Source organism: Rhamphochromis sp. 'chilingali' (genome assembly GCF_963969265.1).
Source record: "Rhamphochromis sp. 'chilingali' genome assembly, chromosome: 6".
NCBI lineage: Eukaryota > Metazoa > Chordata > Actinopteri > Cichliformes > Cichlidae > Rhamphochromis > Rhamphochromis sp. 'chilingali'.
Window position 1 is genome coordinate 14,831,833 of NC_137933.1, and position 142,869 is coordinate 14,974,701.

Consider the following 142,869-nt stretch of genomic DNA (forward strand, 5'->3'; position numbering starts at 1 on the left):
ATATCAAACAAATGTGCATGCACGTATTTCCTTACAGTCCAAACATACCAGCCTGTCAAGACACCAGGACGTGCTGCACGACAAGTAGACAGGACAGAGGAAGGAGCACCGCCAAAAAGTAGCAGACCTGGGGAGATGCTGTGATTAGGCAGAGAACAGACACAGGTTTCAGGGAAGGCAAAACCAGATTTGTGGGGCAAGAGAAAAACTGGAAATGATTTTTCCTGTAGAATCAGCAGAGACTGATGTCTGGCATTTGTAAATTCACAAGTTCACGAACACCCTTACTGAAACAGACAATGAAAGAGAGCAATAAACCCAGAGGACATCCAAGGATGCACCACATGCCCACACATAAAAGGGTCTCTTTGTGCAGATGTATCTAGTCTGGTTGTCTGCAAACAATGACTTGATAGTCAAGGTTTGAAATGTGTGACCAAAAACAGTTTTCTCCCATTTAAGCAAATTGATTTTTTTTTTAAGAAAAAAAAAGACAAATAACTCCTGAGTGTCTTGCCTAGAAGCAACAGTTTATTTCAGGACAGGCTACAGATAATTAACTCTTTTTCTTTTTACAAAATACAAGTGAGCAGGTCTGAAAATAACAGGGATTTTTTTTAAGAATGAGAAAAGAGTAAGAAAAGTGGCAGAGAGAGAGAGACAGAGAAAGGTGGATTCGGTGTGTCTGACACACTGCTCTGTCTAAGGCCAAGCCATACACAGTGCAGTCTCCTCCCCTCTCCGGCTTGGCCTATATTAACTTTCCATGGAGCTCCACCTCACAACCAGAGGCACATGGAGTAGGATAACACACCGCCAAGGCTCTGAGAATACATTCACACACATATAAACGGACGGTGGAGTGCACTGGGTCTTTCAAGCTTTCTGCCTTTCGGACTAGGAGTGACGGACATAAAACATACTCTTCTGAATGGACTATTGACTCAGGCACCATGTTGCTCCATTCGTCACTGGAGAATTTCAGCCATGGTAAGAGATCAGAAGATTTTTTCTTTCATAAAGGAATGAGCAAGCTTGAGAGTGACAAGAGCTGAGGACATTTTAGTTTTTGTGCAGACTTTGTATAAATGAAGAACAGGTTCAACATAATAAAACAGGGGATGCATGCAGGAGGATAGCAATGTCCAGAAATGGAGCTGAGATAAACTCAGATACTCTTTAAAGGTGAAAGTGTGTGTTTTAGTAAGAGACTCTTACCACTGTTGCAAGCAGGTTGACAGCATGTGCACACACTCATTTTCCATACATGAGACACTCTGTGCGCAGCAAACAACACTGATGGACTGCAATAGTGCTGTGTTTGTGTTGGGCCAATGATTAAAAGACTGGCAGAAACAGAAGTAAATTAAAAACATCTCAGTCTGACGTTTCGGTGTAAGACTTGGAGAAACAGTTCTCTTATATCTCATGATAAAAGAGAGGAAGCCCGGAGCACAGAGTGTAATGACCCTGCGGAGATATATCATTAATAACTGAAATGTAAGTAACAGAAGTCCGGATCTTCTGTCTCCAACGTGATCAAAACGTGAGGGCAGGGTCTCATGAAAGACACAATATGTGACTTTATCTTCTGACCTCCATTCTTGGCTCTATACAACAGAGAAAAGAGCACTCGTGGGGGTGAGGGACAACATATCGCACACAATCAGTGAGTTAAGTGCAAAAGGACTAGATGTCAGTAAAGAGAAGTTCTCTCTTTCTGATTTCTACCTGATCAGCTCAAAGGAAGTGACTTGGAGCAAAGACAGTGAAGCTGCTACCTGAACATTTGCATCACTTTTTACAAGCACACTCAATGCAATTTCTAAAGGCAGTTTCATTCATCTTTTCTAGAAAAGCCGCTTATAAATAATAGATTTACCAAACCAACAAATAATAAATAAATAAATACACCTCAGCTAGGTCTTTATGCTTTTAAAATATAGCTGATAAAAGTACGTAATTACATAGCTCTACGTCTTTGGGAGCATTAATGGACGGGGTAACATATAGCCCAATCGTAATCTGATGTTCAGAGCAGCGGTGAACTATATCATGTCTTTTCCCAACATTTCTCTCTCTCAGTCGCATCACGTTCCGGCAGCATGTAGTTTCTCTCTCCATCGCAGAGCCCACCCCGGCCCGTAAGAGCCAGCCGCATTGTCGGACACATGGGCACTCACATGGTCTGCATGCGGATGCTGATGTAGACTTCTGCGGCTATGATGCTCCTTCCTGCACACCCACCCGTTCCCTCTCCATCCCTCCATTCACAGCATCCACAGAGAGGGAGGACCGGGCGCTCCGCGGGACCATCCGTAGAATGAGGGAATCAAATCAGTGCCGTATTTGATTTCTTCACTTCTTTTCCTCGGGATGTGTAATCCTCGCGGAGATCTGATGTGACGTGATGTCGGGCCGCTAAAAGAGAAACACCCTGTCGGTGCCAAAGGGAGTAAATCCGCATGGCGCATGTGAGTGACCTGTCTGGGTTTTTTTTTTTTAAGTCACTGACAAGACCACTACTGCGCGTCACTAAAAATAAATAAATAAAATGAAACAAAAAGCTAGAAAACAGCTTCGTTTTGCAAAGAAAAGACAAATAATACCATTCGTACTATTGATGCTGCCTTGAGTAAAATTTAACAATGGTTGGAAAATAGAGGGATGACGCTTTCTCAACAGAAATTCTGAGAGGCAATAAATAGGCAATGATTTTCTATTTGGAGGACAACTCAAATTTTAAATGTAAAATACTAAAGAGCAAAGTGTAAGCAAATGATGCACTGAGGTGTTTCAACTAAAATGAACAGCTGTATCTGCTCTGCAGGTTATAATGCAGTATTTCCACCCCCCAGATTTCCAGATAGGAGATCAAATAGGCTGGGTAAAGAATGTTCTTCCTGGTCCATTATCTTGTGGCATCCTCATTTTACGTTGCATAATAGAGCAAGTGACAAAAAACAAAACAAAACAAAAAACTCTTTCTAGAGGTTTGTTACTTCTGGGGGTTGGTCTATTATAAAATGGCCTGCAGTTACGGCTGGTTGAACTTTGCATGCATCAAGAGGTGATAATGAGGTAAGTGATGGTGAGGTTGCCTGTGGTACAGTGCTGCTATCACTTGGACTATAAACACAAACACTGAGTTGGAATGAACTCCAACTTCAAATGTTTTGAATGATTCCTGCTGTATTCAAGTACTGCTCGAAGCATACAGCTCCACCTATAAATATAGATACAGATATATCTGACTGTCAAAGTTCTGGGCTGGAAACAATAGATTATTTTTTGTGTTTTTATTTTTATTTCTTTTTAACCAATTCAATCACCAGTTGCTGACATTTCAGCTGCTTACCAACTTAATTGTTCATTACACTGCTAAAATATCAATACATGTATTATGAGTAATATGACACAGTTGTGTTTCTGTGATAATAAAAATGATCAGAAACATGAGGTGATTAATTCATGATTTTTAGAAATAATGCAAATGATCTAAGTTAAACTTCATTATTTATGAAGCAGTGCCAACTCACTGCATGTTCTTGTCTGAATAATGAACCCAGTGAACCCAGAGTGGGGTTAGGGTATTAGAACTAGAGATAATTACAGTACTCTATCAATGTAATAGTGGGTTGATAATAATTTTAAAAATAAATCAGGAATATTTATTTGTAAATAACTGCTAGTATGCAACTAAAAGCTGGGGAAAACAACAAATAAGTAAAAATAAATTGTTTGTTGAAGACTCGTAGTCGTAGTAGACATCTTTCCGACAGTCAGTGAAGGTGGCCTTGTGACGTCGCTGCTGCCTTTCTCTACCTAGCCTAAATGGCGATTGCAACAGATCCGCATAGCACCGGGAGCGGATCGCAGTCAAACCTCGTCTGGGTTTGATTAAAACTATAGCCCGCCTAATGCAACAAACAAGGACCGTGAGTAACATGTTATATATAGATTCTGATTATTATGTACATGTTATGTTGGATTCGCTGTTATTCGAGCCGTTTAATCGACGTCGGCTTTGTGCTGCTTAGCGCTAGGAAAGCTGTACCACGTAGTCAGAAGCCTCCGCCAACAACGACCCCTTTGTTCGCGCTGTCGGCACATTTCTCGCTGGCTTGATGTTTTTTTTAAGTATATAAAATGAGTGATGTAGTGAGATATGTTTTCCACATATAATTTAGCTCATGTTAACGTCAAAGGGTGGTCGTGGTTATGTTCTAAATTAGATCAACGGCGGTCTCTCGCTTGCTTGCCGTTACTCTGCCATTCTTCGCTTTTTTTTTCTCCCCCGCTAGCTAGTCAACAGAGACCGGGCGAGGGCCAAAAGTAGGCGCTGTGAACACGGTTATTCGTCTTTAATGTGTAGTATTCGTGTACTCTCGTGGATACTGATCTTCGTGAAGCTTCTAAATGTTATCTCTTTAATTTTAACGATACCTAGAAAACCGGACTAGCAGGCGCGTCACTGGAGCGGGGGAGGGGTTAGCTTCTCGTAATGTCACCGCGTTCAAAAGCCGGCCGAGCGAGGCAGCTTGTTGCTTAATGGAAATCCCTAACACATGTCAGCCTTACAGAGTGAGACATCTTCATAGAAGACGGAAACAATGTGTCAAATGATGGGCTCAAACCCAGTTTGCTCTGGCACAATACATGTGTTCTCACACTTATTTTTTGTTTTGTTTTTCTTTGTCTTTCAGGTTATATCCAAGTAAAATGGAGGATAGTTTTGATTGCGACTGTGGCGAGCTAGAGCCACCTGATCATTGAGGCTGAGGAATTACTTTAGAGACTTAAAGGCCAGACTCATTTCAATTTTTATAGACGACGTGAATTGACAGGAAAACTACACAGACAGATCTATACATATATTTACAAAGGAAAAAAAGAAAGAAAGAAAGAAAAGAATTAGCAGTGCGTTTACTCACATGAAGCTGCTCAGGACCAGTCATACACTGAATGTATTTGCACTGTGAGGATGCAATTACGTGCTTTTATAGTTTAAGATCGTGCCAGTGCGCTTTAATTTGCCTCAAAGACCATTCCATTTGCCGTCTGCAAACACTAGTTTACTTAGAGCTGTTCATTTAAATATATCCACACATTCAGGATTGGAGGATGAATTCAACTTTAAAATTTTCTCTCCTTACTCAAAATGGAAGGAAACTTTGACTACACATTAAAACCTTGCATCTGACAGTGACAGCTAGAGGGGGTGACTTGGTAGTCGTCTGTACAGGGGTCAGCGGAACCTCTGAAGCAAGGGGGGGCGGGGATTCCTCTGTTAAGTGCGAAAATTGGGCTTGAAACGGGCCAGAGGATTAACATTAGAGATAGCAGAAGCTTGGTGTAGAAGCCCACAAAAACAAAAAGTCATGGCAGAGAAGTTTGAGTCATTGATGAACATCCACGGCTTTGACCTGGGTTCTCGCTACATGGACTTGAAGCCTCTGGGCTATGGAGGGAATGGCCTCGTGTTCTCAGCAGTTGACACTGACTGTGACAAGCGTGTAGCCGTGAAGAAAATTATCTTGACTGACCCCCAGAGCGTCAAGCACGCCCTCCGGGAAATCAAGATTATCAGACGCCTCGACCATGACAACATTGTCAAGGTATGTTGGGAGGTTCAAAGTTTAAAAAAAAAAAAGAAAACGTTGCTATCTTTTTTTTATCTGGCTGTGACAGAAAATGAAAAGACTTCATGATCAACACATACCCTCCTTTTTATGGAACTAGGTGTTTGAGACGTTGGGCCCCAGCGGTCGCAGGCTAACAGAGGATGTGGTGTCTCTTACGGAGGTCAACTCGGTCTACATTGTGCAAGAGTACATGGAGACTGATTTGTGTCAGCTACTGGAGAGGGGCCTTCTCTCAGAGGATCACGCCCGGCTCTTCATGTACCAGCTCCTCAGGGGCCTTAAATACATCCACTCTGCCAATGTGCTGCACCGTGACCTCAAGCCTGCCAACCTGTTTGTCAACACGGAGGACCTGGTACTTAAAATCGGGGACTTTGGACTGGCACGCATTATGGACCCTCACTACTCTCACAAGGTAAGACCAATTGCAGAGTTTTGCTGGTCTGCTGTGGTTTATGATGGGTGGTTATAATGCAGCACAGGCTACAGCGCAAAGCAGAACAAATATAGCAGCGCTGGTGAACTCTTTGCCCATATACGAGTGCTCTGCTGCTCTGACACGAGATGTTTATTGCCCAGTAATGTGGTACTCCCCAGGGTGACGCAGTTTTTTGAGCAGGAAGTGAGCTAGAAAGGATGTGGTTCCTTGAGGTAAGGCCTCGCCTTCCCTTCTCATAAGTGAGGGTTGAAAACAAAGCCGTGGGAAACATTTTTTTCCATTATGTAAAAGTATAGACGATAAGAATTGGAGATTAGTTTGTGATAATGTGGCTTAATTAAGACGTGCTACAATAGGATCTCCAGCGGAGGGTGTGTGTGTGTGTGTGGGGGGGGGTGTAATGTTTTCACAATGACACAAAACCGGAAGAGTTCAACGTTGCGCCTCCATCAGCTTTTAGAGAAAACTGACGAAGGCTTGAGGCTGCAAAAATTTGTTGTGGACATCCTGCTCTTAAAAAATAAAAATTGAGGATTTGTTACATCTGAAAGGAGGATGCTTTGCATGAGTTCTCTTTGCATGAGGTCATTGCTCCAATAAGCAAATTCTCATGCATGAGACTTTTAGAAGTGAAGACATTTGTGTCCCTTGCTGTTTTCTTTGATCATGGCTTTTCACTGGTTTCTGAAAGATGCTTACTGTAAACACGTGCTTAGAAAGCCAAATGCTGGCACGCCATCTGTTGAATGCACACATTTTAATGCTTTCTATAAAACCACCTTTGTTCTGTGAAGCAATGTAATTGTAGCATTAAAGAAGCTGTTTCTGTCTTCAGTGTGAGAAGAGTATAGATCAGCCTGTGTAATTGCAGCCACGTGGGAGGCCTGTGTAGCTCTTGTGTGTTGCTGTCACCTTTATAAAGGGATGAGGAAATTCCAGTTGATGGCCATATGGTGGTGTAATGTGAGGAAATCTAGGTTGGGAAGCCTGTCCCTCCCTCTGTGTCTCTGCCCGGATCTTCTTGAGGTGCTAAGGTGGTCAGATCCTTGCATGTGTCTCGGATTAGTCACAGAAGGGAAATGGGGCTCAAGTGATGGGTGATCTCACTGGATGGTACTGTCTCATTCATATCCATTACTCATCCAGGCTCCTGCCACACAATGCATCCCTCGAAATAGACTTACGCACCCTTGTTTACCATAACTGGCTTAATTGCCAGTTAAATACGAAAACTGCGTTTTGGTCATGTAGTCACATTTTCAGCTCTGACTGTTTTCATATGAGTCATGTCTTTTGAGACAGTATGTCACTGCGCACTAGGAAGAGTAAGGTAATAGTTGCTGGGAAGGAATGAGAGCTTCACAGTTTAGTGTCTGTAGCAGGCCAGATGCTTTAGAGAAGTTTTTATTTTTTCCCTCCTTAAGCTGCTTGCCTGGGGTCAGAGCTCAAAGATGTACTGCAGCAGATTACTGCTGTTTTGCTCAAAGATGGAAACGCTATAGTCAGATTGACTAACTGGTTTTCCATGAAGCTCTCCTTACTGTGTTTTTGTTTGTTTTGTTTTTGTTTTGGGTTTTTTCATTGTTTTTGTGATAATAGCTGTACCAAGGGGCAAAGTTAAGCTAGTATCTTTACCAACCACCTTTTTATGGCTCCTAGACTCATTTAAAGTGAGTGTCTAAGAACAAATGAGGCGTGTTTAAAAATGAACTTGGCACCCCCAGATAACACACCAGTGGCACAGCGTGAAGGTGTTAAAAAAACAGTTGGTTTTACTGTTGACCACATGCCACATTCACTGGGGGGCAAATGCTCTTTCACGACCACCCTCTACTTAGAGCATAGGGTCCGAGACGCAGTGCTGGAGTGCAATGTATTTGAATAACATCATTTCTAAAAAAAAAACAGCTCTATTTTTCAAGTGAACTTCAGTTTCTAGTTTAGCTTCGGTAATGTGATCTTGGATTCATGCATCAGTGGTGCATTCACCAGGCGTTTGTTTAATCCTTTCCTCCCACGCTTTTTCTTTCTTATAATGCCTTGGCTAAAAGACATCAACAGCTCATGGTTCCCTTTAGGCTTTTAATAATCCTGCATAGCTTTGTTTTAAGCACAACTACCTGTTTCTGTGGGGAAACAGTTTCTGTCTCTGTGAGCTTTGAGGTCTCGCCTAATAGTGGCTCATACTCAAGAATGACAAAAATTCACGTGTACTCATCCAACTTTTCCAACCCCAGTTCCCCTCCTTTTCCCAGCCAGCCCTTTGTCTCATTGTGGGAGCCTTGCTCAGAGCCTTATTTGAAGCTGATCTAAAGCCTGCGTTCGCTTTCAGTCTTGTCCCAAACTTTAGCTAGAGACTAAGCTGAACCAAAAGTCAGTCAAAGAAGCTTTTAACAGTTTTAAACAAGAATTGCTGAGGCTTTAACAATTTTTACTGTGTGTCTAAGTTAAGCAGTTTGAGTGTGTCAAAAATACATTCTCTAGAAGTGACATCCAGTCTAGTCTTCGCTATTCTTGTGATTTATCACTGAGAGATCGTTTGGCTTGGCAAACCATTTAAAGGTTTGTCTTTTTATGACGCCTAGAAAAAAGTGGCAAACTTGTCAGACATTCGCATAATTTTGTGCTGTGGAAACAGTTGTTTGCATGTTGCCTGTCAGACTATTGAATATTGAAAAAGTGTGATCTTGTGCTTGCCTGTGGTTTGGTATAATTTTCAGTAATTTGAGATGCTATAGAGGTGATAGCCGTGACGTTGTTAGGAATGTTATAAAAGACCTTCACAAGGTTTGTTTCTGCCACACATTCATCAAAGTGAACAATTCTAAGCCACAGCTGCAATAAAAAGCATACTTGACCCAGTTATTTAGCTACCACTGGGCCTGTCTGGTGCCAGACTTTACAAGATTCAGAATAAATGCAGCAAAGTTGACTTCAGGCTCAATGAGTTTTAGAGAGCTGGTTTTGATTATTCCACCCTGTACTTTCTTGATTTTAAACAGTAGTTTAATCTTGTTCTGCAGCAAGCAGATGTATCACAAATTATTCAGAGAAGCCAAAGATCCAGATGGAAATGGTTTTTTTTTCTTATTTATTAGGCGCACATCCTCCTCATTTAGTACTTGACAGTTGAACTCGGAAGTGAATCTGTATTGGCAACAAAATTGATTACTTATTTTTCGGTCAACAGCTTTATCCTGGATTGGGAGGTGGGGGAGGATCTTTCTGATTCTCCAGAAGCCACCTTTACTGACATCTGGTTAAACCTGCTTGAGGTTGCTCTGACTAACCACAGCCTGTCACATGGAGAGGCCTAGTTGTGAATCATTAAATGTCAGCCTGAGCTGTTGTAGATCCAGTAGTGAAGTTATTCACCAGCTGCTGCTGGAGGTACTGACATTGTTAATGCTTTAAAGCTTTATGGTGAATGGTCCGCTTGAAAATCTGTAAAAGAATTGAGCTGGAAGGTTCACCTAATGCACTTTATGCACTTAGCTGGTAGGCAAACTTTAATCTGTTCCTTTTAGTTCAGAGTCCATTACGCATTGTCCTTACTCTCTGCAATGACTCTTTCAAGCTAACCTAATTTACATTCTCTGTTAAGCTGGTTGTGTGTGTTTCTCCCCCGTAAACACAATCTCACAGGTCGGCTTTACCAGCTGCTTCTCAGAATGGGTTCTGGTCCCAGTCACTAGGTATGACCTGTCTATGTGCCAGACTATCTCTTAATTCCCCCCACCTCTTTACAATCTTCTCTCGGACAGACGGATTAGCTGGTTACCTGTAGGAAGGAATACATGTCGTGTCATTTATAGGTCCCATCAAAACAAGGGCTTGCAGGCACTTAAGGATAGGATGACATCAAGTATTTGTGGCTAAATTTGGGCAGAAATGGGAGCCTCCCACAGTGGTGAGCAGTCCATTTTGGTCCCACAAACTACCACTCCATGTGGGGGGGGGAAAAGAGCGCAGCAAGGGTGTTGTTTTACCACTCCCCCTCCCCCCATTGAGTGTGTAGACACACATACAGAGGTCAGCTTCCTTTATGCTTGGTGCCCTCCTGGCCTTGTGACTAGTCAGGCACTGTTTGAGTGCAGGTTAGTGGCAGTGGGGTATTATCCTGCTCAGACTGCTGACATGGCCTGCTCTCCCCTCTTTTCATTGGTCTCTTCTTTTTTGGGCGGGGGGTCTTTGTATGCTGTGTGGTGTACGTGACCAGCACAGAGTACGGCTGTTAAGGAGATGGCACAGGGCTCTGAATGTTTAGCACAGACTTGCAGGATAGTGTCACATCTCCTGTTACCTGTATTGTGTGGCAAACGTGGAGGTACATGAAACAAGGGTAATCATAGCTTTAGAGCTGGGCGATATGAGATTTTTTCATATCACGATATGTTTTTTTTTTTCATTTCAGGCGATAACGATATCTATCACGATATAAGCCAAATAACTATATTTGTAAGATTTAAATGTGCCGTTGCTCACAAGTAAAATGTGAAATAATCAGCAGCTTGTTTTTATTTAAATATTTATTTCCCATAATAAGTTCAACAGGGTAGATGTACTTAAGGAACATGAGACTTTTTCAGATAAATAAAGGCAAATATTGCAAACTACACAAAAGGCAGCCACTAAAGCGTTTAAGTTTCAAAATAGAACAAACAAAACAGACTAAATTGTCAATTCCACTTAGAAACAAAATATTAATTCTAAAAATAAATCTTAGTTTGTTTTACAGAAGAACAGACAAAACTGACTAACTTTTGTCAATATCAAATAAACTGAGAACTAAAAGGAAATTCTCAATCTCTCCTTGTTGTATAGCTGAGCTTTTCAAACAGTTTTAACAGTTACTTTAGTCTGACAAAAGCCGAATGACGAATTAGCGCTTCCAGTCAGAGACTGAGGCTACGTCCACACGTACACGGGTATTTTTGAAAACTGAGATTTTCCGTTTTCGTTTTAAAAAATAATCCCGTCCACACATAAAGGCAGAAATGAAGGAAAACGCTGCTATGAACATGCCAAAGCAGCAGGTGGCGCTAGATTCCTAACCGTGCCGAAATGTTGGCCAATCAGAAGTCTAGAAGCCTCGGTGGGAAAAAGTAAACAAAGCTGGGGCATAGAAGCAGAACCGAGTCGTATGTGTGGACGGACAGTAACTGTGTGTATATGTAAGCATTTAAACACTGCAGAGAGTAGAATTAACAGTATTGTAGAAATTCATTTCACCGAAACAATAACGTGGCGCACAGTGTGACGCATGCACCAGTTTATTGTATTTCCAGACTTGCTTTCGGCACAATTTACAGTGCACGCTACTCTGTTTTTTGTCAGACTTGAAATAGCCGAAATACCTTCACACTACGGAACTTCTATGGCTCTTCCGTTTGACAATCTCTCCGGCATTGGAACCATCATCTGTTTTCTCTTCGGTCACGCTCGGTTGATTTTTCTAGTCGGCACACTCATTTCCTCCATTACGCGCTGGCTCCATTACCCGCTGGCTGCTTCCCAAACAAACACACGTGCGGCTTGGCACTTGTGCTGTACGTAACAAGTCACGCGACGTGACGCTGCGGCTGTGATTGGTTCGGCTCTGCGCTACTTAATTTGGATTGGCTGACCTTTTATTTATTTATTTATTTTTTTGAGGACAAGAGCGGCGAGGTCTATCGCGATAGCTTAATTTCTCTATCGAGTAAAAGTTATATCGCGATACATGTCGTTATCGTTCTCGCCCAGCTCTACATAGCTTTTATTGTGAATCACTGCAGACTTATGAGCATCTTACCTCTGAATGAAAACAAACTGAAAGTAACTTGTCACTCATAAAAAAATAATAATAACAATAATAATAATGATAATGCTGCACTATTTCCAGTACTGTAATGTATTTTTTAGAGGGTTACAATTAATGTCTGGTTTCCCACCACGACAGGGCCATCTCTCTGAAGGTCTTGTCACAAAGTGGTACAGATCTCCTCGCCTGCTGCTCTCTCCTAACAACTACACCAAAGCCATCGACATGTGGGCTGCTGGCTGCATCTTTGCTGAGATGCTCACAGGGAAAACCCTGTTTGCAGGTAAATGTTGACTCAGTTTGTTATGTCAGACTCACTCCTCACACCTTGTGTAAAATCAGTCTTTAAGGTGGCTCAAGTGACAGAGTTAAATGTCAAGTATAGGTGTGATGACACATATGCTAATTTTGTTTGTTAAACACATGGTAAACCAGACAGTCTGGTTTGACTTTGCGTATTCGGCCGGTGCAGGGAGAGACTGTTCTTGTTAAAACAGCCTTGAGCTGACCACAAGGCAAATGAAATCTCAATTCCCATGATCTGAAGCAGATCATGGGAATCGAGGCTGCCTCACTCAAGCTCCCTCAGTCATGCAGAAGTTGAGTCATGGGTTCTCTTCTAAAAAAACTCCATAATATTTCTGTTTGCTGTTTCAGGAGCTCACGAACTGGAACAGATGCAGCTGATCCTGGAGTCAATCCCTGTACTACGAGACGAAGACCGCCAGGAGCTCCATAGCGTAATTCCCGTCTTTATCCGCAATGACATGACCAAGCCTCACACACCATTGGCCAAACTGCTGCCTGATGTCAGTCCGCAGGGTAAGTACCACTTTAATTAATCAGAAGTACTTGGAGCCTTATGAAGTGCTTGTGAACCCAGGGTCATGGTCGTGTACTTCATAGATCACATCTCGTATTTCCAGCTTGATAATCTCATTGTCCTTCTCCTTTACAGCCCTTGATTTCCTGGAGAAGATCCTGACCTTTAACCCCATGGATCGTCTGACTGCGGAAGAGGCCCTGGCACACCCCTATATGGCTGACTACTCCTTCCCCCTGGATGAGCCTGTGTCTCTGCACCCCTTTCACATTGAGGATGAGGTAGATGATATCCTGCTCATGGACCAGAGCCACAGCCACACTTGTGACAGGTGTGCCTTCTCACTTATTTCCCTCTCACATATTCTCTTGGGATTAACTTCAGCGGAATTTGTTTTGCTGTGCTTGCTGCAAGTGAGCAGCTCTCACTGTTTGACTAGAGTTTATTTGCAAACTTAGTCTGTATATGACTGTTGCTAATGAAGTCTTTCTATTTCTTTATCCATTAGGTATCATGAGAGCCAGTTCTCAGAAGCTGACTGGCACTTGCACAGCACCCATGACCCAGACGAAGTTCAGGTTGACCCAAGGGCACTCTCCGATGTAACGGACGAAGAGGTCGTCCAGGTGAGTTATTTTTGACAAACGCTTCAAACCTACTATCAAAACTATTTTCACTGCTTTTTCAGAACCTTAAGGGTGATTAATTCTGGGCAAGGAAGCAAGTATTGGATTGATCTTAAAGCGGTATACATCAATAAAAGCCTTAAGGCCGGGTTCCCATTCATAGATTGAGCTTTATTGCTAACATAAATAAACATTATTTCAGAGGCGGCCTTCCTTGAATTTTACATGTATTTTTGTTTGGATAGGCTTAATCCATGTCTGAAAAAAGCTAGGTGCAAGAGAGCTCATTCCTTACTAATATAAATTGGATTTAAATCAGTACTGACTTAAATGATCAGATTCTGAAAGGTAGCTGTTGTCTTTTTCTAGGTGGATCCTCGTAAATATGCTGATGGAGATCGAGAGAAGTTCCTGGACGAGCCGTCCTTCGACTACTCAACCCCATTCCCACTAGAGAGATCTTGGCAGGATGACCACCACGAGAACAAATACTGTGACTTGCAGTGTAGCCACACCTGTAACTACAAGGCTGTGTCGCCCTCCTACCTGGACAACCTCATCTGGAGAGACAGTGAAGTCAACCACTACTACGAACCCAAGCTTATCATCGACCTCTCCAACTGGAAGGAGCAGCAGAGCAAGGAGAAGGCAGACCGCAAGTCCAAGAGCAAATGCGAGAAGAACGGGCTGGTAAAGGCTCAGATCGCATTAAAGGAGGCAGAGAAGAGCCCTGTAGAGAAGGACAAAGTGCAAGAGAAACACCAGACGGAAAAGCCTCAGAGCCAGCAGAACCAAGGCTTTGACTTTGACTCCTTCATTGCCAGCACCATCAAGCTGAGCCTGCAGCCGGAGCCCTGTCAGGAGGTGACCCTGCTCAACGATGTGGGGCTCCTGAATGAGGTGGGCCTCCTGAACGAGCTCAACTTTTCTGTCTCCCAGCTCGAGGCTCCTCGCTCAACCTCTATGTCCAAGTCCATAAGTCAGGAGAAGGAGGAGAAGTGCCTGGTAAATCTCGCCCAGCTAGGTGGCGGAGGGCTGGGAGTGGTCGGCGGGGACTGCGTCTGGCCTGCTCGCCCCTGGGAGAGCTCTGGGGACACGGTCGGAGAGAATGGCATTTTGATAGACGAAGCGTGCTGGGACATTGGCAAAGAGGACCACCTCCAGAAGGAAAGCCCTTACACCAGCTACCTGGACCACCTGTTCAGCAGGAGGGAAGAAGCCGTCTCCGAGACTGCCAGCCCGCAGATTGGGTCCCCGGTGGTGAGAGAGCTAGACGAGAGCTTCCTTGACAGAAGCACGGAGATTGTGCTCAATATGCAGCTGGACTCTCTGGCCCTTCCTGGCTTTGACAGCACTGATGAACTGCCTCTAAAATCCATCCAGGCGTCCCTCACCCCCTGCGCTGTCAAATGCTCCCCACAAATTGCCCACAAAACGTACAGCAGCATCTTCAAACATCTTAATTAAGGAAATGTATATCTTCCTCACAGTGCAAAATCTAGGCAGTTTTGTTTTTATGTTGCTTTTTTTTTTAAAATAATATGGTATACTGTACTTGAATCATTTCATACCTTTTTTTTGTTATTATTATGTTTGTTTGTTTGTTTGTTTTTTTAAAGAGTCGAAAAGGGTGATTTTATTTAAAGAGTTTTGATCATCACTCTGAGCCTTGATCACCAGGCCTTCATGGGTTAATGTCTACACCCTCATTGCTATACTGGCATGTCAGTCGCACATTTAAGTACTGTAGATGAAAGAGGAGCGGGAAAGAAGTATCTAGAGGAGGGAGGATGAGGTAGAGAGGATTTAAGAGATGAAGTTTGGCTGTTCTGGGTGTGACATAAAGAAGGAAGGTAGACGCTAACATTGCTGTGGGGTTTTAAAGTGCTCTCAAACAGCCTTTCCTGGGGTGGGGTGTCTTGTTCGTCATGTTTTTTTTGTTTTTCCTTCTTTTTAAAATATTCTTTGACCTTCTGACATTTTTTTTTTTCCCTGAAGAAAGCTTCCTTGAAAACCCTTTCATACTGTAAATCTGACACATGATGCCAGCAGCAACCATTATCGTAGGCGTTAATGTAAATGTGTTATCTACCTCAAGGTAACAGCCGCGAGAGACACTCGAAGCCGCACTAGTGCTTTACACACATGACCATCCTCATACCATGAAATGAAGTGGTCGCGTAGATGAAATCTGTCTCACTTTAGCAATTAACATAGTGAGGTGTTTCAGTAATCATTTATTTATTTCTAGCAAAATGTGCGCTATTTATTTTATCAAAATGTGTTATTTCAATGTGATTATTGAAGATTTGAGGAGTTGGGCAGACTTCCATTTTCATTTTTGGCACTATACGGGCGTGCAAGTGTTCTTTTGTTTTAAGGTAGGATGCATATTCATGTGTTATGTTGAAGTCGAGGCTTTCCATTTTCCATCAATACTGTTCTAATGGATATCTTTTTTTTTTCTTTTTTTTAAAAAATGGGTGCGTTTTGTCTTTAGTGGAGAAAAAAATTATTTTATGGTTTAAAGAAGCGCCTAAAAGTCTTAATTTTTTTTTTTATCCAAATGTAAAAAAATAAAATAAAATTAAAGTTGCGTGCATGGAGGCAGGAGAAAGGTACAGTTAATGGTGAGTATAATGTACGTCAGTTTTAATTGTACTTTTTTGTTTTTTGTTTGTTAAATTTCTATGTACTTTTTCCAGGCAAGCATGATGAAATTAGGTTAAGGTGTAGCATGTAGAACACTTACGGACTTTTTTTGTAATCATTGGTTCCCCTGTTCTACAAAATATCTCAATAAAAATTATTGGCAGAGAGTTTAGCCTCCTCTTCCTTGTTCTTGATCGGGGATTGGCCCCGTCATAAGCCTGGTCCTTGGAGAAGACGTGCCGCCAAATCTACGTGCCACTTTTAAAGTCCAAGTAAGCAGACTGGATTTCACTGGAAGTGCTGGGGACACGGGATTTGAATCACCAGCTAAATGTAGCTCTGGTTGAGACCACCATATTTCAAAGCTGCCAACTTGGTTTCCACCTGCTTCTCATATAAAATGCTACAGAGAAGCGAGCAGGATTACACGACAAGTACTTTTCCATTCTACAGTCCTGTTCTCTAACACCGACGCAGCATAACTACATTTCCAAACTTCCTGTTAGGGAACAACTTCACGAGATGAAATCGGACTGTGGAGAAATAATAGGTTTTTGTAGGGTGTGGTGACATTGTCAAAGTCACTCTGACAGTTCATTTTCACATCAATCGTGCAGGATCGTACGGTTGTTTGGATTTTTGGGGGGTGGGTGTACTAAAATGTGCAAAGACAAGCTTGTCTGGCTCACATTAAAGGCAGTGATTCTAAGTGAGGTAGAGCCAGTTTTAATCAACCAGTGGGCTGATTGGGATGCTTTGGTTCATATTCTTGGATGGCATGATTTTGTCTTAAAGCCAAATCTTTCTAAACAAGTTAGTACTTGTGCACGAGAATGGGCATTTCTCTTTTAGCATTGGAAAATGTTTTAGTCGCTAAACACGGTTGTCTACAGTTTGTAGTCATCCATTTTCTTAACTGCTTATGATGTCCAGGATCACAGTGGAGCTGAGGCCTATCCCAGCTACATGGCGCAAAAGGCAGGGTACTTCCAGTTTATCGAAGAGCTGAAAACGGAGACGATTCACATCTTAATTAAACTACCTGGAGAGATTCTGTGTAGGCACGGGGACTGGGAGAAACTCCGGACCCCGCCTGGAGATCCTCTTGCTGTGACAGCGCCTCCCAGTTTTTATTCATTTATTCTCTGGCAGTAGAAACGCTTTGTTCTCCAAAACATGGCAGCATTAATCCACTGTGTATGTCATCACATGCAGAACAGTTTATCTAGTTGTCAAAATCTGCCAATGCCACTCCGTGCCAAGTCATGAACGTGAACATTGTAAAAAACATTTATAGAACTTGAGCGCAACAGTTGGATGAACATATCACAGGGAAACAGCCTGTCTGTGATAGGGGAAGAGGAGTGTGGTGGTGTAGCGAAGGACAGATAACCGACGCGAGGGATGCTGCGTAAACGGCGGTTCTTCCTCCGTTACACTGCAGAGGGACAGCACTGGGTGTGAGGCTGATTGAGTGACAGGCTGTCCCGTGATACCCGGCACTGTTACGTTACTGTAATACACTATTGCACACACATAATCCCTGTGGTTTGTTCTCAAAGTGTGTGTTTTTGATGTTCGTGGTCTATATAAGTTATGTGCAGTGCTTGTGTTGCTAGTTTACAGTACTGAGTCACCCTTAGAGGGTAAAAGAGCCCCTCCCAGGTCACAGTACACACCAATGCTCTTTCTCTTTATAAAACTTGAAATCCCCATTTGAACATTTTTAAATGTGATCCACAAAGTGAAGTGAAGCATATAAAGTCTGGTCACGCAGAAGCTGTTTTACCCAGTTAAGCACGTCTCTAACCCAGAGCTCACGAGCCTCTGGCTGACTCTTGGCTAGAATGCGTTTGTTTTGAGTGGCAAGGCTTCTCTTAATATGTTACTGTTTGCCCATTGAGGGCAAACTGCTTTAATACTGCCTTACAGTGTGCACAGTCCTCTGAGCAGGCAAGAGTCTTTATTTTAAAGTAATTTAAAGTAATATTAGAGAGTGAGGGGGGGGGGAATCGTGGTACAAAGGTTGGAACCCGTTGTCCCTCAGTAATCAGCTACAGCTGGGCTTGGATTTTTCACCGCAGCTACTTCGTGCTGCGAAAAAATTAGGCCAGCTCTGTCTTGTTTTTCTGCCTTCCTAGTAACGACACAAGACGCGGCCACTGTGATTAAACCCTGCTTGAATACTGAGATGAAAGCCAACACCTGATTTGCATCAAGTGCAAGAGTAAGAGGCGTGCCCAACAACCAAATGTAGGCCAAACACTCTGAAGAAAGCACTCTTTCCACCACAACAGCACGTATTCCACATCTTCCCTCTGCAGTATTTTTTTTCTTTTTACTGCAGCTTCATATTTGCCTAGATTTATGTGTCGATCCTCTGTTGTCATTCCCCACCCGAGGTCTTCCTCATGCCCTGGGCCTGTCAGGTGCCACCAGGTTAAAAATAAAATCCAGCAGCACCAGGATAAGCAGCTCAACTCACCATCAATCAGCTGACAGTAGCTTACCACATCGCCTCCTAATTCAAGGTTATGAATGCTATTCTCTTTCCTGGGAAGCCAATTAAAACTCCTAGATGAGGAACTGCTTAAACTTCCACAGAATTTCCTTCAACGGCGAGCCCTAAAATACCTCGTGTAAAAGCGGTGACCTGCTTGGCACTGGCTGCAGGTTTTGCACTCGGGCTGAACAAACGTGGGGACAAAGCTTCCGGCAGTTATCTGCCACAAATCGAGACTGCTCATTATGGCTGCACGGTGTCAGGATGTGTGTCCATATTCAGACCAGAGCTGTGCTGAGCACCGGTCACTAAAGTTAGAACACAAAGTGCCTTTATAAATATAGACGTCGCCACTTTGAAAGCTTCGACTCTGGCCAAAATTACAGCCTGTCCCGACCACTGATATCAATGTGTCGTTTCTAAGCTTTGACATCACAGTTACAGATTCTCCTCAAACTGGGAGACACTGTATAGTGGAGGGGAACGAATATTTGCAGTACTTCTGACTTGAATCATGCACTTTATATTAATACATTCCAGCTTGGCTGCTTCTCCAGTAATGGAAATTAAAGCAGTCATTGTGTGGCTGGGAGGGCAGGGGGGGAGACACGAACCCTTTTCTGGCCTCCTAAAGGAGAAACGTGCTGGAGAGACTGCTGGATGCACAGCAGCCAGTCTTTCAGTGTTGTTTAAAACTTGAAATCCAAACTGTAGAAAAAGTCACAGTACGCAAAATAAAAGTCGTTTTCATACTCGTCGTTTTAAGAAGAGAACGAAAACGCGCCGGCACTCACTTTAGGACTCGAAGCACTTTTGGGGCCGCTGTGATAAACAACAGCAGCTAACATCATAATAATGTGCCCTTAATCAGAGAAAAACAATCTAAAAACCCGTTGATATTCACAGAGTCCTCGTCACAGAATGTTCCCTGTGCCTGCAGAGTAGCAACAGCTGTTCCCAGTGAAGCCCATTTATTACACAGAGACGACCAATTTAGCTGAAGAGGGTCCATTATGAAACAATTTTCTTTTGTGTGCATGTGTGTGTGCATAAGCAACGGAAAGGACAAAAATATGACATTTTGTGGTGTTATACAATCAACATGTTCCATTTTACTAAATTAGATTGTAGTAATAAAGTGATTTATTAGGACCAAAGTGCTTCTTGAAACTAGTCTGCCACTACTGAAATGCTTCCCAACACTTACTTGGGCAATTATGCTGAAGCTTGATCTAAATGAACTTTAATTTCAAGCATGTATTCTGAGTAGAAACAGCTTAAACAGGTTTGCAGACTTTGGCCCACAAATAAGGTTTTAAATATATCCGTGTTCTTTTTGGAGACCATCTTTGCTGTTGCACAGTTCTCCCATAAATCCCAGTGTTGGATTCTTTAGGTGCCATCATGCTCTCTCCCTCCCTCTCTTTGTTATAATATCTCTGACATGCATTCTGGGGAGAGTTTCCTCACTTCCCTCTCAGCGTGTCTGCAAGGAAAACAAAAAGAGTCCCTGAGAAGGAATCACCTGCTGTGTGCAGGACTAAAGGTTCAGGTCTCAGAAAGTCTACAGATTCTCACTGTGTCGACTGTTCGTTCATAATCAATTATTACGGCGATGCTTTAGATGAGGTACGCTGAGTCATAGATGCAACGTTTGTGTTATATGCACACCCTCTTCTGGCTGGTGCTACTTTAAGGTACCTATGAAATTTAGACCACTGTTATGGAGCAGTGTTAGCACAGCGCTCTTGGTATGTTTTTTCTTTCTTAGAATTGTGTAAAGAATAAACAATTCTGATTAATTACACAATCACTAATTATAAACTGTTTATGATATTTAATGGAATATTGCACTCCTGTGTTTCAATGGCACATTGTGTTATGCAAGTACATAATGTTAGATGGCTAGTTGATCATTAAACCATTGGGCTGAATGGTTTATGATTACAGTCTCCGAATAGCCGCAAAACTACCTCCTTCTGTTCACACTGCAGGTCTTAATGCTCAATTCCGATTTTTTGATCAAATCCGATTTTTTTGTTTGCTTGTTCACACTACAAATAAAATGTGACAGCAAACGCGCTCTAGTGTGAACCCTCAAAGCGGCCTGCATGCGCAAAAGAAGACGTCACACACAACGCGCTCTGTTTAGACCCAGACCAAACACTATTGTTTGACTGATGGCCTTAATATGAAACACTTGTTTCAGACTTTACGTTTTCCAATTTTGCTTTAAGTTATAAAGTTATGTTGTTATTTACATTTGGCCTAATAATGATCCTTATTGCTGTTTTAGAGGAGCGGTGCTTCAAAGGATAGCTGCAGATTTCTGTCAGAATCTGCAGATTATACAGTACAAATAAAATGTTCACGTTTCCACAACGCTGTCTTTCCAACAGTTTCACTAACATCTAGACTGGATGGCCAGGAAGCGTTCACGATGTCTTCTCGGGCGCTGATAATAGGCGTCTGTCTTGTGTCAGTGACGTAAAAGACGGATTTAATGCGACATGACCATTCACACAGCAGTCGCTTTCTAAAACATCAGATATGTATCAGATTCAGTACCACATACGAAAGTGACCCAGGTCGGATTTGAAAATATTGGATTTTTTGCTGTTCACACTGTCATACCATGATCGGATATGAGTCGCATAGGGTCAAAAAAGTCAGATTTGATGCGCTTTCGCCTGCAGTGTGAACGTGGCCTTAGAGTGCTAAGAACTTTTCCTTTTATTTGTCAGCCTCAGACATGGCACTGGTTTTTGCAGCTCTGTCTCTGCTGACTCTCTGACTGCCGTTCTGTTGAAAACATAAATATTGTGCAGGCCTCCCTCGTGCTCTCACCCATGTACACATGACCCGTTGGGTTGTTCTGTGGTGTCCAGCTTTGGGGCGTTGTGGTCTGGGGACTCCATGGATTGGGTTTGTTCCAAAGCATCCCACTGATGCTTTGCATTGACATCTGAGATGTTTGGAAGCTGGGTCAACGCTGTCCAGCTGGGCAAGGCTGCTGCCATCAGGGAGCATGATTACCAAAACACTGCACACTCAGTCAAAGAGACAGGGCCCAAAGTTCCCCAGAAGAACATTGCACTGTAAGAGGATAATGACTGTTATTCAAGTCATCTGTCAATGGTTTTAATATTGTGACTCCATTAGGAATTCATTGTTATTTAAACAATTTCTAATCAATATATTGTTCCATTAGACAATAATAAATGTGCTTTTCTATCAAAAAAGGATCTTTTGAAGTGATCCCAAGCCTTTGACCAGTAATGGCAGATCTGTATTTATGTGGCTGAGCATGACTGAGAAAAAAAATGAAAGTGAAAGAGTGAGTCAGAGAAAGAGGGGGAGAGAGAGTCTTATCAGTCCTCATTTTCCACACAGTGGCCAGTTTTCCAAGCAGGGCTAAAGAAAAAAACCCCAAAAACCTGCACACATTCCTGCCATAATAATGAGTCCTTATTTTTTCCAAAACAATGTTGACCTTGTCCAGGAAGTGGACTTTTTTCCACTGCGGTGTCATTACAGACACACAGAGAGCTCAGTTTACAACAGAGGTACACAGCTGATGCGTATCTCGGCAGCAGACTGCCACGCACATTACACTGTATTGTCTGACTGAAGCTCAGCATAATGCATTTTCCACCACAGAAGGCACAAAAGAGTACTACTTAAACATGCATACACGCTTACACGTCCGTGTGTGTGTGTCTGTGTGTGTGTGCATGTTATAAAACCTACCAGGGTACACCTGCACTTTACAGAAAAACGTAGCGATGCAGTGTTCTCTGCTGATTCATCCAGAAAAAAGAAAGACAGAAAAGAAAAAAATGAGGAAGCATCACAAATTATGTTTCACCTCCAGTGTTTACGTAATTTTGCTTCTGGTAAATATTTCCATCCGATCGTGACCTGAGTCGTTCTCACGCCAGTTTTCTTAAATTAGACCGAGGATCATCATCATCAGTTTTACTGCCTTCTTATTGACTGAGGCATAAACACATCTTCTTTCATAACAACGTCAAAGGACTGTGCCTAACTATTTCTGTAATTATTATTATAATTATTAATAAATCTTTAATTTAAACAGGTATTCTCAATGAAATCAAGATGTCTTTTTTTCCAAAGAGAGCTGTTTACAAAAAACTGAAAAAGTGAGACAAACACATGTTAAAATGACACAACAGCAATTAAGAAAAACACGGGCGAGAGTAGCCACAGATAAATACATGTAATCTTTTAGATTATCTTTAGACAGTTTGTTACCAACAGCTTGTTGCCAAAACCCCCTCAAAAAACAGATATTTTGCTCTCATTCTTCTATTTTAGTCCATGAGGAATGTCAAAGATAACACAGTCTCGCAGACATGAAATTTGCCGAAAACTTGGCAAGTGTTAGCATGGCATCCTAAAAAAATCTGAGGAAGTACTGAGAACTATCTGCAGCAGAAGAACTGAAAATCATGTCCTTAATAAATAGAGAAAATGTGGGAAACACCAGATATCTCACCAGGATGTGAGAGATGCATCTGGCTCTTCAGCTGATCTGTCTACTGTTCACTGAAGCCTCGCCAGAAATCATCATGTCATTCCTAAAGAAGGGAAACAGGAAGAAAAGTTGGAGTTATGGCAAATTACACATGAACTGACTGAAAATGTGGTGGCAACAGGTCTTATTGGGGGATGTCTGGAGGTCAGGAGAGAGGTATGACAGAAAACTGATGGAATTATGATCACAGAAAAGTGCTGTCAGATGATCCCAGATCCACCATGCAGTAGAAAAATCACACAGTAAACACTATCAGTTGTGGACTGGCCTCCCCAGAGCCTGGACCTCGACATTACTGAAGCAGTGTGTGATCGTGTTGAGAGAAAGTAGAACAAAAGGCAGTTAAAATCCAAAAAAGATGGAGCCCTACCAATTATTGACTTTCAAGATTGTACAAACTCAAACTCAAAAACAAAGAATACATTTTCTCTTTTTCTAGTCTAATCTAAAATGAGTCAGGTGCAAGCAGGGATTTGATTCCTACAAATATTTAACTCATGTAACTAGAAATTAAAAGATCTCAAAATGAATCTACAGTATAAGTGATGTTGGACATGGGCATGTGTGAAAGAGAACTAGCCTGTCATTTTCAAATGAAGAGACAACTCTGGATCATATTTACTTGGTTTAAAATCTGTGTTCATGTATTTTGCAGACAGAAGAGTTTCCAGAAACACGATGTGCAGGGTAGCTGATTTTCTGACCTGTCTTCAATCACAAACAGAACAAAGGAGAAGCAGAATGGGGGCAGGAATAATGTCTTCAGAAGATAATTTAAGGATTTGAGTGGTATTACGATGCAAACTATTGCCTATCTTCAAACTCCTACATGAAATAAAATCATCACCTTTTGGGGGAGTATTTTCTACTCGGTGTGTGGGAGACTTGAAGTGGACACTTCAGACTGAAACACATTTTGTAAACAGTGGTTATTTGATTATGTTTCTTTGGGTCTAAATGAATTAGAAATTAGACAAAGCTCAAAGAGTGTGCTGAAGGAGAGACGATGCCCTTTGATATTAATGGATTAACATATTTTAAGCGTAAAGTGGATGTGATTTATGCAAGAGAGCTTCCCGAGCCCTCGAGGTAATTGTGGGATTCTTCCACCCCCGGTGACAGAAGGCAGGGTATTATCACGACACTCGGCATATACTTTAGATCCGCTGTGGAAAAACACCTTTAAAATTCATCTCATGAGTTAGAATTATGCAGTTTTCCTACAAAAAAAAAAAGAAATGTGCCACTTTCTCAGAAAGAATGACGTCATTATAATTTTACAGAGGCTACAGGTAAAAAAATCAGGCGAGCTTTAATCAGAAAGCAGGATTGCCGTGAAATGAACGCGGGCATTCGTGAGGCTCGTGTTTGCAATTTAGATAGAGATGCGACACCCTCTTCGTTTTCGTCCTCTCTGCCAAATTTATCTGCATTTCACAGCCAGATCGCTTGTGATATTATCTGTGATTAGGGTTTCGAGCAGGTTATCTGTTCACATATGGCGAATGTTGGATCAGCTCTAACGAAGGCAAATACGTGTTTTGTCAAAACACAAAATGTTGGCTGAGTAATTTGGCTGGAAGTGAGCAGACTTAATTTCTTGAACTGATCTGGTGCTGTTGCGAGCAGCTCTGTGAAACAACAGCACCAGTGTCACTGAGGATGGTGAACTCAAATCCATGACACTGGAACTCACAGGTTCACACCGGTTCACGTCTGCACCTCTGGATCCAACCTCGCACCACCTACTGATAAGAAAAGCAGCAGTAGAGACAGTTTACACAAATGCACAGATGGGTGACAAATTAAAGGAAAAACCTGAACCATTAAATCACTATGGAAAAGGGATCTGGTGGCAAAAAAAAAAAGAGCAAATCATCTTCATCCTGTGATAAAACCCTTCTATCCTAATGGGAGCTGTTTCTTCTAGGATGGAAATGCCCCCATCTGTAGTGCAGAATCGTCAAAATAAATAATAAGGGAACATCATTTGTAAAAAGGTGTTCCATTCATCAAATACATTACTAGAAACTCAGTCACAGCATCGTGCCAAGGTGCAGTAAAGTTGTCCTAGTGGCACATTGGAGCACTTCCCAAGAAACTTCACATTGTTCTTTGTTTTGTTTTTCCTTTAATTCACCACTCATGTGGAACTTGTTATGTTTTAGATAATTCACCAGGGCAATCACTGCCACTTGTGATGCAGTTAATCTTTTTCTAGTTGCTCTTGAGGGACTTATATGTTAAATATTAAATCTTTGTTTGATCGGGGACATATTCAACAGAAATGCGCCTGCCTGCATGTCTGCCATCCTGGAGACAGATACACAAGGTCTCCCGCTTGATGGTTTGCTTTTTGGATAATATGAGCAGTCCATTTAATGTTTTACCAAAACTCAATCCTGAAAAACCTTTAAGCTTTTTCAATGACTTACCCAGAATTGGTAACTGTAGACTTTATGGCTGCTTACTATGTGGAGAACAAAAAACTATTTGGAGTAACATTTTTCTCTCCCACAAAGGAGGGAGTATACGATCAGTTGTGGTTTCTTTATCTGTTTGTTAGGAGTCTAGCAGCCACAGACTTCAAGATGTCATTTTAAAATTTTGTGGAATGGTAGACACCAGTAACACCTCAAGCTGACTTAATTTGGGTGAAAACTGGGTCATGGTCACACCCTTTTGTGTGTGTGTGTGTGTGTGCTCCCTCAACAAATGTCACAGTTGAGGGAGCTATATTTGATTTCTTTGCCCGTAAGAAATGCCATCCATCTAATTTAGGGTCACAGAGCATGGAATCGATCCTGTCTGTCTTAGGACAAGAGGTGGATACGCACTGGACAGGTCACCGGTCTCTCACAGGGCTAACACAGAGAGATGACCATTCACACTCACGTTCACACCTATGGGCAATTTAGAATCACCAGTTAACCCACTAACTGCATGTCTTTGGACTGTGTGAGGAAACCGAAGCACCCGGAGAGAACCCAAACAGGCACAGGGAAAACATGAAAACTCCACACAGGAAGGCCCTAACTACATGGTGGATTTGAACCCAAGACCTTCTTGCTCTGAAGCAGCAGTGCTAACCCCCACACTTTTTCTCAATTCCTTCTAATCCAAAGTGGTGTCACCTTTACCCAACTTTCCCAATTCCTGCTGTTATTGATGCAAGTTGTGACCCTTGAGCAAGGCACATGAACTTGAGCTGTTCTGCTTGTTGGGAAACAGATCAAGCTATTTGCAGCTTTCAGGTCTGTTTCTCCAGGCTGCTGTGTGGATAAGAAAAAAACTGAAATCATACGACTAGCTTTCACAGCCATTCACTTTAAATATGTATTTTTTTCCTATTGCTTGGAGCCACAAAATAACTAATAAAAAAGGCAACCAAACAGAGCTCGGCTACCATTTGTTCTTTTAAGAGCCCAGTAATTGAGTTTTAATCACAGGTAAATTAACACATATTTACACTCATAGTTTGTCTCAGGTTTAAAAAAAAGCATTTTGGTTGAACACCCCACCCATATGATCCATCAAAACCACAAAGCTTTACCGGTATCTGCTTCCATCACTGGCCCTTTCACTGTTTTGCAACAGTAATCCAGACCTAAGATCATACCTTTGCAACTCCAACCGCAAAACAAAGCAACAATTACCAGCACACAAAATGAATGGGCCAACTCAATACTTAAAATGGATTCAACTGCACCTTTACTGCAGAGATCTGGGTACAATCCTAGATGCTGATCCCTTTGCCTTTGTGCATACAGGTTGACAGTCTTTACTTTTAATATGCTACATGGCTTTGTTCAAAACAGATCCTCAACATTTTTACCTGAAGGAGGGACTCCGGCTCTTTTCTTGCACCTTCTGGGGTCTCTTCCAGACCCCTGCCCCATTATAGACGTTTTACCGGCAGTATAGGGGTTGTTTCAGGAGGTTATGATATAGGGTGGAGTTAGGGACGTGTTGGATGCCATCACCAGTACGCAATACCAGTGAGGACACTTCAGCGGAAGAGAAACTGCCACACCTGGTCAGGTGTTTTAAAAAAATTAATTATTAAAAACAGATTAGAGCAGGGGTGTCAAACACAATGCCCGTGGTCCAGAATCGGCCCATCAAAGACCCCAATCTGGCCCACAGGGCAGCTTTGAAAAATGTAACAGAGGGCATTGAATTTGGACTTTGAACTGTAGTTTCAAAGGTTTTACAACATTTCCTACTGATAAAGATAAGATAAGATAAGATAACTCTTTATTGTCATTGCACAGTCATACATAGTACAGTAGTACAATGAAATTGGAAAAACTGTCCTACGTCGGCACTACATATAACACAACACGACACGATATGACACATCACAACGTAACAAACAACACAACACAGTATATTAACTTAGTATAAAAAAGAAGAATAAGTGTATGTGTATTGCACATATGACCTCAATCACTGCCATTCAAACTACACCAAAGTAATTAAGTAATAGATAAACAATAACAATTACAGAAAAGTTCCTGTTTTGTTTTGAAAACACACAGTTTAACGTCCCTGGTAGGTTCCCATAAGCCGCACTGGTTCACCACAGAGCACCATCTAGTGGAGACTCTGAAGAACTGCATGTAGCTCAAACGATACCCGACAGATACACAGTAAACACATTCTCCGTGAGTTAGTTCTTCTTAGTGTTTTGCTAAATGACAAGTTAAATCCTGGAGTCACGCGCACCACAAGCCAGAAGCGCGTCACGAGCGCTGTGTTTACGTTGCCAGGACACAGTTGTCTGGCTACTGCGGATCCCAGGTGATTTACCTAAAAGCGGATTCTCCTGAGCGCTGGATTCACCTGAGGATCAGATGAACATGAACAGCACACACAGTTTTCCGGATAGCACACAGGATATTAAAAATACCGCCGTCTGAGGCTATCTCCTCCTTTTGCTCCCAAACAAATACATATTTTGAGATGGCTTTTTCTTAGCGCGCACAGGTTGAACGATGAAGGCCAAAGCTCTGTCAGTGAAGGAGTGCGCCTGGATGTCCGAGGACTGCCACCTGGTGGACATACCGCGTGAAGCTACCCAGAGGGACACCCTTTGCTTACCGAATATCTTCCAAAAGTCCAAAAAGGTGAAGCCTCTGACAAAGACTCGGCCCAGCCCCAATTGCCAGGTTTACTACACAGCCAGGGAGCTTCTGCTGGAGGTGCTGGACAGAGAAGCGATCCGGGAGCTGATCAGGAGAGCTGCCGGTGTGAAGGCAGGGCCAAATCGGCAGTCACACTGCCAGAGCAGGGAGCAGAGCACAGATGTGTCTGAGGAGGGGTATGCTGATGCAGTGACGTGGTTTTCTGTGGTCCTGCAGAGCGGCCTGTCTTTGGGGGAGAACTGCAACTTTGGGCATGATCTAAATGTGAAACTAAACGGATGGCAGGGCGTGCTAAAGAGAAACAGCATCCAGGCCGACCTGCTGTCTCTGACCAGACTGGAGGATGGAGAAAAGCTGGAAGTCCTCTCTGCTTTCTGTGGCCACATAACCCAGCGCTACCAGGCCCTCCATACGCCGGGGCCAAACCTGGCTGTAAAGAAATACAGACTGTCCTCTCAGCAGGAGCACTACTCTGTTTATCTCGCTCTCCTCTGTGACCCAAGCTCGGGGTTCATCTGTAACATGTATCTGTACTGTCCAGAGCAGCTCCAGAGGCAGAGTAAGAAATCTGTTGTCGAGCAGGTGGTCAGACACCTGCTGAGACCTTTCTGCAACCACAGGTGTGTGGTTCAGCTGGATAGCTCTGCCTGGATGGAGGAAAGGCTCACACACATCTTGTCTAGATTAGGGTTCACCATTCATTTTGTTCCCGCTGTTAAGAGGCCACCATCTTCACCACCTGAGGGCTCCATGATGTCTGAACTCATTGCCCACCTGCAGGGTTGGACAGGACCTGCCCTCGTTCCCCTGTCTGATCCAAAAGGAACAGGGGTGGATGTATTCCTCCCAGGCCTTTGGGTGACGCTGCATGTGATCTGCATCAACACATTTGTGCTCCACACTCTGCAGAGCCAGAGCTCAGGAAAGAAGGTCAACCTGACACAGTTCACCAGGACTCTGGCCTCTCAGCTGGCCATGAACAGCAGCACCGCCGTGCCCGTTCTGCCACGACTGAACAGCAGCTCATACCAAGAGAAAAATGTCTCAAATATTTGTAAGCAAAGGTTAGTCCCGCTTTTTGTCACAGATCTTCTGCAACGTCTTATGGCTGCTGCAATGTTTGATGAATGAAATAAGCCAAACAGAAAAAAACGAAATTCTGAAAACTTTATATTTAGCTTAGTATTTAATTTATAAGTGTGTGTTTTAGATCTTTGATCCCCACACTTATCACTGAGCCTTGAGCACCCATAACCCGATTCTGACTTTGTCTTCCTTCCTTGCTCATCACCCCACATAACCTGCCATAGAGCCTTACTGCTACTTGTAGCTGATTTTTAATTTCCTGTGTTATCTATCCCACCACTTGACACACCACATTCTAATGTGATAACCAGGGTTTTTAATATTGTGACCTTTTAATGTGAAGATTTGAACAAATAAATCCTGTCATTGATATATTTGATATTTTTGCTTGACTAAATTTTCCTGCAGGACAAACACCAACATCTGTGGTCAGGTGACGGTGAAAGGAAAACACAGGTGCAGCTCTGCAGTGAGGCTGCAGAACAACTGGAACAGACCAGGAGTGTGTGGGTTAGACAATTCTGGCAACTCTTGCTACTTAAATGCAGTGTTACAGTGCCTGTGCTCCACCGTGCCCCTCGTAGAGCACCTCCTGGATCAGGAAACACGCAGAGAACTGGAAAAGTAAGACTGAGCATGTCTAAGGATCTTGGAAAGAAAAGCGTCTGGACTTCTTTAAGTTGCTTGAAGACGTTTCACCTCTCATCCAAGAAGCTTCTTCAGTTCTAAGGTCAAATGGTGGAGAGTCTCAGATTTAAACCCAGTGGGAGTTTCCCCCGAAAGAGGGACAAAGGATCCCCTGATGATCCTCTACCTAATCACATGAGCCAAGGTGTGAAAACGGGTGTGGGTCACAATCAGCCAGAGTTTCGGGTGAGCTCATTGTGAAATCTGGCCCCACCCTATCATGCGATTTCCTGAGGTCAGATGTCCCAGGATGTGAGTGGGCGTTAAGGCGTCTGGGAAGGGAACTCAAAACTGGATTATAGATGGCAGACGGTGTCGTAAACCACCGCCTCTGTTCAAAGATGGTCGCTCACAGTGGACATAAATGGCTTCTTTCACTCCTCTTTCAAACCATCTGTCCTCTCTGTCCAAAATGTGAACATTGGCATCCTCAAAAGAGTGACCTTTGTCCTTTAGATGCAGATGGACAGCTGAGTCTTGTCCTGTGGAGGTGGCTCTTCTGTGTTGTGCCATGCGCTTGTGAAGTGGCTGTTTGGTCTCTCCAGTGTAGAGGTCTGGGCATTCCTCGCTGCACTGTACAGCATACACCACATTGTTAAGTTTGTGTTTTGGCGTTTTTTCTTTCGGATGAACCAGTTTTTGTCTGAGTGTGTTGCTGGGTCTGAAGTACACTGGGATGTCGTGCTTGGAGAAAACTCTCCTGAGTTTTTCTGATACACCGGCTACATAAGGGACATACATGTAAAGGAAGCACTCAAAACATGTGGTTATCCTATTTGGGTGTTTATAAAGTCAGCAAAGAGACACAGAAAAGAAGATCAGACACCAGCGAGGGAGGATAAGAAAGACAGACGCAACAACATTGAGGAGTGAAAGAAGCCATTTATGTCCACTGTGAGCGACCGTCTTTGAACAGAGGCGGTGGTTTACGACACCAACTGTCTGCCATCTATAATCCAGTTTTGAGATCCCTTCCCAGACGCCTTAACGCCCACTCACATCCTGGGCCATCTGACCTCAGGAAATCGCATGATAGGGTGGGGCCAGATTTCACAATGAGCTCACCCGAAACCCTGGCTGATTGTGACCCACACCCGTTTTCACACCTTGGCTCATGTGATTAGGTAGAGGATCATCAGGAGGTCCTTTTGTCCCTCTTTGGGGGGAAACTCCCACTGGGTTTAAATCTGGGACTCTCCACCATTTGACCTTAGAACTGAAGAAGTTCTTGGATGAGAGGTGAAACGTCTTCAAGCAACTTAAAGAAGTCCAGACGCTTTTCTTTGCAAGCTCCTTTGACTACCATGACCTGGATGACTGAGAACCTTCACAGACTAAGACTGAGCATCTTCGTTTTATTCTCGGACTCACCTGAGGGTTGGCAGTCATGTTTTTTTCCAGTAGTTTAACCTCTTTTCATGCAGGTCCAAGTGCCTTGTCGCTGAGGTGTTTGTCCGCCTGCTAGAGGAGATGTGGCTGGGGACGAACTCCAGCTGTGCCCCCGTAGAGGCCAGGTCGGTGCTGTGCTCCATCTTTCCCCAGTTCAACAACTACTCCCAGCAGGACGCCCAGGAACTGCTCCTCTTTCTCCTTAACACGCTACACGACGACCTGAAAAAGGTGCAGAGACACCTGCGCATCTGCACCATCACATAGCCTGTTCCTCTCTGTAATATAAACCTACGGAAACCATAACTGAGTGTGTTTTTGTGCGTATGTGATTGTTTACAAGGTTGCAAAGGACCAGATGCACTGTTCAATACGACAGCAAAGGCAAGAACACAATAGGTACTGCACCACTGAAAGCACCATTGTGTCACAGCTGTTTGAGGGCCAGCTGAGCTACATAACCCTCTGCATGCACTGCGATCAGCAGGCGTACAGCACACAAACGTTTACTGTGCTGTCACTTCCGATTCCTGCCGGCATCCTTAAGTGCTCCATTCAGGCAGGTTTTTTTAAACACCATTCAGACTGTTTGCATTTGATATACTGACGGTCTCATCCCTGCAGTTCTGTGCTTGTCTTTTATTCTCGTTTCATGTTGTGCAGGACTGTCTGTCGCTGTTCTTCGAGCAGACTGTCCTAACTGGGGGAGAGCAGCTGCTGTGTTCAGTGTGCAGGATGAGGAGAGAAACGGCGGTCATCACTAGTTTGGACAAACCTCCAGAGATCCTCATGTTACACCTAAAACGGTGAGAAGGAATGGATCGTCATCTCTTAAGATACTTTATTTACAGAGTATATGTTCAGTCGATAAAATCTTTAAATTTTATGAATGGATGTGTAACATTTAGCAGAGCATAATCTCACTTTAAGGTCCACTCAGGAGTGTAGCTGCTCTGAGATCTTTGATCTTTAGAAGGAGATGAACTTCAGCAGGGTGCTGTTTGAAAGCAATTAAAGGACTTAGTCGATGTTGCCTAGATTCAGTGTTGATCGTGAAAACGGCAGTGCACAAAACTTTCACATTCACGTCACATGATACAATTAATATCATCATGACCAAAATTGAGCAAAACCAAGAAGGCTTTATAGGCTTGAGGGGGGAAAAAACAGATGCTTAAATAAATCGGTTCTTCCCCATGTACAATTTTCTAGATCCGCCACTGCTCTGGAGACATTCATTTTTTTAGTGACCAATTTCAGTCTGTTTTTGGTCTATTTGAATTACAGCAACAAAGGTCATGACAGTAACAGAGAAGCAACAATATGCATTTGAATAATTCAAGGACTGAGTTTGTTAAATTATTAGACAATAAAGACTCAAAAAATTAATTAACTGATTTCCAATAATGGTCTTTTTGCTTGTAAGTACAAAAACACGAATAGCGCCATTTATCAGTATTGAGTAACCGACCTTTGCTACAAATAACATGTATTCATGCATGCATTAATTCAGCAGGCATCATGAATACTTAATACTCGTTATGCATTCTATTATGAAGTGTTTCTGCTTCCAAATACCCCGGAGATACAGGAAGGCTAAGATAAATCAATAACCCCCACTGTTTTTTAAGAGTCAGTGTTTCAAACTAAACTTATTTCCTCTGCCGCAGGTTTGGCTGTAAGGGGAAGAAGCAGGTGAAACTGAGGACTAATGTCGCGTTCCCCATGAAGCTCGACTTGACCCCATTTCTGTCGAGCTCAGTGCATAATGTCTCAGATTCTTCATACCATCTTTATGCTGTTGTGGTGAGTGAACATGAAGAAGATCGTAATATGAATTTGTGAGGTCATGTTTGTGTTTTGCCGAAAGATATTTGAGCGCACTGCAAACATCCACACTCGTAGATTCAAAGACTTGGGGATGCATGACTGCCGAGACCGCGAAGGCTCAGGGCTGTAAATGAAATGCATGACGCCACTTTGGCAGTCAGGGGTATGTCTAGAAGGGGGGCATGGGGTGGCAACAGCCCCTTCTGAAAGATGACTGCCCTCGGCCCTTGAGGACAGTCATCTTTGGCAGGTTGGACTAGAGTACTGTTAATCTTACAGTCCCCAACACTGTTATATAAGAGCATGAATACTACCAGTAGGAATGTAACGGAGTACATTTACTCCAGTGATTTACTGAGACTTATTTGGACGTGTTGTTGCTTTCTTCTGTTACTCCACTATATTTTGGATGCAATTACTGTATTTATACTATTTATTTTGCAGCTTTTTAAATCTTTGGTTATTAATTTCCTGATAAATTACATTATTATATAATTAAAATAATCAACAGCTGCAATATTAAAGAGACCATTTTAAAATTCCTAGGAACACCCCTGGTGCCAGACTTTTTCTTAGGCAGGGGCGCAAAACTCATTTTTCATCCTGGGCCAATTTGATCTTATGTGGGCTGGAGCAGTGAACCAATCCCCCTTCTAACAGTGTAAAGTAGTTTAATAATTTAATGTGAGATAACTCAGTATGAGGAAAATGAAGTGCAGCTTCAATAAACTGTCCCAGTTTTAATACGTGATAAAGAAATGCTGCTGCAGTTAATGAAACAAACCCAACTTTTTTGGGCTTAAATAATAAAACACAAATCTGTAACATTACAGAAAAACTTTTGGCATTGCCACAATGTGCTTTGCATCATTTTAAGATCACCCAGGCAACACAAAGGGTTTAATGTTTAGGACTTGGCACCTGTTATGTAATTAAAACTGTAATATTTACATGAAATGACAAACTGTGTGGAAAACCATGGAGTTTTCACCACATCTGTTTTTTTAATGTATTCATTTCATATTTTTTAACAGAACCACACAGGTCATCTGAACATGGGTCACTATACGGCTCTGTGCCACAACGCCTCAGCCCAGACCTGGCACTTGTTTGACGACTCGCTTGTCAGAGAGGTACAGGACACCCTGGTGCAATCTCCCAACGCCTACATGCTGCTCTACAGCCGCAAGCCTTTCCAGAAGCCAAAGATCCAAGGACTGTGAGCTTTGCAAATAGAAGACCAAAATCAGTTTCCCTCTTGAAAATGTTTCTTATCATCTGCATTTGGTTCAACATCTCTGCTGCTCTTTGTACTGTTAGCATCTCCATAACAATTAGAAATAAATTGTGAGTTCAGTGTTAATGTATAATGTTTAACTATCACACTATCTCCAAACCACAGGAAGACAGGGACATCAGGTTGATAAGGGCTTTATGACAGTACTTAATACATGCTGAAGATATCTTGGAACATTTGTTCACAAACACACACAGAAACTAATTTGAAGCAGTTTTAATAAATAGACATATGAGTTGTTTGAGATTAATATAATCGTTATATCTGAAACACTTTCAGAACATTGAGGGGGGGGGGGAGTACAAGTGAAAAGAAAATAGCACATGATCTCATGCGAGGCAATAAAAACAGTCAGGAAGTTCAGAGTCTAATCCTACCCCTTAAGAGCTCTGGTCCATTCTAAAAAAATAATCAGCTTACTTTGTGCTTGCCCTTGTCAGTCGGCTGGTCAGTCAGGCAGAGTGCGTTGACCCTATCACACTCGTGTAAGTGGCTAAGGTCAATTTCTCACGTCTTCACATTCTCCAGCTCAATACTAAACATTAAAGTAATTCCTGAAAAAAAAAAAAAGAAATCTAACCAAGCCTCAAACAAATAAAGACCAAAAATCACTAGTATGAACCAAACAGGATGTCAATCTATCCTGATACATTTGCCTCTAAATAGTGTTTGAGTATAATCATGTAAAGAGTAAGTATGTTTAACTGACAATAACCTTTACAGAAGACTGTAGGGTTTCCTTTCATTAGCTGAACCGAGCAAGACAGAGAAGATATCAGCATCAGTTTAAAGCATTCTGAGTAGAGCGCTGAAATCGGCTGTTAAACATGTTCTACATAAACAACTTAATGTGATTGCATAAGTGGATAAGTGCAAGAATGTGGCTAATATGAACAAGCAAAACTCCGTCCTTTACCTCAGGAAGAATGCTAAAAATCAGTCACAGTCTCTTCAACACCCCTCGTTAATAAACAAGAGAAGGCTCTACAGGTAAACCCCTAAAACATATGGTTTGCCTTTATGAATATGGAGATAATATAATGGCTGCTACTTTCACGAAAAAAATAATAATAATTTGGTCACTTAACAGATAAATATTTTGCCCTAAAGTATTTACATTTGTAATGTGCAACATCAGCGTAGGTAGGTACCTAACTGTTAATCCTGTGTATGCACAGTACAAGAAAGCTGAAAATCAGTTCTGCGATAGCGCTGTCCACACCGAGTGTGAAAGAAATGCGAGTGAAGAGCGTCTGGACCAGCGGTCAGCCCTACAGCACAACTATGGTAGAGAAGTCAGATTTAAAGGAGGATCCATTTAGTCTCTAGATGATCAGTAACGTGAACAGATGGCATATTTTAAACAGCTATGGCTCCTCTAGTAGCTGAAGCGTTGCACAGTGTGCCTGCACCGTTCTCCTTTCTGGGACAGACGAGATCTCATGGCCACTCGCTCGAGTAACTCCCCGACAAGTTAACTGCAGCTTTGTGCACCAGGTCCTCAGAGCTGTGATTCTAAAAAGAAAAAAGCATTGCTGCTCTGGTGTATTAGTGTGCCTCCTTTATGTCCCACAGCACCATCACAGGGTGGAGTAAAACAGGATATAGGCTGCAGAGGACTTGACGGAGGAGGTGGAAATGTCAGACACCTCATGGTCGTCGAACTTGTACCAGCGCTGTTTGGCGGCATTCTTACAGTAGGCTGTGTAATGGCCACCATCTAAACCCCCATAGTGGTTCTGGTAGTGGAAAAGCAGACGACAATCAACTGTTACTTAAGCATTACAGGCTGCTGTTTTCAATGTTTTAAACCAGGTTTTTTCTTTCCAATCTTGCCTGTATAAATATTTTACTATCCTGTCTTGCTGTTTAGGGACCAAACACATTTATGTACCAAAGCTACTGAGCCAGTACAGCTCTTGTGTTGCCTATTTGCCAAAAGACTGGCTGTAGTCCCCAAGCAGATCCAACTCATTGTTTTATCATTTAGACAATTGTTGATGTTACTTTGATAAACTGTACATTCAACATTATGCACTCCACACTGTATATAAATGCCACTTGTTTTGCACATATTCAACTCTGTATATTTTATATATTTTATTATTATTATTATTTTATTTTATTTTTTTACTATTTAATTTGTAAAAATGTGTATACACACACACACACACACACGTAGGAAAATATTTAGTATACACATCCAGAAATGCATACACTATTATATATTGTACATATATTTATTAGTTTCAGGTTGGCCATTCTTGTATTTTGCTCGTTTGTGTTGTTGTGTTTGCACATCTCTGTTGCTTGTGGGGCTCGCACACAAGAATTTCACTCGCATGTGCTGTGCCAGTGTGCCTGCACATGTGATGTGACAATAAAAAGTGATTTGATTTGATTTGACATCCACCTTGCTCCCTACATTTGTTATATTTGGGAAACCAAACAACTCATTTAAAAAAAAAAAAAAAAAAAAAAAAAAAAGTGTTCTTAGAAAGCCCAGGTTTTCACAGATTGATCATACAAAACTAAATGGCCCATGCTAGATCTATCGATTTAACGTTTACTGAAGCCTGAGTGGGACCAAAGATATTGCACCATGTCAAAATAATTGTAAAAATTCACCAGTTTTGTTCAGTAAGCAGACCTTAAACTTTGCATGTAGCAGTTTGTAATCATTGCTCATCTGCTGATCTTACCACAGATGATACCATATACAACTTGAGATTTTGACTATGAAGATATCAGAATTGGTATATATAAATAATTTGGTCATTCAGCCAGACCTTTAACGAATCCTGTGTCTGTCAGTAGAAGCAGCTATACCGAGACCAAACTACATACAAACACTTCTTTCTCACCAAAATAGAGAAATGGTATCATGGTGGTACCTGCTGAATTTACTGCCCAGGTCACAGGACCCGTTGGCATTATGCCTCAACTTAATACAGTTCAGGAAATCATATTTATATAGATCGGCTCAGAGGGTTCCTGAGCAGACTGTTATTTCAGAATAAAATGTTTATGTTAAAATTTTGTTTAGTGCATAAATTTAAAAATATTGGCAAAGGCCAGTGATTTGACCTTGAGGTCAAGGTTACTGAGATTGAAAGTGATCAAAGATTTTTAGTAGACACCACAATGGTATCAGTTTGAAAACCCTAGGTGACTTACTTCTCAAGTTATTGCAGGTGCAAAGATGTTCAGAATATGTGACCTCTGACATTTAGTTTGAGGTCACTGAGATTAGAAGAGATTTTTTTGTACATGTTCCCATGTTATCAATTTGAAGCTACTGCTCACTACTCACAGCTACATTCTCGAGTTATTGCATTCACAAATTTAGGTGTCCATGAAGCCCGCCTGCCTGGCGGGGTGACAACAATACTTCATCAATCTTTTACACCAGAGCAGTAAAAACAGCAGCAGTCATTTCAGTTTCACTTACAGACACTCCGTAAAGGTTGTATCTCTTCAGGCTCTGTTTGGGTCCAATGACGTACTGGGCCAGGTCCAGACTATCTAAAGGGAAGTCTACAGATGTCTGCAGTTTCTGCTTCCATCTACCCTCATAGGAGAACCTGCAGGAAGAACCCCCACAACAGGAAATAATGTTAATGTCAAAAATAGCACTCCTGTAAAGCTTATAAAGTGAGGAGTGAAAATAGACAGATAAAAACTGTTTTACTGCTTTGATTACAGACCGTTTCAAGTGCACCAGGAGGATGGGTGGGACCTTCCAGATCTCCAGTTTCTTGGTGGAGTCTCTGTGGGCTTTGCAGTGTCTGCAGAACACCTTGTTGTTGTCAGTCAGCTTCTCTTCCTTGGAGAATAGCCTCAGACAGTCCTACCCGGAAGTAGAAAAATCACTAATTATTAACCATAGTTATGCATTTAATCAAGAGTAATATGATCTACACAACCACAATACATTTAATTGGCTAGTTTGTCCGAATGAATTCAGAGAAACAAATGCTGTCACGATGTGAATATGTTAGATAACAATATGTGTGCTTGACACGAGAGCAAAAACATGCTTTGATATGCCCTGACCTGTAGGGAGCACTTGCTGGTGGAGGCCAGAGGCAGCGACAGGTACATGAAGGTCTCAAATGTCCGTGACTTGCGATGGCAAGTCAGACATTGCACAGTGGACTTGAACTGCCCCTGGAACAGTGCTACGATGATGGACTCGTTCAGAAGCTTGTGTTTGCCCCAGGCCAGGTCAGCACCCGTTTGATCATCCAGATGGTCATTTTCTTCTTCCTTGTACCGCTTCCTGTTGTCCGCCTGACCAGAAGTGAAAGAAAATAATTTAAAATGACACAAGCCCAAATTAACGGCTAGAGACACCTGCCTTTGTGATTCAATTAAAAATCAATGAATAATGGCAGATGTTCACTATACCACCTATCGATATCACGTTGCAGGGAGAAGTGAAAACTCACTAAAAACTACATGAAGAATTTTCAAGCCATAATCTCTGTATTCATCTCTCGAGTATTGTTCAGCTTATTAGCATGCAGTTCAGCCAGTTCACTCTCAGTATGACAGGCAGGAAGATATGGCAGGTTAACACTTGCTAATTAATACCTTATTAATTAGTATGATTTACAAAAAAAAAAAAAAAAAAATCAATTATCCCAGAGAGACAGAGTGGACTGGGACTGGGCCAGCATGATGGCACACAGGTCAGAAGATCACACAAAAGGGACATGATGAGATGGCGTGCGTGATGACAAATGCACATCACCAGCTGCTACAATCGAATCGGCATCCTATGCTCAAAAAGAAAATGGGTTGATGTACTTCTGCAACTTAACCCCAGGTGGAGACAATTGTCACTGTATCACTCAGCTGATACTCTAACAGTATAAATAAAAGACCTTCAATAGGAAAAATAACTCAGAAAAAAAAAACCCTACTACCTTTGTGGTTATAGTAAGTTTAAAAATATAAAATACTGGTGACTCCTCAGCCTCCTAGTAGACACACCTAGGGTATCAATTTCAAAAAGTCATTGCAGTCACAAGATTTTCAGAAATACAGTTATCAGAAGTACTCTAACCTTGAGGTCAAGGTCATTGAGATTCAAATGTATCCAAGATTATTAGTACATACACATACAGCATCATTTTTAAGGTCTTACATCACCTCGTTCTCGATCTATTGCTTCACAAATGTAGGTGACCACAATATCAGCCTCTTACAGCTGAGTTGTAAAAAAAACATACAATCACACAATTGCTTTGTCGTCATCCCCCCCCCCCCGATCTAAATGCACATGAAGCCAGTAAAAACAAAATAAACGAAAGGAAAGACATCTGTTGATACAGGCAATGAGCATGTCTTGGGTCAACATGCACAGAGGTTCTGACAGAGCATCAGACCAGACAGATGCAGACACGTCACACGCACACTGCTGCAGGAGGACCAAAGACACACAGCTATTTACTTACTCTCTAATTTGCCATCAAAATGAAACCCAGTGAAAAAAACAGAAAGAAGGAAAATGATAAAAAAGACTAGGACTTCATTGTTAACAGGCAAGTGTGCAACAACATACAGGGATACTAAAAGGAAACCTGAGAAAGCTGTGGTTCAACAGAATAAAGGATGCACTGTTAATTTAGTCAATATTTAAATAAGAGTGAGAATATTTAGATGTTAATGGTTCTCTTTTCATGTAACCATTGTAAGACTTTGTTTATGCCTCACTGGTGGCTGTGGAATACCCCTTATTAAGTTTTCACACTACCTTGTTGAGGTCCTCATGAAGCCCATCCATGAGGAACAGCAGCAGCTCCTGGGAGTCTTGCTGGTCATAACCAGCAAACTGCTCATTGATCTTGCCTATGGTGATCTTGAAGTCACGTGGACTGATGCACTTGTACAGACCAGCCCACAAGGCCTTCATGATTACACCAAACTCCTCGGCCACCTCCCCTTTGTGGCCAAGAATATTGTGCCTGAAAGAGAACAGAGGCTCCGGTGTTATACATTCCCCCGCATACAGACCTCATTATGACCAGCAATTCCACTTATCTCGGATCTAACCTGTTTATATCCTCTAGGTAGCAATTGTTGTTGAAGTATTCAGCCAAGGCAGGAGTGTTGCAAAGAGACTGTAAGATTGAGTTCATATAACATGTGTTGCCCAGGTTACGAAGGCCAGTCAGTGATGCGCCCAAACCCCCAAATGTGGGATTGAGGTTGCGAATTTTGGCTGCTGAAGGACGCGCAATCTCCACTTTAGAATAGACTTTGGCAGGTGCAGGTCTGAAAGAGAAAAGAGTAAAATAAGAGAGCCAGACTAGTTACTACAGATGAATCATCAAAGGAAGTACCACAGTGTAATATATACAAAGAATACAGGTCATACATACCATTGTTGCTTTAACAGCACAAAAAGCATAATATTTAATTGTAAAACAGGTTCAAACTAAACATGAACAGTCACTGAAATTACTACCTTATCACACATTTTCTGCTCATTTAACTAAACAGCCTGAGGAAATACTATCAAAAGCTACTCTTCTATCCACACAAACACAATCTGAATCACCTTTATGACACTCCAACACATCATCTTCATACCAGAAGAAGTATTTTGCAGGCTTCTATTGTCCTTTATAATATGCAGCTATTATCTGTTCACTTAAAACATATTTATAGGTGCACAGCGTGTCTTACTTGGTTTCTCTGTTGATTGTGGGTATGACAGCAGTAGCGGTCGGGGCAGTGGCCTTTTTCTGTGCCTCCTCTCTCAGGTCCTGACTGATGTCAGGGGAAGAGTAGGAGCGTTTCAGTTTAGACTGCTCCTGCTCTTGTTCACGGTTTGTGTCTGGCTCAGCTGGTCGTGGTGTTTTCTGTTTGACTGTTGGTGGTGTCGATGGTGGGGTCTGGGGAACAGTGACTTCAGGAGGGTACAGGTGGACACGATTGGTTGGCGAATGGTAGTATCGGTAGGTCCCCGTCACTGTGTCAAGGAACTAGCCAAGAAAATTAAGCGCAAGAAAAGAAAAGCATTTGGTAAAATTTAACCATAAACCTTTAAACTTTTTTTCCTTTGAACTTTCACCCTCAGTTATTTCAAATGAATCACTTATTTCAGGTTTGGTTATCTGGTACCTTCATCCAACCATCAGGAAGACCCGGTACACTCCTACCCATCTCTTCACTCCTTGCTCGGGTCAGAGGCTCCCTCTGTGAAGACACACACACACAAACACACTTTATTTAATAAGATCATACAAAAAAATTATTGTAAAGGCTTTCACAGTCACAGCAGGGCTGTGAGAGTCACAGTCTCTCACAGCCCTGCGGAAATCTAACAAACGCATTAAGTTTGACAGACAACACTAACCCCAAGTGTCCAGGACTTCAAATTTAATAAAGGACAAACTACAATTGTTTAGCAGTGGCTTCACTTCTCTATCAAACTGTTCCTCCATTTTGACAGTGACAGGTTAAACTGAAGGAAGCGATCAGCCTAAACAGGACTAGTTAGTAAAAATGGGGGGGTTAGAATCTAAAGTTTCAACCTACACATGCCACCTTTATATGAGGAGCATTACACTATTTGAAGTTTTATCTTTACAAATAATTGTTATTTGGGCTCTAATTGTTATACTTTAGCTCTAGGAGCCAAACTAGGTTCTAATCCTTTAACTCATTAAAACAGTTTAGTGGATTGTGTGTTTAAAAAAAAAAAAAGTACATTGTTTAGGATGTGCAATTATGACGAAGAATTTTTAACATCTTCTTTTAACCAATGATTTAAGACACTAGGACCTTGTGGGATGACCTTAAACTTTCATTTGTTTGTGACAGTAATTATCTCTGACAGAGAAGAGGACTCACCTTAATCTCACTAACAATATGGTTGGGAGCCGGGGAATCCAGAGACATACTCTTAGAGGGTGTGTCAGAGTTCTGCTCTTTTCCTCTCCTGTCTTTTTCATCCCATGCTTTGTTTATTTTATTTTCCTCATCTTCTGCTTTTTGCCTTTCCAGTTTCTTCTTCTCCTGATGTCTTCTCTCCTCCTCTTCCTTCTTTCTCTTCTCACTTTCTTCCTTTTCTAGCCTTTCTTTCGACTCCTGTTTCTCCTCCTCTAAACGACGCTGCTGCATGCGTTTCTCCTGCTCCTGCTTTGCTTTCTCCATCAATGCCACTGCTTCGGAGTGTATCTGACTTTGTTCTTCTTTAGAAAGAGAAGCATTAGGAGCAAAGGGTGGTTTAACTGAACGGTCTGGGACAACTGGGCCATTCTGGGTAGAATCCTTTGCTGACCCGTTTTGGCTGGGCTTAGGTTCAGGTTTCTTGGTACGGTCAAACTGGGACAGGAGAAGAGTCATGTTTAGACACATTTGGAGTCCTTTAATGCTTTGCATTCTCTAAAGGTTTAACAGTTATCAGGGCAAACAATACCTGAGGGAATGCTTTGGGTGTTGCAGGTGACTGGCTGGATGTGCTTGCAGCAGGGGCCTTCTTACCCAAGTCCTGACCTGAATTTGTGGAGCCGGTGACAGAGAAATCAACACTGTCGGGCAACCTATCAGCGACTATGGAAGTTTTAGATGTTGGAGGTTCTGCTGGTGTGATCCCATTCACCAGCACAGGAGCTGATGGTTCCTGAGGCTCAAGTGAAACTTCAGGCTCGGGTGGAGGTGGGGTTGGAGGTTTTGGTTCCTCAAGGGATGGGTAGCTAAAGTTCACTGTTGAAAACATCAAAGAAAATGTCTACATGTAAGACAAGAGTCCAGTCACAATTAGGAAGTAAGTGAGTAATACAAAATTATATAAAGTATATTGTGGTTTTTATTTTCTATCTCATAAAATGAGAAAACATAGCATTAAAGGGCCATTTTTTAAATAAACTGTACTACTCATACTCACACTGAGGAAGGGTGTTGGTAATGGTCTGTCGAGGTGGTCTAATTTTAGCATTGGTCGTATACATGGGGTAAAACAACAGCCAGTTCTCATAGCCACCCTCCAGCACCAGCGGCTCACTACGCAGGATGGTGATGCTGTCCCACTGTGCAGTTATCAAACACAACATTGTAATTTTACATGAAAACACAGGTATTGATATTTACAAGCTACTGCATAAAGTCAACCACCGGCCAGACACAGTTACCTTAAAAAGAGCATCTTTGAGGCTCTGCAAGGTGGTCCCCAGTTTAAGGTCAGTGACAGAACTGAACCAATCCAAGAGGATGACATAATCTACAAATCCCCGCCGTTTCCAGTGCTCTTTGGACTCTTCTGGCAGCTTTGCCTCAATCTGATTCACAGTGATTCTGAAAAGTCAAAACATTTCATTATCCACAGGTTGACCAAACCCCCCCCCCCCCAAAAAAAAAACACAGACACAAAAACAAACTGAAGGTAGAAAGATCAGTCCATTCATATTATTATTTGATAATGAATCACACATGGTGTGTTAGAACAAACTTCAATCAAGTTTGAAGCTTCGCTTCTCACCCTGGGCTAATGGCCTCCTCAGGCACGCTGATGCAGGTTTGAGCCGGGACCTGAATGTGAGACTCCTCAAAATCTCGATGGCTGCGTGCATCCATAACAATTATTGCGATAGTCTGGTCCTTCATCATGTTGAAAAGTTTCTCAGCCGTGATCCCACCAGCAGGCAGCGCAGCTGTCAGACAAAATTCATAACTCAGCACTAATAAATCAACTAAATTCAAAGATAAAAACAAAGTGACTGCTTTGAGGTTTTCCACTTTACCTTTTGAGGTTGCATTCTTCAGTTCATTCTGTTCAGCTTTCACCTGCGACACACATCCACAAAGACTCATCTCATTAGCATGTTGACATAAACTGGATTTTTCCCCTTATACTAAAGGTACAAAAAAGAATCATTACGATTTCAATACAGGCATTCAAATATTAATTAAGCTACGGGTGTTTGCATTATTATTATTATTATTAAAATCCACTGTAATGCCCAGTAGGGCAAAGAAAACATTCGAAGTCTTTATATCTCACTTTATTTTTCAAAGGCACAGAAATGCTGTGTGCAGTAAATATCTCAATACCTGTAACCACCTGCAAAATTCAACTCTTATACTGTGCTTTAGTTTAGATCCTTTTGGGAGGGTTATTGATCGATGCAGTTTTTATGTAAGCGTAAATTTGGTAAACTATCGGAAAGTTACATATAAGACAGTAAAATACTCTTTTTGATTTGCAACATATTTCTAAAAAAAGTTGGGATAGTGGCAGATTCACCACTTTCTTGCATCACATTTCATGTTTAAAAAACTAATAAGAACTGAGGAGATCAGCTACTGTGGGAAAGTGCTTTCCAGTCACTATCTGAGTTCAGCTTCATACAGTTCAGAGTCTTCTTTGGCCTGTTTTGTTGTCCAAGTGTTTTCAATGGGGGACAGGTCTTGAATGCAGGCAGACCAGTTTGACAAACTCTATTATCTGAGTATTCCTTTTGTGATGTGTGCAGAATGTCCAGAAGGTGACACATCTATGTCATCTGGATGGAAGAATAATCCATTGCAAAGCCTATATATCTTACGTAAATGGGGCCCTCAAAAATAATTCCAAAACCAGCAATATACTTTGCAAAGAGTATACACACTGGCAGCAGTGTGTATACTCATTTCAAACCTTCACCTTTTTGCTGTCCTTCCTGTTTGTGAATGACGTTTTTGGAGAGCCCCGATCGCCATCTTTTTCTGTCATTTCCTCCCTCCTCTTCTTCTCCTCTTGTCTCTCCTTTTCCTCTAGTTTTTTTCTCACCTCTACCTCTTCGTACCTGTTCAAAATAGGTAGGAAATAAAGATCAGTTAAGTGAAACAAAATCAATATCCTATTTTACAGTGTCTGAATTAAGAAAGTGAGCATAATCATGACAGCTGAAACCTCTAACCTGAGTTTAAGACTTTCAGACAGCTTTTCAGCTTCTTCAATGGCTTTCTTAAAGCTGTTTGTCCCAAGCATAGTCACGTAATACTCCTGTGCACATCAGAGAACACTTCAAGTAAATAATCTGCCTTCATGTGAAAAAAACATTAGGTTAGCAATACAAAAAGAATGAACAAACTTATAAATATTAGGTATACCGGTTGCTGCTTGAACTCTGGTCTCTTCTTGATGATGTCATATACTGTCAAATACTTCATGTACAGTACATAAGCTTTCTCCTCATCTCTGTCCAGACGGCACTCCTCTGCCGCCTTGAATATTTTGCAGGCACTCTGGACATAACTACAAACACGAAAAAAGTATATGTAAGTTAAAGATTTTCATCTCCACATGACTGCAATGTGCTTCAGTCACAGAAGCCAGAAAATTGAGATCAGTGACAAATGTCTTTTTATTAGGTAATAATTTCTGCCCAAAAAAAAATATAGTAACATTACTTTCTAGTGCTTGTCTTGTCTGGCTTAATTTCAGCTTTTTTATTGAGGTCCCCCAGAGAGGTGGACAAATACAGCTCTTTGACCCCGGTGGAAACTGCAGGCATCTTGGCGAATGTGTTGAGTCAGAGGTCACTGGCAGGCAAAAGGGTCAGTGGTGTAGACAAGCTCCGAACATCTCTAGATAAATGTTTGTGAAAGAGAAAAACACAAACACACGCCGTTTATACTAGAACAGCTGTTCTAGTTTCATAGAACAGTTCAATCTGCAAAAGAACATTTAAGCCACGGTTAGCAAAAACGTCTCAAAAAGTTTTCCCGTGCCGTCGGCGGTTGTGTAGTATTTAGAAATGTCTAGAATTAGGACAGGCTAAGCCGAAACGATGACACTTCGCAGATAAATCACTTATTGGCTATGACACGGCGCTTGGCTGTAGTCAACAGACCCAGGGCATGTCAACACTGACGACAACAACATAGTTTTCTCGCTAATGTTAGCCGCTAACCACTACTCGGCTGGATGCTTTTACGAAGCAGCTAAAGGTCAACTAAACTGACAGCATTCGGTTTAAACCTTAAACCTACTACTTGGCTGATAAAAAACCTATTTAGCCCCTTAAATGTGCACCTGGCGTTGTTACCTTCCTCGTTAGCCTGCTAGCTACGTCAGTTAGCAAGCTGCGCTTGGAGCGCACGTAGTTAAGCGTTAAGGTTAGCTTATGAGAACTATTTCCCTACAACAGAGACAGTCGAGTACATAACACCCCCCATATCACTGAGGTCTATATTACTGTCTGACAGTTTGACAATATACATTTAGTTTTAAAAAAATACCTCTTTATGATCCGTTGCTTACATTTTAGCCACTTTTTGACAGCTGATTCTGATTTCTTGTTCCGCTTCCTCCTTTTTTTCCCCAACCCGTTCTCTTCTTCTTCTTCAGCTAATTCTTAGACGTTGGCATCCTTACTATCACACTACCGCCACCTTCTGGAGTCATTTTTTTCTTTCCTGATACCCGTTTCCCACATCTTTGCTGCCAAACCACATATTTTGTGATGACTCCTGTATTTTATCTGTATTGCTCTGTGACTTTTAAGTGCACGTACTTACATTGTTCACTACTATAGTTTATAGCGCTACTCTTCAACTGCTGTAGATATATTCATAGCACTCTGTAGATCTGTTTACCACAAATTGGTACATATGTGCATATGTAGCATATCTGTATATTAGTTCATATTACATCTGTATATCTGCCCGTCTGTATAGCAATATAGAATATCTGTATTCTATACACCTCATCTGTATGTCTGTACATATGTATACATCAGTACATCTATACATTTGTCCGCAGTACATCTGTATATTTGCTCTCTGTATAGTTATATAAACATCTGTATACTTCATTTATTTGTACATAATCTGTACATAACTATTCCCACCTTTCATGCTACCCTTATCTGTATATAATCTGCTCTTAATGCACTTAATGCACCTTGCACTTCTGATTAGATGCAAACTATATTTTGTTACCCTGTATTTATACATGTTTAATGACAATAAAGTTGAATCCTATCCTACCCTACTGCCATAACTCTGTATAGTTAAAACAGTTTTATTCTGCCCAGTGATTAATATGTTTTTGGTTCTTTTGTTTATATATAGAGCCGTGTGAAAAAGTGCACTTCAGACCCAGCCACGCCGTCAGACAAAAACTGGTTTGTCCCAATGACAAAACTCCCAAACAGAAACGAAACCACGTAGTATTTGTTTGCAGTGCAGCAGGAGTACTCAGACCTCTACATTCTAGAAACTACAGCTACTCCACCTCAGCAGGATGAGACTCAGCTCACTCTTTTGAGGATGCCAGTGTTCACATTTTGGACAGACAGGACAGATGGTTTGAAAGAGGAGTGAAAGAGGCCGTCTATGTCTACTGTGCACCACCATCTTTGACTACAGGGGGTGGTTAATGATACCAACTGTATGTAACCTACTGTGCAGATTTGAGAACCCTTCCCAGGCACCTTAACACCCACTCAAGCCTTGTGTCAGTTAATCTCAATGAGTCACATGATGGTTTCACCCAAAACCTCTGCTGATAATGATCCACACCCCTTTTCACACTTTGGTTTGTTCGATGAGGCACGTGATCACTAGTGGGTCAACAGCCCTCTTAAGGGACAACTCCCACTAAGGTTTAAATACCTGGGACTCCCCACCATTTGGTTTTAGAACTGAAAAAGCTTCTCAGTTGAAAGGCGAAAGGGCTCGAAGAGACTTAATAAAGTCCAGTCTCTTTTCTTTTTAAGATCCATTACCTGGATGACTGAGAAGCTACACTGACATATTCTGAGGAGTACCATCCCAGTAAATTCACTCAAGGTCAGATCATGCAATGCACAGACAAACCAAGGGCTACATGTCAGGTTCCATTGGCTTGTTAAATGTTGAAAGCTGCTTCTCTCTAAAAAAGGACACAGCAGTAAGGATTAGGTTCACAAAGTTGCATCAGGACAAACCTTTGGACAGACAAAAACAAAGTTGAGATGTTTGCCCATAATGTACAACACCACAAGCACCTCATACCAACTGTCAGTGTAGCGGTAGAAAGGTGATTATTTGGACTTACTTTCAGCCACAGGACATGGGCATGTTGCATTCACTAATCAATCATGAACTCCATATACAAAGTGTTGTGGAGTTAATAATGAGATTATGATGAGTTAACAATCTTTCTAAACAGCTCAAGCTTGGCTGAAACTGGTTCACAGATTAGAAGAATTGTTGGTGTTACAGGGGCTCAGTCAAAGTCCAGACCTCAACTTGATTGAAATACTCTGGAGGAACTTTAAGAGCCCGAAAATAAATATTTGTCCGCAAACATAAATGACCTGAAGCAATGCTGTAAAGAAAAATGGGTCAAAATTCCTGAGAGACCAATAAAGTCATACAGAAAATAGATATTCCTGCTAAAGGGGGCTCTGCAAGCTGCTGAATCATGGGGTCTAATGAGTTTTCACAAGGCTGCATAGAGACTCTACCTGCTCTTCAAATGGACAGCTGAGAGGAAAATGATGAGCTGTTGAAGTCAACACAAAGAAAGCTTGTTTCTAAGTTGGCTCTGACCTTCAGCTTCTTTTCTTTCTTCTACTGTGATGGGCTTCCCATACAAAGGAATATATTCACATCTATATACAGTATGTAATTCCCTTTTACATCAAGGACATTGTATATCATGTATTGTACTGTACTGTAGTAATGGTCAGTTTTGAAACTGAAAATGAATCTTTCTTTTTGAAAGCAGAGCGTACTTGTATTTTCTTAGGACTGCCCTATTAACAGTAGCTTACAGCCATGCCAGACTGGTCTGCAGTTAAACCAGTCTGATCTGTTGTACACACAATGGTTCAAATGGAACGGATAAGTGCTGCTTTTGTCACATTCATACCATGATTTAATAAATCACCTGTTAAGTTGTGAGTTTTACATTAAAGTGATTTTAAAAAAGTGAAACAAAACAATAAAAAAGCAAAGCTGTTATTAGATAAGTGACTTTCTGCATTACATTTTTTATTTGGTTCATTATTTTCTACCTCCAACATTCCTCCTATGCAAGGGGAACATGTTTAAACTGACACTTAGTTGCTTTTCCAATTTTTTTTTTAACCTTCAGTCACAGCCAGTCTCATCATTAGTCGTTAGTTTTTCCTCTCTGCTCTTCATGCTGTTGTTTTGCTTTTTTTGGTTTGCATTATCAAGCTCAAAGTTTTCTTTGTGACGGGCTTATGTTGCACAGCTATTTTCAGCTTATTTGAATAAAAGCAGCAGAATCAGACCAAATAAGAAGCACTCTCACTTTGATGTCACAAGGCAGCGATCAGGCTTCATTGCACAATAATGCTTAAACCCGCTTTCATCAGGCTCAGCCTCTCAAATTTAAAAGCACACAAGGAGCACAATAGTCACAGTGTACTATGCTCCATATCACATAACACTTATTTCTGTGTATAGTAACACACCCACTCCTGCCATTAGTCATTGCATGCTACCAGTTTTCCTACATAAAATCAAAACTCTTTGTTCTTGATCAAATTTAAATAACCAGTTTGGCTAGTTTAGAAGAATCGTTAACCTATGTGACAGTTTGGAGACCAGATGTCAGATGTAAATATATCTACATAAACTCTTTAACCATTTTAACAGTAATAAACGATACTTACAAAATTGTTAATAAATGGCTTATAAACTGTCCATGAACATTTCTTCGCAACTGAGGTTAAGAAACACTGTAATTCATCTAGTAACACCATATGGATCGTTTTTAAAAATGTATGTTTTAATAAACAGTTACTTAAAGATTGGGCAGATAGTGTTGCAGTGACGTAGATCACAAGGCAGCCAGTCCAGAGACCATGTTTCATGTCCTGTGTCACTCTCAGATTGGTTGAGCTCATGAAAAGATTATGATTTTGGTTAAACTAGACCCATTCTCAAAATTAACCCTGCAGACTGGAAAAGGTACGTACCTACAGTGTTGGGGAGTAACGGAATACATGTACCGCCGTTACGTATTTAAAATACAAAATATGAGTAACTGTATTCCGTTAGTTACCGTTTAAAAGGGTGGTATTTAGAATACAGTTACTTTGTTGAAATAAAGGGATTACGCGGCGGTCTTTTCCTGTTTCATATGTAAGGCTATGCCCTCTCTATTTTTTGTAATTCCACACAGGTGGAAACCCAAACAAAACAGCATTAAGAGGCTCAAATGCCCGTGTCTCAATCTCGAGTCTCATAATGACGTGAAGAAATATTTTTTAAAATGATTTAATATGAAGGCAATAGCAGAGTGTTACAGGCATAGCCCTAAAGAATGTAGCCTCATGGGCAGTGTAGTCCGTGCTGCAGGGAGAATGGACTGCCATACCCGTTATGTATCTATGAGCGAGGGAGGGAGAAAAAAGGTGAGTGGAAAAGTACGACTTGTCACTGAGCAGAAACGGGAGCTGGAAGCATGTAAATATAATAATAACCACTGCAGCCAAAAAAGAGTGTCTGACGAGCCCAGGTGTAAGTAAGCTGTTAAGACTCGAGTATACACTGTGTTCCTGTTTTCCTCCGAAACAATAAGTTCCGCTGGAGCAGCCTTTCAACGCCTCTCTCTGTCTCTCGCCAGCAAAGTTGACCAAGACAACAAAGTAAAGCTAGTTTTCGGCTACGAGCCCGACAGGGAAACCGACGTGTTAGCCAGAGGTCCCTTTACTACGGTTTGGAGCTGCGGACCTATTTTATATACGCGCGGAATAGTTTTCTATATGAGATCGCTGCAAAAAGTGCAGCCTCACCTAATGTCCACCCTACTGTTACTCATTTTATATTAAGATTTAAAAATCTAGTTGCTATTGAGTAGCCTTCAGTAATAGTAATGAATCACACAGGAACAGGACATTCATTAGTTGTAAAAAAGCATGATAATATATTAAGTAATCCAAAGTATTCAGAATACGTTACTCTCATTGAGTAACGTAACGGAATACGTTACAAAATACATTTTGGGCCATGTATTCTGTAATCTGTAGTGGAATACATTTCAAAAGTAACCTTCCCAACACTGCGTACCTACTAGTACCTACTTAAATGTGACCCCAAAGGCTCCGTGTTGTGCACAAGGAGCCATGATTTCATGTTGTTTACATCCAGTTCTGACTCCACCATCTGAATGTGGCAGGAGAAATCTACTCATCAGACCCGGCAACACTTTTCACATTTTCTGCTGTCTAGTTTTGGTGATCCAGTACAAACTGTAGCCTCAATGTCCTGTGCTTAGCTGACAGGAGTGGGTATCAGTGTGGTCTTCTGCTGCTGTAGCACATCTGCTTCAAGTTTTTGATGTGAAGAAACTTTTCCCAGAGAAGTGCTCCTCACTGGATATTTTCCTCTTTCAGACCATTTCTCTGTCAACCCTCACACAGTCATTTAAATCACTTTTCTTTCCCATTAGATGCTGTCATGCTAATGTCAAATGGAGTTGTTGCTGTGTGACTGGCTCATTAGATACTTGCATTCACAAGCAGACAGTTGTATGTAAGAATTAGGAAGATCCACCTCACCTTTGCCACTAAAAGTGTGTCACAGTACCTGCAGCAAAGAACAGCCTGTGTGTATCTCTGGAACCACGCTGAGAATGTGGAGAAGTTCAGTGATGAAGCCTTTTCTTGCTCTCAAACCAGGCACATTTGATTAGAAGCTTCCATGCGAAGTTGCTTGTTCGCAGCTTTAATGAAGGAAATGATAGAATAAACACTGATGCAAGTGCATTTATGGATTTCTTTAACTTTGTGTGGTTCTTTTCATCTTATGTGACAAAACTAATGACATTTTAAATGAAAGAATTATACTATTATTAGAGAGCAGTAAATGGTTAATGGTAAAGTTTAATCAAGTACAAGCGTGCACAGTGTGTTACAAAAAATAACTACAAATGAATTAAAATAAATGAAAGAGTAAAAAAATAAATCTTCCGTTGTTGCTTGCCAGTTATTCATTTTTGATTCATGAATTCATTGATTGATTAGATATGTTTACATATGTCTTAGATAAACATGTTATTAATTTCAGTGTGCTTGCTCTCTCTCGGTGACTTACCAATAATGCGTGCTTTGTAGGTTTGAATTGTGGCTCGATTGTCATCCAGCGACTGGTTTCCCCAGAGCACCACATGAGAGCTATCACATGCTGAGCACAATGCATAGTAAACAGTGCAGTGTGCGAACAGTCCAGGTGCTGCTCAGGCTTTTGTCAGGGTTTAAAAGGCTGCAATAAGCTAATGACATAAATGGTTTTCCCTCATCATCCCAGTACCTTTTACTGTGTTTACATTTATTGTTTGTTTATTTTTTTTTACTTTTATTACTTTGTGAAGAGTCATCATACATTGAAAATATCGCTCATCATGATCCATCATCATTCATAACCTGTTGGAGTAAGAAGAGGGGAGGAAATGAGACTGGAGGTTAATTGTATCGAATTGTGTTTCCCTAAAGATTAAGGGTCAGAGAGATGTCACCAAATATATAATTTACACACACGCACACAAAAAAAAAAAAAACAGAAACCTTGTGAGGGGGCCTGAACACCAGTTTGAAAATATAAGGGTCTCTGTATAATCTGATTTGACACATAAATTATTTTTCTGCATTACAGAGGGATTCAGGTGTAATGGTGAAAAAGAATTCTTCATAACTTTTATATAACCTATTACACTATTGATTATATTGTTCTAATCCTGTATCATTTCACGTGGATATGAAAAAAAATTAAATCTCCGGCTGCAAGAGGAAAGTAAATATTTAGTGCAAATGTGAAGCCAGTGATGGAAAAAATACATGAAAGACATTTGCCTTGTGGTTCAAATGCGTCACCAATTTGGGGCGTGTTCTTCACAACAGGATCTATATAGTGGTGTAATCTCTGCTCCCAAATACACAAAGCCTCACTGCAGTCACCTGTTACACACGACAAAGTAACTCGAAGAGGTCTCATCTCCGAAAATGCAAGCTGAGGAATACAATTGCAGAGGTAATCATGGACTCATTTTGGATGATGTTGATATTTAACTTCAAATGCCAACAAGCACATAATAAAGAAAATGAATATGAATAACTTGCAGTGATCTCTTATTGATCAGGTAAGGAGATGGTGGACTACATCACAAAGTACCTGGGCTCCATCAGGGAGAGGAGGGTCATTCCTGATGTGAAACCTGGCTACATGAGGCAGCTTCTTCCTGAGGCTGCACCTACGGAGCCGGAGGACTGGGAGAATATCTTCAATGACATTGAGAAGGTCATCATGCCAGGGGTAAGTGTCGCAGCAAAACCCAATTTAAATTCACCTTGCTTGTTCAGTTCACTGAAATGATCATGAAATACATTTATGGCAAGCGAGTGTTTTCCTATCTCTCTGCCCAGGTGGTTCACTGGCAGAGCCCTCACATGCACGCCTACTATCCCAGTCTGACTTCATGGCCCTCTATGCTCGGGGATATGCTGGCAGATGCAATCAACTGTGTTGGGTTCACTTGGGTACGCAATGACCAAAAAGACAATCAATCACATGCTACCATCTGCTTCAGTGATGTCTTATTTTCTTGTTTTTTCAGGCCTCAAGCCCAGCATGCACAGAGCTGGAAATGAATGTGATGGACTGGCTGTGTAAAGCACTAGAGCTCCCCTCTTTCTTTCGTCACTACCATCCTGACAGCAGAGGTGGAGGCATCCTGCAGGTGTGCAACATCCTAATCTGTTTGCTCTAGAGCCACGAAGTTTACAGTCTTTCGGGGCCTCATTGTGTTTCTGACCTACTTGGCTCTCTCGTCAGAGTACAGTCAGTGAGAGCACACTGGTTGCTCTGCTGGCAGCCAGGAAAGATAAAATCCTGCAGCTGCGGGCCGAGCTTGACCAGGACGTGGACGACTCCGTCATAAACTCAAGACTAGTGGCCTACGCTTCGGATCAGGTAAGCTGCACAGGAGCTTCCTATCAGCCTGATAAACTGAACCGTAAAACTGATCAGATGTTGCTTTTATAGGCTCATTCATCAGTTGAAAAGGCAGGACTGATCTCACTGGTGAAGATCAGGTTTCTGCCGACCGATGACGAGTTGTCTCTGAGAGGAGACACTTTGAAACAAGCCATACAAGAAGACAGGGCAAGAGGACTTGTCCCCTTCCTGGTATGTGTGTTTGAAACCTCAATGGGACATTTCTGCAGAGAATTTAAGAATCCCCATATTGTTTTGAATCTAGTAGCTTACCTAATATGTGCCACAATACCCATCACATTTTTAAAAGCATATACTAACACTGCAGTATATAAAAATCAGAATCGGCAGACTGTAGCATCAGCCAATCAGTGCCTTTGTTTGATTTTTCTGCTGCATGGCAAACACAGATGCATGCAGAAACTGTTTTACAATCTATTTTTTTGATGGTGCATTTAAAGAAAATCAAATGTCTGGAAGTTGAAGTTCAGCTTCATTTCTTTTAAAACTGAAAAGTTGTCCGAATAATTTCTTTTTAAACTTGGAAAAAAATATGAAAATAAGTAGCAAAACGTTGTACATCATTAATCGGGACACTTGTATATCATCTCATATCATGAGGAAACTGTGATTTTTAGCTTCAAAAGTACACAACAAACCCGTGTTGCATGTTGGATCTCATCTGACCCATTCTGTCATTTTCAGCTGTGTTCAACTCTGGGAACTACTGGAGCGTGTGCCTTCGATAAGCTATCGGAACTGGGACCAGTCTGTGTGTCTTTTAATTTTACTTCCAAATCATACTGCAGAGTCAGACTTATTTTTTTTCTTTGCATACATAAGATGAAGTTAGAAGTGAAATTGAAACCTTTTTGCAGGTGAGGAAGAGGGACTCTGGCTCCATGTTGATGCCGCGTATGCTGGCTCTGCCTACTTTTGTCCGGAGCTCCGCTGGTCAATGAAGGGCATTGAATTTGCACACTCTTTTGTTTTCAACCCTTCTAAGTGGATGATGGTCCATTTTGACTGCACAGCATTCTGGTGAGTAGAGACATTTAAGCCATACCTCAACTCTGTCTCTATAATATCTGCAAAATTACATCTGACAAAGTGCAAATTTAAACAGAAGAATGCTTTTAAGCTGGTGATTTAATTAACTGTTGATCTCAGGGTAAAGGATAAATACAAGCTCCAGCAGACCTTCAGTGTTGATCCTGTTTACCTCAGACATGAAAACTCACTGGCAGCCACTGACTTTATGGTTCGTCATCATTACTTATTCACCAGTTCAAAATGTTACAGTCTCATCTGAACACTACTTTTTTTCTTTGGTTCAGCACTGGCAAATACCTCTCAGTCGACGCTTCCGTGCTCTGAAGCTCTGGTTTGTTCTGCGCTCCTTTGGATTGAAAAACCTCCAGGCTCATATCAGACATGTAAGTGGCATTCTTCTAAAATAGATATCAATATTAGACTTCCATTATAGAAAGTGTATTTAATGTGAAGTTTTGTTTGTTTGCTTTGGGGTTTTTTTAGGGGATTGAGATGGCAAAACTCTTGGAGTCTCATATTAGGAGCAACACAGATTTTGAGGTTCCTGCTAAGAGGCACCTCGGCCTGGTGGTCTTCTGCCTGAAAGTATGCAACTTGTCCTTGTACCTGAATTGTGCAGTAAACTATAAATATGTTGACCTTATAGTTTTCACCAGAAAATCATTACTGACATGTGCTAAGAAGTCCCGATTACGCCTTGTTCAATGGTGGTTTGTTATATACCTGAATGTGGTCAGCTAGTTCCCAGATGAAATAGTAGGAAAAGGGTAAACACAGATGTCTTAGTAAGGGTTTTGTGGCTTTACACAAAGACTTATAAACATTTTATTGTATCTTCTTTTTGTTGGGAGGGAACACTTTGACCCAGGAGCTGCTGAGGAGACTGACCCGGTCAGGCACCATGTACCTCATTCCTGCGGATATTTATACCAAACGCATCATCCGGTTTACGGTGACCTCACAGTACACTACTGCCGATGACATCCTCAGGGACTGGGGCATTATCTGTAAAACAGCTTCCACTCTCCTGGCTGAGACACAGGCTTTGAATTATGCAGACCAGTCACAATCAGGGGAAGATGATGTAATAGGTGATGAAGAATACCAAGACCCGGTCTTAAACACCGGGTCTGATGAGAAAGAGGATGCTGTTGCCAGGCTGGAAAAAGCTCAAGTGGAGTTGTGGATTGACAAAGCTTGGAATCGGTCTAGAAGACCAATGCGATCTCTTAGCTGCAGCAGCGAGCCCCTGCCTTACACTTATATCAGGTCCCTGTGTGGCTATGATTTTGAAACGAGGCCTATAGTCGAAGATGCTGCTGGTGGCCTTCCTGTGCCTTCAACAACAGGAACTGGTGCAACAATAAATATTGAGGAGATGCCTTCAAATGATCTGGGAAAACAGGTCCTGAAAAAGCTGACAAAGTTCTACAGCGTTCCCAGCTTCTGTAACCAGTGGGTGCAGTGTGGTCGGCACCAGCTCTGCTGCCCTCTGAAGGTTTCTCCAGCAGCTCAAAAGCACTTACCCTCCACCTGCAGAAGAGTGAACTGTATGTCTTCCTCTGCCGTAACAAACACAGCCCCCCCTCCTACGCCACTGGAAACTTCCACTGCTCCTAAACTCCTCTGACGAGCCCAAAACCAGCACAAAGTGTACCTCACATCCACACAATAATTCACCTATTGATTGATAAGCAGTTTGCTTCAGCACACAGTCAACCAACACAGTCACCAAATAACAGTGTCTGCGATATGGGATTTACTCATATAAAAATCATTAAAAACAAGAAAGTATTTCAGACTAAACAGTTGAAATATAAAAAAATGAAATGCATGCCATTATATGTTTGTATATCCACAATGTAAAGATTAATGTAAACACTAATGTTTTTGAGACTGACAATAAAAAAATCAGCGCTGAACTCGTTTAAAGCCTGAGTCTTCCTTCTGCAATGCAGTTGAATAACTCCTGAGTCATGGGTATGTAGCCCTTATTGTCTTCCAGGTAAAACAGAGGATCCTTGATGAGAGCAGGGTTAAAACCTTCCTCTGCCAGCTTCACCTTCATCTGCTTAAAGGTGCTCGTCACTACCAATGCATCCTGCCAGAGAAAAATGAAATGGTTACGGGATTATTGCTAAGATGTATGCAGATATATCTTAATGTGATTAATTCTTTGAACTTTATTTACCTGTATGCGAACGAAGCGTGGTCTTGCGTAGCTGGGCAAGTAGTTTTTGACATGCTGATATAAAGCTTTGCCATCAAAGTCCATATTTTCTTTCAGTTTTAGCGCTGCCATTCCAATTCTTCCCTCATGTCCTATTCAGTGAAGGTCAAAGTAAAAAGAAGAAAAAATACCCTCAGAATCCAGACATTAATCCAAACATTCAGAGTTTTTCCTCAGTATGTCAGAAATATGCGATTAATCTCAGAAGTCCAAGAAAAAACTTCTGAATTCTGAGTTTTTTTCTTAGAATTCTGGAAAAAAAAGATGTTTGTAATATTTATGAGACATACATCACAATAATCTTGCTTTTAGTGTCATTATTACCTGGCACCTTCACACCATAGACATTAGCCTCTTCAACAAAGTCAACTGCGAGCAGGTGGTCAGCCACCTCCGTGGTTGCCACATTTTCTCCTTTCCACCTGTAACAGATATAATACAGAGTATTTGCAGAACTCAGCTGCAGTGTATCTTTTTTCAGCAGGGACACACAAAAGTAACAAACTTCCCTAAAACACTGAGATAATAGTTCATCAAAGATGTTTAGGTTTAACTATAAAGAATAAAATACTGAAAGCAATTAGATTAGACTCACCACAGTGTCCGTAATTCTGAAATTATATATGATATATCCTAAACTTGAGGGTTTTACTGTTTTTTCCATAGCTTAAATTCTATTTCAAGTGAAGAAGTAAACTTTCTGGCCTTATTTTACAACTATAACCCCAGATTGTAAGCAATCTGTTAAACATTCATCCAGCTGTTCCAGACAGAAGGACAACTGCTGCCTAAGCGCAAACCTGTATTGATCCCGTATGTGTCAGTAGTATTGGATCAGTTGAGATGCATTTTTTCTAAACACTGAGTCTCTGTGGCTTTTAAACCCCAAAACACGCTGCACCAAAAATTGGTCCACCCCACGGATCGGTTTCCCCAACACAAACAGAGTAATATAGTGTATGCTGTAAAGTGCCAGGAGGATTGCCAGGATTTATACATTTGCAGGGCAGTGGACACTCTTTCAATGATGACGATGTACACATCCTGGACGGGGAGGAACGCTGGTTTGAGTGCAGTCACTTGGATGAGTGACATAACATTTCTCCCACTGAAAACGCTACATCCAGATTAACAGAATCAACTTTTTGGGGGTCACACTAAGTTGTGCTTTTAAGACAAAAAACACTCTCTGGTACTCCTTGTCCTGACCTTTCACCCAGATTGTCAAATTCATTTATTATGTTTCACAGACCTGAAAGTGTCTCCAATGCGGTCTTGAAAGAAGAGAAATCCCTCGTCGTCAATCTTTAGAAGGTCGCCACTGTTAAAGTACATGTCGCCCTTCTCGAACACATCTCTTAGCTTCTTCTTGTCTGTCTGCTGCTTGTCCTTGGCATAGCCACTGAAGGGTGTTCTTTTTCCAATCTTTGCCACAAGCAGACCAGTTTCTCCTGCGAGTAAAAGTAACAGTATACGTTTAAATAGCAGCTTAAAAGGCAAGGCGGCACCTTAAGAGACAGGCTCACCTCTTGGGACTTCAACACAAAATCCTCTGGAGTCTCTGACTGGCTCCTCTTTTTCTGTGTCAAACCTTATGAGGGCATATTTGCATGCCATCTGAAACAGTTTACAGATACATTGAAGAGAATAAGCAGTTAGTCATATAAATCATGCCACATCTCCATATACAGAGGTCAAGTTAACCTCTGAAAAAAGGCTCACTGGCCTCACAGAGACTCACAGCCAATTGTCCACCAGTGGCACTAGTTTCAGCCATTATGCAAATGTACTCTTTATAAGGTTGTTGCATTCAGCTGAGACTGAAGTTACTTGAGTGAAAAAAAGGTTTCTCTAAAAAAGCTATGACTTAAGCCATGGTTCTTCTAAGCATGGCTTAGGTTTGCAAAATTCATCTGAACAAACCACAAGACCTTTGGGAAAATGAACTGTACACAGTGGCATATTTTGTGAAAAGCAAGCACAGCATAAAAACTGTGAAGCAGGATGGTGAAGAGGAGATGGTCTGGACTAGTTTTGCAGCCAAAGGACATGATCATCTTGCAGTCATTAAGTTGACCATGAACTCCTCCGTATACCAAAGTATTCTAGAGTCAAATGTGAGACCATCTGTCTGACAACTGAAGCAACTTGAAGTGACATTATAAAGAAAGGTGGACTAATGTTATCGTTTTATAATTATGTAACTTTAGAATTGAAAAAGGGTGTGCTTTTCTTTTTCACATCTATCCATCTTCACAACCTTGCGCCTCCATATTTATCCGATCTTTCCATACATACTCATCCCCTCGTACACTCCGCTCTTCTTCAGCTTCCCTTCGGTCTCTTCCACCTGCTCGCCTGACTACCATGGGACTCAGAGTCTTTAGTTATTCTGCCCCGAGACTTTGGAATGCACTTCCACCAGATCTCTGGACTACAAACTCTCTCATTAATTAGAAATCACGTCTCAAAACCCATCTATTCAGAATTGCATACCCTTGATTCCGTCTCGGTCTATTTTTACCTTGCTTACTTTTCATACTTTCATGCTGGCTTTTTTCCCCTCATTTACCTTATGTTTAAAGTTTATTTTGCAATATTTGTTGTATTGTTGCATTGTTGCTACTTTTTTGTGACCTTGAGGGTCTTAAAGGTGCCTATAAATATAATGTATTATTATTATTATTATTACATCTTACTTTGTAGAGAAAATGTTCTCTGCCAACAGCTCCAACTTTCCCACCATAGTTGATAAAGCCAACATTCCCTTCAGTTGCTCCGTAGCATTCACGGATACAAATGTTCCCAAATCGCTCCAGGAACTCAACCCAGGTGTCTTCCCTTATTCCGTTCCCTACGGCCAGTCGGACCTTATGATCCTTGTCATTGTCTCTCTAAAAGAAGGCCAAAGGAGAGGTGAGAACATAAACAATGACCATAAGAAACAATGCTCCTGACTGAAGCAGGTTGGTAGTAATCATTAAAACAGTTTGAGCTTCTAATGCATATCCCAATATTGTCATCACTATGACCTTAAATTTGTGTTTACCTTTGGTGTGTTGCAGAGGTAGCGCATAACCTCGCCTATGTACTGGATGACAGTCACATTGTACTTTCTACAGTCATTCCAAAAGTTGGAGGCAGAGAACTTGCTTCTCAAAACAACAGTGGTGCCTAAAAATGGAAAGATACAGAGTTCAGCAAATATGCCGCTTCATGCTAAGAGTTCAGTGTTGTAAACTCTGCAAGGCGAACTTTAGGACTTCAAAGTACAAACAATGGAAGCGGGTGTAGTTTGAGGTCATGTATATGTTGGTTTAACCTGCAATAAATTCAGTGGAAATCTTGATTTGTGGTTTTATTTTTAGGTAATGTTTCATGTATTACCTCTTTCTATAGTTCCACAAAGTCCCATAAGAAAAGCAGCACTGTGATACAGAGGGAGATTTATGTAGATGACATCATCTGAGCGCACACCAGCAAAGGTCAGGAGAAAACTTCCCCTCCAAACCCTCTTGTGTTTAAGCACAGCTGCTTTTGGAAGCCCTGTAAAAACAGATGTAGCACAGTTAGTCCTCATTCTCAGGTGTCCCACCAATTTAATACTGTGAACTGTGAAAACTCCTAAAATATAACACTGTGCAGACATGGGTCAATATTCTGCTTAGATAAATAGATTTTTTATTTGTAATATTTTTCATTATAGGATTATTTCATTAATTTCTTTTTATTTAGTTTGGGTTTTTGTTTTTGTACACTAACTGGTACCTTACACCAGCGGTCCCCAACCCTTTTTGCGCCACGTACGGACCGGTTTATGCCCGACAATATTTTCACGGACCGGCCTTTAAGTTGTCGCGGATAAATACAACAAAATAAAACTAGTACCGGTACCGAAAAAAAAAAGATTTATTCATAAAACACGTGAAAAGACCCAGGAAAACCGAGTTAACGATAAAAACGATAACAAAGTAACGCTGAAAACCGATAAAACCCCTGAAAACCATACATTTCACACCTGAGCCTCAACTCTCGCGGCCGGTGTTGTGCCAAAAAGTGATTTCCAATGTTTCTGTGTATTTTTTATGTGTAATATCTTTACGTATGTTCGTAAATAGACTTCGGTGAACAGGGTTTACAAAGGGGTTATATAGAGAATTAAAAAATTATCCGTTTTTCACGTATCTTTATAACTCTGTGTTACTTTATAACCAATCTGGCCCTTTATCCCCACTTAAATATTTTTACAGAACTATTGTAATATTTGCTACCATTTCTGCTGTGCTCTTGGCCAACTTACTCTTACAAAAGACATTTTTAATGTTAATGAGATTTTTTAACTGCATAAATAAAGGTTATATAAAAGTCACTGCCAAAAACTGATTGCGGCTTCTACCTTGTTACACGAATGTTGTTTGTGGCTCAAGATGACTTTATGTCATCCATAAGGGATGCATTTGACATATGTTTCACATATTATAGCCCAACAAGTTACTTATAGCAGTTTAAATACGAGCAATCAGTTTTTGGCAAATACCGGAAATCAGTTTTTGGCAGACAATCACTTTTTGACACAACACCGGTACCAAATGACTCACGGACCGGTAACGGTCCGAGGCCGGGGGTTGGGGACCGCTGCCTTACACCCGATACAAATAAAATATATTTTACCTTTTTGGATATACACGAATTTCACTTCTTATCTACACCGTATACCTATGTACAAGGAGTTTGGTTGTATCCTTACACGTTGGCTAAAATAATGCAAACATATTATTTACTCTTATAAATGAAGTAAGCTAACTAAAACAAGGAAAGTCAGACAGTTTCTTTCATGTGAGCGTCGCTTTGAGTTTAATTTCCAGCTGTCTCTCTTTTCTTTTTAAAATCCCAGACATCCCTCTTAACGGATCCATCCTACATCCCGCTCTGACGTCAATTAGGAGCGCGTGCACCTGGACCAAACCAAATGATGAAATAATGAGGGTTTTTTTATGGTGATAGGTTAATAATTTTCATGAAAAAAGCTAAATGACTATTGTGCTGTTTTCATGGGATCCTGTCAGTCATTAGAATCGTCATCACTTTTCTCCCCACTGCTCCTTCAATTACTCAACCTCTGCACGAGGCCAGATAAGCCCTCGAGGTTACCTGTGGTTCCTGATGTGTAGATGTACACCGCAGGACTCTTGATGTTAATGCTGGCCCTGAGCTGACGGGACAGGGGCTCGTCTGACTCCATCTGAATTTTGTCAGAGAGGCTTTCGATGCCGTCCACATGACAGTGCTCACGGAGGATAAACACAAGGATACCCTGCTGCTTCAAAGTGGGCAGCACCTCCTCTATTGCTCCTTGAAGGTCTGAGAGCCAGGGAGGTAAAAAGAAAAGAGGTGCTGATCAGTCATTACAGGGTTACATAAATGTGTGTTTAATAAACAGTCGATCTATTTGATGGTGAAATTAATAAGATATACCCATGCAACTTTAGTGCAGTCCAAACCTCCCAGATTAAAAAAAAATAGTCAGAGATACAAAAAGATCTTTTTAAATGAATTAGACAATATGATCACGTGATATTAAAAAACGAAAGATATGCGCACGTTTAAAGTTAATTTCATTAAAACAAACCCCAACAGCTTACTGCAGTATTTACGCAGCTTACCAGCGCCAGCGATCAGGACTTTGGCTTCACAGCAGGAGAAACAGTGCAGCAGGGATTTGGATCTTATGTTGACGTTGAGGAAGGACGCTGTGCATCCCAGCTTGGACAGTGCGAGCCACATCCATACAAACCACGGCTCGTTGCCCAAGAAGAGGGCTACCGTGTCCCCCTGCTTGAGGTGGGCATGCGTTAACAGAGCCCTGGCCACTTTGTTGCTTTCTCTGTCGGCTTGGCTGTACGTGTAGGAGCTTTCCTCGTAAAGTATGAACTTCTTATGCGGATGCTCCGCCACTTTGTCTAGAAAACGATCTAAAATACTGTAAAACTTTTTCTCAATTCTGCTCAAGCGTATACCGACATAAATGGAAATAAATGTGCAATATAAATCTTTCAAAAAATAAGGATTCCGAAAGTAAATTAGTATGGGTAAAACCGCCAACGCGGTGCACAAAATATATGCAAGCATTTCTTTAATCAAGAGGAATATGTCAGACCTGCTGCTGGATCCAAACGATCGACTTTCAGGAGCCTCCAGCACCTGTTGGATCATTTCCGTTTACTCCTCCTTAACTTTCTCTCCCCTTTTCCTCTTTTCTTTACTGGTGAGGAGTCATGGGAATTTGATGAAGTAGTAATCATTTAAAAACCGAGGAATTATATTTTTTAAACATAGGCCTATATATCGCCTGATTTTTTTTCTTTAATGTTATTCACCTGGTTACTCCTAACAACAAGTTCACATTAGGGCATTCAGGGGCCATTCTGAGGTATTGATAGCTTATGTCTCATATGACCCATAGTTACTTCAAACCAAGACTGGATTTTGTTACTACACTACACACGGCACACACTCGTAGACATTTATTTTAATTTTTTAACTGCCATAAATGTAAATTATGTCAGTTTGTTTAATTTATTGTGTTCATTTATGTTATTTATTTTCTTTATTTATTGTTCCTTTTGGGGTAGGAACTAAGGTTCATTCTGTGTTGCACACAGGCCTTTTTAAGTGACGTAAAGGGAAGTAAAAAGCACGTGCAAGAAGCTAAGTTAATAAGTTAACTAAGGCAGAAGAAGGAATAAATAAGCAGTTTAAAGTAAAAGAAAGCTGCAAAGAAGAAGAAATTGGGAATTATTTTTGTTAAGTTTTGTTCCTGAAGCGGACTCATTCCCTCACGGTTACGTGCAGCCAGCGAGGTACGTTAACTGGGACTCGGACCTGCCCAGACTCGCCCTATCAGCGCAAATTCGACAGCTCATCAAGACGGGAACACAGATAAGCCACTGTTTAGGACACACAGGTTCATAAGGTTTTCATGAAGAAGTCTATAAGCCAGACTCTAAAGTTTTTGGTCTGAAAAGTAACACAAGAGTTGGAAACTAAAAGGAACTGTGTATAGCCTGGCAGCCACGCTGTTTCACGTATATGAATGTGCATTTACGTAAGAGATGTAAATTCATGTTCAGCTGAATAATTATAGTTGGCTCTGAAAGGGCAGAAGTAAACTTTGTACATTTTGACAGAAATTCAGTTTGTATTTATGGTTCAGTGTCTTTTAAGAACTCTGTTAAGTGTACTTACTCTGTAATATTCTACATGTATGGGCTAATTTGAATGAGAGTGACTTCATTTAGTTAAGCTCATTCTTTCAGTATTCACAAATGTTGTTGCAGCTTGCTCTTCTATGCTGCCTGTGTATATCTGTGTCTAAATAATCAAAATGTCACATACAAGTAAAGAAGCTCAGGGTGCAGTAGCTGCTCCAGAAGAAGAGACTGAGTTAGAACAGACAGGTGAATCAAATATCGGGCAAAATATAGCACCACCTGAAGAGCCTCGTAGAAGTGAAAGAGCCCGAACATTAACAGAAAAAGGAAAAGAGTTTCAGAAAGAGCAAATCAAAGGGCTATTGCTTCGCTTTGACAGCAAATATGAACGTTGGAAAGCTCTGATTAAGGTAGCTAAAAGATCTGTATTAAAACAGGATCCTAGTGACATCCTACAAGAACACATCACCAGTATTCAAAGGGAATTATCTGAGTTGAACATTGCTTATGATGATTACAGAAGAATTGATCAATCAGCCCATGACATGCGTCGCAAGATGGATAACTGCATCTCGATCACAAAGACTGTAGTACAAAATGCTCAATCTGAAATGCAGGGAACAGCGGAGGAGTTGATTTGGCCAGATAATAGTTCTGTATTCTCATCGTCAGCCTCCAGTGTTTCACTTCCTGCCTCTAATGGTTCTAAAGCTTCTTCTATTCACTCAAACGTATCTTCACTTAGAAGACAAGAAGCTGCTGCCGAGTATGCAGCTACACAGGCTGTACTGCAGATTATGGCTGAACAAGAGGGCCACGAAGAGAAACTGCAAAACCTTGAAGCTGAAGAGAGGTTGATCATTGCAGACCAAGAAGCAGCAGCATTAGCTCGTCGTCTTGAAGGAGAAAGGGAAGAAACTGAACGTAGGCTAGAAAGAGAGAAACAAGAGGCTGCTCTCTTAAAGAAACAGCAAGAAGAGAATGCTGCAAGAAGAAGGTCTGTAGAAAACCTAAAGAGAGAACTTGAGCGTTTGGAAAATTTGAAAAGGCTGAATGCAGCCAAAGCAAGGCTTCAAGTATATGATGAGAGTGAGCTCAGTCCAGCCCAAGGGAATGCTGCACAGAGCCTGGATCTACATAAGGTTATGCAGCCACTCAATCAGGTGAAGACTGAGGACCAGCACTCACAACCACCAAAGGATGCAGTGCTAACACATGTGCTCCACGATAGCACAGGAGAGCTCGTGAAGGTCTTAGCTGAGGCTATATCAGCAAATAGGCTACCCATTCCAGAGCCCACAGTTTTTAGTGGTGATCCACTCAAGTTTAATCATTGGAAGTCATCCTTCCAAACTCTTATTGAAAAGAAAAACATTCCAAGCTCGGAGAAAATATTCTTCCTCCAGAAATATGTTGGAGGAGCAGCTAGAGAGGCATTAGAAGGTTATTTTCTGATTGGTTCAGATACTGCATATGTTGCTGCATGGGAACTCCTCAATGAGCGATACGGCCAGCCTTTTATGATTGCCAAAGCCTGCCGAGACAAATTACATGCCTGGCCAAAGATAGCATCAAGAGAGAGCGCTGACTTAAGGAAATTTGTGGACTTTTTACGCAGTTGTGAATGTGCCATGGCTCACAATGAGAGTCTGCGTATTCTTGATGATGGCATTGAAAACCAAAAACTGACAGCCAAGTTGCCTGATTGGTTAAGCAGCAGATGGAACCGAAAAGCCACACAGTATCAGCTGGAGCATGGAAGGTTCCCAGATTTCAAGTATTTCGTAACTTTCCTGACTTTGGAGGCTAGTATTGCTTGTAACCCTGTTACATCTTACTATGCTTTGCGGCAAGGGGAGCCAGAAAGGACAAGATCTAAACCTCAGAATGTAGTGACCTCTAAGAACCAAGCAGCAAATGCAAGGATTTTTACAACTAACACCACTGAGAAGAGCATAAGCACATGTATGTTTTGTAAGAAAACAGGGCATGTCTTGCACAAGTGCCGTAGACTAACTGCAAGGCCAGTTGCTGACAGAGTGAAGTTCATACAAGGTGAGAAACTGTGCTTTGGCTGTTTGAGTCCTGGCCATCAATCCAAGCATTGCAGCAACCGGATGGTCTGCGACACCTGCTCAAAGCACCACCCCACATGCTTACATGAGGGTCGCTCAAAGCAAAAGGAAAATGACGAGACAAGTTGCAGTAAAGAAAGAAAGCCACAATCGCCGCAAGACACCGCTCACGAAACCACATCCAATAGAGTTGTGCATGATGGTAACAGTGCTCAGACTTCAGCAATAGTTCCTGTTTATGCATCAATGCCAAGTGATTCAAACAAAGAAGTCCTTGTCTATGCTCTGTTAGATTCACAAAGTGATTCTTCATTCATTCTTGAAGAAGTGGTAGATGCTCTTGATGTTAATGCAGAGCCAGTCAAGTTGAAGCTGTCTACAATGTCTTCCAAGGAGACAATTGTACCATGCAAAAGACTCAAAGGTCTACAAATAAGAGGGTTATCTTCTTCTAAGAAGATCACAGTGCCAACGGTCTACACTCGTGAATTCATACCTGCCAATCGTACACACATTCCAACACCAGAGACTGCAAAGGCATGGCCTCATTTAGAGCATCTTGCGGAACACATTGCCCCGCCGAAGAAATGTGAAATCGGTCTTCTTATCGGGTATAACTGTCCACAAGCACTAATGCCTAGAGAAGTTGTATGTGGTGAGGACAACCAGCCCTTCGCACAGAAAACTGACGTAGGCTGGAGCATAGTGAGCTATGGTGATCCAGGTGAACACTACAGTGATGCAATAGGAGTAAGTCACCGCATCATTGTAAAGCAAGTGACCCCTGAACCCAAAGTAACAAGTAAGTTGAAGAGCGAAGTTCATTATGTTTGCAAAACAAGAATTAAGGAGATGACTGCTCCAGAAGACATACTTAAGGTGCTGGAATCTGACTTCAGTGAAAGGCTTGGAGAAGAGACAAATCTCTCGCAAGAAGATCTCCGGTTTTTGACTAAAATGAAAGAAGAAATTAAGCACAAAGAAGATGGACATCTTGAAATGCCTCTGCCTTTTAAACAGAGCAGGCCAGAGCTACCAAATAACAAGCCAAGTGCTGTTCAACGCCTCATGTGCTTGGAAAAGAAGCTCAAGAGAGACCAGAAATATCGGAGAGACTACATGAACTTCATGGAAGACATTATCAGTCGTGGTGAAGCAGAAAAGGTCCCAGAAAAAGAGCTTGATAAACGATCAGCTTGGTATATTCCCCACCATGGCGTATACCACCCTCAAAAGCCAGAGAAACTGCGAGTGGTCTTTGATTGCTCGGCAAGATTTCAAGACATGTCATTGACTACCTTCTTACAGGGCCAGAGCTCACAAACACCTTGGTGGGAGTTCTTTGTAGATTTCGAAAGGGCCCAGTCGCTATTATGTGTGATGTGGAACGAATGTTTCATCAATTCCATGTAAAGCCTGAAGACCAAGACTACTTGAGGTTCTTATGGTGGGAGAATGGTGATCTTGAGTCTCCGCCATCAGTTTTTCGGATGAAAGTCCATTTGTTTGGAGCAGCTTCCTCACCTGGCTGTGCCAATTTTGGACTTAAACATCTAGCCACAGAAGGTCAAGATCGATTTAACCAAAGCACTGTCAAGTTCATCCGAAGAAATTTTTATGTTGATGATGGACTGGTGAGTGTAAGGTCTGATGCTGAGGCAATCAAGCTGATCAAGGAAGCAAGAGAGCTTTGCAGCACAGGCAAGCTTAGACTACACAAGTTCATTTCCAACAGCAAGAAGGTATTGGAGTCAATACCAAAGGAAGAGTGTGCAGACAGTGTCAAAGAACTGGACATAGATTTAGGGGAGCCACTCCTAGAAAGAGCACTGGGCGTGCAATGGTGCGTATCCTCTGATGACTTTCAGTTCAGAGTAACTGTCAAGAAACACCCAATGACGAGAAGGGGAGTGCTATCCACAGTAGCTTCCATCTACGATCCTTTGGGTTTCGTAGCACCGTTTGTTTTGCGTGGGAAGTTGATCTTGCAACAGTTGAGTCGAGAGAAAGCTAGTTGGGATGAACCACTTTCAGAGGAGTGCAGATCACAGTGGCAGTCATGGTTACAAGATCTCCATAACTTGTGTCAAGTAAAGATTAAGAGGTGCTACATACCAGCAAGCTACATAGATGTCAAGCAGTACGAGTTACATCACTTCTCAGATGCTAGCTTCACAGGTTATGGGGAGTGCACTTATCTAAGAGCAGTGGACTCTAATGGCAGCGTACACTGCTCACTTGTCATGGGGAAAGCACGTGTTGCCCCCACTAAGGTCACAACAGTTCCAAGGCTTGAGTTGTCTGCAGCAGTGGTTGCTGCGAAGATGGGTGCCATCTTAAAACATGAGCTCGAAATAGACAACCTTAAGGAATATTATTGGACTGATTCAAAGGTTGTTCTCGGGTACATTAATAATGATGCCAGACGCTTTCATGTTTTCGTGGCAAATAGGATCCAGAGAATCAAAGCCACCACAGATGTCAACCAGTGGTATCATGTGCAGTCCGAAGACAATCCGGCGGACCATGCTTCGAGAGGGTTATCGGCAGATCGGCTCGTTGCTTCAAATTGGTTCACTGGCCCAGACTTTCTGTGGGAAAGGGAGCTACCCACAAGAGATGCTAAGGTGGGAGAGGTTAGTGATACTGATCCAGAACTTCGAAGGGCTCAGGTGCTCAACACCAGCGCAAGGATAAATAGAACATTGTTGGACCGCCTGACTAAGTTTTCTGACTGGAAAAGAGTTGTTAAGGCTATTGCTTGTCTTAAACGTCATGCTAAGCAAGTTAAGGGTCTTAGTCCCAAACTCAATGGAAGTACAAGTGTTGAGGAAAGACAACAAGCTGAACTTTTCCTAATCAGATTGGTCCAAACAGAAGTATTCAGCAGTGAAATCAAGAATTTACAGCAATCCAAGGACGTAAAATCCAAAGACAAAGCAAACAAGCTATGCAAATTAAGTCCATTTTTGGATGAGCAGGGTGTGCTGAGAGTAGGCGGACGCTTAACAAGAAGTGATCTTCATACACATGTTAAACATCCTGCTATTCTGCCAAAAACAAGTCACGTGTCTTCTTTATTGATCAAGCATTATCATGAGAAAGTACAGCATCAAGGAAGAGGTATGACTGTAAATGAGTTGCGATCTAATGGGATATGGGTCATTGGATGCAGCAGTGCAGTTGCCTCACATATCTTTAAGTGCGTCACATGCAGAAAGTATAGAAGGAACATACAAGATCCAAAAATGGCAGACTTGCCAGAGGACAGAATGGAAATGACCCCTCCATTCACATATTGTGGCATGGATTGCTTTGGACCATTCTATGTGAGGGATGCAAGAAAGGAACTGAAGAAGTATGGTCTTCTCTTCACTTGTATGTGTTGCAGAGCTGTACATATCGAAATGCTTGATGACCTCAGTTCAGATGCCTTCATCAATGCATTGCGCGTATTCATTGCAATACGTGGGAATGTAAGGCAGTTGAGATGTGATCAAGGTACCAACTTTGTGGGTGCAAAAAGAGAGTTCATGGACTCAATGAAGAACTGGGATCATGAGCAGGTGAAGGAATATGGCTGTGAGTTTGTAATGAATCCCCCATCATCAAGCCATATGGGAGGAATTTGGGAGAGGCAAATAAGGACAATCAGAAGTGTTCTAACAGCAATTCTTGATCAGTCTGCTAAAAGACTTGACACCGCCTCACTTAGGACTTTTTTGTATGAAGTGATGGCTATTATAAATAGCAGACCGCTGACAACAGAGCACCTGAATGATCCAACAAGTCTTGAACCGCTCACACCAAATCACATTCTTCTGATGAAGTCTAACATCATATTGCCACCTCCGGGTCAGTTCGTGAGTCAAGATTTATACCTGCGTAAGAGATGGCGTCAGGTGCAGTTCTTGGCGAATGAGTTTTGGACAAGGTGGAGGAGGGAGTACCTTCTTAATCTCCAGCAAAGACAGATATGGCATGGGGATAAAAGGAACACCAATGTCAATGACATTGTTATTCTTCAAGAGGACAGTGCTCCGCGAAATCACTGGAGACTAGCAAGAGTCACGGAGGTGTACCCCAGCTCTGATGGAAGGGTCAGAAAGGTAAAGCTGTTGGTTAGTGACTCAACTTTGGACAAACAGGGAAAACGCACAACTAGGCCAGTTTATCTTGAAAGGCCAGTGCAAAAAATAGTACTACTTGTTGAAGCAGAATAAGCATGTGTTAAACTAAATGCTTATAACTTGAAGATGCAAATCTGTGAAGAAATCTCAAGTTGAGATTTGGTGGGAGTTTAACTGCCATAAATGTAAATTATGTCAGTTTGTTTAATTTATTGTGTTCATTTATGTTATTTATTTTCTTTATTTATTGTTCCTTTTGGGGTAGGAACTAAGGTTCATTCTGTGTTGCACACAGGCCTTTTTAAGTGACGTAAAGGGAAGTAAAAAGCATGTGCAAGAAGCTAAGTTAATAAGTTAACTAAGGCAGAAGAAGGAATAAATAAGCAGTTTAAAGTAAAAGAAAGCTGCAAAGAAGAAGAAATTGGGAATTATTTTTGTTAAGTTTTGTTCCTGAAGCGGACTCATTCCCTCACGGTTACGTGCAGCCAGCGAGGTACGTTAACTGTGTTTGTTTATCGCGTATTTGTTAACTTGGGTTTAAATGTTTATTTGTAATATTTATGTTGGTCATTCTGTACTTTTATGTAATAACAGTTTGACGGTGGATTTTATGGTGTTTCTGAGGAGAAGTGTGACAGAAGAATAAATCCATCTGTGAATGAAGAACCGTGGTGTCGTGTATTAACTGGAGGGAGTGATAAATTTTATTTACACTTTCTATTCACACTTTAAAGAAATATTTGCCACATGCCATAGAAAAACTTTGTTTGCAGAAAACAGGTTCCTTTCTTGGTCTATTTTTTTTATATATATTAAACCATCTTCCACCATCACTGGACCTGTTGAAGAGAAAAACAAATTATTAATTTATAGAGGGTTTATCTTTTTCATTGGATAGTACTGAGACAGATACTAAAAACAAACATGAGACTTATAATTCGGTGTTGTTTCTGAATTTTAATTACTAAAGAAGATCCACTTAAAAAATGTATATCATCATTTTCAGAAATATCTTAAAGGTGTTACCATATTCTTTAACTAATTCCGTTTGACAGATTAGATATAAAGTATGGGATCTAAAAGAATAGATTTCCAGAATATCAAAAAATAAAATCTATAGTAAAAAAGAAATTGAAACCTAATCAAGTCGAATTACAAACACCACCAAGTGTGGTACAATTCCTTAATCTCAAACCCCCCAAATTACTGTCTAAAATACATAAGACACTCTCTAAAATAGATGAGCCAATATCCCTCCCTATTGCAAAATGGGAAGCGGATCTATCAGTCATCTGGTCTCTAAGGCTACGTTCACACTGCAGGTCTTGATGCTCAATTCCGATTTTTTTGATCAAATCCGATTTTTTTGTCTGCCTGTTCACACTACAAATAAAATGCGACAGCAAACGCGCTCTAGTGTGAACGCTCAAAGCGGCCCGCATGCGCAAAAGAAGACTTCACACACAACGCGCTCTGTTTAGACCCAGAGCAAACAGTATTGTTTGACTGATGACCCTTAATATAAAGAGTTCGGACTTTACATTTCCCAATTTTTTCTTTAAGTTATTTTGTTATTTACATAATAATGTAAATAACCTAATAATGATCCTTATTGCTGTTTTAGAGAGGAGCGGTGCTTCAAAGGATAGTTGCAGATTTCTGTCAGAATCTGCAGATTATACAGTACAAATAAAATGTTCACGTTTCTCCAACATTGTCTTCCCAACAGTTTCACTGATATCTACACGGGATGGCCAGAGAAGCGTTCGCGATGTCTTCTCTGGCGCTGATAATTGGCGTCTGTCTTGTGTCGGTGACGTAAAAGACGGATTTAATGCGACCTGACCGTTCACACAGCAGTCGCTTTCTGAAACATCGGATATGTATCGGATTCAGTACCACATACGAAAGTGACCCAGATCGGATTTGAAAATATCGGATTTGTGCCGTTCACACTGTCACACCATGATCGGATATGGGTCGCATAGGGTCAAAAAAATCGGATTTGATGCGCTTTCGCCTGCAGTGTGAACGTAGCCAAATATGCTTGCAAACCTTTAAATTGATTAGAAATCCCAATCTAAAATTAATGCAATATATTGCATTAATTTATGCATTAATTTTAATGCATGCATTAATTTTAAATGCAATCAATGTAGTGTTTTGTATACAAAACACTACATTGATTGCACAGTAAATGTCAATGGATGTTCAGGATGGGTTTTACGTCTTCTAACAACTGCTCACACTGTCAAGGCAATGCACCTGACAATTACATCCATGATCTTTGGTTCTGTCCACCAGTTCAGAGGTTTTGGTACTCGATATGTGAAAACTTATCAAAGTGTCTCACTGACGGAATGATTTAACCAGAATTATTTAGTTATCTGACATCTAATGTATAATATACAGTTACATTCAGTTCTATGCAATATGCACAACAATTACCTTAAAGTATTAGGATATCGTTGCTGTTGAGCAACGCAGCATCAACAGCGATCAACTCGAAGGAAAATGACAACAGAGGCAAAATATCCGGAAGTTCTTTGGAAATTTTATTACACACTAACACACATTACATCCTCTCTTCACGGCTGCGTTTTAGGGGTGTCGAACTCATGGCCTCGAGGGCCGGTTACAACCAGATTAACTCATACAAGGATTTTTACCTCACCCCTCTTCATAACCTTCTGGCTGATCAATGTAGATTTCATAATCGATGGAAGCGTGTAAACATGCTGTCTTCACATCCATTTGATGGAGTAACAGTCCTGCGCTGCTTTCTGTAACAGAACTCTTATGCTTGTTAAGTTAGCTGCTGGTGAGAATGTCTCTCCATAATCTATCCCCATCTTCTGGCTGTAGCCCTTGGCTATGAATCTCGCTTTGTATTAGTCATTTCCTTCAATGTCACTCTTAACGGAATAAACCAACTTTCCCCGCACTGTTTTCTTCCTCTTTGGTGAAGTGGTTTGGGTGAAAGTGTCGTTTCCCTTAATGATTGGATTTCTTCATCCATAGTTTTAATCCAGTTCTTTGAGTTAGATGATTCTAAATGTGTGTGGGACAGCACACACTGCCCTGTTATCAGTAGTCTATGGTAGTGTATGGTTGCTACCACTGTTGTCAGTTACAAAGTCATTTAGATGACTAAGTTTTCTTCTCTCCCTTTTTGATAAATCCATAACTGTTCGCTTATTACAGCATCTGTTCTGTGTTACAGTTGCTGTTTGGATAGGAATAGTTCCACAGGCATTTTGGTAGTGACTCTCAATTAACATGCACTTGCCCATTTCAAAAAGAGTACACTACCCCCTCGCGGCTGTACCATTTTGATGGGGTAAGTACAGCGCTGATGTCTCATGCTTAATGCCATTTTTCCTTAGCAGGGTTTGGAAATCTCTGCAGGTGAACTCTGTACCATTGTCCGATCTGATGCATTTTACATTGCCATATGGGGCAACATCTGCTAGAAATTTCTCTGTTTCTTGCAGTGTATCAGTTTTTTGTCTTCAGGAAATATACAAACACTGAGTTTGAATAATCATCAGTGAATGACTGCACATATTTGTACCCATCAATAGATTTAGTGGCCATCAGACCTGCTAAATCTGTGTGTACCATTTGTGAAGGAGCTTTTGCTCTTGTATTGGGATTTCTGTTCCGGGTTTGTGATTTCCCTGGATACACACTTCACATTCCTGATCAGGTCTGTCAGTTTTTCATGTAATTTGCATACCGTTAACACTCTGAAATCTTAGTATATCTTCATAGTTGCAATGACCTAATATCTCATGCCATCCCTGTTCGTCATGACAAGCATTACATTTATCATTACTCTCAACTTCAGTTTGCAAATATATGTATAATTTGCCATACAACTGAATGTTTGAATGTTTCGTCCTTGTGGGTCAACATGTCCTGCCCTTGTTTAAAGTTGACTGTTGCTAATATAGTGGCTGACTTTACTAAGAAAATGTCTTGGGGGTATGATGGAATAAACAGCGCATCTTTCAGCATTGCTTTGCATCACTGGCCTGTATCGTCAATCAGTAACATCTCTGCGTCCCCCTCTCTGTTGGGCGATGCCTCTGTACAGGGTACCATCTTCCAGCTCCTGTGCGTCTCTGGTTTGAGCTCTTGAACTTGGCTATGTCGTTAATGATGTGTGAGGTATCCCAGGTGCCCACCAGCAGACCTTTTGCCTTAATGCTGTATGCTGACTGCTGCTGCTGGACTTCGATGTCTGCACCCTTGATCCTGAAGGCATAATCCGACGCTTCTGCTTTGGATCCATTGCCGCTCTCATCTGCAACCTTCCTCAAGCCATCTTATTTGTATTTATGTCTAGATGTGATATCATTGTGTGTGTTGCTCTTGCAATTACATTTTTTGCAGGTGGTAGCCTTTAAGTCATTGTTATTCATCCTTCTGTTAGTGAGGAAACTTTTCCTTCCGGGTCCTGCTGGTGCCATTGAGAAGAGCAAGCAGCATCTGCTAAGTGTACTTTTGGACCACTGAGTATTTGGACTACTTTGAAGTACTCACAGACACATTTCATATACAGCTCTATATTTATACACAATGTTGTTGTTTTTTTGCCAGCTTCTACATTGTTATTTGAATGACTATTTAAAGATATTCTCTTAACTTTTGCTGAAGACATTACAGTTTTGCCTTTGTGCTTTGAGAGATGAGTCAATAACTTAAAGGAGGGGTTCTCGTTTTTGGGGGGGGACCAGGGAATCTTACACTGGGTAAAATTTTTCCGAGGAGCCCCTTGTAAACTTCATGCTGATAAAACTCTGGGTGCTTTGTAATGAGATGCAACTTTAGCTTTGCTGGCTTCATTACTTCATTTGCTAGCACTTAAGGGCACACAGCACATTTTGGTTTTCCTTCATCATTCTCTCTCTTTTTTTTTTTAACACTTTCTCTTTATTGATTTTCATCTTATTTTACATACAGAACTAAAGAGGGCAAGGGAAACCAACACATTCACATATGTTCACATATTCCAAAATACACAACGCCTTGTTTTACTTACACAAATTACATATTACACAGGTGCATGTTCCATTCAAACAAATTCGCAGCTGTCTCTCTGCATTACAGAGGTATCAGTTTGTCTGTAACCAACACTTAGTAATTGCCTTTTTGCATGCAACCATAATTATTTTCAGTAAGTATGAGTCTCTGTTATTTATATCCTCAGGGATATTCCCAAGGTACATGGTACTAAAGGAGAAGTCCAGTGTTACTTCTAGCACATCCATCACCATTTGTTTAGTCTCCTCCCAAAAGGTCTTCAGTTTAGGGCATGACCAGAAGACATGGAAGCAACCTGCAGCGACCTCCCCGCACTCCCTCCAGCATGAAGCGCCTGAACCACTTATTTTGGATTTCCACTTTGGTGTGATGAAGAATCTAATTAAATTCTTCCATCCAAAATCTCGCCATGTTAAAGAATTTGTGGTAGATAACACATTCTTCCACATCCGCAACCAATCTTCCTCTGAGATAGTTATACCTGCTTCTTTTTCCCATCGATGACTGACATATCTTGTTGAGGTCTTTTTCATAACTGTAAAACTTCTGTACATTTTGCCTATAGTACCTCTTATAATGTTCTCACCATAAGCATCCATAAATATTTGGATCACACCACTAGCATCTGCGTCAAGCATTCTAATTTCCTTCTGGAAGAAGCTCCGAACCTGTAGGTAACGATAAAAATCTTCCCTGCCGATCTCGTAAATCTGACACGTCCTCAAAATTTATCAGCTCCCCATGCTTCACTATCTGACAGATCGCAGTGATTCCATGCCTGGACCACTCCCTGAATTTATGGTCTAACAATGCTGGAAGGAAGCGTGGGAGATACGCTGGCCATCCCAGCAACCCTATTTCCCTATTAAGACCAAAAATTTTAATCACATCTGCCCATTTTTTCAGGGAAAAACTTACACATAAATTTTGCATCTGATATGCCTGTGGTAAACTCTCAAGAGACCCCAGAACAGACTGTATTGGGAAATCCATCAAAGAAAGCTCAATGTCCTTCCATTTTGCCTCAAACTTAGAGTTACACCAGCACACTAGAGGTCTGATCTGGGCAGCCAGATAGTAATCCTCAAAGCACAGTAGAGACATGCCCGCCCCCCCCCCCCCGCGCTCACCAGGCAGCTGCGTGGTTGCGTATTTCACTCTCGACCTTTCATTTCCCCATACAGATCTTGAGCAATGCATATCCCACTCCCTAAATTGTTATCTTTATTGCTCTAAATCTGCTGCCCAGATCGAGGAGGAGCAGACCCCACCTCTCCAGATCTTCATATATCTTCTTGTTCACCCGGTTATAATTAACTTCATATAACAATGCAAGGTCTTTTGTCAGCAGGATCCCCAAATACTCCATTTGAGATTGATGCCATCCGAATCTATATCTTGCTACCAATTGTCTTGAGGGGTTAAAGAAGAATGTCAAGCTTTGAGTTTTTTGAATGTTTAGTCTATAACCAGACAGTCTGCCATATTCTTCCAGTATTTCCATAAGCAGAGAAATTCCCTCTTCCGGGTTTCCTAGCGCTACCAGCACGTCGTCTGCATACAAGAAAATTTTATTTTCCACATTCCCCGTTGTAACCCCCTCCAATCGAGTCTCTTCCCTGATGCATTGAGCCAACGGTTCAATGAAAAGGTTAAAGAGCAGCGGGCTCAACGGGCAGCCCTGCCTACAGCCACGTTGTAGTGTTATCCGATTTGAGAGGCTTCCATTAACTTTGATCCTTGCTGTTGGAGACATATAAATCATTCTTATACATTGAATAAACCTGTCACATAGCCCAAATCTCTTCAACACATGAAACACAAATTCCCACCCGACCGTATACGGTCGGTGGCAACACAAATTCGGGTGGGAATTTGTGTTGGCAACACTTTGCTAGATCCGCCCCTGCACAGTTACCAGCTGTCAGCTACTTAGAAAAGGATCCTGGTGTTATTTGTCTCTCAGAAACAGTTCATAACTTCCCTTCAACTCATTCATGTCGCCTAAAGGGTAAACCTATTTCTCCATCACCTGTTCAGCTCTGATGATTCAGTAAGGACATCTCCTGGTTTCATCCTCATGTTTCCCTCTCACCAGATAACCAAACCGACATCATGACCAGCAGCTTTTACAGCTGTGGCTCCAGCAAACATCAGCTGATAGTAGAAATTAATATTAAATAAATTCTAACAACAGCTGATCAAGCTTAAACGTGCTGCTGTTGTTTAGCGCGACATCCGCTGGTTTCCTGTTTCTGGCGCAAAGTGGGCGATAAACAAACAAGAGAGACGATCAGCTGATCATTGATCAGTTTCATGATTGAAGTAGCAATAGAAGAGGCAGCTGTAAAGACAGAATAACTCCAGCTTTGTGTCTTTTTCCATCCTAGCTGAAGTACGGGACAAACTGCGTCTCTTCTCAGCTCAATACGAAACGCGTAATATTTTCTCTGAATGAGGGACCATTCCATTTTTTAAGGAGCTTGTTGTGATATTTTGATACCACGGTAGCATTTACAGGATATTGTTTTATACAGGAAAACTGTTACTCAATAAGGCCCATCTACTAGTTGTTTTTCTCTTTCTCTGTGACCCAAGAATTAATGTGTAAGACTCACAAGCTGGTACCCCAAGGTCGAAAACACCACAGAGACGAGACCACTTCCTTACTCCCATCCTCCCTTTTTCTTTATCTCCTGGAAAAGGCTCGTTAAAGGCCAGGTGGTTTGTTTCAGAATTCACTAATGAAAGAACTCTGTATTTTATGTCTAGGAGTGTATTTTGCTGGGATGATCATAAATTGTAGCTGAACTGATAAACTACACAAGGGATACTTTGCTCAGAAGGCAGGAAGACGTTTCCTTATTTAGTCTGTACCGGTTTGAACTGGGAAAGCTGACACACGAACCTTTTTTTCTCTATATAAACTGCTGTGTACCAAATAAACCTTTGAGTTGATTCTGGGAAAGCAATCTGAACAGTCTCTGTATCACTTTGTTCTCCTAACTGCTCCCGATATCGTAACTAACCCAGCTGAACGGCATACCTGAGTGTTACTTTGAATAATTAGGAGTCTTATAAGGAAAGGACAAAACTCTGCTTATCGCTCACGCCACGGAGGAAACCCGGGACGGCAATTTCCTTCAATTTTGGTGTCAGAAGTGGGATTGACTGACAGAAGGTAAATATGCGTCTTTCATATTTATATAAAGACCGTATTATACCTCTCTCAGTGATCGATCCATAAAAAAAACGGGATATGCTGACGAAGTTTCACTTAGTGATCCAGAGAGATACACTGACGACTTCCTCAGTCCCCGAATAAAGTAAATTAACCCTTGTGTGGTGTTGGTGGACCCGCTAGAGTTGTGGCTTTCCAAATTAACACTATCAAACAATTTTATGTTAAATTACTATGAATTAATGTGCTTCTCGTTTTTCTTTTATATAAAATGTTATAAATAAATCAGTTATAATCAAGTGGAGTGAGTGGAAAGACACAACACATTTATACGTAAAAAAAAAAAAAAAAAATAATTAATTGTTTAATTTTTCTTTTGAAAAAAAAACAAAAAAAAAAAACACGGGTCTCAAGGGTTAAAAGCAGTAAATTAAAAGCAGAAAGACACAGGAAGTTGCCTGTTGTTAAGCGAGAAGTTGCTCGTTAAGTGAGAAGTTGCTCACTAAAAAGTGACACAGGAAGTTGCCTGTTGTTTTGCGAGAAGTTGCTCGTTAAGCGAGAAGTTGCTCGTTAAGTGAGAGTTGCTCACCCAAACAAAAATTGCTAGCAATAAATTTAAAGTGACCTCAGCTGTGCCGCAGCGAAAATACTAACCTAAATCCTCCTAGCGTGTAAACCCCTCTGGAAATCACTGAACATGGGTCAGAATAATTCAAAGACCACAGACAAGTCCGATAAAAAATCAAAATTACCTGTAAAACCAAAAAAAAATTAAATTTAAAGTCTCAAACAACAGCTCAGTACGACTCCCATTTCCGGTTACGTGTAACCCACGTCCACGAATCGGCGAAGACTTCCATGATTACGTATCCAGAACATGCGGAAGTGCTTATGTGACTGACTTTGTTTACAACTTACGGACTATAAGTTCAATGCATTCTGATTTATTTCCGGAGCCCTATCCCGAACGATTATCGCCAGAAAACAGGTCAGTAAAACTGAAGGCCAGTGCAGATACTACCACGAAAGCTAAAAGTGTTAAGATAAAGTTGAATTTTGATGTAGAAGGCTCAGAGGAAAGTGAGAAACTAATGTATGCAGGATTACCCGCTCCAGCACAGCAAGGAAGTTTCAGAGGACGGAAGGATAAAAGTAGAGATATGTGTTTTTATTGTGGCTCAGTTTTCCAGCAGCCGCAGACACCCAGAGCAAAAATGAATTTGTGTATTTCATTTAACATAAAGGGTGAAATGTTTGCTGACACTGATAACAGCTTATGTTTTCTCTGCCCTTTGCATCGACATGATGGAGAAGGAACATCCTCTGTGTCAGCTGGACCCTCAGCAGAGAATGAACTCAACATCCTTTTTGTCCGGTACTCTATGTCACACACTGTGCCAAAAAAACGTGTACAGACGCCACTACCAGGTAATCCCATGACTGGGAGCCACACTTTTGTTTCTCTAAGGTCAAACAGTGATTTTGTCACATAACTCAGACATAGGTTATGACATAACTACACCATGTCGACACATAGATCTAACCTACCCTATCCACTGTACTATTTCTGCACTTACGTTGCCAGCTGAATACCAGAATATGACATTGTGGTCTAAAGGTGAGAATGATGTAGGATTTATTGACTGCATACCTTATCACGCACAGCTAAAAAACAACAAGCCGGTATATGTCAAGCAATATCCCATTTCTGTCGAAAAAGCCTCAGCCCTAGATGTCATCATAGGAGATTTATTGACTACAGGAGTGATAAAGCCTACAGTATCTCCATATAATACTCCTGTCAATCCTGTGCCAAAGCCTAACAAACCTGGCGTATGGCGTTTTACACAAGACTTAAGACAAATTAATGCAGTCATTATCCCTTTGCCACCTCTGGTTCCGGATGTCCCCAGCATATTGACATGTATTCCATCCACAGCCACACATTTTACCGTGGTGGATTTATGCTCTGCCTTTTTCTCAGTGCCTGTGCATGAAGACACACAGCCGTTATTTGCATTCACACATAGAAATAAGCAGTACACTTGGACTCGTCTGCCTCAAGGCATGATAGACAGCCCTGCTGCTTTCTCAATGGTGATCCGTGCTACCCTGGACAGCTTCACTCCTCCTGAGGGCTGTACTCTGATCCAGTATGTGGACGATCTCCTCCTCTGTGCTCCGAGTGAGGAATTGTGTCAAACTGCTACACACATGCTTCTCCAGCACCTCCAAAAGACTGGCCACAAAGCATCTGCAAAGAAAATGCAGTACTGTCAGACTTCTGTTCAATATTTGGGATTCACACTGTCTCACGGAAAACGTTCCATGACTGCAGACAGGGTCAAAGCTGTGACCTCCGTCCCTCGTCCCACTACACAGAAGGAAATGTTGTCCTTCCTGGGCATGGTGAACTATTGCAGACAGTGGATACCAGACTGTTCTTTTCATGACCACATTCTGCGTGAATGCTGCAAAAAAGACAAGCTTCCTCGAATACTGTGGTCAACAGAAATGACTGCCTCTTTCAATGCATTGAAGGGAGCGCTGACCTCCGCCCCTTGTTTGGGTCTGCCTGACTACCACTTACCTTTCCATCTGTACGTTACAGAGAACGGCACGACCTGCACAGGTGTACTGGCCCAAGAGCATGGCAGTGGCTACCGTCCAGTAGCCTTCTATTCAAAGGTATTGCCAGCAGTAGTTCAGGGGATGCCGGCCTGCCTGAGAGCAGTAGCGGCTTGCTCTATCATGATAAGGGACTGCGAGAAGCTTACACTCTCACATGACACTATTCTACACACCAATCACCAGGTCACGACCATTCTAGCAAACATAACTACACAACACATGACCGCACAACGTCGCTCAGGTTATGAAGCTACACTGACCTCCACAGCAAACCTCACCATAAAAGCGAGCAGCACACCCAATTCGCCAGCACATTTATTGATCCATATGCTGTGTTCTTCTGACCGACAGGATGGCTCAGACAGGCTTGATGTTCATGACTGCATGACACGTATACAGGAATCCACGGCACCACGTCCAGATTTAGAACAAACGCCTATCCCAGACTCAGCCACGGTTTATGTGGACGGGTCCTGTTCAAGGCCGAATGACAACTCATTTCTTTGTGGCTATTCAGTGGTGACATTGCCTGACATCATACTAGAGGCTCACTCATTACCATTTCACTCAGCACAAAAAGCAGAGCTCATGGCTTTAATACGCGCCTGTGAGCTCCATTTGGATAAGCATGTGACAATTTACACAGACAGCCGCTATGCATTTGGCGTCGTACATGACTTTGGCACATTGTGGAGACAAAGAGGATTTAGATCTGCTGATGGAAAACCGATTGCTAATTCTGATCTTGTGCAGAGACTTTTGCAGGCTATACAGCTGCCATCGGCCGTTGCAGTTGTAAAAACGAAAGGACACAGTACAGCTGACACAGACGAAGCAACAGGTAATGCTCTAGCAGACGTGACAGCCAAAGCTGCAGCTGCATCACAGCTCCCACCTCCACAGGAAGTATTATCTGTGCCCCTACAGCTGCCACTTGTTACACTCCCAGACTATTTGGAAACAAATGTTGATTTAAAATTCATACAAGAGCAAGCCTCTGCATCTGATTACACATATTGGGAGAATAATGACTGTACCTTAGATGACAGAGATGGCTTATACAAAATCTTAAGGGTTTGATTGCCCTCCCATATTCCCTGATGCCAGTCCTTGCCCGACATTTTCACTGTGTGAGTCATGTCGGACAAAGAGGGGTAATAGGGGCAATAAAATCAAGATTTGTAATTGAGAAAACATTGCATGCAGTAAAAAGCATATTAGCAACCTGTCTAACATGTGCACGAACTAATGTAGGTAGCTCAAAAGCAAAACATCAGCATTTACCACAACCAGATTTTCCATTTCATACATTACAAATTGATTTTACACACATGCCAGTACAAGGAAGCATCAAGTACTACCAGGATCAATTTAGTAAATGAGTAGAAGCTTATCCAACCTCAAAAGAAACTGCAGAAGTAGTCTGTCAAAAGTTGAGCAATGAAATAATACCCAGATTCGGAATACCTCACCAAATTAACAGTGATAGAGGACCTTCATTTACATCAGAAGTAATTCAAAAGTGTACTAAAACTCTAGGAATAGACTGGAAATATCATGTGCCATACCATCCTCAGAGTTCAGGAGTTGTAGAAAGAATGAATAGGACCATAAAAAATCGCCTGACTAAAGCAATGATAGAAACAGGAATGACCTGGATCAAACTACTTCCTCAAATCCTCTGTGAGATTAGAATGACTCCATCCGCAGCAACCAAATTATCTCCATTTGAAATAATCATGGGAAGACCATTTCCAACACCATGGTCAGCTTCCAGAGGGGCACCGCTATTGGAAGGGGACATAGACACTGCATTGTCCGACTATGTCCACAATCTGGTAGAAACACTGAATAATAACTATCAGAAAGTTTGTCTCTCCCAGCCTCTCCCCTCCACAGATCCAACCCACAAGTGGAGACCAGGGGATGTGGTGTTAGTGAAGTCACTAAAACCAAGGACACTCGGGGAGGCCGCGTTTTCCAGCCCCCAGACTGTACTGGCAGTGACGAGAACCAGCATCCTTACGGACGGACAACCTCAGTGGATTCATGCCAGCAGGGTTAAGACCAGCCCAATCGGACCATCTCAGGCGTCGGATCAAGCAGACGACATCTCCGGCGGGCCAACGCCCGGAACCAGAGCAAATAAACACACACGGGTAGATGACATCTCAGGCGAGCCAGCGCCCGGATCCAGTGTACATACACACACGCAATCACTGATTAACACACAACGTCTGAAAGAGCCACAGCAAGGTACTCGAACATCCAGCAGGAATAGAAAGCCAAAAGTACCACATGATGTCTAACCTGATAAAGCTAGACTCACTCCATCCTGATAATGGAGAAAATGAAATGCCCATTGTCATCATACGGCGCTTATTCAATGTCTCTCGAACCTGGGACCAGGCCAGAAGACGACTGAAGAACTGTTTTTCTTATATATTTAGGTTATTTATCATACCTATCGCATTAACCTTAGGATTTTTCTTTACTATTTTGTATTGTAAACTGCAACCATGTTCACATTTCTGCAGGTCATATTTTGCTGACGATACTTCATGCTCTATTTTGCGAGACACCTACTTAATGCACTCTTCACGTTCTCTAAAATCAGTAAATGGCAACATAGACGCCACTAATAAACCATTTTATGCGCCCTCTAGAGCAGGAGTCAACTCCTGGTATGAAAATGCTAGAACAGCTGCTCGTGATTTAGGAAACAGCAATTGTTATGTCTGTTCAAAGGGTAATCCAGAACAGGTTATAGTGGGATACCCAATCTCAGGTTTTCCCCTGACAAGGATGCTATTCAAAAATGATGAAAAGGGGCCCTTAACAGTAACCCTGATTGAAGCGGTGCGAGTAGAGCTAAGTCCTTTAGATTGTTTACTCATATATACAGGACAAGTCTCTAGTAAGGATGTCAGCATGATTAACGACTCTACCCACCCCTGTAACCCAATGAAGCGCCCCGAAGACTGCACTGAACCTCTTTCGCCCCCAAAACAGGTGCGCCATCACCCAAATATCTTGATGACATGCATACACCGACCAAAACTTGACAACATAAATTATGACGCGCAAAACTATACATTTTTTTCTGACTCTCCAGGAGCACGCTGTAACGAAACATGGCTAGCAGCGAGTGTTGACAGGACACAACATAGACATATGTTTTCTTATATATATGCATATATAAGTACGCATTCAGATAACTCCACAATCCTGCATTCGCCCAACACACTAAACGACTCGTACTGGGGAGGCATATTAAAAGGCTATACAGCTTCGCGCCTGACCAGACCAATCCCACATGCTTATTGGATGTGCAATAATACCCTTAGAGTGGCTTTACCTGTTAATTGGACCGGTACCTGCGGTCTAGTAACTTTAGCTCAAGAACTACTAATACAACAAACCTCAGATCTGCCTGTATCCAGCAGACGTACAAAACGCTCCACTTACTCACATAACGTTTACATAGATGCTATAGGGGTTCCACGCGGGATACCAAGGGAATTAAAGGCACAAGGGGAAATATCCGCAGGGTTTGCCTCACTAATACCGCATATACAGGTAAACAAAAATGTAGCCTGGATCAATTATGTTTATTACAATCAGCAAAGACTTACTAATTTGACCAATACGGCCCTTAAGGCCCTAGGAGAACAGCTGTCTGCTACCTCTTTAATGACCATGCAAAATAGGATGGCCTTAGACATGCTGTTAGCTGAGAAAGGAGGTGTTTGTGCGATGTTCGGAGATGTTTGTTGTACTTTCATTCCCAATAATACCGCCCCTAACGGTTCGTTCACACAAGCTATGAATAAACTTGAAGCATTGCAGATAGAGCTAAGAGCCAATGCAGGTCACGGTCAGTGGCTAGACAAGTGGCTGCAGGACACGTTTGGAAAATGGAAGGAACTAATTGTAGCTTTTGTAACCATTGTAGCATGTATTATTTTGTTTTTGATGATTATTGTCTGTTGTGTGGTACCCTGTGTACGTTCAATGATAACCCGTATAGCTACTAGTACAGCTACTTCAATGTATTTGCAATTGGCACAAATTGACCCAGATTATGTGTCAGATGTCATCAATGATGATCCTGATGTATGTATTGAGCATTAGATTGTGAATTACTCGATTGTCCAAGAAGAGAATGACGTTTTCTTCTTTTTCTTTTCTTCTTTTTAAAATTTTGATATTAAGCTTACTCGAAGGACTAGTTACATTTATGATTTGTTTCACATTTATGATTTGTCTTTATATTATGTTATTACATTCTGTCTTTATACTATGTTATCATTTCATGATAAAAGGAGAGAACTGTTGTGATATTTTGATACCACGGTAGCATTTACAGGATATTGTTTTATACAGGAAAACTGTTACTCAATAAGGCCCATCTACTAGTTGTTTTTCTCTTTCTCTGTGACCCAAGAATTAATGTGTAAGACTCACAAGCTGGTACCCCAAGGTCGAAAACACCACAGAGACGAGACCACTTCCTTACTCCCATCATCCCTTTTTCTTTATCTCCTGGAAAAGGCTCGTTAAAGGCCAGGTGGTTTGTTTCAGAATTCACTAATGAAAGAACTCTGTATTCTATGTCTAGGAGTGTATTTTGCTGGGATGATCATAAATTGTAGCTGAACTGATAAACTACACAAGGGATACTTTGCTCAGAAGGCAGGAAGACGTTTCCTTATTTAGTCTGTACCGGTTTGAACTGGGAAAGCTGACACACGAACCTTTTTTTCTCTATATAAACTGCTGTGTACCAAATAAACCTTTGAGTTGATTCTGGGAAAGCAATCTGAACAGTCTCTGTATCACTTTGTTCTCCTAACTGCTCCCGATATCGTAACTAACCCAGCTGAACGGCATACCTGAGTGTTACTTTGAATAATTAGGAGTCTTATAAGGAAAGGACAAAACTCTGCTTATCGCTCACGCCACGGAGGAAACCCGGGACGGCAATTTCCTTCAGAGCTGTTGGCAACTCTACTAACTAACCTTATGAATAAAATAAAGTTCACTATCAGTAACATCATAGCAACCGAACAGCTGTATAGAAACTCCTCATGCTAGCTCACGCAGTATGAGGTATTGTAACTGACTGTAAAAAGTCAGCACAACGAAAATAAACTGCACCTAAACTTGGTTTATATCGGACCCAGATAGACTGCAGGTCATAACTTCACCTGACACTTGGACCGGCGGCTGCCTCGTGTCTCTCCTCCTGCCTCACCTTCCCTCATCCACCTGTTGCCTCTGTGGAAGCTCTCCCATAGCCACCACCAAACAACTGAGTTATTTTTACACATCGGCCAGCATCTGGCCAATCCACCACCTCTCATTGTTCATGCCATTACAAAAAATAATAATAATAATAAGTCATCAGCCCACCGTGCAAATGTCCGATGGCTAGTCCAGCTATGTTAACTTGTTAATCTTTCGCCGAAAAAATGTTTTCTGCGGTGCTGTCTTTCGTGCTTGGCTCTCCTACCTTTGCTAACATGATGCTCATAGTGCAGAATCCGGTGCTGCATTCACTTACCCTCGGATATCTGAGCTTCACTGTGAAACCATAATCATACATTTGATATTTCATTAAATTTTATTGTTTTAGCTTCGGGGTGGCACCTGGGGTGGCCAGTCTGGTTGGGGGGGTGGCCTGTGCACCCCCAGGCCACCCCGCTGGACACGCCACTGCCGGGGTGAGCTCTCTCTATCCCTAGGTTCTTCTCGCTGCCCAAGTCCACGCCGTCCCCCAACTCCTTTATCATCATGCTTTCCACATACCTTAGCATGGAGGTGCCTTCTATGTTCTCAGGGATGCCGTATGTTATTACGGCGTGAGCGCCCCTCCAAATCCGTAACCTTCTCTTGGAGCTGCCTCTGGTTATCCAGCAGCTGAACAATGGCATCCCTCACTCCAATGTCCCATTTCTCCTTCCCTACCATGTTTCTTTCCATTTTTTCCAGACGTTTCCCCACCTCCTCGATCCTGCTTGTGGCGGCGGTAACCTCATTTGTCTTACTCTCAAGTCGCGTTTCTAAGCTTCGGCCTGGGGCTCGTCCCTTCTTATTTTTATCTCCGCTCATTATTCTTGAGAGGAAAATCGCTTTTAATGGATTATATTCTTGAATTGCGGATTATTTTAGCTATCGATGCAGGAGCTCCTGTTTATGCTGCTACTCTCGCCACCATGACACCGGAAGTCCCCTCACTCCTCCTTCATCATTCTCAATAAACACAAACTCCAGGTAACTGTCATACCAGAATCAGAATCAAAATTGTGTTTATTGGCCAAGTATATGTGCAGACACATACAAGGAATTTGGTTCCGGTAGATGATGACTCTCAAGCACAGCAATTTAAATCACACACACACACACACACACACACACACACACACACACACACACACACAGGTCTTTATCACATTTATTTATAGTTTTCCCTGGTTTATGACTGAACACAGTCTGACAGCTGTCGGTCCCAGCTGATTTCCCTCTCCCTCCGCTCCTCTCCATCTCACTATAAAAAGGGAAGGAAACCACCATCAGTCCAAATCGCCATCAGCTGTTCTCACCAGCATCTCCAGCACCGCCCCGTTGAGCTCACTGCACCACTCCTCCCCTGCAGCCGCGCCCGGGACCACATCTCCGCCACACACATACATACACAAAGCTGTGTAAATCTAAACTTATATACATAAAATACAGAAATGAAATGAGGTGGAATGAATACTACAACTGTTTAGAAGGGAGATGGCGAGGGGAAAGAAACTGTTCCTGTGTCGGGTGGTCCTGGTCTGCAGGCTTCTGTACCGTCTGCCAGAGGGCAGCAGATCAAAAAGTCTGTGTCCAGGGTGTGAGGGGTCTGTGATTATTTTCCCTGCCCGTTTCCTGGTTCTTCTCTAAGCTTTATTTTCATTTTTAAATTGGAAAACGAACAAAAACAAACAGACACACAAAGCAAAAAACAAACAAACAAAAAAACAAAAAAAACCCCAAAAACAAACAAACAAACAAACAAACAGAAAACTCACAACTATGGGACAGAGCAAGTATCATCAAATAACCACAGCATGGCAGGCCATTGTGACCACAGAAGCACTCCCAGGTGCACACTCTTGTATCTATGCCTTTCAAGGATAACCTCAAACATCTGAAAACCAAACACAGAAAATACAGGCATAATAATAATAATAATAATAATAATAATAATAATATTGATAATTACAGAAATTTAAAACAAACAAAAAACAAAGAATTCAAAAAAAAAAAGTGAGCAAAACAGAAAACACATCATGTGAACCCCTCCCACCATCCCCCCACCCTTTTACCCCTGTATGGCTCTCAACCTCATCACATTCGTGTATCCAGACAGCCCATATTTACACCTATCTATAGAAACTCTCATGCACAGGAATCAACATCCCACAAGATAAAACTGCAGCATTCAGGAAATCGAGTCAGGAGGGCCTAACCGGGGATCAACTCAAGGCAGACCCAGGGGGATTTGCGTCATCTCTATAATCTGTTAGGTCCAAAGACGGTAGTACTGACAGGAAGGGGCCCCAAATTTTTTCGAAGGTTCCATATTTCCCTTTTACACTATGCAATATCTTCTCAGGTGTGCAGTAGGACGCTAGCTCATTAATCCAGTGTCTCAGTGTTGGAGCGTTTTCAGATTTCCAATGTAGCAAAATAAATTTTTTCACTGCAGTACTCGCAAGTAAAATAAAATATTTCTTGTGATAATTCACATTTATAGAACCTGTGTCACCTAGAATCCATAGTTTTGGGTCCAGTTCAATTTGGATCCCCATTACTCTTGAGATTATTTCAATGGCCCGTCTCCAGAACTCTTCTATCACTGGGCAATTCCACAGCATGTGCAGGAGATCACCATCTGTCACCTTACAGCTCAAACATTTGGGGGAATAATTAGTATCAATTTTATGTAACCTATAAGGGGTGTAATATATCCTATGAAATATATTAAATTGCATTTGCCTGTGATTTGTAGAAATTAACATGGTCTGTGCCTGTTCCAATAAATGGTGCCATTCTACCTCTTCATAGACATAGCCCAGGTCTGTCTCCCATTTTCTTTTTATAGACGCTTTATTATGGTCAGGTAACTTTTCATTGATAATAGTATATATAGAAGATGCTATTCCTTTTATTGACTTCCATGGTTTGGTGCAAAGATGCGTTTCAAGAGGAGTTTCTTTAGGTATCTCGGGGAATAATCCTTTGGATTTCTCTTTGACCCAATCTCTTATTTGTAGGAATTTGAAGAAACTTTGTCCTGGGAGTTTGAATTTTTCCTTTAGTTGTTGAAAGTCAATAAATGTATCATTATTGTATAAGTCGGCAACAGTTCGAATATTTCTGTCCTTCCATCCCCGCAATATTGGGTCAGCAATATGATGAGAGAGATCAGGGTTGCCCCATAAGGGTGTCCTTCTAAGAAATGAGATATTTATTTTCAGAAGTGAGTGGGATTCCTGCCAGGCACAGAAGGTGTTTAATATTATCAAATTGTTTGTGAGCTTGGATAGACATTTTTTTGTACCTAAAAATGGAACATCTTTTAATGGTATGGGGTTCACCTCATGTTGTTCTATTGGAACCCATCGAACCTCACTCCTCTCTGCATGTAGCCAGATCCAAATTGATCGGTACTGGGAGGCAAGATAATAGTTCCTAAAGTTTGGTAAATTAAGTCCTCCCCTTGAATATGGGGCCTGTAGTGAGGAGAGTTTGACTCTTGGATTTTTCTTTTGCCATATGAAAGAAGTTATGAGTTTATTAAGCTCTTTGAAGAAACTTTTAGGAACATTTGTAGGGAGACATTGAAATAAGTAGATAAACTTAGGCAAAGTGTTCATTTTAATAACATTAATTCTCCCTATAAGAGATAATGGAAAATCCATCCATCTCTGAATATTAAGTTTGGTTTGCTCCAACAGTTTGATATAATTTAGTTTGAATATTTGATCCTCGGATTTACCAATTTGTATACCCAAATACGTAAATCCATTATTACACCACTGTAATGGGTCAGTAAGAGCTCTAATACGGCTATCTTGTATATTTAATAACATAATCTCACTTTTGGTATAGTTTAACTTGTATCCTGAGGCTGCACTGTATTCTTTAAGACACTTCATTAAAGAGGGAATTGATTTAAGAGGGTCCGTTATATACAGTAGGAGGTCATCTGCGTATAGAGAAAGTTTACGTTCACTTGTGCCAAATTTGATTCCAGATATTAGTACGGATGGCAACTGCTAGTGGTTCGATCGCAATCGCGAAGAGCAAGGGGGAGCTTGGACAACCTTGTCTGCAACCTCTAGTTTAAGAGAAAGTGCCTGAGAGCACATTATTTGTTATGATATTGGCTCTGGGGGCATTAAAAAGTGTCCTAACATAGCGGGTGAACTTTTCTCCGAAGCCCATGGCTTCCATTGCCTGAAATAGAAAGTTTGGCTCAATCCTGTCAAATGCTTTATTAGCGTCCATGGAGATTATTAGCAGTGGGTCTTGGTTTTTTTGAGCAGTGTTCAGTATATGGAGCAAACGTCGCACATTATCTGCTCCATGTCTGTTTTTAATGAAGCCTGTTTGGTCGGTATTTATTATCTTAGGCATAATGTCCTCCAATCTGAGTGCAATTATTTTAGATAATATTTTAAAATCTGCATTTAAGAGGCTGAGGGGTCTGTAAGAGTCACATCTCTGTTTGTCCTTGCCCGGTTTTGGCAGTAATGTGATTGTTGCAATTTCCAATGATTCTGGTAATTTATTTTTTTCTAAAGCTTCTTTAATCATATTTGTAAGTGGTGTCAATAATTTATTAGAAAAAGCCTAATAATCAACTGGGAATCCATCTGGTCCAGGGGTCTTATTATTTTGTAAACACTTGAGGGCTCGAAGAACCTCCATCTCAGATATATCTGCATCAAGCAGTTCTTTGTCCTCATTATGTAATTTAGGAAGGGTTATTCCATCTATAAATCTTTTTGCAGCAGTACTGTCGATCCCTTGCTCCTTATACAGATCTTCATAGAACCGTTTAAACTCGGCATTTATGAGTGCTGATTCATCAAGAAGTTTATCATCTTCCGTTAATATTGTCCGTATAAATTTATCAGATGTTTCTTTCTTAATTTGCCAGGCCAGTAGTTTACTTGTTTTGTTTCCAAATTCGTAGTAGTGATATCTAGTTCTGGCCATGGCTGCTTCTGCTCTGCTGGTGCATAAATTATCATATTGCAACCTTGTTTTTGTTAATATATTGAGGTATTCTTCCTTTTTGGTAGCAATATATTCCTGCTCCAAGTTTTTAATGTCAATCTCCAATTTAGTTATCTTCTCTCTAACCTTTTTAACCTTATTGGCACCGTATGACATAACCATACCTCTCATATAGGCTTTGAGAGCTTCCCAAATATTGGCATGTGAAGAGGAGTTTGAATTGGCATCTAGGAAAATTTCAATATTAGTGTTCATATATGAAATAAAATCAGAGTCTCCTAGCATATAATTTTTAAACCTCCACCTGTGGGTTGCACTTTGCGACATATTGGTAGCCCAGGAAAGTTTAATGGGATGATGGTCTGAAAAAGTAGTTGCTAAGTAGGAGCAATCTATCACTGTTGCCGTCATATTTTGTGGTACAAGAAACATATCAATTCTAGAGTGTGTATTATGTACTGGTGAAAAAAAGGAGAAGTCCCTCTGGCCTGGATGAAGGTTTCGCCTCACATCAATTATGCCTATATCCTTCATACCTTGGTTCAGTGCTGTTGCTGCCTTGGATAGTGAAGCTGTTTTGGGTGAGGACCGATCCAAAGAGGGATTTAGGACCAAATTAAAGTCTCCACCCACAATATACTGGCCCTCAATTGTAGCCACTTTCATTATTAAGTTGTTAAAGAATAAAGGGTCGTCGTAGTTGGGCCCATATATATTTATCAAAGTTATCTTATTTCTATTTATTTCACAAGCTACAAGTAAGAATCTGCCATTTTTGTCCTTTTCAACTGAATTTAGTTGAAAGTTCAGGTGTTTATTAATAAGCAGGGTGACTCCTCTTGCTTTGGAAGTATATGACGAGTAAAAAACATTGCCTACCCAATCTCTTCGTAATTTTAAATGTTCAGCGTCTGTGAGGTGACTCTCCTGGATAAAAGCGACATCTACACGCTGCCTCTTTAAGTATGTCAGCATTTTTTCCCTCTTAATAGGTGAATTAATCCCTCTAATATTCCAAGATATACAAGTTAGATGACCCTTAATTTAAGTTTTTTTTTTAATATGAATGTCTTGGACAGGTACGTGTCATGGTATTCAACTCTGGGGATTTCTGAACACATTCCTGCTTTTCTGAGTTTCGATGTGGTGAAGCTCTGTCCATGGGTATAATAGTAAGATACAGCCTAGACCAGGGAGCTATCTGAACAGTTGCGTAAGTATGAGTAAAATCTTTGGTAAGAGACCATACATAACCCCAAAACGTTAAAATAAAAACCTGCCTCATAAAACCCCTATAACAAAACCACATTAGGTAGGTAATTCAGCTAAACAATAGTGGTGGCCCAGGCAGCTGTTAAGGTTGAAACTTTAGCCACTCTTGGTGAGATATTTACAGCAAAGTACTAAATTTTTACAGTCGGATACAGAACATAACTGTGTAAGGGACAAATAAACTGGTTGATCAAGATGTAATCACACTCATCCAGTAGGGGGTTGATATCATGATCATAAATGCACACAAAATCTGTACTTTTATGAATTCGTACACATTATTTTAACTGAGAAACGAGCAAATATTTATATTAGTTATCAAATACTGGATTACTATAAATCATATCTCCAATTCGTCTGAAAAGTGGAGGATGGAGAGTTTCTATGTCAATGCTTGATGTTATAGTCTTTTTTCCCTTCATTTCGCCCCCACCCCCAAAGTTAACAGTGGAGGGCTTCTCATCTGAGAGTACAAGAGCGAATTGCTTTGTTGAAATCAAATTAGATCACTTTAGTCTACTCACTCGGAAGATCTTTCAGATAACGTTGTGCTTCAGCAGGAGTGGGGAAAATTTTGATAGATCCCTGGTGCCTGATGCGAAGTTGCGCTGGGTACATCAGAGCATATTCAATCTCCTTCTCTCGCAGCCTCTGTTTCACGTCACGGAACTCGTCTCTTCTGCGTTGCAGGTCTACGCTGTAATCCGGGAAAAAAGATATTTTCTTATTCTCATACGTCATCTCTCCCCTACTTCTAGCCAGTCGGAGGACTTTCTCTTTGCCTCTGAAGTTCAGAAACTTAGCAATGAGGGGCCGTGGTCTGTCAGACTTCTTCCTGACGTGGTGTACTCTTTCAAGGGTAATGTGTGAGGTGAAGTTATCATTCCCCAGGATTTATGGTATAAATTTCTCCAAAAATCCCACAGCATCGCAGCCTTCTGCTTGCTCAGGGATGTTCAGTATCCTCAGGTTGGACCTTCTACTGCGGTTCTCCAAGTCGTCAATTTTGTCTTTGAGTTGCATTGTCAATTTCTCCATTTTATCGACACGGTTGTGTGCATCTTTAATGTCGTCTTCGTTTGCGCTCACTCGCGCCTCCATCTCCTCAACCTGCTCGGAAAGCGCATTAAGAGAGGATTCAATTTTCGTCAGGGTTGCTTGTATATCGGCCGTTTTTTTGTCAATATGTTTCGTGAGGTCCTCTTTAGTTTCCTTGATAGCATTGAGTAATTTGCTAATTGGCAATTCCTCCTCCCCATCCGCCATATTTCTTGTTGCCAATGTGTGCAGGTGTCCTGAAGTTTTAGCCGTTTTCTTTCGTTTTGAGTGTCGCAAATTATAACTTGCCATACAGAAGTTTCCTTAGTAACTTTGCCTCTTGCTATGGTCCGGAATTGTATGAGGGCAAGTCAGGATAAAGATAGATTCCTGGGCCTACCGCAGGGAGCTCACGAATACACGTCTACTCTCGTCCGCTGTCAGCCATCTCCCTCCGCCCCGTTTCCTGGTTCTTGAGAGGTACAGATCCTGGATGGAGGGCAGGGGGGCGCCGATGATTCTTTCTGCTGCCCGTACAGTCCGCTGCAGTCTGCTCTTGTCCTGTTTAGTGGCTGCACCATACCAGACTGTGATGGAGGAGCACAGGACAGACTCGGGTAGCTGGTGACACACTGAGCTGAGAGAGTTTTGAAGAGAGAAGTTCAGGCACGATGGTGTTAAAAGCCAAACTTGTGGAGGTATGTAACAACGACAGGAGAGGTCTCAGTGTCTCACTCCAACAACTTTATTAACTGACAGAACTTCACATATAGTCAGCGCCAAAATCTCCACCCCCACACTTCCCTTCAACTTGTGTGTGAGTGGAGCCACCTGGTGGTCCGCCACACATACCCCCCCTAGAACACACAGTCAGGTCTCCATTCAGTCCAGGACCCTGGGTCTAAGCAAACGACCCGCACGACTGAACCTGGGAGGGAGAGAACAGGCAGAGGAAGGTCCATCCTGTGAACGAGGCTGGTGAAGGCGAGCAGGAAAGGCAGGAGGAGGCTCAAACGTTGGTGGTCCGGGGGTAGTCCTGGGGGGAAAACCAGAGACTGTCAACCCCAGCGCAGGAGGTCGGCTGAAACTCCACGAAGAGCAAACTGAGCTTCTACGTGCATGAACCATGAAGGAGGATCGTGAAGCCAAAAATCCGGCAATTTAAGCGCCACAGCAAACGCAGCCATCGGCGGAGGTGAAGGTCCGGCGGCCGCCGATGCTTCCAGGCCAGAGCTGGCTTCGTCGTCGAGCCTTAGCATGTTCACTACAGGGGTCACCAATGTGGAGGTATGTAACAACGACAGGAGAGGTCTCAGTGTCTCACTCCAACAACTTTATTAACTGACAGAACTTCACATATAGTCAGCGCCAAAATCTCCACCCCCACACTTCCCTTCAACTTGTGTGTGAGTGGAGCCACCTGGTGGTCCGCCACAAACTAAAGTCCACAAACAGGACCCTGGCATAAGTTCCCGGGGGGTCGAGGTGTTACAGGATGTAATGCAGCCCCATGTTCACTGCCGACCTGTTTGCCCAGTAGGCAAACTGCAGAGAGTCCAACTGGTGGCCTGTAATATCCTTCAGATGGACTAACACCAGTCGTTCGAAGGATTTCATGACCACAGACGTCAAGGCGACAGGTCTGTAGTCATTCAGTCTTGTGATGGTGGGTTTCTTGGGAACAGGGATGATGGTGGAGCGTTTGAAGCAGGAGGGAATTTCACACAGCTCCAGGGATCTGTTGAAGATGCGAGTAAAGATGGGAGCCAGCTGTTCACCACAGGTTATGAGGCAGGAGGGTGAGGTGTCTGGTCCGGGGGCTTTCCTGGGCTTCTGTTTCTGAAATAGTCGGCTCACATCCTCAGTGTGTATTCTGAGTTTCAGGGAGAAGGAAAGGGGGGTGAGAGGTGTGATGGAGGTCGTTGAGTCTGGATTGGAGAGGGTGGTGGTGGTCGTTGAGTCTGGAATGGGGAGGGTGAAGGGGGGAGAGGTGGAAGGTGTGTTGGTGGTCAATGTCTGAAGCAATGTCTCTGGGGAGGGGAGGGTGAGGCGTGGGAGTCTGTCCATCTTAAACCTGCAGTAGAAAGTGTTTAACTCGTTGGCCAGGTCTTTGTTTACTTCAACAGTGGGTGGGGGGTGTCTGTAACTGGTGATTTCCTGCAGGCCCCTCCACACTGACAAAGGGTTGTTGGCTGAGAGCCGTTCTTCCAGCTTCTGGGAGTAGATCCTTTTAGCTGCTTTGATCTCTTTGGTCAGTGTGATCCTGGCTTGCTTGTACAGGGCCCTGTCACCACTTCTGTAGGCGTCCTCCTTGGCCTTACGAAGATGTTGGAGTTTAGGAGTGAACCACGGTTTATTGTTGTTGTATGTGCAAAAGGTCTTAGTTGGCACACACATGTCTTCACAAAAACTGATGTATGTCATATGTTCTAATGTTAGCCGATTTGGCTTTTGCATTTCTTGATGAAGTGGACCGACTTAAATATTTGTCCATAGCTCAACCCTTGATGACGCACATGTATTTACATGCCACTAGTTTGAGAGCCACTGACCTAAAGGACACATCCAGATGTCAAAGGATTAAGAAGATTGTAATAAAACACAAGTTGAAGAGTTGTGAATGATACATATCTATATATCTTCTCTTCATTTCAATTCTTATTATGAGTTAAAGAGGACAGATGTTCTGATTTTACTCGTATACGTCACATAATGACTCAGTGCAAAGTTTTTGTTATTGTTAGAGTGAGTTAAGTTACCTTTAAATCCCAAATGGACCTGAGAAAGGTGATGATGGTGACATTCTAAAGACACTTCTGGAACGTGGTCGGAATGTCTGTCAAAAAACTGCACAAACGCTAATGTCAAGGAAGAACACTGATCAGGTAATTTATACTGGTATTTATTTAAACTACTTAGCACCGTTACAATAAGCTAAAATTGTCTTTACTCCAGTTTTTGCTGCCGCTGCTAATAAGGAATGAGGGATTTCTGTGTATGTTGATTTACTCACTTATGTGGTTGTAAATCCAGCGTGGCAGAGCAGAGAATGAGGCCTCTTTGTCTCCTGCCTTCTCATTGGCTGACCTCCATTCCCGGTCCCTCCGCCCCCAATCCCCTATAACCCCGACCACCCTTCAGTTACAAGTTTTGCAACACATTCCTCGCAAACAGTGTTGCAAAAGTATCAGTCTATCAGTCAACACATTTGTGAATATTTTTTTCTGTAACTACATTTAAAACACATGTGCAGTGTGTAGAGAAGAATATGTACAGGTGGAAATTTCAAAGTACACGTTCACATTTTTTCTACAAATTGTTCCTTTTTATTCTACAACTTCTCATATTTTGCAACAATACTTTCATACATTCCCAGCTTCTGTAACCAGTGGGTGCAGTGTGGTCGGCACCAGCTCTGCTGCCCTCTGAAGGTTTCTCCAGCAGCTCAAAAGCACTTACCCTCCACCTGCAGAAGAGTGAACTGTATGTCTTCCTCTGCCGTAACAAACACAGCCCCCCCTCCTACGCCACTGGAAACTTCCACTGCTCCTAAACTCCTCTGACGAGCCCAAAACCAGCACAAAGTGTACCTCACATCCACACAATAATTCACCTATTGATTGATAAGCAGTTTACTTCAGCACACAGTCAACCAACACAGTCACCAAATAACAGTGTCGGCGATATGGGATTTACTCATATAAAAATCATTTTTTAAAAAAGAAAGTATTTCAGACTAAACAGTTGAAATATAAAAAAATGAAATGCATGCCATTATATGTTTGTATATCCACAATGTAAATGTTGTTTGTCATAAATCAACACTAATGTTTTTGAGACTGACAATAAAAAAATCAGCGCTGAACTCGTTTAAAGCCTGAGTCTTCCTTCTGCAATGCAGTTGAATAACTCCTGAGTCATGGGTATGTAGCCCTTATTGTCTTCCAGGTAAAACAGAGGATCCTTGATGAGAGCAGGGTTAAAACCTTCCTCTGCCAGCTTCACCTTCATCTGCTTAAAGGTGCTCGTCACTACCAATGCATCCTGCCAGAGAAAAATGAAATGGTTACGGGATTATTGCTAAGATGTATGCAGATATATCTTAATGTGATTAATTCTTTGAACTTTATTTACCTGTATGCGAACGAAGCGTGGTCTTGCGTAGCTGGGCAAGTAGTTTTTGACATGCTGATATAAAGCTTTGCCATCAAAGTCCATATTTTCTTTCAGTTTCAGCGCTGCCATTCCAATTCTTCCCTCGTGTCCTATTCAGTGAAGGTCAAAGTAAAAAGAAGAAAAAATACCCTCAGAATCCAGACATTAATCCAAACATTCAGAGTTTTTCCTCAGTATGTCAGAAATATGCGATTAATCTCAGAATTCCAAGAAAAAACTTCTGAATTCTGAGTTTTTTTTCTTAGAATTCTGGGGAAAAAAAGATGTTTGTAATATTTATGAGACATACATCACAATAATCTTGCTTTTAGTGTCATTATTACCTGGCACCTTCACACCATAGACATTAGCCTCTTCAACAAAGTCAACTGCGAGCAGGTGGTCAGCCACCTCCGTGGTTGCCACATTTTCTCCTTTCCACCTGTAACAGATATAATACCACAATGTCTGTAATTCTGAAATGATATATCTCAAAATGAGGGTTTTACTGCTTTACTTATTTTTTTAAATCTAGCTTCACAGACAGTGTTACATCTATGTCAGTTTTTTATTGCAGAATAAAGTGTTTCATGTCTACTTTAAGGCAAAAACACTCTCTGGTACTCCTTGTCCTGACCTTTCACCCAGATTGTCAAATTCATTTATTATGTTTCACAGACCTGAAAGTGTCTCCAATGCGGTCTTGAAAGAAGAGAAATCCCTCGTCGTCAATCTTTAGAAGGTCGCCACTGTTAAAGTACATGTCGCCCTTCTCGAACACATCTCTTAGCTTCTTCTTGTCTGTCTGCTGCTTGTCCTTGGCATAGCCACTGAAGGGTGTTCTTTTTCCAATCTTTGCCACAAGCAGACCAGTTTCTCCTGCGAGTAAAAGTAACAGCATACGTTTAAGTAGTAGCTTAAAAGTCAAGACGGCACTTTAGGAAACAGGCTCACCTCTTGGGACTTCAATACAAAATCCTCTAGAGTCTCTGACTGGCTCCTCTTTTTCTGTGTCAAACCTTATGAGGGCATATTTGCATGCCATCTGAAACAGTTTACAGATACATTGAAGAGAAAAAGGAGTTAGTCATATAATTTGCATATACTATATAGGCTGTATACACCAGCAAACATTTGAAAAAAACAAAAACAAGAAAAGTCATGTGAAAAAGAAATTTCACCCACTCTTCACTTCAAAGATTTTATGCATCAAGACAAAATAAAATATATTAATCTGGTTTGGAATAGGTTTTACAATCAAGTAAATACAACATCAGACGAGTAACAACACACAAGATGTTACATTGTCATTATCTTTTTAACAAAGATTCAGCCAAAATGCGGAAGCAGTGTGTGGAAAAAGGAAGCAGACATTTCTGCAGTTTGCTGGTCTGGAGCACTTAAGTGTTGTGTTAACAGGATGCCATTAGGAAAGACATCAGCAGTGATCTTATAGAAGCAATTTTGGTTGCACATCAGTCTGGGAAGGGTTACAAGGCAACTTCCCAAAAATCGGAAATCCATCATTCTGCAGTAAGAAGATTATTCACAAGTGGCAAAAGATCAAAACAGTTTTCAGTCTTCCCAGGAGTAGACGTTTAAGTAAAATCACCTCAAGCTCAGACTTAATGTTTAGAGCAACTACAGAAAAAAAAAAGTTGGAATGGCCAAGTCAAAATCCAGACCTGAACTTCACTGAAATGATGTGATTGGACCCTAATAGATCAATGCATAAATGAATGTTCCCAAACCTCAACAGCCTAGAATGACGTTGTAAAAAAGAGTGGACTAATTATCTTTAGAATTGAAAGAGGGTGTGCTTTCTTTTTCACATGGTTATATCTCCCAATCTACATCTTACTTTGTAGAGAAAATGTTCTCTGCCCATAGCTCCAATTTTCCCACCATAGTTGATAAAGCCAACATTCCCTTCAGTTGCTCCGTAGCATTCACGGATACAAATGTTCCCAAATCGCTCCAGGAACTCAACCCAGGTGTCTTCCCTTATTCCGTTCCCTACGGCCAGTCGGACCTTATGATCCTTGTCATTGTCTCTCTAAAAGAAGGCCAAAGGAGAGGTGAGAACATAAACAATGACCATAAGAAACAATGCTCCTGACTGAAGCAGGTTGGTAGTAATCATTAAAACAGTTTGAGCTTCTAATGCATATCCCAATATCGTCATTACTAAATTATGACCTTAAACTCGTCAAAGGAGCTTGCAAAGAAAAACGTCTGGACTTCTTTAAGTTACTTGAAGACGTTTCACCTCTCATCCGAGAAGCTTCTTCAGTTCTTCTCGGATGAGAGGTGAAACGTCTTCAAGTAACTTAAAGAAGTCCAGACGCTTTTCTTTGCAAGCTCCTTTGACTACGATGACCTGGATGACTGAGAACCTTCACAGACACCTTAAACTTGTGTTTACCTTCGGTGTGTTGCAGAGGTAGCGCATGACCTCGCCTATGTACTGGATGACAGTCACATTGTACTTTCTACAGTCATTCCAAAAGTTGGAGGCAGAGAACTTGCTTCTCAAAACAACAGTGGTGCCTAAAAATGGAAAGATACAGAGTTCAGCAAATATGCCGCTTCATGCTAAGAGTTCAGTGTTGTAAACTCTGCAAGGCGAACTTTAGGACTTCAAAGTACAAACTATAGAAGCGGGTGTAGTTTGAGGTCATGTATATGTTGGTTTAACCTGCAATAAATTCAGGTGAAATCTTGATTTGTGGTTTTATTTTTTGGTAATATTTTATGTGTTACCTTTTTCTATAGCTCCACAAAGTCCCATAAGAAAGCCAGCAGTGTGGTACAGAGGCAGATATATGTAGACAATATCGTCTGAGCGCACACCAGCAAAGGTCAGGGCAAAAGCTGGCATCCATACCCTCTCATGGTTAATCACAGCTGCTTTTGGAAGCCCTATAAGAGCAGATGTAGTACAGTTTTATTGTCATCCTTTTACTCAACCTCTGCATGATAATTGTATGAACATAGATTAGAAGTCAAGGCCAGATAAGCCCTCGAGGTTACCTGTGGTTCCTGATGTGTAGATGTACACCGCAGGACTCTTGATGTTAATGCTGGCCCTGAGCTGACGGGACAGGGGCTCGTCTGACTCCATCTGAATTTTGTCAGAGAGGCTTTCGATGCCGTCCACATGACAGTGCTCACGGAGGATAAACACAAGGATACCCTGCTGCTTCAAAGTGGGCAGCACCTCCTCTATTGCTCCTTGAAGGTCTGAGAGCCAGGGAGGTAAAAAGAAAAGAGGTGCTGATCAGTCATTACAGGGTTACATAAATGTGTGTTTAATAAACAGTCGATCTATTTGATGGTGAAATTAATAAGATATACCCATGCAACTTTAGTGCAGTCCAAACCTCCCAGATTAAAAAAAAATAGTCAGAGATACAAAAAGATCTTTTTAAATGAATTAGACAATATGATCACGTGATATTAAAAAACGAAAGATATGCGCACGTTTAAAGTTAATTTCATTAAAACAAACCCCAACAGCTTACTGCAGTATTTACGCAGCTTACCAGCGCCAGCGATCAGGACTTTGGCTTCACAGCAGGAGAAACAGTGCAGCAGGGATTTGGATCTTATGTTGACGTTGAGGAAGGACGCTGTGCATCCCAGCTTGGACAGTGCGAGCCACATCCATACAAACCACGGCTCGTTGCCCAAGAAGAGGGCTACCGTGTCCCCCTGCTTGAGGTGGGCATGCGTTAACAGAGCCCTGGCCACTTTGTTGCTTTCTCTGTCGGCTTGGCTGTACGTGTAGGAGCTTTCCTCGTAAACTATGAACTTCTTATGCGGATGCTCCGCCACTTTGTCCAGAAAACGATCTAAAATACTGTAAAACTTTTTCTTGATTCTACTCATGCGTATACCGACATAAATGGAAATAAATGTGTATGTTAAATCTTTCAAAAAATAAGGATTCCGGAAGTAAATCAGTAAGGGCAAGACTGCCAACGCGGTGCACAAAATATATGCAAGCATTTTTGTTTTTTAAAAAAGACGAATATGTCAGACCTGCTGCTGGATTCATACATCACCTTTCAACGGACTCCAGCCCTTGGATCATTTCCGTTTACGCCTCCTGAACTTTGAACGAGTTTGAGAGTTCGAGGGGTTAAAATGGGACGACACCCCCCTTTGCCTGCTGTGATTTGTGAGTCTCTTTCTTAACGTTTTTCCTTTTTCTTTCTTTTTTTCTTCTTCTTTTTTTGGCTGGGGAGGAATCACATGAACTCGATGTAGCAGTAGTAAAGTATTTAAAAAAACTGAGGAATAGAATTTTTAAATACATATTTTTCTTAATTTTATATATATATATATATATATGTATATATATATATATATATACATATACATATAGATATATATATCAACTGACCTCGGCACACCTGCACCAGGGTAAACCTCCGCCTACCGTAGTCCTGCTTTACATGTGAAAATAGAGCAACAGGACCGCTGAGTCTTTGACTTTATTTATTTTCTGCTGTGTTTTACTTGCATCTATTTGAAAGAGTGAGTGTAAACACAAAAAATATTTTTATTTTATGTGCTGGAATGTGCAGAAAATAGGTTTAAATGTTAAACTAATTTATTCAAGTCAGAGAATGTTGCATATAATTAAATTTTTACTTGATGCATAAAGTTAAAAGATTAAAACTGATAAAACAAGTTAAAAAAAAGAGACTTTTCCATTTGATTACATTTTGTATGATGGATTATGTAGAAAAAGTAGAATTGGGCTGAAAGATCTATCGCTTTATCACCTCTTCAGGTTGTAAATCGTGTTTTTAAAAAGTAACTAAGTAATTAATTACTTTTGAAAATAAGTAATCAGTAAAGTAATGGGATTACTTTTTTGGGGAAGTAATCAGTAATTAGTTACTGATTACTTTTTTCAAGTAACTTGACCAACACTGGTAGCAAGCGAGCTAAGCACAGGGATGCATGTACCGTTTGCACAGTGTGGTGAACGAGGGAAAAAAGGTGGTCAAAGTATTAGAGCAATCCATCTTTAAAACATCTAAATGGGGCAAATTATAATTTTCTTTCAATTTTAAAATAAAAAAGATGCTGTTGATGTCATCCAGGGAAGGACGGACGTTGTTTTGCTGTGCTGTATTTTAATGTGAAGTGTACATAATTATTTTTTATATTGCATGCATTGGTTATATTTTTGTGCAGTGTTTTATTTAGTTTGCATGTTTTAGTTGCCGGCAAATTGTCCTGGAGAGACTCCGCCTTTTCCCCCGTTTTTACTAATTGGACACACCTGAGAGAAAAGAAAAGGTAATTTACAGAGTGCTCAAGGACACATAAGAGGTTTGGAGCCGGTGTTCAACGCAAATGGAACACGGAGAATGCGAGACAGACAGAGGAAAGACACAGACTATCAGAGAGTAGAGATGATCAGATGGAGCAGACGACCAGCGACTGGGAAGAGAGATTACCAGCGACTGGAAAGGGGAAACGATCAGAGGAAAAAAAGGCAGATGACCAGCGACTAGGGACGCGTAGCGGCAGTCTGGTGGCAATAACGACAAGAGCCAGCTCGTGCACTGCGGGAGAACAGAAGCAGTGAGACCGCGGTGCCGATTGCAGTTTGAGGAAGCGGCGGGCGGAGTTGAGAGCTCTGCCCACCCGGGTAAGTCTTTGACTTATCCTTTTTATAAAGTAAACTGCCAAAGGAATGGTGACTGCCGCCCCCTCCCTTTCTTCAGTGCACCAGGACGTGGAATGCGGGGAGGAAGGCGAGGACTCCGCTGGGTTTCCCTCTTTTAATACTACGCTGGACCTCTTAGTTTTCTGTGACTTTTAGGCCGTGGTGGATTCCACTGGACTTTTAATGTTGTGTGTTATTGATTTTTATTGTGTCTTCCCTTGGCCAAGGTTGTTTTAATTCATTTTATATTTTTAACTATTTAAATATAATAAATTATATTTTTAATTCTACAGTTTTTGTATCGTGTGCTTTTCCCTCGGCGGCTCCACTGCTCTGCCCGCTTTGAGGAAGGTTTCCTTCCTTTTAAAAAACACAAACCATCTTGGAAGCATAATCAGCCTTTCCGCTCCGTTACATTATCATTTCAAATAATTTATAGGATGATATCAAGCATTTTAAGTAGAGATAGTGTTCTTCACAAACTAGCTGGTGTTATCTGTTAATAAGCCAATAAAATGCATTATCAAAATAACCCTATGACTTTCAAACTGGGGCAGCACGGTGGTTAGCACTGTTGCCGCACAGCAAGAAGGTCCTGAGTTCAATTCCACCATCAGGCCGGGGTCTTTCTGTGTGGAGTTTGCATGTTCTCCCCGTGTTTGCGTGGGTTCTCTCCGGGTACTCCGGCTTCCTCCCACCGTCCAAAGACATGCAGCTTGTGGGGATAGGTTAATTGATTAATCCAAATTGTCACTAGGTGTGAATATGAGTGTGACTGGTTGTCTGTCCCTGTGTGTTAGCCCTGCGACAGACTGGCGACCTGTCCAGGGTGTACCCTGCCTTTCGCCCTATGACAGCTGGGATAGGCTCCAGCGCCCCCCGCGACCCTGAAAAGGATAAGCGGAAGCGGATGGATGGATGGATGGATGGACTTTCAAACTGTTAGAATTCACTTTTTACTTAACATGTTTTATTTCATAGTAGTGGAGAAGTCCAGTGATATCTGATCAGGTCACAGTCTTACAAATTGCTCTCCGATGCATCCATCGGAGTATGAGTGTGTGTGAATGCTACTTAGAAAGCGCTTAGAACAATGTGCTTGTGTGAATGCACAAGTTGTGTAAAGCGCTTTGAGTGCTCAGAAGAGTAGAAAAGCGACCAGTCCAGTCCATCTGCCCACCCCTATCTACCATTAGGCTGTGGTTGTGATTCCCAGTCAGATCGTACAGTCCACTATGATGGTAGATTTGCTCCATCTGTGCCTTTGTATTTCTTCAGTATTCTCACTGTTTTTGATTTCACTACAGCACACAGACACACACCATGTTCACTCACCTGAAGGGTTTACCAGTTCAGCCTCATGGCTCTTCCAGGTCCCAGCCGGTATTGTGCCTAAACACCTCAGCCTTACAATTATCTGCAGAACTCAGTACCAACTGAAAGTTCAATGGCCTGGTCATTCTTCACCTAGTCTGCACACCAGCATATTCCCTCTCCGGATGTAAGATGAGTCCATCTCCGTGAACAAACTAACACTGTGTTGCCTTTTCCGAGATTCTCAGTTCCTCTCAGCACTTTCTAAATAAACACTTGCATCTCACACACTGTTGCCTGAGTGTGCTTTCTGGGTTTAGAAAACGAGTAAACATGATATTGTCAGGGAACTCCCGAGTTCCTGAAAACATTGGTTCTATTCTAATGGCGCTCCACCAAATGCAAACTTCCACCCATGATTCAAATGGAATACCAAGTTGATGCATAAACAATAGGGATTTTTGAAACCTGGGCCAGGTATAGAACGTGTAAAGTGTAAACATCGGAAAACATGCTTATGTGCACGATGTTATTTAACTATCTGTTAATTACTGGTCAATCTAATGGCTTTACAGGGAATGCTACTGTCGTAACTCAAAGGTGTCAGGAAGGCTCCTTGTCTGAACCATGTTACTTTTAGTGTGTGTGTGGCAGATGTTGGATAACACCTTTGTCAGTATGAAGCCTGTAAAACTCTCGATGACTCTGGCTCGGATCAAAGTAATCAGATTGTCAGATTATAAATGTGACCTTGAGCTTCAGCACAGTGTCCATGAGAACCCATTAGGTGATTAATGTGAGCAAGTTTGGTTAAATTCTGACCACTAGTTGTGATATTTGTGATTCTTGTGAACTACAAATGGACAGACAGATGCCTCACCACAGCTCGTTTTGCTGGATGAGCTGAAAGTGTAACACCCCTTTCAACACTTTCAAGCTCGGGACTATCTGATCTCCATGAGTTGCACTCCAGTGCTTCCAAAAGTAACATGAACAGTGGAATAATTATGGTCTTGTTTTTCTGCAATTTTCACACTTGGCAAAGACAGGTCAAGTGGGTTTTGTCCAGTGGCTGCCAAATAATGAGCTGAAAACATTAACAGAGGATTTACATCAAAGATTCCTGTGCGGCTCTCCAGCCACCTTCCTTTAACACAACCAACTGATCATAAAAACATAAAAGCAGATAAGGCAGAAAAAACATTACACAACAGTTACACAGTAATAAAGCATTGGCTGCTTTTTCACCCATCCTGTCCTTGAAAATGGTACTTCTCCATTTTCAGAAAAAATGTGCAGAAATGCATGTATGTGTATAGACAACCTCCCTCCTTCCCTCCCCCACATTTAGTCTGGTGCTGATTTTCATGATTTGGTAAACCCAAGCCACATTTTGTGGCTGAACGTGAGGATAACCCAGGATCTGTGGTTCCCACACAGTCAGGAAAGGGAGTAAATTCTAGATGTTGAAGTTAATTTACTGACTGCTGATTTGCTACTCTGTTTCAACCACACTGAGGAGTGAAGCTCAGGCAGTGTTTGTCTCCACCTAGTGACTGTTCCACGTCACATGTCACATCTGAAATTTTTGTAGTGAGCAAAATCAGAGCAAGCACAAGCACGAAAACTGCTTCTGGCTTAACTTTAATTCTGAAGAAAGCAACGCACATTTACAGTTACTGACACATTATTATAAAATGCATTAATATCATTCCCCTTAATATATAATTTTGTAAGTATTAAATGATCATGAGGTACTCATCACTTGAAGAAAAGCAAATAATTCTTGTGAAGTACATAAAAAATAAGTATGAAATAAAGTATGTAAACTACACCGTCTATCCATAGTGTTTCTTCACCACAATTGTCGTACCATAACACATGAACACAACACTGAAAAAAAAGTACATGCATAAACAGAAGTCAGCGTGCGAGTAAATACACATTTATAGTGTGACAAACCCCACCCCTTGTACACAGAGTCCCACGTGCTGCCTTAAAAAATGTGATTTAACCAACTAGAGCATTATTGAAAAGTGTGTGTTTCTTCCCTGAGCTGGAAGTTAATTCATTAAAAATACCAATTACCCAAAAAGCTTGCACATCTGGTGAAAACTGAGAGCCCGCTCATAGTTTCGTGCTTCCTGATATGATGGCATGATAGATCTGAGCTGTCAGTGGTACGTAGCTCTTGGCATTATCATCAAGGATGTAAAGAGGGTCCTGGATACGTCCTGGATCAAATCCCATCTCCACTAATTTTACCTTCATCTGTTTGAAAGTCCCAGTTACTTCCACAGTGCTCTACACAGAAAGAAATCATCAATATTGGATCAATGATTACTCTGTTTCTTTTCAAAAATTAAAATATGCCTGGTGTTTCATCCTAAACTGAAACAGAAAATTAAATTACCTGCATCCTTATAAAGCGAGGACGTGCATATGAGGGCAGGCAGCTGACCACATGGTTGTATATTTTACGTCCGTCAAACTGGACTTCTTTCTTCAGAGTGACAGCTGCCATCCCTATCCGCCCCTCATGGCCTACATAGCAAAACAAAGGTGGTGATGATATTCTTATAGAAATCATGGTGAGCTGAAAAAATACAGAGAAAGTAACAATCACCTGGCACTTGGACTCCGTAAACGTTGGCTTCTTTGAGACAATCACAGATCGTCAAGATGTCAGACACCTCGGTCGTGGCAACATTCTCACCTTTCCACCTGTGGGCTCACACAAGTTGCAACTTCATGTCTATTGCAGGGCTCTTTATACCAGAGGCGAAACTAAAATGTGCAAGTTCATCCATGTAGAAAAAAAAGTCCTGACAAGTATTGTGAACAAACCTTCTCAACAAGTAAATGTCCTATAAAACAATTACTGTACCAATTGTAAATCTGCTGTCAACACAAAACTGCTGTATTACTGTTAACGGTCGGGTTGTGTAATTAAAATAAACACAAAAAAAAGAAATCTAGTTTGAAAAGAGTGCTGTGTAAGAATCATGGGTTGTGTTTTCACAGCAAAAGGCTGATTATAAAACACGTAACCAGGATAATAAATTGTTTCGTTTCAACTTTTTTCCTTTTTAAATAAACATCATTTGCAGCATTCATATTCATATATACTGTGGGGGGAAATAATTAATCGATGCCATGCTGAATTTGTAAGTTTGCTCTATTACAAAAAAAACATCAGTCTCTAATCTTTAATGTTAGTTTGAGCTTCATGTAGAGAGACAAAATGTAAACAAAAAAGCAACAAAAAAAAAAAACACATTACATAATAGTTAGAAATTGATTTGAACATCATTGAGTGAACACACTGATTCTATCAATTCCACATACGCCTGATCTCAACTCGTTCTATGTGTGTGAGCACACTAGTCCAGAGAATCTAATTCTTCCATTTAAACCTGTCCACCACCATGAGCAAAACCAAAGAACTGTTAAATGACATCTTGGACAAGGACATCATTCAGACCTGCACAGAGCTGGTATGGGCTACAAGACCATTAGCAAGACGCTTGGTGAGAAGGTGACAACTGCTGCTGCAATTATTCAGAAATGGAAGAAACATGAAATGATCATCTGTCGTCCTTGATTTGCAGCACCATGCAAGATTATGCCTTGTGGGATGAGGACGGTCCTGAGAAAGGTGGAGGATTAGTCCAAAACTGCACAGGAGGAGCTTCTTAATGATCTGAAGACATCCGGGAACACAGTCACACACACTGCACCATAATAGACTGACATCCTACAGTGCCCGCTCAAGAAGGCACATGTACAGGACCATTTTAAGTTTTCCAGTAAACAATGACTAAATGACTAGGAGAAGGCTTGGGTGAATGTTCTGTGAGCCGATAAAACCAATATTGAACTCTTTGGCATGAACTTGACCAGTTATGTTTGACGGAAGAGAAACACTGAATCTGAGCCAAAGAACACCATCCCCACAGTCAAGCAGGGAAGGTGGATACATTATGCTTTAGGACAGTTTTGCTGCTAACTTCACCACACTGAAGGGCAAATGTACAGGGCCATGTGCCACAAAATCTAGATCTCATCATCCATGAAACATCTCACTGTAGGTTGGCAACTAGGGTTACTCCACCAAATACTAAAGCCCAATTTAGACTTTTGCAGGAAAAGTACATCGTAATTTATGACGTAATCAGAAACCCTACAAGCTGAAGACTGCAGGTGCACGCCAGGTTACATGGAAGGTTATGGCATTATGACGTAGACTACGTGCTGAAGCATAACTCAGGCATAAGGCATGCTTTGCTTGGGGATGAAATACTTATTCACTTAATGACATGAAAATCAATTTTTACCTTTTTTTTTTTCCCTAAATAGTTGCCTGGTATTCTGGTTTCTCCATTAAAATGAAAATACCATGAAAAAATTGAGACTCTTCTATTTCTCTTTTTTTTTCTTCTTTTAAACGAGCCAACTTAACAAATTTAGCAAAGAATCAAATAATTATTTCACTCACTGTGTCTAATAAAGCCCGTTAGAATTAAGCATTTTATGCTTTTAGCAGTGGAAAGTCAGCCACCTCTTCAGGTTTCATCCATTTGTTGAAGTCTCATTTGTAATTAAATAATAAGGCTAATGCTTCAGCATGAACCTGAAAATTAGTTCTGTAAACAAAAATAATTTTCCAAATGAAATCATGGTGGGTTCAGTACCTGAATGTGTCACCTACTCGATCCTGGAAGTAAATAAAGTTATCTTTGTCGATCCTCATCAGGTCTCCCGTGTTGAAATAAAGATCGCCCTTCTTGAGAACATTGTGAAGTCTCTTCCGCTCAGTTTGTTCTTCATTCTGCGCGTAGCCAGAAAATGGGGCCAAGTTTGTAATCTTTGACACCAGCAGTCCTGGTTCACCTTTAAAAAAGAAAAGTGAAGAAGATGCACGTAACTTTCAGAGAGTTTGTGTCTGCTGGGACAGAGTCCAGGCTCCATTGCGGATGAATTAATGGATGGATGTGCCATTCGAAAGAAGAACTGCAGTTATTCTTTACCTTTGCGCGACTCAATGCAGAGGCCGTTAGCATCTCGTACTGGCTCATCTCGCTCTGTGTCATACTTAACAAGGGTATAAGGGAACAGCTTCTACAGGACGAACATGATAATATGTGTTCAATACAATATTAAACCAACATAAAAAGTACTATCTACGCACATAATATCTCTTTTTGCAATAAAGAAAATACTTTCAATAGTTCATAAAATCAAGATAATTTATAACACGTGCTAATCTGTCAGGTTTGCTTGCACACTTTTCAAAGATTAATTATTTTAATAGACAATCTGTTAAATATTTAGTAAATCTGAAAACGTTCCATACATATAACATTAAAGAATGATTGCTGTTGGGATTTTTTTTTTACCTGATGAAAAAAGTGGACTCGTCCAATAGCTCCAATTTTCCCCACGTAGTTCAAAAATCCCACATTTCCTTCAGTGGAGGCGTAAAACTCTCGAATCTGAATGTTCCCAAAGCGGTTAAGAAACTCTTTCCATATCTCTGCCCTGATGCCGTTGCCAATGGCCAGTCTTACTTTGTGGTCCTTGTCATTGTCTTTCTGTAGTTTGAAATAAGAAATAAAGAATGTGAGTCTTTTTGCAAGCACAGTAGAAATACATAGTGTCCAATTCAAGAAAACATCCAAAATACAAGAAGCTATCCATGAGCTTAGTTAATTTGTTTTTAAAGTTGCCATTTTGGATAATAATAATGGATTGGATTTCTATAGCGCTTTTCAAAGCACCCAAAGCGCTTTACAATGCCACTATTCATTCACTCTCACATTCACACATTGGTGGAGGCAGCTACGGTTGTAGCCACAGCTGCCCTGGGGCAGACTGACAGAAGCGAGGCTGCCATATCGCGCCATCAGCCCCTCTGGCCAACACCAGTAGGCTGTAGGTGAAGTGTCTTGCCCAAGGACACAACGACCAGGACAGAGAGCCCCCTGAGCCACGGTCGCCCCCCACGGGTAAGATAACAACTAGCCGAGAAATGTGTGTATCCATGGGCACTCAGCAAATCGCCATCTTTGATGATCTTTCGCCCTTAATACAAAAAGATAAATACACCATGTATGTATCAACCACAGAGCAGCACTAGTACCAGCTCACTCTAAAACAAAAGAAACTAATCAAAAACATTTTTAAGGGCTTTTAGAATAGAAATGAAGACTGCACACTTTATGAGCACACTGATGTCTTGTATTAAAAAGACATCAGACATCTAATAAGCCCTTTAATTCCTAATCTCTAAGTATGTGAGAATCCGACTCACAACAAAAAAATTTCAGTTGGATTCAACAGTACTCGGCACTTTAAGTACTGTACATGTAATTTCTAAGAAATATCATTTGCTGAAATAAAATTGACCCTTAAATTAGATACAAGAAGATTCGGTATGCAAAGTTACTTGATATGGCCGTCTTAAGTAAAGGCCAGCATCTATTCCTAGAGGTGACCAGATAAGACAAACCACCTCATCGGGCTCGTGCAGGGTCACGCAGTAAAATGAGACTGTGCCTCATGTGATGCAACTGGATACTCTGAATGGCATACACGACTGTTTACAGTAGATCTAAATAAATACAAATACATATTGAAAATATCAGAAACACATGCAGTTAGTGGTGATATTTTAAACAACAGCTTGATTCTTGTTCTGCAGTTCAGAACCCCGCAGATACTGGCGCAGAAACCTGGAACCCGATAGTTGAGATTTAACGATTTCTATTTTGGTAAGCCAGCTGTGCTGAGCTTTGGGAATGTACAGATTTGGAAAGTTATCTCTGACTGGATAGGCCTCAGCAGCAACTTGCTGCAACTAGTTCCCAGTATTCTGCCTCTGCAGCTGTCTTGAAGAGCAAGTTTTACAGTATCTGAGAGAGACGAGGCGTGGTGCCCGTAAGCATCCCAGCCAGCGACTCCTGCGAGTTTATTTGAGCTGCAGACGCTAGAATGATTGCAAATGTGACTTTCAGCAGCAGATATTGAAGTTATTGCATCAAATATAAATGTTAAAAGCAGGTACAGTCCAGATAAATGCTGTCCAAGATAATATTACTTTAAAGGCCTTATCTATTCACGTTTCAACACCCCTGAGTACGAAGAAGTCCACCTTAAATCCCTCATAAGGTTTCAGTTAAGAAGCCGAGTTCTGCCACTTTCAGCGATCACATTATCAAAACAGTGCTGCGGAGGCTTTTCTACAACACGGGAGAAACTGGAATACAGTACTATGCAAAAGTCTCGAGCTACCCCTCATTTTTGTATAGTTTGTTTGGACGTTGGCTGCTTTTTCTACTTATTTTCAGGCCAGTCCTCATACCTGACCATTTTCTCTTTTTTCCTTTTGTTTGTTTTTCTTTTGGTTTTTTTGTTGACATAGGAATCATTCAAGCATAAAAGGACACCTAACACGAGGGATGAAGCAGTATCATCTCTACACAGAGTAGACAAAACAACCTAACTAATAACTTCTAACTTTAGGTACTTTGTTACTCGCAGTCTGTCAAAAAAACAAACAAAAACAAAACACAGTTTGTTCCCATTTATTTAGTTGAACCAAAACGGGATTCCCAAAGAGCTATTAGCTAAAATCTTGGCATATCTGAGGATGGTGTGCAGTGTGTTCTTAAAAAAAAAAAATCTGAGGGAACTGGACAAATGAAGGTCAACAGAACTATCTGAAAATGATGCCCATGAGAAACAAGAAAGAAAATCCACCAAAAAACCTAACATGGGACCTACCTGTCAAAAGTTTGGACACGCCTTCTCATTTAATGTTTTTTCTTTATTTTTACTACTTTCTACATTGTAGCTACTTAATGAGGACATCAAATATATGAAGGAAGATATATGGAATTATATAGCAAAGAAATAATTGATACATAACTCTAAATATGTCTTATATTTTAGATTCCCTCTGCTTTGATGACAGCAGTGCAAACCCTTTGGCCTCCTCTCAATAAGCTTCATGATGTAGTCACCTGAAATGGTTTTCACTTCACAGGTGATTTGTGGAATTTCTTGCCTTCTTAATGGACCATCAGTTGTGTTCTGCAGAAGTCAGGTTAGTACACAGCTGACAGCCCCATTTGACAACTGTTAGAATTCATATTATGGCAAGAACCAATCAGCAAAGTAAAGAGATACGACTGTCCATCAATACTTTGTAGAATTGAAGGTCAGTCAGTTTGGAAAATTGCTAAAACTCTGAATGTGCCCCCAAGTGCAGTCGCAAAAGCCATCAAGCACTATGATGAAACTGGCTCACATGAGGACCGCCCCAGGAAATGAAGACCAAGAGTCACCTCTGCTGCTGAAGATAAAATCATTAGAGTCACCAGACTCAGAAATTGCAAGTTAACAGCACCTCATCTCTACATCAACTGTTCAGAGGAGACTGTGCGAATCAGGCCTTTATGGTCAAATAGCTGCTAAGAAACCATTACTAAGGAAAAGAAACAAGCAGAAGAGATTTGTTTGGGCCAAGAAACACAAGTAATGGACATTAGACCAGTGGAAATCTGTGCTTTGGTCTGATGAGTCCAAATTTGAGATCTTTGGTTCCACCTGCCGTGTCTTTGTGCAACACAGAAAAGGTGAACGGATGGTGTCTACATGTATGGTTTCCACCGTGGAGCATGGACGAGGAGGTGTGATGGTGTGGGGGTGCTTTGCTGGTGACACTGAAGTTGAAGGCACACTGAACCAGCATGGCTACCACAGCATCCTGCAGCAACATGCCATCTCATCTGGTTTGTGTTTAGTTGGACCATCGTTTATTTTCAACAGAACAATGACCCCAAACACACCTTCAGGCTCTGTAAGGGCTATTTGACCAAGAAGGAGAGTGATGGAGTGCTGCACCAGATGGTCTGGCCTCCAGTCACGGAGATGGTTTGGAATGAGACAACATGGACCGCAGAGTGAAATGCAAAAGGGCCAACAAGAGCGTCTCTGGGAACTCCTTGACTTTTCATTTCAGGTGACTACCTCATGAAGCTCATCGAGAGAATGACAAAAGTGTGCAAAGCAGTAATCAAAGCAAAGGGTGGCTATTTTGAAGAATCTAAAATATAAAACATGTTCTGAGTTATTTCACTTTTTTTTGTTTACTACATAATTCCAGATGTTTTCATTGATCGTTTTGATGCCTTCAGTGACAATCTACAATGTAAATAGTCATGAAAATAAAGAAAAAACATTACATGAAAAGGTGTGTCCAAACTTTTGACTGGTAGTGTACATCTGACCTTTCAGTTGATCCATCTACTGTTTAATGAAGCCTGACCGGGGCAGGGATAGCTCAGGGCAGGGATAGCTCAGTAGGTAGAGTGGTAGCCCCATGATCGGAAGGTCGGGGGTTTGACTCCACTGAACGGCTACCCTGAGGTACCCCTGAGCAAGGTACCGTCCCTACACACTGCTCCCCGGGCGCTGCACTGGCGGCTGCCCACTGCTTCACTGGGTGAATGGGTTAAATGCAGAGGAACTATTTCCCATAGGGAAATAGTTCCTCTGCGAGAGACCTTTTGACCAGAAAGGTCTCAGAGTAAAGGTGCCTGTCAAGAAGCCATTCTTAAGGAAGGTCAAAAGGGGGAAAATTACAAAAGAATTAGACTGAAAATCAGTGGTGACAAGTCTTAATGGAGTGATGAATCCAAATTTTATATTTTTGGTTCAAATCTGTGTGGAGAGGTACACCTATTCATCCATCCATCCATCTTCATCCGCTTTATCCGGGGCCGGGTCGCGGTGGCAGCAGCCTAAGCAAAGAGGCCCAGACCTCCCGCTCCCCAGCCACCTCCTCCAGCTTATCCGGGGGAACACCAAGGCGTTCCCAGACCAGCCGAGAGATATAATCTCTCCAGCGTGTCCTGGGTCTGCCCCAGGGCCTCCTCCCGGTGGGACATGCCTGGAAAACCTCACCCAGGAGGCGCCCAGGGGGCATCCTTGTCAGATGCCCGAACCACCTCAGCTGGCTCCTTTCGATGTGGAGCAGCAGCTGCTCTACTCTGAGCCCCTCCCGGATGGCCGAACTTCTCACCCTATCTCTAAGGGAGAGGCCAGCCACCCTTCGGAGGAAGCTCATTTCTGCCGCTTGTATCCGCGATCTCGTTCTTTCGGTCACTACCCACAGCTCGTGGCCATAAGTGAGGGTAGGGACGTAGATCGACCGGTAAATCGAGAGCTTCGCTTTTACACTCAGCTCCCTCTTCACCACGACGGACCGGAGCAGCGTCTGCATTACTGCAGTTGCAGCCCCAATCCGTCTGTCGATCTCCGGCTCCCTTCTCCCATCACTCGCGAACAAGACCCCGAGATACTCCTCCACTTGGGGCAGGAACTCATCCCCGACCCGGAGTGGGCACTCCACCCTTTTCCAGCTGAGAACCATGGCCTCAGATTTGGAGGTGCTGATCCTCATTCCCGCTGCTTCACACTCGGCTGCGAACCCTTCCAGTGCGAGCTGGAGGCCCTCACCCGATGAAGCCAACAGAAAATCATCACCGCAAAAATCAGAAATACACCTATTCAGCAGCACCTAATCATTTTGGTGGCTTGAGACTTTTGCACAGGAAGAAAACAAAAACGATCACAAGGACTCTGTCTGTGTCCTAGTTACACAATACTGTAAGTCTTCAAAATGCTTTGACTGCAAACGCACGGTTACATTCTAACTGTTACAAGTGGGCGCCTATTAGAATCATTTTACCTTTGGTGCACAACAGAGGTAACGCATCACCTCTCCAATGTACTGGATAACAGTCACGTTGTGTTTCCTGCAGTCATCCCAGAACTGAGAGGCAGAAAACTTCCTCTTCAGAATTATAGTTGATCCTTCAAGACAGAAATTTACATTATTACACTTGAATAAATAAATGCATGCATGCAAATTCATCTAGAAATGAGAGGCAATTAAGTCATTATGGAAATAGTGACTCCATCTAATCCAATAGGATTAAATTCAGTGCCGCATAACTGCGTGTGCTAAATAACAAAACAGTGACTGCCCGGGGCAGTGCTGAATCTTTACTAATAAGTGTGCAACGTGGCTGCTTAGTCAAACATATAAGAGCTTTGTGAACTTTAGCCTATTTAGGAAAAAAAGCTGTTTCATAGGATCTGTTCAGATTACAGGTTCACAGTGACAAAAGACTCTTTCACTTGGATTCTACCAGGGTAACAAGAAAGAGAGATGGCGCAGGGAGATCACTTCTATTTCAGTAGAAATTAGTTCACTTATACTTTTATATATATATATTTTTTTGCTGTGTACTCTCAGCTCACGTGAGGAGCTTTCATGGATCTGCATGATCTTCAGGGAGCGCAGTCAGTGTCTACTTGTGGTTCAAGAGAAATCAACTGCTTGTGATGATGCATTTGTTTTAGCTAATCCATTTGGGATTTGGGTGGTTTATTTAGCTTTACAGCACAAGTAAGAGAATGTTCTTAATCACTTAATCCATGGATTAAAACTATAAAATCATCAGACATGGAGACAAAGATTCTACTGTGTGTCAGTACTTTATGGCAGCAATGTGAACCTGAATCTGACGAAAAACTGTCCATTACATTTATGCACTAAGTTTGTGTGAAGGCCTACTCTAATTATAGATGAATCCAATCATTTTTGTACAATAAAACCAGGTTTTGCTTCATTTTTCTTGATTTTAACATACAAAATGCCTTACCTGCAACCAGTTTTCTTGCAAACCAATCTGGATTGTTGGACTTGTTTGCATTAAAAACCAGAGGTGTGGACTCGAGTCACATGACTTGGACTCGAGTCAGACTCGAGTCATTAATTTTATGACTTTAGACTTGACTTGAAAAAATGTTCTAAGACTTGTGACTTGACTTGGACTTTTACACCAATGACTTGGGACTTGAATTGGACTTGAACCGGTTTACTTGAAAAGACTTGATATTTTACCCCAAATATAAAATTTAACATGCATATTATATAGAGATTGAAAATGTGACGTCATTCACGGGTAGAACCGCAAAGGATTCTGGGAACTCGTGGCAAGCGGTACTAGCGCACGCAGGCTTTCAATTAAAATCAGTCACACAGCGATAAAAAGAAACACAAAAATGTCAAGAAGCTGTTGTATTATTAACTGCAATAGCCGGTCGCATGACAGCCACGGGAAGCCGACGGGTAAAGAGATCGGTTGTTATCGGATTACGTCGTGGAAGAGAAATTGTTCGAGCCATGTTTCCGAAGTAACAAAGAGGCGACTGGATTGCAGCCATTCAAAGATCAAATATAACGTCCTAGAACACTCCAGCTCACAGGTTAGTCTGCTCCAAGCATTTACACGAAGGTCAGTCTGCTGTTGTAGTTAATGCGTCATTTTTCTTAACATAATTGGTGATATAGGTTACAAGCAAGTCTGGCGCTGAACAGAAATTGTCGCGCTATGCTCCTTTGTTTATTGTGCATAAATAGTGAATTGTCCTGACACAATATTGTGTTTCGCTTCTGTTATTATGGTACATTGACAAAAACATATACTTTTATTCACAGGATAAAACAGGTTTTTTGTATCACTAATTGCCCAGTACGATTACAGCATACAATATTATTGTCACTGCTACATTTCTGTAACGCGTACCAGAAATTATTTCCACTACTAATTAATTACCGTTGAGCTCAAAGGTCCTATTAATAAACGGTTAAGGAATGTGTATTTATGACGACAATTTGTGAGACTGGTAAACTTATGATACGTACGATGGTCTTTCGTTCTACACGGTGCATTTCAAGGTCCTGTACCCATCCGTCGGTAAACTGTACCTGGGCTTGTTGCAGTGACCTGAAGTTACTAAACTTCATGAGTGTATGCACTCACTCCAAGAACCGTATGATTATAAATATGCATATAAATATGCTAAGATGAGATAGCTGACTTCATCCAACTAGCAAATGTTGTCCAGGCTACGTTGGTGATACAGTTTTTTTTAATGTGTATGATATTTTTGTCATGCGATTTTAAAGCTGGTCCTACAACCGCATCCAAGAATAACATGCAGCGTATCTCAGAACTGTCGGTGAAAATTATTCTTGGAGCTAGGTTTAATTGAGCTGCATTTTAAAGAGGTGCAATTTCACAATTTGTGTATATTTTCTAAGTTCACTATTTTGTATGTGTTGAGAAAAACACAGATTTTAAAATTACATGGTCTAATATTTACATTTAGCATAACTGCAACATTATTTTTTCGTTTGTTTTTTTTAAAGACTCGAAAGGACTTGAAATTCAAAGTTTCAGACTTGTGACTTGACTCGGACTTTTACACCAGTGACTTGAGACTCGACTCTGACTTGCCTGACATTACTTGAGACTTGACTTGAGACTTGAGGATAAAGACTTGAGACTTACTTGAGACTTGCAAAACAATGACTTGGTCCCACCTCTGTTAAAAACTACTGGCTTACATCTGGAGCCCAAATGCAGTCCACTTCATGGACTCACGGTCGTACAGGGGTGCAGCCCTTAGTGAAGATTCAATTTCTCTTGCTGTGCTCCAGTTTGAATTTGAATGCACAACAGCTTTTTTACTATATCTTTCTTCCCCTGACAGCATAGGAATTTCCTGAGGTCAATAATAGAAGTGACGTTGACCTCTGTACATAGCAGATGTCTCTGTTGTTTGACAAACTCTGAAATGTATGTAACTAAACAGCGCTTGTTATCTCAGTAGAGGATGAACCCAGCTCTCACAAAGTCTTATTTTTAACTTTAACTCACAGCTACTGCTCAGTCACCTCACCTGTCTCAATCGTGCCAATGAACCCAACAACAAATCCAGCTGTGTGATACAGAGGAAGGTTGAGATAGAAGACATCACTAGATACCACCCCGTTTGATGACAACACAGCCAGAGCTGTTAAGATGCGGTTCTGGTTGACCACAGCTGCCTTAGGAAGACCTACAGAAACACAACAAGCCGCAAAATTCTGAAACTGAACGACACTTTTAATGGGATCAACAGGACAAAGTCCTGCCACGTACCTGTGGTTCCAGAAGTGTAAATATAAACTGCAGGACTTTTGAATGTGATGTGTGACCTGAAGGATCGAGGGATGGGGTCATCCGATGCCTTCTCGACTTCATCAGAGAAGCTCTGGATTCCAGGCGTGTCACTGTTTTTGGACATCAGGAGGACAGTGACACCCTGCTCTATCAGGGAGGGCAGCACGTCTTCCACGGCCTCCTTTAGTTCTGGAAAGGCACATAAAGCACATTCATAAGGCAAAGCAGGACAAGCAAAGCAGTGTCGTGCAATAATGCAAACTTTGGTATCGATCTGATTCCAAGCAAACACAGGGCCAGTAATCCTGATACCAATACTGATATCAACTTTTAATTTAGCAAATTTTGAACAAATTTCAATGGTTCTAATTTTCACAATAATAAGTTAACACAACAAAACAGACCTTTCAGCTTTCCACGTGTTTTGAAACTGGGGTTTTTTTTAGCCCTGGACTGTAAACATGCCTGTCTCTAAAGCATTTCAAGTCAGCTTCTGTTTAAAAGTGCTGTAGGTTACAAATAAAATAGCCAGGTTTTCCAGCACATTTGATGTATATTTTTCTTCATTTCACATAATTCAGGGCTGAAGTGGATAGAAACAAAGCATCAATCCTATTGCACTAGTATCGATCAGAGACCAATATCAGCGTTGGTATCAGTAGGGGAGACCGGGGATAGTTGTAACGTGGGTCAGTTGTAACACTTTTAATTTCTCCAATCAGGGCTAAGTTTCAAATCATGTGATTCACTCGGTACATGCGCAATTCAGTTCTTCCATCACTGGTGAAAAATCAGCACCCTTTGACAAACACAGACAATTTTAGAAGAAAAAAACTAATTTGTATGCCAAAAAGTAAGTTTTTTGACTTTATTTCATTTTCTAATAGCACTAACTGCTTTGCAGTTAAACTCATCAAACTTAAATTATGTTATTTGTATGTCTATGGGGATATATTCTGTGCATGTCTTTAGTGCTAATGTTTTAGGTGTTAGCTGTAATGCGAACTAGATCGTGGCTATAGGAGTCTGGGTCAGTTGTAACAGCAACAGCCTGGGTTAGTTGTAACAACCACGCAAATGTTACAACTTACCCCACTATTACTTTAACTCATATTTTTTTGTTTTCTTTGAATTACAGTATGCCTAGGTCATGGAAAAGACAGACTGACCGAGGGGTGCCACTCAGTATTTTGGAGAGAGCATCAAATGATGTTAGAAATCAGGGAAAGTCCACCAGATCTGTGGCAAAATTGTATGGCATTTGCCATGTCACTTTGCACCGATTTTGTAAAGAGAGGAAGAAGCTGGAAGAGCAGGGATCAATGGAACTCCCACCTGTAGGATACCATAGTGGAAAGAAGGTCTTCACTGATAAACAAGAGAAGGAATTAACAGAATACCTGATGAGAGCTGCAGATGCATTTTATGGACTATGTCCACGTGAGGTAAGCAGATAGGAAGCAATAAAGGATAAGACAAGGGAAAGTTAGAAATTTGTAATGGTAGCAATTTAAAATATAGTATATCAGAAATACTAACATATTTCGTGATTAAAATTACAGGTAAAAGAACTGGCATATCAGCTTGCAGTGAAACATGGATGCAAATATCCAAAGTCATGGGACAAATTCTCAAGGGCTGGACCAGACTGGTTCTCAGCCTACATGAAACGAAACCCAACTTTGTCCATTAGAAGTGCTGAGGCTACAAGTCTGGCACGGGCCACCAGTTTTAATCAACACAATGTAGCAATGTTTTTCCAAAAATTTGATGAAGTGCTAAAGAGACACACCTTAACAGCAAATGACATATGGAATATTGATGAGACTGGCATAACAACTGTGCAAACCCCGGACAGAGTGATTGCAAAACGTGGCACTAAACAAGTTGGTGCAATGACATCGGCAGAGAGAGGTTCACTGGTCACCCTTGCATGTGCAGTTAATGCCATTGGCAACACAATTCCTCCAATGTTTGTGTTCCCACGCATACGTTATACAGACCACTTTGTCAGAGATGGGCCAGTAGGAAGTATTGGCAGTGGAAATAAGTCAGGATGGATGCAAGAAACAGAGTTCCTCATCTTTTTAAAGCACTTTGCAGACCACACCAAGGTCAGCAATGAAAAAAAAAGTGATTCTTCTCATGGATAACCACAGTTCACACCTGTCAATTGCAGCCATTGACTTCTGCAAGAGCAATGGAATTGTGATGCTCACATTTCCCCCTCACTGCAGTCACAAACTCCAACCACTTGACAGGAGTGTTTATGGCCCACTGAAAAAGATGGTGAACAGTGCAAGTGATTCCTGGATGAGAATGAATCCAGGAAAGACCATGACAATATATGAAATACCAGGTCTTATCAGGACGGCACTTCCAGCAGCAGCTACACCAAAGAATATACAGGCTGGATTCCAGTGCTGTGGAATTTGGCCATACAATCCAAACATATTTGAAGACAGTGACTTTGCTCCATCACAGGTCACAGATCGTCCTTCTCCAGCAGTCCATATGGACATTTCTCCAGCTGACCAACAGTCTGCTCCTATTGCTGCTCATCTCACCAGTCCTACAGCTGACGACATGACCACTCCTCCAGATGCTCACATCTCCAGTCTCCCAACTGACCTCCAAGCTGCTCCCTCATCAGGCTGTGATGAAAACCCACAGACCTCCTTGGGCTTTAACCCAGAAGATGTGCGACCCTTACCAAAAGCTGGACCTAGAAAAACCCCTTCAACGGGAAGAAAAAGGAAACAAACAGCAATACTCACTGATACACCAGTTAAGATGGCCCTTGAGGCAGAACAGAGAAGCAGGAAAATAAGTTTTCCAAAGAAGAGGCTGTGCCAGAAAAAAGGCAAATCCACTCCCACAAACCTAAAACAATCCAAGCTTTCCACATCACGAAAGAAAAATCAGAAAATGAAAAACACTGAACAGGACAACACAGATTCCTCAGATGCTGATGAGAATTTCTGTATTGTGTGCATGGAAAACTTCAATAACTCAAAGCCAGAAGAAGCTTGGGTTAAGTGCCTGACCTGTGCACTGTGGGCGCATGAGGCCTGCACTCCAGGACAGCCATACATCTGTCACCACTGTGATTCTGATGGTGATTAAAAACTTGACAGAAACACATACAGTTCATTTGATGAAGCTGGTGCACAGCTACATTTTTTCAGGTTAATTATTATGTTCAAATGTGGCAAGAGTTGTCGGTTATAATCCCCACCGAACCAATGAAGACTCAATGAAGGCCAACCAAAAGTATTGAAAAATTCAGTTGGTGAAAAGTTTTTGTTACAGTATGTTCAAAATCTATATTTCTGCACTCTGTCACACACTCCTACACACACTCACAAACACACAAATAGCTACATAAATGTTTATAAGTGCATTCAGGTGTTGAATAAAATAGATTACATCTTAAGATTTTGTCAGTACCCTTATTTCATTGTGTTACATCTCACCCCAGGGTATGTTACAACTAACCCAGACTATGGGGTTAATTGTAACATTTCACTCTTTGTGTTTGAGAGCATACCATGCAATGGGTAATTGTGCTGCAGAGAAAATAGCTGCACTATTTAATAGCAGAGACATGTAAATACTTTGCATTAAATTTTGAATCCACTACCTTAAAAGAGCTCCAAGCTACAGACAGAAATGTCAAAAATGTTACAACTATCCCCGGTCTCCCCTACTATTAATATATGAATTGATCTCACCTCTACTGCAAAGCCTTGTTGGAGGCAAGGAAAACCAAGCCAACTCCACAAGTTCAAAGTTACAGCTAGGTTTAATCAAAATCTGTACTGAATACCTAATTATGTGGATCAAAAGATAAAAGGTTGGTTTACACTATTTGAGCTTCTGAAAAAGCAGAAATAAAAAAAACAACAACAACAAAAACAGCTTTGAAGCAAGCACATGGAGGCATACCTGCGGCTGCTATCAACACTTTAGCCTTGCAGCAATTAAAGCAGTGCAACAAAGACTTGGTGCGGATGTTATGATTGAGGAGAGCTACAGGGGAGCCCAGTTTAGCCAAAGCCAGCCAGGTAAACAAGAAGGTGGGTTCGTTCCCCATAAAAAGCGCGACGGTGTCGCCACCTTTATACCCAGCGTGAGACTGTAGCGCGTTTGCAATTTTGTTACTCCTCTTATCTGTGCAAGCGTATGTGTAGCTTTCATTTTCAAACACTATGAACGTGTTGTCAGGATGCGCCTCGGTCTGCTCCAAAAAACGGTCCAAAACAAAGAAGAGAGGTCTCCTTCTGCGCCTCGCTACAAACTTTACCAAAATACGCACTAGATCCCCGAAATACACGATGTCCATCCAGACATAGGGGGAAAAGGTTTTGAGTGCAAACGGTATGATGAGCAGACTTGCTAAAATGATTGAAATATAGATTTCCATCGTGACCTCTCTCTCTCTTTTTAAAGCTTGGACAGAAAAATGTGAAGCCCTGCTGCAAAATGGGGAGTGTTGCAGATGAGGGTTTTGCTGAGTGGGGCGGAGCGTTTGTTTCAAAGAATGCGAAGATTCATAAGAAAAACAAGTACTTGGAATCACGTCAGTGAGAGCGGCAGCAGCAGCTACTGTAAGAGACGCCAATGAAACGCGCGAAGTAGGACGTGCTCTCTAGATTGTAGCTGACAGACAACTGACAGCAACTTTTGGAGAATAACAAAGTCTTATGGGCGTTTCTAACGAGGCATGTGAGGGGTGAAGTGGGTACGTGCTACACAACATAACATCTTGTTTGAGCGGATGGTGTTCACTGGGTAGATGTCAAGTTTAAGGTTTGTATCCTGACTGAAGCTTCATCATTAGTCAAGGAGTCAAATAAAGTTATACCACTTGTTTATATAGCCTTCAGTTTGGTGGTTAAACTCGAGTTATCAATGAAGGCTTAAGCGCCATCCATGGAGTCACATGATGAATGTACGCCCACCAGCAAATATCTAATCAGCCAATCACGTGGCTGCAATTCAGTGCATTTAGGCATATAGACAGCTGAAGTTCAAGCTCAGAATCAGCATAGTGAAGAAAAGTAATGTGTCATGATTGTTGGTGTCAAATAGGCTGATCTGAGTATTTCAGAAGTTGCCGATTTACTGAGATTTCCCCATGCAACTCTCTATAGGGTTTACACCAATAGTTCAAAAAGATGAACTACATAATGAGTTCTCTGGCCCAAAATACCTTACCCTTGTCAAAGGTCAGACAAAACTTTCCAGACTGCTTCATGCTGATCGTAAGGCAACAGGAAATCAAACAAACTCTTATTACAACCAAAGTACGCAGAATAATACATCTGAATGCACAACACATTGAATCTTGAAGCAGATGGGTTACAGCAGCAGAAGTCAGCAGAGACTGGAGTGATGTTCCCTGGTCCGATGAGTGCTGCTGCAGTCAATCTGTAGGATCAGAATTTAGATTAAATGAAATAAAAGCATGGATCTTGCCTGTATCAACAGTTCAGGCTGGTGGTGTTATGGTATGGGATATGTATCATGGATGTGTAGCTGACAAATCTGCAGCAACTATGTCACGCTATCATGTCAACATGGATGAGGATATCTCAGGAATGTTTCCAGCACCTTCGTTTATGTCACGAAGAATTAAGTTAGTTCTGAAGGCAAAAAAGGGGGTTCAGCCTTTTACTATCAAAATGGACCTAATAAAGTGGCCAGTGAGTATATGAGTGACACAATCCTTGTTCTGCTCACAGAATATTGGGTCATTCCATCTCAAATCAACACAGGACTTCTCCTTCGCCATCTCTGATTCATGGCAATGTTTGAACATTTATATGTCATGAAAAACCAGCTTTTATGCTGGATTGAGCATAAAAGCTGCACCAAAACACAAAGTATCTGTTTCTCCCCGTATATGGTCTAAACCAAAAACTCAAAATTCTGAAATTTCCAGGTGGTACTCCTAACTGAAAAAAAAATTGTAATTTTTGTAAATACATGCATTAATTTCCCAACAATCCTCCATACTTCAGAAACAATACAAGTATAAATTACTCCTGTATTTGGTTGAACTTCCAGTCCAGGTGACTACGTCCTTTTTTATTACAGCCTGTGACAGGAACACTCATTTACTGCTCATTGCTAAAAGAAAAACGTTTGGGGAACGACTAGTCTAGTCTTTTATAGTTGCTGTATTATTATAAAATTAGGTATATTGCTTATCTGAATCTTTATCTTATGTGACCTGATATTTGATACTTTGTTAATCTTTGCCTCTGGTCCTGTGGCCAACATGCTGCATGCTAATGGTTGCATATTCATACAAAAATACTCACACACATGCACATAAAGTTTAAACACTCAGCTCTCTGTCGGTCTGTGTTGTAACTGTTGTGGATTTTTCTTTATTTAGTCTGAACATTTTTGCAAACTGTTGTAAAATTCCTGCAGGTGGCGCTCTTTTCTTTTTTGGCATTCAAATTTCATTCATTGTCATCAGTCTGCTGCTGCTGAAGCTTTCACTTTCCAGCATCTTGTTTAAGATAGAAAAATATAAAAGAGAACTGGGTAGGGAATAACTCTACTTTCCCCCTAACTTCATAAACATCATAAACATTGAAATCACAACTGAATATTAAATAATGTTCACACTCTTATGCTGCTGGTTACTCTTATTTGGCTCCATTGTGCAGATTTGTGAACATGTAAAAGATGAGTAAAGATTTTAAGGGAAATGTTTTCATGCCAAAGAAGATGTTAAAAAATATTTTTAATAACTTATATGACATTTATTTATTTCATTGGCATCTTTAATGATAAAAAGTACCCTAAGCCCTAATAACTAATGGAATTTTTGCCTTTTGAAACTTGTTTTCCAAAGTTTTCATGGGCTCATCATCATCATCATCATCAATCATGGGAGATGAAAAAATGGCAACACATTAGAAACTGTTTACAGTTTGCCTAAACGTCAACCTCAACCCTCGACCTCAGAGGATTACAGTTTGTTTAAATAGGGTATTCAAAATATGTTCCCCAAGATGACTTTCTTGAAGAAGAACTTTGGTAAAACTCAATCCAGTCATTGTTTAGTTAGGCTGGCTACAGTCTGCAGTCGTCTTTTTATCACAATCATATCAATTTATCTGCACAGAGAAAATGTGGATTGATATTAAGGATTGCTACATTTTTAAGGAGTCTGGTAAAGAAACATTTCTGTATACTTTTGGCAACTAAACCAAAGTCCTGTTCTGAAGTTTGTCGAGGTGGGGTGTTTACTGGAGGAGTTCAAAGATACAGACAGTGTGTCTGCTTGTGCTGATGATCAAAAGGTACAGTGGAACAGTATGTACAATAGCAATCAATGATGGGATTATGTGTACATGAAGGTACCAAGGTCAGACAGACATCTGACAACCACAAAGGGGTAATGAGGTCAGGGAAAAAGAAAAAGAAATACTTGATTGGTATGTATTACGCTAGTGTGCGGGCTGGTCTGTCCAAAGGTACAAAAGCCTTCTAAAGATAACCGGCATGCTTTAAAAAGACCATACTGAGGTTCCTGAGTTTGTACGTGCTAGACTACCTCTCCTTTACCATAAGGCAGACTTCAGGGACTCGCTGTACTTTGTACACCAGCTGTGTATTTATCTGCTTCGTTCAGTGCTTTCCCTCACCTTTTTGATAATGAATGCATGAATGGAGCCTGACATGCCAATGCATTTCTAATACCTTGTCACAAAATTGTCTGTGACTTTTTTAGACTGGTAGATGATGCTGTCTCAAAGGGATAGAGGGGATTGGGGTGGGTATCTGAAGGCATCATCTTAGCATATCCTTTGGGCATCAGCCAGAGATTTTCATTTTTTTTTAGAGAGTGAGGTAATATCCGGGGTCACTGAGGTCTCCAGGTTGTGAAACTCGTGTGAGCACAGTCCAGGGAAGCATGTGGTGACCCAGCCAACCTCTTTGATTATGCCATCTCCTGTTTTCACACTTTTAGGAGCTTTGTGAATGACTGATTGATACTGATCTCAACAGGCATCTTGCAATTTTATTGCTTTTATAGACAGGAGTGTACGTGCGTTTGCGTCACGATCCTGGGTCTTTTGACCCAGCGTTTTGAGTTTTAGTTTATGTTTAAGCCCTTCAGGTTTTCTAAGTTCATTTTTTATCACGCCTAGGTTGTTCTAGTTCTTTGTTATTAGATTCCCCTTGTGTCTTCCACCCCTGTTAAGTCTCCCTTGCCCTTCGTGTGTTTCATGTCTCTGTCTTACGTTGTCAAGTTCAGGTTGTCATGTCTGCGTCTTATGTTTCCTGTTTTATTTTGAAGAGGTCTTGTGTTCCTTTGTTCATCGTGTCTAATGTTACTCTTCCACTGGGACGTCGTTATGTTCATGTGTGTCAGCTGTTTACCCCATGTGTTCCCACTTCTCTCATTAGCCTCCTGTGCGTATTTAGTCTGTGCGTTCTCATTCAGTCTTTGTCGGATCGTCTGTGTTGTTCTCATGCCAAGTCCTGCGTTCAGGTTTTCATATATATGCGCTCATTATCATTGCCATGTTTAGAGTTTTGTTTTTCTGTTTGCCAGGGTTTTTCATAGTTCGTGCTTCCTTTCTAGTTTACCCAGTTTAGGTTATTGCTTAGTTTGCATTGTTTTTGCCCTTTTATTTTGTACTGTTCTGTCTGCCTTAATAAACAGCTCATCATCAGTTAAGTTTGAGTTTTAGAATGTCTGCACCTGGGTCCACTATTCACACTCCACGCAGTTAGAGTCCGAACCGCAAAAGAAGCGCGTGTTCTCGGAAAAGTTGCAGGGGGTAAGCTGGCTTCAAACAAATGATGTGGTGCAGAATATGCCTTGAAAATCCCACTCTAGCGGACAAAAACAGTGCCTTTTATATGTACGCAAACGCGCGTTGCAACTTCTTATCTGGTGCGCGTCTTTTATTTGGACAGCGAATGCGCACCTGCGGCCCACTTATGTGCACCCCTGTTTATAGAGCATGCGCGACAAACTTAATCCTCTTAGCCGCTAAGAGTAGGACTGCTCTCAAGAGCTGGCAACAACGTACTAGTTTCACTTTGTTTAATTTAAAACGCTTTTCACTATTCGTGCCTTTATTTTGTAATTGGAACAATAAGCGGGGTTAAAAGATCTTTAAAAGGAGAATCATTTTAACCCTCGTTTAATAGCTGAATAAAATCTTAAATCAGTGGTGGGCTGCTTGCTTTATTTGTTTTTTGAGGCATTGTGTGCCGAAGCAAAGAAGATGCACCCCACTGCACTGCAGTACCAAAAATCGTTTTCATTTTTTTAAAATCATAATAATGCTCACACATGAGAATCTATATTTTTACAGATAACAAGTTTGCATCATGCACAAACCCGCTACAAGCCTGTAGTCAAAATAGCGCTTTTCAGATGTTCGCGGAAACTTTTAACGGCGCTGGTCCACCTGATAAGAATGTGCTGGCGTAAGGGATTGTGTTTCAGAAACGCGTTTTTCCTCAAGTCACGTTGCCCCACAACACAAAAGCGACCAATGGCCTAAGAGGCACGTAGTCCCACAGCTATAAAGTTGGCTTTGAGCTGAGGAGTCTTCATTCATGAGCATACTGAGAAGTGGATCCTGCGCTGCCGTTTGATTCCACTGACACACTCACTATTACGTTGGACAATGCTGCGAGTAAGATGCCTGAGAGGAGGTAGCAGGGGGGCCGAGGCTGCCCATCTGATCGGAGCAATGGTTGGTATTACGGTGGTTTAATGTCTTCTGTGTCTTTCTCTCGCGCTCGCTCACTCTCTCTTTTCTCTTAAGCAGCGTTTTTGTTATAAAGCACAAGTCAGTCAAAGCGAATAAACTGTGAAAATATGATTAAATTTGGCATTTCTCTTCACATCTGCCGCTGCACTTCATTGCTTTGTTCATTTGTTATTTGTCTAATTAATAGAAGCGCCGAAGCAGTCATAATGACCCCGTTTGGAGGAGACTGTGTTGCAGAAATGAAGCTGAGGGGATTTTTATTTTTTTTTTAAATCCAGTGCATAAATCGTAATTGCACCGATTATTTCCAAGAAATCTTCCTCCAGTGACTGGCGTGATTTTCTTAACTGCTGACAAAGCTTTTTTTCTGGTTGCCTGAGTGACAGTGAACAGCTGTTTGGCACAGATGCGCTCTCAAACTCAGTGACACTGAAGCTGTTCCCGAGCCAGCGGAGGCCACACTGTAGAGGCTATCGGTGGAGATAAGGCTTCTTAATAAAACGTGTACTTTGGCACCAAACCAATCAACCTCACGGAAGCTTTTTCGCTTTGAAACCCAAGGAGCCTGAATGTGTTATCGGTTAACACACAGATCAGCCGCTTTCTACGCGAGCTGGGGGCATTGAAATAAAAATAAAAATAAACACACCACTAAATAGGAACTTCATGTAGACCGATCTGTTACTGCACATAGTGTAAATATGTACTGAACTGATCCAAAAGGGGAAAACAAGATCTATTAAATCCAAAGATTTTATGCAAAAGTACATGAAATTTTTGTTCAGCAAAATATATATACAAAAAAAAAATCTTAATGTGTTTTCACTTCCATCAGCTTGGCCGGGCGTTGAACGGATGGGTGCAGAAGACCCTGCAAAGCACTTCAAGTGCAGCAGCTGCACAGCCACAGCATGTAGTTGAAGAGGAACATGTTACTGAGCCGGTTCCTCAGGAATGCCCAGTCTGCAGCTACAATGAATGGGACCCTCTGGAGGAGGTGATTGTGGGGCGAGCTGAAAATGCCCACGTGCCTCCCTTCACTGTGGAAGTGAAAGTAAGCAATGCTGTCAGAAGATGCTTTGACTCAAAGCATCCTTGTCATTTCTCTCAGCTGTCAGATTGACTCCATGTTGTTATGCTACAAACCTCTCATCAGGCTAACACATATGAGAAGTACTGGCCCTTCTACCAGAAGTATGGGGGCTGGTCTTTTCCTGCGGACCACTTGAAAAAAGCAGTTGCTGAGATCGAAGAAATGTGCAATATTCTGCGTCACGAGGGCGTCGTTGTGAAGAGGCCAGAACCCGTCGACTGGTCTGTGGAATACAAAACACCAGACTTCACCTCATCAGGTAAAAAGACAGAAATATGTGTGTGACAAATATGTGTGACATAAAGGTGTTAATGCATCACACTGCAGTTTATAAATGAGTCATTGTAAAGTAATTCTCTGCTGTTGACCCTCTTGTAGGAATGTATGCGGCCATGCCCAGAGACATCCTTTTAGTGGTGGGAAACGAGATCATCGAGGCTCCTATGGCGTGGAGGGCTCGTTTCTTTGAGTACCGAGCCTACAGACCTTTAATCAAGGAGTACTTCAGAAAAGGTGCAAAGTGGACCACTGCTCCTAAACCAACCATGGCCGACGATCTGTATGATCAGGTGAGGCCTTAGTTTGGGAGCTATAACATAGCCAGGTGGTCATTTCTCAAGGCAAGGACTTAAGTCAAAGTTGCATTAACACCTAAACAGCTTGTCTATGTTCTTTATAGCAAACCAAACCTCTTTGCATCAACTTTTTTATTGCTTTGTACATGATAGTGTGACAGCAGGCTATTCCTATATCTCAAAACGGGTGTAAATCCTTTTTATGTGTGCCTTTCAGGATTATCCCATCCGCACAGTGGAAGACAGGCACAAATTAGCTGCTCAGGGGAAGTTTGTGACCACGGAGCACGAGCCCTGCTTCGATGCTGCTGACTTTATTCGAGCTGGGACGGACCTCTTTGTTCAGAGGAGCCAGGTATGAAGGATATTTTGCTTATTTTATGACATCCTATGGGTGATATCTTCTGCTGAAATGGTAGTAAAATGCACAATAAACCCCCACACACGCATATATAGATCTCTCTTTTATCCATTGCACTTACAGAAAAAAAGAATGTTTCTCTGAATATGAATGTGAAGCTTGGATAAGCTCCTGAAACTTCTCCTTTCACACTGCTTTTTATTCAGGTTACAAACTACATGGGAATTGAGTGGATGCGCCGTCATCTGGCACCAACCTACAAGGTCCACATAATCTCCTTCAAAGACCCTAACCCCATGCACATTGATGCCACGTTTAACATCATCGGGCCAGGACTCGTGCTGTCAAACCCTGATCGCCCATGTCGCCAGGTACTGAAGTGCTGTGCTGCCCTCTTCTGGGTACACTTGTACACACCACCACCACAGAGTGGCCCAAACTTACCAGTGCTCTTTGTCTTTTCCCTCAGGTAGACATGTTCAAGAAGGCTGGCTGGACAGTTGTAAAACCACCAATACCTTTGATTCCCGATGGTGGGTACTCAAAGTAAAAATTATTTTCTTTCACTCACAAAAAAAAGATGATATTTAGATTTTTTTTTTTTTTTTTTACTGAAAAAAACCCCCACTCTCTTGCTGAGCAGACCACCCACTGTGGATGTCCTCCAAATGGCTGTCCATGAATGTCCTGATGCTGGATGAGAAGCGTGTCATGGTTGACGCCAATGAAACCAGCATTCAGAAAATGTTTGAGAACCTCGGTGAGCCTCTATAAGCACCCCCACCTTCACCACCTTATTTATTTTTAGTAAACTCAATTTCAGCAAAAAATAAGAAAAAATGCTCCATAACTGTGTGTGTGTGTTTAAATGCAGGTATCAAGACCATAAAGGTGAACATTCGCCATGCCAACTCCTTGGGTGGTGGCTTCCACTGCTGGACAACTGATGTCCGCCGCCGTGGTACCCTGCAGTCCTACTTTCACTAGCCTTGCCAGAAACAGGCAGTTTTATTGAGCTTTGAATATAAAGCCTCAGTCCGGAATCACTGCAATAATCCATTTTTTATTATCAGTCAGTTTTAACCCATCAGTCAACAAAGGCTGAAACTTTCCTAAACAAAAAGGCGATCTTTAAACCTATCTTTTTCTAAATGTGTATTCAGGTGTCGCCTGCTGAAACTCAAAGTTTTAATTCTTTAAACTGGCAAAAACAAATGATGGATAATAATAACGAAGACAGGTGGCACCGAAGCCTTTACCGGATTGTGTCTTTATATAGTAAACGAATATTTATGGATTGTTTTGATTTGACATTGCTGCACATCACAGTGCCTTTGCAGACAGCTTTGTTTGGAGACAATTAGAATATACTGGATAATCTCAATAGCAAAAAAATGAACATCACTTGAATCAGTGATCTCAATAATAACTGCATTTCTGGCCTGGCTGTTGTGAAGTTGAAGTTTTTATGGCTTTTACATCAAACGCCAAAGCTTTGAGGACAAGGTACAATTTGGTATGTGAATGTCATCAGACTAGGGCACAGGAGGAGGGAAGCCTCCTCATGAAACCTCAAAACCACAATCCTACCTTTTTCAAAAAGAAGAAACCAAAACATTTTTTTATTTAAATAAATGTACACAACTTTTACGTAGGTCATTAAACAATATTAACTTCAGTTTATTGAAAGAGGGGAAAAATGTTCTGTTTATATTTTCCGTATTCTTTATTGGATTTTCCCAACAATTCCCAAATGCATGAAAGTATGTGATCCATATCAGATTTTGTATACCTTTTTCCTCTGCTGTTTTCTCCTATTGCAAATCTGGGCCAGCTATATGCTAGTAGTCATTCTCACTAAAACTGCTTGGCTGCTTTTTGTGTCTTCAGGATGGAAGATGTTTTCTTGTGAAGATTTCTGTTTTTTTATTCCTTTGCCGCTGACAGGGTGGGATGTAAGGCATTAGCCTGTCTTGATATTTATTGTGAAACAATAAATTAAAGGGACATTGTGGCTCAGCAGAGGAATGCTAGTGGTGTTTTGTAATGTGCAATGTTAATAAATTAAAGCAAGTTGTGTGACACAGCTGTGATTCTGTATTTGTGTTTCCATCCATCCATCCATCCATCCATCCATCCATCCATCATGAGGGTACAGTCTGTCACAGGGCTAACACAGAGAGCTGGACAACCATTCGCTCTCACATAAGATAAAAAAAAGATATTTTATTAGTCCCACACGTGGGAAATTTGTTTTGTCACAGCAGGAAGTGGACAGTGCAAAAGTTATATAGCAAAAATTAGAATACAATAAGAATAAAATACTGTACAGAATAGAATAAAAATAAAATACTATATACAGTAGAATAAAATAGAATAAAATATACAATAGGATAAAAATAGAATACAAATTCTATTTACACCTGAGTAAAAATACAACTTCACACCTGCAGTTTAGATAATAACAAATTAAGATAACTTGAGCATATTTTTTGGACTGTGGGAGAAAAATCCCACGCAGGCACAGGGAGAGCATGCAAACTCCATTTTAATTATACATTATATTTTATTTGATATACCGGTACCTCCGATTATAAACTGGAGAGTATTGCAGTATTGCATATCTTAATCAACCGTCCACTGCACCAGTGTCAAGAGCCCATGCTGTAAAAGCTGACTGGTATTTTGGTAATACAAGTTAAAGATGCCTCACTGCAAATAAAAGTTCTGCAAAAAATCTTTTTACATAAGTGAATTTATAGGACTATTCTCAGCATGGAGTACTCCTTGTACCGTACTATGGGTCCCTTTTACATGTTCACCACGGATTAATGTGTTAGCGGCTTTAATGCCATCAGGGTCCTGAACGATGTTACAAAACACACAAGCAGTTTAAAAAGTGCTCTTGTGTTTTGAGTTGAAACTTTAACCGGTTAGATTCTCAAACATAGTTGGAGCATAAAGTGACTTAAAACTGAAAACTCCAAAAACAAACTTTTAACTGTACTGTAGTTACATGCAGTACTGTAGTTACATGCAGTACTGGAGCACATGCGTACTTTGTTACTGCTGATATCACACATTAGCTTGAGCAAAGAGGGCCACTAAGGGTAACACAAACCCGTGAACCTGGGACCCCTTCATCTGTTTGATAAATGGCACCGCAGTTTCCAGTGCATGTGGCACCACATTTACTGTAACACCTTTAAGTCTGTAAACATTAACCAGGCTGATTTGTCAGTGAGTGGAACATTGCATCATATATTATTATGTAAACCTGACTACTGCCAATAGAAACTACTGTAAAGGAAAAAAACATGATAATATCTGCTTTAGTCATTTATTCATTTACCTTAATTTAAAAGGCAGAATCTTGGAATATAACCATGAGCATGTTAGATTAACATTGTAGTTTGTGGACATTGGCACTGTCTTCTGTTAACTGCAGTTTTGTCTTTTAATATTGCATAAACTTTGTAATTAACTCATTCCTTTCTTTTATTCTTTTTTCGCTCGGGTTCAAATAAAAAGCCGGTGTTTTAAAATGTGTTCACCTCTCCGCGCTCTTCTTATGGGACTGAACAATGCTGTTACTGTGTAAGAAGTTTTAGATCTTAGCTAAATGGATAGCACTGCATGCAAAGTAGAACAAGTCATGAATTAAATATGTAATGGCCAATTTCAGCAAATGAAATTGTTTTCCTCAGCATGCAAGATATTTAAGGCATTACTTTTACACTGAGAAGATGACATAGTGACAAAGAACATCAGGTGCTTGGCTCTAACAGCCTGCGGCAGCAGGATCACATTTCCAGGTCGTCAACTGCTGTTCGTGATTAAAACACCCTCACTTTCAATCTAAGTACATTTATTACTCTCGAACTTTAAGACTGTTCAGTCTTTGTTTCAGCACGGCATGTGCAGCCTCTTCCCACCTCGTGCAAGATGGCAGGACCACCTCAATCTGAAGTCATTTGATGCTGACCCTGAACACCATTAAAGATCTTCAAGTAATCTCCTTTGATGTTTGGCAGTTGCTGTAATTGTGCTGTTAGGAGGCTAAATCCTCAATTTCCTCAATCTAGTTAACATTTTTAGGAACCGCTGCGTTTGACAACAAAGACAAGACAAAAAACAGTTTGTTTACCATCCACAGACATATCCTGACCATGTCCAGCTTTCTGACTTTACTAATTTGTCAATCATGTTGGATTCGTAACTGATTCACCTTTGTCTCAATGTGGTTTGGATCAAACTATCAGGCTGGACCTGGTGCCTGTGGTGAGACACACACATATTTTATAACAGGAGAGGTTTACTTCGAGCCAAGTCACTTCTCTATGCAGCTGCTCAACTGTGTGTCTTTTTTTCTGACCCTATGTAGACCCGTGCAGATGGGCTGCTTGTTTGTACAGCTGCCTAAATGAGCAACAGTGCAGCTGCCACTGCAACTGTCTCCAAACAGGAGAATTGATTGGGATGTTGTAATGATCAGGCTTCACTGTAAGCAGGAGCACAACACTCACCTCCTCAATTCCTCTTATCTGAGGACGAGTTTAGGCTCAGAAACAACCGGCTGCTCAGTTTATACTCGTCAAATACATAAAGCAGTGAAAATGTAAGATATCTCAGGAGCATGGGGGGGAGGGGGGGTATCCACAGTGGTGTAAATAGTACAAAATATCAGGAATATATGACATATTCTAATGGTCTCTGGTCCATCAGGATAGATATAAGTATTAACACTATTACATCTGAACAGCGACTTTAAAGTAAAATGTGAGAAAAAAGTAGTCTTAAATAACACAGGGAGGCAGCAAATCTCATGTCACTTGAGTGGTGGTTTAAGCGTCTTGTCTCTGCCGATAGCAGGTTTAACAGGTTAAAGTACTTTTTTGCATTTGCATCACCATAAATACTATGCATAACTCTTACTTATAATGGATGGCAACACTGCAGAGGTCAGGCTGAGTAAAAAGTAACTTTTTCAGGTGGCCGTGCACGCTCAGGAAAACACGCACACACATCGATTACATGCTTCTAAGGTGTCTGCAGACTGGAGAAAGTCTAAAAAGGTCAAAACTCCAGCAACACGTAGTAGTGGTGTATTGGACAACCTTATTGTGAAAGCATTTAATCAGGCTCACATGACACGTTACCCGATGAAGACAAGAGGAAAGATTAAAACCAAAACAACAGCATTGCAAGGAAACCCACTTCTGTGGCAGCCAGCACAGCTTTTTTTTTTTCAATGTGTTTTCAGCTCTGAGGGGCCCTTATTTGTCTAATGCACAAACCGAGAAGGTTGTAAAGCTTGCTAAGAAGGTTGCATACTCTCCTGTTTTCACCTTTTTAGTTAACTTTACCTTCTTTTAACTTTTTCTCATCATCCGATGGCCCCGACACAACCAAACACTAATGCGTGGATGAACATGTTAATATAGAGAATTATACCCAATTTCACGTGTGAATGACAAATGTGACCATGAGAAGCTGAAGCACTTTAGGAGCAGCCCTTGGTTGCACAGTCTAAATATAGGCTCAAGGTTGCACATGAAAAGAAGTCAAAACAATGTCTTAAAGCGTTCGCACCAGTGAACCGGCTGTAAGTACATAAGCATGTTGTTCAGTGAGCCTGATTATGTTTCGTCAGGCCGTGTCCATTTTTGGGGGACGTAAATGAAGTCCCCCATAATGTAAATCATTAAGCCATGGTTCAGGATGCCAGCTGTGATCGCTCTGCGTTTTCTTTTATATAGGAAGTTGGTTTGCTTGATATGCTGGAGAATTTATAAAATGGACTATAAAGAACAGGATTCATTCAGAAAACTGTCCTTAACCTGGAGAAGAAAAGATTTTTTGCTTTAAAGGTGTGCTTTAACAACTTCTTTCACTTTCACCACAAAGATTCTGCGAGTACAACACGTGAAGACAATAAATGATAAAGCAGTTTTCTCAGCATCTGAACATCCTGAGACGCAGCCGCCGAGCTGTCTCAGAATCACCTGAGGCATGATGCAGCTGAGCATTATTCCTCTGCCTTTTTAATATTATTGCCTGATAATATTCATGCTTTGTTTGGAAACTTGCATGGGTCAAAACGTAACCAGTTTCATTTAAATGCTTATTTTACAGGAGCTGCCAGTAGAGAGCAACAGAGCGCACTTTCCAATCTCTAGACAACCAAAAGATCCCTAAAAATGTTTCACTTGTGGTAAAAAGTTGGCCAACTGAAATACGTTATCTAAATATTTGGGCTACACTCCCAAAGTGACATAATAACTGGTCTGGAGAGATTCTCACTTCCTATTCTGATTTGATGTCCTAAAAACTAAAATAGTTTGTTAAGAAAACATGAACATTATCCTGGAAAATTAATCATTTTGGCGCCTCCTAGTGGAAGAATCGTGGAATAAATCTTTAGAGTCAAACGCACAGCCTTTCAGCAGATATCAGGCACTTACACAAAGTAATGTCGAGCATGAAATCAGTTGCAGTAAACCCATATGGCCCAAGTGGAGCAATTCTCAGTTCTTATTTAACATCTTTTACACACTTTACAAAGCCTCCAAAAAGTAACCTCTGCAAGGCTACACTTCCCATTTGAAATGATAAATGTTATGTCATAATAATCAAATCACTGACATGACTGGGCAGAAATTCATTTTCATTCATCGGTATTCTAGACCAACTTTAAACTTATCTCGAAAGATAAACATAAATGTCAGACTATGTTTTTAACATATTTTTTTTTAGCCTGTTTTCTTTTGCTTACAGGAGCCGCCTCTAATGTTATGGTGTGTTGTCGCTTTAGTGTCGTCACTGTGAGATAAATCATTGCTTGAGGGGCGTGTAAGTATGTAATGCCGTTATGAAAACTAATGAAATGAATTATGAAATAAAATTTCACAACAATTTTGCTAGCTGGTCTATTATTCAGAAACCGGTGATTGATTTAAGTGATTATTAACTCTGTGTTATTGTTGTTGTTTTAATTTACTTAATGCACCTTAGTGTCTCAATCCTTGAATATAACATGGATATATCAGTTTTAAAAAGCTGCAAAATATCAATAAGGTTAGAGTAACAGAGGTTTCCTTGGTGTTACTGCCTGACTCGCTGGCCACTTCATTAGGTATACTTGTTCAAGTGCTTGTTAATGAAAATATGTAATCAGCCAATCTCTTGGCAGCAAATCAGTTCCCCCAGGCATGCAGACATGGTCATGATAACATGCTTAAGTACAAACTGAGAATCAAAATGAGGAAGAGAGGTTATTTAAGTGACTGAATGTGGCATGGTAGAGAAACTGTTGATCTGCTGGGATTTTCCCACAAGGCCATCTACACATCTACATGGTCTTAAAAAGAGAAAAAAAAATGCCTTGTTGATCCCAGAGGTCAGAGGAGAATGGCCAGACTGTTTTGTACAGACAGGAACAAGAAAATAAGCAATCGTTTCAGTCGAGGTACGCAGAAGAGCATCTCTGAACATGCAGCACCTCAAACCTTGAAGCAGATGGGCTACAGCAGCAGAAGACCACATCGGCCTCTTCTGTCAGATGAAAACAGTAAACTGAAGCTACGAACTGGACAACTGAAGATTGGAAAAATGTTGCCTGGTCTGATGGCATTGTGGTGGTGGTGTAATGGTGTCGGGGATTGCTGCTTGCCACACCTTGGCCCTGTTAGTAACATATAGCGCCATTTTTACTGTATAGCCAGTATTATACACCACCATGTTCTGATGGCTGCTTCCAGCAGGATAACACACCATGTCGCCAAGCTCAAATCATCTCGTTTCTTAAATATGACAAGGAGTTCTCTGCGCTCAAACGGCCTCCACAGTCACCAGATCTCAATCAGCAGCAACCGTGAGATGCTATCATGCTAATGTGGACTAATATTTCTGAGGAATGTTTTCAGCACTTTGTTAAATCTGTAGCATGAAGAATGAAAGCACCTCTGACGTGAAGAATGAAAGCACCTCTGACCCCAAAAGGGAGCTGTGGTATTAGCAAGGTGTGCCTAATAAAGTGGCCAGTGAGTGTGCTACCACGCTGAATGGAATCACATGATGTCTAAGATGAGTTAACTCGACAGATATAAAATGCAAAAAGGAATTTTGCTCCTTGAGCAACGCACAGTCGCTGACAACCTCAGGACTTTAGCATGTAGACAAAACACGCAGTTTAACAGTGAAGCAAACGTAAAGAAATGACAGCCTCACTGTCCTACGATGTCCCGGCTAAAGCATGTGGCAGCACAAAGTACAATGGTGATAACTGAGAGCCAAACATGCATAAATAAGAGAAGTGTAAATAAGGTAAAGTAAACATGTCATCTCTTCATGAATAATGCAGCCACTGTTACTGACAGCTTATAAAGAACTGAGCATGATCTGTCACCGGATTCATTTATGTGCTCTCATCTGTCAAATCTCTGACATAGATTTATATAACACTTACATTCTTCACATTGCTTTTTTTTCTCCTTTTTTTATTGAGGCTGTAAACCATTTGAGGCTGGGTTTTGTTTGTGGGCCATGCCTTAAGGAAACTGAGCAAACTCTTATAATATGCTGCACAAAAAAAAAGCTCCAAAAAGCAATTGATGGTTTTAATATTGAATCTGTGATAGAGTGCAATACAGCCATGTTCTAGCATTATAGCATTTTGTGGCTCTGGGACAGCTTTTAGCCTGTTGAAGCTCACTGTCATCAAAGGCAACACAGACACAGACTGAACTATGTTAAAGGGGAACGCTGCCAATTTTACACATAGAACGCAATTTACTTGTCATGGGGAGGACTATTATGAGTATGTGTCAGGGCCTTTCCTAAGGCTAAGAAAACACGTGTGAAGCCAAGTTTATCTGAGAGTATTTTTTAATAAAGTCTGCAGTCGGCACACTCAAAGGCACCCAGTTTAAATGATGGGTGTGTATAGGGAAATGTTTCTACTGAAAGGATGCTATTGGTGGTTTATAGGAAATGTCTTCTTCTTATGATGTACTGCGAGCCCACCAACTTAGCACAACTGCTAATACTTTTATTGTCTGCATCTTGCTCATTTTCAGCTGAACAGTGTCAGTTATTGGACTCTGGCTACTGCCCTCCTTCTTATTCTTCACGTGCAACAAATCTCCACTGAAACATTTGTTATTTAGAGCAGCACATCTCGTCTAAATTTAGCTATCCACTTATAAACACTGCACATAAGTAAACAATGATTTTTCTTCTTCTTTTTTGCAGGCCCTCTGTCTGAAGCAAGAGGTTGTCAGTGGTGATTAAATGCAAAGAAACTAAATATAAAAATGTTTCAGCTTTTGAGGACAGACTAACACACTAACTGACAGCTCTTCCTCCTCATTCTTCTTCCTCTTTTAGTTATCATTTTCATGCAGATGGCAGAAACGTTCCTTTAATACTGCTGTAGTAGTTACTAGAAATGGTGAGTATTTGTTCAATCACAGAAGAACGTATATTTGCACTTTCTTAAAAGATGTCTTCACTCTTTTACTGACGAACTTCAGCAAGAGTTTGATGTAAAAGCCGGCAATGAGATATATTCATTCAATCATCCAATCACCTGAAAAGTGATTTTTGAAAGTGCCACTTTTTATTGTACATGTTCCATATTTATCCATCTGTCCATGTACCCATTTAAAGTTCTGATGCTGGTCGATAAAGCTCTGAATGGTTTAGGACCAAAATACATCAATGACCTCCTTACCCAGTATGAACCTTCCAGATCCCTCAGGTCATCTGGATCCGGTCTTTTATCAGTTCCCAGAGTCAGAACCAGACACGGAGAAGCTGCATTCAGCTTTTATGCTCCTTATATCTGGAACAAACTCCCAGAAAGCCTCAGATCAGCTGAAACACTCAGTTTATTTAAATCCAGGTTGAAGACTCACCTGTTCTCAGCTGCATTTGAATAAAGCACCAAATCCACACTTTTAAGCTTAAATTTCAAAACTTACATTTAACTACTGATTTTATCTACTGTTCTGATTTTATCTGTTTTGATTTTATATACTGTTTTGTTTGTTTGTTTGTTTGTTTGTTAATTAGTTAGTTTATTTGCTTGTTTTAATCAATTTTAAATCATGCTTTTTATTTGTTCTTGTTTCTAATGTCTCTGTAAAGCACTTTGAATCACCTTGTTGTTGAATTGTGCTATACAAATAAACTTGCCTTGCCTTGCCTTGCCTTAAGAGTATTTTCGGACATATTTGTGCTGCTAGCAGTAGGTTGCCTCCAGTTCAAAAAGAAACTAAAGTACAACAAAAGATAAATAAATAAATCTAAACATACCACAGACTGGAAGCGCTGAAAGTCGTCACCAGAAGCACAAAGACGATCAGATAGTTCAAAGGGCAAGAAGCGGGACTATGAATACACAAAGGGGTTGATTAGATAAAAGACACATGTAACAAGCAAAGCTGAAGGGAAAAACACAAAGGCAGGAAGTAAAACAATATGGATGAAAGATGAGGGAATTTCAAAATAAAAGAGAAAGGCTAAACCTTGAAACTGAGACAAAATTAGTTTAAACATATGCTATGATAAAACTGAGTCAGAACACGTAAATAATAATAAAAAGGGTGTAAAGAACTCTGTACTCTGGATTAACAGTAAGGCTGTGCGGATTCTATAAGAAGCCCCTAGCTGCTCATCTCTCTGATGAAGAGCACCCAGCATGCACTGAGGTCTGTTTTTGGCCAGCTGTACGTTCAGAGCTGTTCAAAAGCTGAAGTCAAAGCTTATGACACAAGGCAGACTGTTTACTGTTTTATATCATACCCTTATTCAGTAGCTGAATAATGATGAAAAACATTAAACATCATGGGTTTATGCTATTATTAGCAGAGGTGGGACCAAGTCATTGTTTTGCAAGTCTCAAGTAAGTCTCAAGTCTTTATCCTCAAGTCTCAAGTCAAGTCTCAAGTAATGTCAGGCAAGTCAGAGTCGAGTCACAAGTCACTGGTGTAAAAGTCCGAGTCAAGTCACAAGTCTGAAACTTTGAATTTCAAGTCCTTTCGAGTCTTTAAAAAAAAAAAATGAAAAAATAATGTTGCAGTTATGCTAAATGTAAATATTAGACCATGTAATTTTAAAATCTGTGTTTTTCTCAACACATGACAAAATAGTGAACTTAGAAAATATACACAAATTGTGAAATTGCACCTCTTTAAAATGCAGCTCAATTAAACTTAGCTCCAATAATAATTTTCACCGACAGTTC

The 142,869-nt window shown here is 41.3% G+C and overlaps 8 protein-coding genes across 11 annotated transcripts; 4 read left to right on the forward strand and 4 right to left on the reverse strand.

Annotated features, from left to right (window-relative positions):
- The first annotated feature begins 3,784 nt into the window (after window positions 1-3,784).
- On the forward strand, window positions 3,785-16,155 carry mapk6 (mitogen-activated protein kinase 6). The gene is made up of 8 exons (XM_080885607.1): window positions 3,785-3,938; window positions 4,707-5,618; window positions 5,743-6,060; window positions 12,026-12,170; window positions 12,545-12,709; window positions 12,846-13,041; window positions 13,219-13,336; window positions 13,706-16,155. Exons 2-8 carry the CDS (start codon window positions 5,382-5,384, stop codon window positions 14,801-14,803), a joined length of 2,277 nt encoding a protein of 758 aa, XP_080741733.1. The 5' UTR covers window positions 3,785-3,938; window positions 4,707-5,381; the 3' UTR covers window positions 14,804-16,155.
- Window positions 16,156-27,836: 11,681 nt separating this feature from the next.
- On the forward strand, window positions 27,837-35,059 carry LOC308398165 (uncharacterized protein). Its single transcript, XM_080884631.1, has 7 exons — window positions 27,837-29,260; window positions 29,691-29,906; window positions 31,394-31,589; window positions 31,702-31,917; window positions 32,022-32,164; window positions 33,029-33,164; window positions 34,223-35,059. Exons 1-7 carry the CDS (start codon window positions 28,047-28,049, stop codon window positions 34,409-34,411), a joined length of 2,310 nt encoding a protein of 769 aa, XP_080740757.1. The 5' UTR covers window positions 27,837-28,046; the 3' UTR covers window positions 34,412-35,059.
- usp8 (ubiquitin specific peptidase 8) lies at window positions 34,769-46,829 on the reverse strand. 2 transcript variants are annotated; one of them, XM_080884630.1, is made up of 19 exons: window positions 46,745-46,829; window positions 45,892-46,068; window positions 45,592-45,736; window positions 45,399-45,484; window positions 45,143-45,284; window positions 44,241-44,283; window positions 43,979-44,150; window positions 43,632-43,794; window positions 43,388-43,529; window positions 42,920-43,206; window positions 42,352-42,825; window positions 41,620-41,694; window positions 41,182-41,480; window positions 40,546-40,767; window positions 40,247-40,457; window positions 38,542-38,778; window positions 38,193-38,335; window positions 37,937-38,069; window positions 34,769-36,224 (listed from the first exon to the last, which is right to left on the reverse strand). In XM_080884630.1, the coding sequence occupies exons 2-19, from the start codon at window positions 45,993-45,995 to the stop codon at window positions 36,066-36,068; spliced, it is 3,237 nt and encodes a 1,078-aa protein (XP_080740756.1). In that variant the 5' UTR covers window positions 45,996-46,068; window positions 46,745-46,829; the 3' UTR covers window positions 34,769-36,065. The 2 variants fall into 2 exon arrangements, with proteins under 2 accessions (XP_080740756.1, XP_080740755.1); XM_080884629.1 differs by having other exon boundaries at window positions 34,770-36,224; window positions 46,723-46,829.
- Window positions 46,830-53,444: 6,615 nt separating this feature from the next.
- Window positions 53,445-57,120, forward strand: hdc (histidine decarboxylase; the record flags this gene model as incomplete). Its single annotated transcript, XM_080884739.1, has 12 exons — window positions 53,445-53,472; window positions 53,582-53,754; window positions 53,865-53,978; window positions 54,056-54,178; window positions 54,274-54,411; window positions 54,484-54,627; window positions 55,141-55,207; window positions 55,314-55,476; window positions 55,606-55,696; window positions 55,773-55,871; window positions 55,972-56,073; window positions 56,336-57,120. The coding sequence occupies 12 exons, from the start codon at window positions 53,445-53,447 to the stop codon at window positions 57,116-57,118; spliced, it is 2,025 nt and encodes a 674-aa protein (XP_080740865.1). The 3' UTR covers window positions 57,119-57,120.
- Window positions 57,121-57,214: 94 nt separating this feature from the next.
- LOC308398223 (long-chain fatty acid transport protein 2-like) lies at window positions 57,215-63,937 on the reverse strand. Of its 3 annotated transcripts, none has more exons than XM_080884740.1 (11): window positions 63,876-63,937; window positions 63,382-63,550; window positions 62,870-63,079; window positions 61,106-61,264; window positions 60,768-60,892; window positions 60,418-60,612; window positions 59,245-59,335; window positions 58,971-59,169; window positions 58,043-58,140; window positions 57,680-57,810; window positions 57,220-57,589 (listed from the first exon to the last, which is right to left on the reverse strand). In XM_080884740.1, the coding sequence occupies exons 2-11, from the start codon at window positions 63,500-63,502 to the stop codon at window positions 57,416-57,418; spliced, it is 1,503 nt and encodes a 500-aa protein (XP_080740866.1). In that variant the 5' UTR covers window positions 63,503-63,550; window positions 63,876-63,937; the 3' UTR covers window positions 57,220-57,415. The 3 variants fall into 3 exon arrangements, with proteins under 3 accessions (XP_080740868.1, XP_080740866.1, XP_080740867.1); XM_080884741.1 differs by having other exon boundaries at window positions 63,382-63,553; window positions 63,876-63,919; XM_080884742.1 differs by having other exon boundaries at window positions 57,215-57,589; window positions 63,382-63,882.
- A 33,871-nt stretch (window positions 63,938-97,808) lies between these two features.
- On the reverse strand, window positions 97,809-102,851 carry LOC308398168 (long-chain fatty acid transport protein 2-like). The gene is made up of 10 exons (XM_080884634.1): window positions 102,290-102,851; window positions 101,778-101,987; window positions 101,508-101,666; window positions 101,170-101,294; window positions 100,606-100,800; window positions 99,699-99,789; window positions 99,425-99,623; window positions 99,089-99,186; window positions 98,724-98,854; window positions 97,809-98,633 (listed from the first exon to the last, which is right to left on the reverse strand). The coding sequence occupies exons 1-10, from the start codon at window positions 102,753-102,755 to the stop codon at window positions 98,460-98,462; spliced, it is 1,848 nt and encodes a 615-aa protein (XP_080740760.1). The 5' UTR covers window positions 102,756-102,851; the 3' UTR covers window positions 97,809-98,459.
- Window positions 102,852-107,385: 4,534 nt separating this feature from the next.
- Window positions 107,386-124,460, reverse strand: LOC308398167 (long-chain fatty acid transport protein 2-like). The gene is made up of 10 exons (XM_080884633.1): window positions 123,780-124,460; window positions 119,811-120,020; window positions 119,569-119,727; window positions 116,504-116,628; window positions 111,147-111,341; window positions 110,778-110,868; window positions 110,442-110,640; window positions 108,374-108,471; window positions 108,161-108,291; window positions 107,386-108,051 (listed from the first exon to the last, which is right to left on the reverse strand). The coding sequence occupies exons 1-10, from the start codon at window positions 124,255-124,257 to the stop codon at window positions 107,875-107,877; spliced, it is 1,863 nt and encodes a 620-aa protein (XP_080740759.1). The 5' UTR covers window positions 124,258-124,460; the 3' UTR covers window positions 107,386-107,874.
- Window positions 124,461-129,349: 4,889 nt separating this feature from the next.
- Window positions 129,350-133,707, forward strand: gatm (glycine amidinotransferase (L-arginine:glycine amidinotransferase)). Its single transcript, XM_080884744.1, has 9 exons — window positions 129,350-129,574; window positions 130,428-130,646; window positions 130,749-130,944; window positions 131,064-131,254; window positions 131,478-131,615; window positions 131,828-131,992; window positions 132,091-132,154; window positions 132,265-132,381; window positions 132,496-133,707. The coding sequence occupies exons 1-9, from the start codon at window positions 129,506-129,508 to the stop codon at window positions 132,606-132,608; spliced, it is 1,272 nt and encodes a 423-aa protein (XP_080740870.1). The 5' UTR covers window positions 129,350-129,505; the 3' UTR covers window positions 132,609-133,707.
- Window positions 133,708-142,869: the final 9,162 nt, after the last annotated feature.

Bases quoted from the DNA above. Each gene is read 5' to 3' on its own strand.
- mapk6 (XM_080885607.1), top strand. From the start codon at position 5,382: ATGGCAGAGAAGTTTGAGTCATTGATGAACATCCACGGCTTTGACCTG. The intron at 5,619-5,742 runs GTATGTTGGGAG...TTATGGAACTAG, and splicing joins ACCATGACAACATTGTCAAG to GTGTTTGAGACGTTGGGCCC. The intron at 12,171-12,544 runs GTAAATGTTGAC...TTGCTGTTTCAG, and splicing joins AGGGAAAACCCTGTTTGCAG to GAGCTCACGAACTGGAACAG.
- LOC308398165 (XM_080884631.1), top strand. From the start codon at position 28,047: ATGAAGGCCAAAGCTCTGTCAGTGAAGGAGTGCGCCTGGATGTCCGAG. The intron at 29,907-31,393 runs GTAAGACTGAGC...CTTTTCATGCAG, and splicing joins ACACGCAGAGAACTGGAAAA to GTCCAAGTGCCTTGTCGCTG. The intron at 32,165-33,028 runs GTGAGAAGGAAT...CCTCTGCCGCAG, and splicing joins CTCATGTTACACCTAAAACG to GTTTGGCTGTAAGGGGAAGA.
- usp8 (XM_080884630.1), bottom strand. From the start codon at position 45,995: ATGCCTGCAGTTTCCACCGGGGTCAAAGAGCTGTATTTGTCCACCTCT. The intron at 43,795-43,978 runs GTGAGAAGCGAA...TTGACTTTTCAG, and splicing joins GAGGAGGCCATTAGCCCAGG to AATCACTGTGAATCAGATTG. The intron at 36,225-37,936 runs GTAAGTGAAACT...TTCCACTACCAG, and splicing joins ACAACCTTTACGGAGTGTCT to AACCACTATGGGGGTTTAGA.
- LOC308398223 (XM_080884742.1), bottom strand. From the start codon at position 63,847: ATGCTTGCATATATTTTGTGCACCGCGTTGGCGGTTTTACCCATACTA. The intron at 59,336-60,417 runs GTAAGATGTAAT...AAACTGTTTCAG, and splicing joins GAGAACATTTTCTCTACAAA to ATGGCATGCAAATATGCCCT. The intron at 57,590-57,679 runs GTAAATAAAGTT...TTTCTCTGGCAG, and splicing joins CACGCTTCGTTCGCATACAG to GATGCATTGGTAGTGACGAG.
- LOC308398168 (XM_080884634.1), bottom strand. From the start codon at position 102,755: ATGCTTGCATATATTTTGTGCACCGCGTTGGCAGTCTTGCCCTTACTG. The intron at 100,801-101,169 runs GTAAACACAAGT...GCCTTCTTTTAG, and splicing joins ACCTCTGCAACACACCGAAG to AGAGACAATGACAAGGATCA. The intron at 98,634-98,723 runs GTAAATAAAGTT...TTTCTCTGGCAG, and splicing joins CACGCTTCGTTCGCATACAG to GATGCATTGGTAGTGACGAG.
- LOC308398167 (XM_080884633.1), bottom strand. From the start codon at position 124,257: ATGGAAATCTATATTTCAATCATTTTAGCAAGTCTGCTCATCATACCG. The intron at 110,641-110,777 runs GTAAAGAATAAC...TCTTTTTTAAAG, and splicing joins CTGCATTGAGTCGCGCAAAG to GTGAACCAGGACTGCTGGTG. The intron at 108,292-108,373 runs GTGATTGTTACT...TTTGCTATGTAG, and splicing joins TTACGGAGTCCAAGTGCCAG to GCCATGAGGGGCGGATAGGG.
- gatm (XM_080884744.1), top strand. From the start codon at position 129,506: ATGCTGCGAGTAAGATGCCTGAGAGGAGGTAGCAGGGGGGCCGAGGCT. The intron at 130,647-130,748 runs GTAAGCAATGCT...ACCTCTCATCAG, and splicing joins CCTTCACTGTGGAAGTGAAA to GCTAACACATATGAGAAGTA. The intron at 130,945-131,063 runs GTAAAAAGACAG...ACCCTCTTGTAG, and splicing joins ACCAGACTTCACCTCATCAG to GAATGTATGCGGCCATGCCC.